Source organism: Euprymna scolopes, chromosome 41 (genome assembly GCF_053919585.1).
Source record: "Euprymna scolopes isolate OS-2025 chromosome 41, ASM5391958v1, whole genome shotgun sequence".
NCBI classification, from domain to species: Eukaryota; Metazoa; Mollusca; class Cephalopoda; order Sepiida; family Sepiolidae; genus Euprymna; species Euprymna scolopes.
Genome location: NC_136522.1, coordinates 42,597,314 through 42,741,492, shown reverse-complemented (window position 1 = coordinate 42,741,492; position 144,179 = coordinate 42,597,314).

The window sequence follows — 144,179 nt, the reverse complement described above, 5'->3', positions numbered from 1 at the left end:
CATCAATCACCTTGATGGGCACGACCTGGAATCGAGATCTGCGGTGTTTTTAGGGAACATTTCAAAGAGCGAATCACGCAACATCCTGCTCTCTCTCTCTCTGTCCATGAGTTTTGCGACTATTTGGTTGACTCTCCCCGCCTCAGGGAAGAAAGAGTAGCTGGTTGCGAGAGCAGGGTGACGGAGCAGGAGATCCATAAGAAAGACGACACGGAAACTGCGTTGATCAATTTAGATCAGTCTAAAGCTTTCGATAGGGTTGACTATCACTTTCTGGTATCTGCTTTAGATACGGCATATTTTAACCAGACTTTCGCAAATCGATATATATATACTGTACTGTGTGCAAACGGCAGTTGTACAGGGAAACGGAAAACACTTGAAATCCTTTACCATCTCCCGGTCGGTGCGCCAGGACTGCCCACTGCCGCCCCTGTTTTACGCCATTGCGTTGGAGCTACTACTACGCAAGCTAAGGCGTTTGAAGGCAAGTTCGGTCCTGCGTGGGATACCTTTGTCAGACGGATCGAGAGACAGGCATTCCGCGTTTGGTGATGAAATCACTGTCTTTGTGTCGTGCTTTCGGGACATCAAAGCGTGACTAAAATGTTCACGCAGTACAAAGGATCATAGAGGCCCAAATCAACCACTAGTTGGTCGGTTTGCGGTTGGGGGCTTAGAGGGGTGTCGCTACTTTTTCAGCTCCTTTCGGCTAGACGGATGGCCTGGTTTGGATCACTGTCGTGTGGTTCAGAATTATTCGAAGGTACGGTCAAAGGTTGAAACCGTAGTCGATTCCTGTGTTCGAAGGAAACTTTCCTTAAAGGATAAAGCACAAACGTGTGCTACCTAGATCTTTTCTTCTCATCTACTAATTGGTCGTTTTTACTCTACCTGCGAATGAGACAAGGGAGTCTTTGGGTTCGTAGACAGGTCTGTGTTCAACGACCGTGTGAAGCAGGCTTGGAATTATCCGACTTGAGATGTCATGGAGACGCTGAGAAGTTGGGTTTCCTAAATCGAATCTTGACAGAAGAGTCTGCGTGGAACTCTGGTGTCGATGGTGCCTTTTCCGGCCGGTCAGAGCTCATCGTAGGCAGGGGTGACACGCAGTTCATCAAGGGGCTTTCAAGGCAAACGACAGTTTACGGCTTTGGGGAACAGACTGTATAAGAAATTAGTGAATGGGGCCGCCGATGTCTCATTCGTCGAGCGTTTGGGGTTGTCGAAGGAGGAGATTGACTCCCAGTCAAGCTAGCCACCAGGTTGGGGTAATTTCATCAACTTTAAGTTTTCATTGATCTGACGATTGGCCTGAAATGCGTAACTCTTATGCAGTACAATTATCTTGCCAGACTAGTGAAGTCGTCTGAGTGGCCTCGCGCTGGGACCCCAGCAGAGGAAACGCCAGAATACATGTTCTTCGAATGCAGCAAACTCCAGCGGTACTGGGCATATGACAACAAGGTGATATCTTGTATTAATCCTGAACATTTTCGCCTACTAGACACATCCTATGTCCCCCACATCACCAAGCAATCGTGAGATAGGGAGAGAGGAATGGTGTTTCCTGCGATCTTAGCCGTAGCAAAACTGGTATGTTGACATCACGACTGAATGAGAAGCGTGGGGCTGATCCCGTTCTTGAAGCACCATCTTAAGGCCAAGATCAGATGTGGCAGAAAATTAATCAAAATAGCGTGGTTGTGTGCATGAAGATGTGCTGTTGAAGCACGTGTTTCCCGCCTGAGCATGGTGCATATGGTTCCAGGTCTTGTTGGGCCTCCTACCCCTTAAGGTAAGCCCTTTATCTAGTTTAGGTTCTTAGCTAATTCCTCCTCCCTCGATAAGAAACCTCTAAGATGCCCAGATCCCAGGTTTTCTTTTTGACTTTGCCACCCCATTAATTGATTTCATTTTGGAGTAATATTACATACCCCCAGCTAACTCCACCCCATTTTTTGTTTGTTGTTTGTTTACCGTCTAGAATAAGGTCCCATTTAGAGATCAATTTGCTTGTTTTCGACCCCATTATGCCGGAAAACATAAGGCGGTCTACCATCTAGAAAGGGTTGAGAAGACTTTACTAACACTTTATGCTTCTTTTTAGACTCACCCACAGCAATGAAATTGTGTGTTATGAAAACTATTTTTATAAATTTCTATTTATATATATATATATATATATATATATATATATATATATATATATACTAGCAAAAGTACCTGTCGTTGACTGGGTTCAAAAACAGCCAACAGAAAATGAACTCTGATTAATCAAAGTATGATAGCTTATTAAAAGGAAGGGTTGTAAATTTGGGTTGAATTTGGAGGTATCAAAACCAAAGAAAAATATGATAAAAGTAAAAATAAAATAGATAAACTCCATAATTTATTATACCATACCTGTTCACACTGAAACACTTATCACAATATTCTGTGGATCTATATTAAAAACCTTGTTAAACTCTGTGACATATTTCCATTCTATGGAGGTTAGGCGCGAACGAACACCCCATAATTTTATTATACCATATTTCTTCAAACTGAAACATAATTATCAAAGTATACTCACGCAGATAGATATGAAAAGTCTTTATTAAAGTGTGTGTCTATTTCCATTCTATGGAGGCCAGGTACGAACGCAGACCCCACAAGTTTATTATACCATCCCTATTCAAGTTAAAACATACTTATCAAAGTATTCTTATGTACATCTATATCAAAAACACTTGTAAACGTTTTTTCTTTAATTTTTAATTTTTTTATTTCCATACTTTGTGGACACAGCGTGAACTCAGACCCCACAATTTTAATGAATCACCGTTCTGCCAGATCAAACATACCCATTCCTGTGTCTCGATACATCTTATATCATTATATGTAATCAGTTTTTTAAAATAGTCAACCATATAGGAGTCTATTCGTGACCAGACACACGCACATTCAGTTTTATGTTATAGATATTAAGAAACGACTTGATTTTGGGAATCTTAAGTAGGGCGACCCCTGGTGTTAATGTGGTATTATGGTGACTGAGATCTCTGGCTAGGAGTAGCTTAGTTCACAAAGGTACAATGACAAGAATGACCAAAGACCTCACTCCCTTTTTTCGATTTGCCTTGTGTCTAATTTTGTTTTGTTGACATTTTGTTTTGATACATTTTGTTCTGAGAATAAATTAAATAAATCAATGTTCTATCTCGAATGTTGAGCTTTTTTGTACTCTGATTGGCATTGTCCTGTAAATTTAAATATTTATATTTAGTTTAAGTTTACAAAATTATTCAAATTGTAAACTTGTCATTTTTTAAAAAATTATATACTTATACAATCACATGCATACACACACACACACACACACACACACACACACACACACACACATATATATATATATATATATATATATATATATATATATATATATATATATGCACACACAGTGGGAAAGAGAAGAGTGTCTGGGAAAGAGGGAGAAAACTTTGATGAATAGCTAGATATGGAAATAAGAAAACCTTTCGAATAAATCGATGTAATAATCTTTTGCTTCTAAACATTGTCGGGAAAACAGGAAGCTTGCACACTTTAATTAGAAAACCGTTTAAAATGGATGTCATAGTCTGTTATTTCACGCAGGCGAATAGCGGAAGTAATTTTTCGATGTTCACCGGAAGTTGGCAATCATGTTAATGTATAACAGTATCGCACGCGCCGAACCAAAGCAAAAAGGGAAGTCACGATTAAGTTTCGAATGCTCTGACTGCATAATCACCTGTACCCTCAGAGACTTGAGATAAATAAAAGAGAAATTCATAGAAAAGAATATCCGGATTCGTCTATAATTAACAGTTTGAAAAATGTGGTCAGCAACGAAACAAAACGAACTTCGGTATTCGTGAAGTTACAAAAACAGATATTGTTAAGATGCATCCATTCAATCTATGCGTTTAACGATTAAAATAATATTATAATCTTAAGTGTGACAAACAGTGAATATTTGAAAGTACGTGAAACTTGCACATAAAATATTATTTTAAAATTGTGTGTGAGTGGTTGAAATATGCTTGCAATGTAAAACCATTTAACTAAGAGAAAAGATGACACAATAAATTTTCTTGCGTTTTTGAAATAATATATTTTTATAATCTTTTTTATGATACAAAAATCAGATCACTTAAGTATCTACAGAATAAATTCTCCAGATGAGAGACTCATTTTGACTAAGTTTTAATGATACAACAGCTCTTAATTAATAAGTAAAGTGGCTGTGTAGCCTACTTCAAATTAAAATATCTGTATTTCTGCAAAACGAGCAGAAACTTAATTATCCGTTTGTCTAAGAGATAGGGGTTTATTAAGCGGGGGCGTGCCTGCGTTTAATTTAACGAGATCTGCGCTGCTTGTTAGATAACCAACTTTTTTAAAATAAAAAGAATTTTACGCATTTCAAGGTTCATTTATAATTTTATTTGGTAGGAAAACTATTTTCTTACTGCAGTGGCCGAGATGTTTTACAGCCAGCGAAGGAATCAAGTCAAGGACGAATGCAACGAGTTGGCAATCACGGCCTATAAAGGCGATGTATAAAAATGTACTTTAACAGGCTCAATAACTTCTTATATACTAAATGCTGGGCGGTTCTTTACTAAAATACACACTTTTTTTATTTACATTGGACAGCGTACATCATTGCGCAATTTTAAATGTTAGATGATAGAGTAAATATTATGATAATTGTAGTGCAAAAAATAAATGAGAAAAAACGGCGAAATTATTATCTTACGACTGAAATGCGCACTGGATGAGTGAGTAAACATAAACAGCGCTTGACAGTCGAAATAAATTGATGGTTTCGTATCGGGTTTTGCATTTTATTGCAATAATAATTGGTAAAAAAACTATCCTCATAAAATAAGAACGATAACTTCATTCGATAAAGCTCGTACATTTGCAAGCCGTTTTCTTTATTTTCATATTTATTTTTGTATTCCCAAACTTGAATGTATAGCCACTCTTTACTTAGGATTAATGTTGGAATTAATTAAAACCATTTTCTCTTGCTGAACAAAAGTTACAATAAAAAATAAATATTAATTTATGCAAGATAAAAATGCAGTTCTAAATCTTTGACCAACAAGAAAAGTTAGAGAAACAGTAAAATAATCACTAAACTTGTTGAGCAGAAACGTTGGTACATCGTTTCGGTTTTTTTTTTATTGACTTTTTTTAATTTTAATTATCTATTGTTGTTTTGGTTTACCGACCTGAACCGTGCGTTCGACATTTTCTTATATATATATATATGTATGTGTGTGTGTGTGTGTTTGAAAAATGAAAATAACCGCTCTTGTCATCCATTTTACATTTATCGCTGTCGTCAAGAGCAAGCGTCACGTTCTTTTTGTTTTGCCTTGCTCTCTCTTTATCCTCCCGCTGAGAATAGCGGCAAATCAACCCATCACGCGAGGATCTCCCACGAATAACAACATCTCAACCGGTTAAGCGAGTAACTCATATGGATAACGATGTGTACAATGATCGCATTACATTTTAACATCGTGGACTCTCAGCGACACTAGGACTTTTATAATACACGTGTTAGAACATTTGTACGACACGAGCGAGGCTACATGTTCTAACTGTAAGAAGTTTTTTTATATATATAATCTAGCATGGCTGGCTCTCTGTTTAATTGAATGGAATCGTCACCAGTTAGCGTGGCATACCAAGACCGCTCTTGTTATCGGATTATATGCAATCAGTTTCGAATTTGCTAAAACTGTGTACCATCTATCGTGTATGTCTACTTTCTGGTATTATAGTTTTTGAAGCAAACCTATTTGTAAATTCATGCATATTTAATCATTTTATATTGTATTCTTATTTGTTACAGATGCGGTTTTACTTGGAGTTTTGTTATTACAGCTGTAAAATATTTTACAGTAATTAGAAATGTTATTTAAATTATTAAATTTATATTTATAAAATATAACGTTGTTGTCTTATGGTCCACAAAAAAGAAAAATCAGGTATGTCTTAATCGTTTAATTGTGTCAATATTGTGGACAATCATCACAGCGTCCAGCAGCAGGAAGGCAAATGACCTCTAAACGGAAAGGTATGAAGCATAATTATTCTTCCATATACTTCCGCTATGTAACATGTAGGCCTTATGAATTTTCTTATTTTTTTCAGTTCTCACCTAAAAAATATCTACTATCGGGGTAAGAAAATTGCGTGCTCTGAGAGCCTCCTTAATTTTATTTCGTGCTTCCAGTACGCTGTGGGAGGCCTTTTGTGTTTAAATAATTTTTCACCGCTACATAGAAAATAATTTCTATCATGAGAGCGCGGCTAATAAATTATTTATGGTATTTCTCTAGGGGGAGGGCTCCTTAAATTTTTTAGTGCTTTCAACAGCGCTCTGAAACCCTCATCATTTTTTTTTTCAGTACAATTATAAAATTTATTTATTTTATTCATTATATTTTGCTAGAATGTGGTAGATAAATTTCATTTTAAAACAAATGAGTCAGGATAATAACAGATAAAGAAAAATGTGCTTAGCATACTTTTTTCATACTTTTTATTATTAACTGGTAGGGCTAGCTGGTGTTGTTCGGGATCTTATTAAACAATGAGAAACGCTGCTCAATTTTAAAGCTGTGCCAGGGGCATGCAATAATATATCCGATCACTTGGGACGTAGTAGCTGCTGAATCCAAACGTACTCTATAACTTAATACTCTAAATACAACTGGTAAGTGTTATCATATAATTGTACTCTTATAAATATTATGTTGAATCGAACAATGCTCAATATCCTATACAGAAAATGTATGAATGCTGAGAAAGAGAGTAGAAAAATGAAAAAAGGGGGAATAAAAGTAAATAAAAGGGAGGGAAAGACAGATTTTAGTTTTACATTTTATGTTTGAATTAGATTTTCATCATTTATATTACTTTACTTATTAAGCCAAGTAAAATATTGAAACAAAAATAATTTTATCTTGTTACAAACCTACAAAGCTTATTCATTTTTTTATTTTAATTGAAAAATGAGATAAAATATCATCTTTAAAAAGGCATATGAGTTTTAGAAAACGCATTACCTGCAAGGCATGAAATCTGTTAAACAAAAAGGTTTTATAATCCTGAAAAATTATACAAGATTTAATTTGAAATTTATCAATTTTAAAGTGAACTTTTATAAACTTTATAAAGTAGATAAACAAAATCAATTTAAATTGAATCTTAAATTGAATCTGTAAAGTGCTTTGAATTTATTGTATGCTATGTAAATCGTGTTGTATTTTGGGAAACATTTTAGTTGAAAATTATACGCCTATACCAGTATTTGCAGAATAATAGCTATTTTATTTTTTTTAAGTGAAAGAAAATGTACATAGCATAAAATAAATCCGAGGTAATTTTTTTTTATTCAATTCCAGTTTACATTAAATTGTTATTTTTTATTTTTTAAATTTTACAAAAAAAGGCACTTTAAAATTGGTAAATTTCAAATTAAATCTTGTACCCTCATTTTGTTTAACCATTTTCATACTTTGCAAGAAATGCTTTTCTAACTTGTATATATAGAGAGAAAAGAGATGAAAATGCGTGCGTAACAAGATGTAAGGTGTGTTATTTGAAATCAAAAGAAGAAACAAGAAACAAAAATAAATATCAACAAAACTCATCAAACAGCATCATTTTCTCTGCTCATTACCCAAGGCCGTAGGAATATGTTTGTTATATGTGTTCATTAACAGAGTGCGTTTTTGTTTTAAGATTCGACGATTCTGATTGGCTCCATCGAAGCAGAAACGGAAATAGATTAAAATCCAATGGCTACTACGTCACAGTCAGTTCGCAATTCTCTCTCCACCCAAAGAAAAACACCCTCGAGGAAATACGGGCTACACCGGCCATGCGTTATTTAATTTTAAGTTTGACTCCGGGGTTATCAGGGTAGCGGGTGGGCAATCGAGGACTGGATAGAAACCGACGGAAACTGTTGTTTTTTTTTTTCGTCATTTTCTTTTATTTTATTTTTTGTTTTGTAAAGTTTATTTTCCTTGCGTTGTTTCTGTCAAATTTTCTTGTTAATTGCGATCATTTTCTTCCGTTTTCTGTCCATTTCGTTCTTACTTTTTGTGTTTCCTCTTCTCTTACTACGTTTTTTTTCCTTCTTTTTTTTTTGTCTTCATCCATTGCTGATTTATTGGAGATTCATCTTCCTTTCATTCATCTTTGTTATCATAGTTTTACTCACTCCTTCGCTCACACCATATCGACAATCTCCTTTCTTCTTCTTCTTCTTCTTCTTCTTCTTCTTCTTCTTCTTCTTCTTCTTCTTCTTCTCTCTCTCTCTCTCTGTCTCTCTCTCTCTCTCTTACACACACACATTCTGATAATGAAATAGAGAAAAGAAAGAAAATAGAACAGGACAAATTTAATATCATTATATCTTGATTTAAATCTTCGAAAGGGGACAGAAGAATACAGCAAAACAGTTTTGTACGGAGAATTAATTTTACCCGTTATGGCACAAGTATATATATATATATATATATATATATATATATATATATATATATATATGAAATCTTTTTATCATTTTTCTTTTACCTCCTATTCCCCTTACCTCGCCCTTTTTTAACCAAGTAAGACCTGTGACTTACTTGTAGTTTCATTAAATACTTTTACATGCAAAATCCGATCCCGCATTTTGCTAATTCCTGCCCTCTGATGAGTAGGAGAGTATTTCTTCGAAACTCCGCGGATTAAGGACTATCCACTTATCTTGTGCTTCCTTTTTTAAATTAAATATGTTTTTAACTCTTTTTCAAAATGTCCTTTAACATGTTTTATTAATCATTTGTTCATATATATATATATATATATATATATATGTGTGTGTGTGTGTGTGTGTATAACTCTTTCTCGATTCTCTCTTTTACTCTCTCTCTCTCTCTCTCTCTCTCTCTCTCTCTATCTATCTATCTATCTATCTTTGTCTATATATGTGTAAAGAAAACTCTCTCTTAGAAATATTGGAGCAAAGATCTCGTCTGGTAACAATGTTTGAGAAGCAAAAACATTTTTTAAAAGTGTTAAAATATGAAATGCTAATGAATGTCGCTATTTAAAAAACCATTGAAAATAATGTTCTTATATCGACTAAAGAAAATTTATAATTGTAGCAATTCGTAATGCAACTTGCATATAAAAACTTATTGTAACAACAATAATTATAATAATAATAAAAATAATAATAATAATAACAATAATAATAACAACAATAATAATATTAATATTAATAATATTAACAATAAAAAATAATAATAATAATAATAATAATAATAATAATAATAATAATAATAATAATAATAATAATAATAATAATAATAATAATAATAATAATTCTGAGTTCGTTTATGAACGTCTCTCTGGAAAGGGATGGGATTCATTTCCAGAGGATTTCCCTTAATCCCGGCTTCAAACCAGGAGCTTCAAAGATCAAGGATTTTCTTAGGATGTTGGTGGTACCTATAATTGCAGAGGTTTGAAGGCCGCCTAAAACATCGGGGATTTGTAGTTTTTTCAATTGTCCTTCCAGACGACTTGATACTACTCCTAGTGTACCAACTACGACCGGGATTATTTCTGTTTTAACCCCATGTATACGCCTTATCTCCAAAGCCAATGCTCCACTTCTCATTCTCATTCTCTCTCACATTCCTGTCCCAGAGTACTGAAAAGTCTACAATCTGCCAGCTTTTTTAGACCTTGTCAATGACGACTAAATCGGGACGATTATGTTCCAATTGTTTGGTCGTTATGACACTTTTGTCCCACCATACATCTACCTTGCCATCTTGACTTGTTCTCACTTAATCAGGCACCTCCTCAAACCATTTTCCAGCACACTTCACCCCAACCCTCTTACACACCACCCAATATATCCGGAGTCCCATGCGATCGTGTCTTTTGCGGTACTCTCTCTCTCTCCCTCTCTCTCTATCTATCTATCTATGTACCTATCTCTATCTCTCTTTCTCTCTATGGGCCAGTCCACTACACCCTGCTGCAATGTGCGCAATTGATTCTGAGGTCTTACCACAAATCCGGCATTCTGCAGCAATTTCCTCTCTTTGAACCACTTTTTTGAACAGTCGTGTTTCTAATGCCTGCTCTTGTACTGCACAAACAAAAGCTTCAGTACTCTTAGCCAGATACCTAGTGCTAAGCCATTGCCATGATCTTTCATCAACCACATCTACTACACCCTGAAAGAACTTTCCGTGCATTTTCTTTCTAGCCATTTCCTTTGCCCTTTCTCTATCCACACGTTTCACAGACTCAGCCTTGGTCTCACATACCTCCAATTCATTGGCCACAACCATGAGCATCCACTCATCACTTCTAACCACATGCTCCTTCAAAGACATCTCCTCAGTTCTAACACAATCTTTTACACTTTTCGATCTTCTCCCACCATCTTTCCTCTTTTGATACAGCCTTGCTACGCTACTTCTAATGTGAAATATACTAAACATTGCTAAAACTTTTCTTGTTTTGATATCTATGACATGCAAATCATTGTCAGACCATTCTAAAATTCCCGCACTGTATCTCAAAACACTGACTGCACATGCATTTACTGCTTTCATTAGATTTCCTCCATACAGTTTCGACTTTGCAATTAGTTTCACTCTTCTAAGATACTCCTTCCTGACTTTTTCTTTCATTTCTCTGTTCATGATGCCTACACTCTCCAGCACTCCTAAATACTTATACCCTGTATCTTCTATTTCTTTCATTTCTCCATTTGGCAGCACTATTCCATTCGAATGAACCTTTACTCCTCTTTTCATCACCAGCACCGCACATTTACTAATCCCAAACTCCATCCCGATGTCTTCTGAGTATGTCCCCACAAGTTCTACAAGTCTCTCCATTTCCTTTTCATTTCTACCGAATATTTTCAAATCATCCATAAACAGTAGAGGGTTGAGGCGTCTGTCACCAGATCCAAAGTTATACCCCAGTTTTTCTCTCTTCAAGAGGATGCTCAGTGGCATCATTATCATTACAAAAAGAAGTGGCGATAACGTATCTCCTTGAAATATCCCACGTTTGATGCCAACTTGCCCCATCTCCTCTCTGTTTGCTGTCAGCACCATTTTCCATTAGGCCATACTTGTTTCCAAAAGCCCTACCACATTCTCAACAACCTTCATCATCAATAGTATGTCACGTATCCATGAATGAGGAACCATGTCATAAGCATAGGAAGCATTATAGTCATCCACATACAGTAATGTTTCGCTGTATTACAGCTCGTCAGTGAAGCTAGACAAGGAACTACCTCAAGCCAGGATCGAAACTTGACCGCCCGAACGACAGTCGACACTTCTACCCATATATATCAAGGCAATAGGAATGAAATGTTTACTAAATAAAAGCAAGTATAGACTTCAACCTGATATAAATATTAATATTTATATATTATATAAACGTCAATAAAATTATTGAAGGCTGAATGTATATATATATATATATATATATATATATATATATATATATATATATATATATATATATATATATACATATATAAAAGTAAATTCTTGGTACAGCAAAATGGAAGGAGAAATTTCAGAGGAAACATAATTTAATTTAAATCGAAAAGATCTTTTTGATTTAAATTAAATATATATATATATATATATATATATATATAAAGTGTCTCTTCAATAAGTTTCCAGACGTTTCTGTACAATCATTTCAAATTGCAGTAGACTCTAGAAAATTCAATATGTTTTGCTATACATCTTATGAGATGACTGATCACTTTTTATGATTTCAGATTCGGAATACACACTACTAAAGCCAGATAGTCACATCTGGTGAAAAAAATGAAATCTGATTATAAGGACAATTTATGAGAACAATATTCAATAAAATCGTGCTTTAAACTTGGAAATTGCTTTTGACTGCATTAATCGAGAATCAGTTCTTGAAGTGCATAAAAGATTCAAGGAGAGCAGGGAGTTTGAAACGGATGATGGAATATGTGGGAGAAGTAAGTAAAGAAATCAGAACACCTAAGTTGATTGGTTGAATAATGAATTTCGTGGATAAGATCGTCGTGTGTCTATAGAGACAATAAGTGAACAATTTGATGTCAGTGTGTAAGCTTCGCACACAACTATCCGCGAGGAACTGAAAATGCGGAAGATTTGCGCAAAGTTTGTTCCAAGCGTACTAAAATAATATCAGAATGAAAAACATTGTCATCAACACAGTTTATCACATTCCCTATAGTCCAAACCTTGCCCCCTATGACTTTTGCTTATTCTCTAAGCTCGAGGAAAACTTTAGATCTTTTGTTATAGGACAATTGAGGTAATGAAGAGGCTTTGACGAGAGTCACTGATATGCTGCTCATAATAGAGCACATCCATGGGGCGTTTTAGAATTTGTTGGAACCGTACCATAAGTGTGTTGTAGCCGAAGGAGATTACTTCAAATAAGACTATAAGAATGTCATGTGTGTACTATCAATAAAAGTACCGATGCGAAACATATATATATATATATATATATATATATATATATATATATATATATATATATATATATATATATATTTGGATTTTACTTGTACAAATGGAAATTCTTTTAACTTTCTTGAAGTTTTACATTTGGATTTTACCGTCACTGGATTCTTTTATCTTCCGCCAGACTATCCATTAATGTGTAATCACCTTTTTCTTTACCATATTCCCTCTGCTTAACTTTTTGTTTTCAAGTAAGATCTTTGACTTATTTGTTGTTTCATCAAATACTTCTGCATGCAAAATCCGATCCTGCATTTTGCTAATTCCTACCCTCTGATGAGAAGGAGAGTATTTCTTCGAAACTCCGCGGATTAAGGACTATCCATTTATCTAGTGTTTCCTTTTCAAATTAAATATGTTTTTAACTCATTTCAAAGTGTTTTTTAACATATTTCATTAACTGTTTGCTCATATATATATATATATATATATATATATATATATATATATATTACATAATATAATATTATATATGGTATAATCACATTGGCACATCGGTTTCCACCAGATCCTTTTGAGAAGGCTATGCGCTGTATATACCGCGCTGGATCGGAGAAATTTCCAGGTTAGTATCTGGTGGCAGGGTTAATTCACTAGAGGAGATGCACCCCGAATGAAATCGTCTGGCGGGTAAATAACAAGACAGTTCTTCGCGTAATCGTGTACCGACAACATTCTGTAAGATGCTTTCCTGAACCTGCATATCAAGCCTATGTTTGCCGCAACGAATGGTGATATCTGAAGTGTGTACGACACGAAGTTGAACTTTGTGAATAACCTAAAACACCTTGTAGCTGGGGCTGGCTCGATTCTAATGAGCGAAATGTATATGAGTTCTGCCAACGATTATATATAGCAAAGTATGTTTATATGTATCTATAGAAGTGTGAGTCACGTTAATCCTAGATTGCTGTAATCATTTTTTTTTCATTCTTTACGGTGTTTTAATTGGCATGTTTTCTTCGTTTCTCGAATGACGCATTCTACAAATATACAATTTCGATATCCTATACAAATCAGATTTCTTAAAGCAGTTTTATACGTTTCTAATTACGCACGACTTGTGCAAGTAAAGAAAAGTTCTATATCTAAAGGCAACTAAATGAACAGAATCGAAAAACGTAATAAAATGAAAAGCAAACAAAATAGGAAAATAAATTGTATCAGAACTGTTTTTCATCGTTTTAACATCGCTGACTAATTTATTCTCACACAAAAGTTAATTCCGCTTCTGGGCGAAGCTGAAAGTGTAGTATATGTTCTGTAATTAGTGATTGAAACGATCGTTTGAAACGTGCAATTCTTTGTTCCATTCCAGGATGTTGCTTTAGATGACTGGATATCCCAACATTGAAAAACAACTTTTTGTCTAACTTTATTTTCGTGCAGAGATAACTAAATATAGCTTTAAAAATTATTGCAATCAATTTAGCTTTTTTTTTATTTCTCTGTTTTTTACGTCATATTAATGTTTCATTGTTTACGTCATATTAATGTTTCATTGCTTACGTCATATTAATGTTTCATTGTTTACGTCATATTAATGTTTCATTGTTTACGTAATATTAATGTTTCATTTTTTACGTCATATTAATGTTTCATTGTTTACGTCATATTAATGTTTCATTGTTTACGTCATATTAATGTTTCATTGTTTACGTCATATTAATGTTTCATTGTTTACGTCATATTAAAGTTTCATTCTTTACGTCATATTAATGTTTCATTTTTTACGTCATATTAATGTTTCATTGTTTACGTCATATTAATGTTTCATTGTTTACGTCATATTAATGTTTCATTGTTTACCTCATATTAATGTTTAATTTTTTACGTCATATTAATATTTCATTGTTTACGTCATGTTAATGTTTCATTTTTTACGTCATATTAATGTTTCATTGTTTACGTCATATTAATGTTTCATTTTTTACGTCATATTAATGTTTCATTGTTTACGTCATATTAATGTTTCATTGTTTACCTCATATTAATGTTTCATTGTTTACGTCATATTAATGTTTCATTTTTTACGTCATATTAATGTTTCATTTTTTAAGTCATATTAATGTTTCATTGTTTACGTCATATTAATGTTTCATTTTTTAAGTCATATTAATGTTTCATTGTTTACGTCATATTAATGTTTCATTTTTACGTCATATTAATGTTTCATTTTATACGTCATATTAATGTTTCATTTTTTACGTCATATTAATATTTCATTTTTTACGTCATATTAATGTTTCATTGTTTACGTCATATTAATGTTTCATTTTTTCCGTCATATTAATTTTTCATTTTTTACGTCATATTAATTTTTCATTTTTTACGTCATATTAATGTTTCATTTTTTCCGTCATATTAATGTTTCATTTTTTACGTCATATTAATTTTTCATTGTTTACGTCATATTAAAGTTTCATTTTTTCCGTCATATTAATGTTTCATTTTTTACGTCATATTAATTTTTCATTTTTTACGTCATATTAATGTTTCATTTTTTACGTCATATTAATGTTTCATTGTTTACGTCATATTAATGTTTCATTTTTTACGTCATATTAATGTTTCATTCTTTACGTCATATTAATGTTTCATTTTTTACGTCATATTAATGTTTCATTGTTTACGTCATATTAATATTTCATTTTTTACGTCATATTAATGTTTCTTTTTACGTCATATTAATGTTTCATTTTTTACGTCATATTAATATTTCATTTTTTACGTCATATTAATGTTTCATTGTTTACGTCATATTAATGTTTCATTTTTTACGTCATATTAATGTTTCATTGTTTACGTCATATTAATGTTTCATTGTTTACGTCATATTAATGTTTCATTTTTTACGTCATATTAATGTTTCATGTTATACGTCATATTAATGTTTCATTGTTTACGTCATATTAATGTTTCATTTTTTACGTCATATTAATGTTTCATTGTTTACGTCATATTAATGTTTCATTGTTTACGTCATATTAATGTTTCATTTTTTACGTCATATTAATGTTTCATTTTTTACGTCATATTAATGTTTCATTTTTTACGTCATATTAATATTTCATTTTTTACGTCATATTAATGTTTCTTTTTTACGTCATATTAATGTTTCATTTTTTACGTCATATTAATGTTTCATTTTATACGTCATATTAATGTTTCATTTTTTACGTCATATTAATGTTTCATTGTTTACGTCATATTAATGTTTCATTTTTTACGTCATATTAATGTTTCTTTTTTACGTCATATTAATGTTTCATTTTTACGTCATATTAATGTTTCATTGTTTCCGGTGATATTCTTAACAATCAAACAGTAACCACTCTCTAGCCCATCTCCCATTCGAAGGCTGGCATCCCCACTACCCCCTCACTTCTGATCCTACTCGTCTCTCATTTCTTTCCACACGAAGCATGCTCGTTAACCCCTCGTCCTAACTCCAATCTACATCGAACATGCATCTCTATCACTATGTCGCATATCCGCTACCCTTTGCCTCTAATCTTTCTCCACATGTCATGCCTGCTACCCCTCGTTCTCACATCACCCCACATCTGGCATATCCAAAGCCTTATTGTGTGAGCGTGACCCTCATCACAGCTTCTTAAATGTCTAATAACAGCCCCTTAAGCTTAGGAAATAATGAAAAATCGCAAGGAACCAGCTCTGGAGGATAAAGAACTGTCTTGCTGTCCATCTTGGCCAAATAATCCGTGACAAAAATGGAGAAAACTTGCGAGAAACTTCGTGCAAATCTTTTGCATCTTCAATTGTTCACGATTGCGTACAGTTCGCATACTGACATCAAACTGTGTACATATCTCTATGGGCACACGGCGGTCCTTATCCATAAAATTATTTATTTAGCCAATCAGCCATGGTGTCCTGACTTCCTTACTCCGCCCACACCTCTCATTATCCCTCACAGTCTCCCTGCATTCCTTGAATTTCTTTTGCAATTCAATAACTGATGCTTGATTCATGCAAGATGGTTCAAAAGCAGCCTGAAGCATTCCATACGTTTCCGTGGTATTTTTTCCAAGTTTAATACAGAATTTTATTGCATATCGTTCTTTTAATGTCCAGATTTCATTTTGGAAATTCACCAGCTCCGTCAATAAGGCTTTGGTAGGGTATTCCTGCTGTAGTTGTTAATTTGAACCTGAAATCATAAAAATTAGTCAGCCATATCAAGTATAGCAATAACATACTGAATTTTTAAGAGTCTACAAAAATTTTTAATTCCTGTATAATCAAGTCTGGAACCTTATTGCAGAACATCTCGTGTGTAAATTGTTTTTAATATTAACATTTTCACTAATTTCTGACCTTTGCGAATTAAGATAAAATATGAACAATTACAGTATGTGAGATTATTTGATTTTATTGCTTGGTATATCTCATTTTTTCACGGGTAAAATATTATTATTATTATTATTATTATTATTATTATTATTATTATTATTATTATTATTATTATTATTATTATTATCATCATCATCATCATCATCATTATTATTATTTTTATTATCACCATCATCATCATCACCATCATCATCATCATCATCACCACCACCACCACCACCACCACCATCATTATCATCATCATCATCATCATCATCGAACAGAGAGATTTTTGTTTGCTTGTACAAGACTTGTCGTTGCATTGCTAGGTGTTTTTTCATTGCTTTATAAATATGTGCTCCGGTTTTGGGATTGACGAAATATTACTGATGATTTACGGAAAACTTAAGAAAATTGAGTTGTTTTAAATTAGCGTCGGAATGATTTAGTTTTCAGCGATTTATCGTTAAATAATTGGCTGAAATATTGCACGGTCACTCATTTTAACGTTAAAATTAGGGTCAGCGGTTATTCTTACGATTTAAGGTTAAGGTCAAAGGTTATCGATAGGACTAGGGTTCCAGCATCGGAAACCAAACAAATTAGGAAAAGGTTTTCCGTTCTCTTGAACTGTGTTGATTATAATACGAGTAGATTGTCTAACAAAGTTCAGATATATTTTCCCTTCCTTGCAACCTTTTTCTCACATGATACGTTACGAGCCTGTCTATGCTCTATTAATATTTTCACATCAAATACTCGTCTGAACTCCAATCTATGGTCCCCTCTTGTAAAACTTTCACAAAAGAACACTTGACTAGCTACAACCGCTATCAAAAATGTCCCCACTCTCTATCTGTGCCTAAATCTAAACGCAGATTCCATGAACAATGTTTCTTTCATAGAACCGCCTATTCCATTAGCCTGCTCTCCGGCCGATTACAATATTGTAGCCTACAAGTCCAATGTAAACAGTTTCTTCTCCAGCTGTCCACTTAAATAATTCAAACTCTTCCCAATCAACACCATTAATGATTACAACATTAATTCTTATCCTCTAGTAACCTTCGGGCTTTGATGAGTGGTGAATCCTTTGTAAAAAATCATATCAAAATAAATCCATGATAATTAACTACCCAAAACTGTACTGTTATTTACAGATATAGATATTTTTCAATGCCTCTATACTTTCATTTTCGTTATAATTTCTAACAATTCTTCCATAATTTAATCTTCCCTTTTTGCCACTTTTATCGCTCGCAACAATTTCTAAAGACAAAATATTTTTCTATATTTAGTATTCTCGCTTTCTATACCTGTATCATTATATTTCAAGTTATATTTCTTCACACATGAAAAGGTTTATCTGTTTTATCGTTTTAATTGTTCTAAATATTCGCAGTGTGCAAATAAATCCTCCAGTGATATTTTACTAACTTTTGTATAACATTTTCATCTTCTCTTAATGCAAAGGTCACGGCTTACATTGAGAGAGGGTGAAAGTTAGAGATGAAAATATGTAAAAAAAAAAAACCGTCAACTAATGTGTTATTTGCACGTTGCAAACAATTAAGAACAAGTAAAACGGAAGGATTTTCACACGCATTCACCAAACAAAGTCATGCTTTCAAAGTAAGACTTTGTACGGCATAATCAGATTGGCACATCGGTTCTCATCATATCACCGCAGTTAAGCAACGTTGAGCCTGGCTAGTACCAGATGGGTGACCATTTGGGAATTCTAGGCGCTGTACGTGCTTTTCGCTTACGTCAGCATTGTTTTCTATCCTCCTGAACCTCCACTTGCAACTGGTATTCAACAATGTCGACTCAGGAAAGGTATGGTCGGAGATTGCGCAACTCTTGCCATAACAATTTCACGCGCAGGTACCATTACAGTGGGTATCCACGGTCTGTCAAGACTGAAAGAAGCCTTTTGTACGCCATGATCACGTTGACACACCGGTTCCCGCTGAATCACAGAAGTTAAGCAACGTTGGACCTGGTCAGTAATAAATGCGTGACCATTTAAGACTTCCAGGTGGTGCATATGCTCTCCGCTTATCTCGACATTGTTTCAAGTCATCCCGGACTTCTCCTTGCCACTGGACTCAAACAGTGCTGATTCAAAAGAGGTGTGGTTGGACTTGCGCAACCCTTGCTTCACAATTACACGCGCAGCTGCCCCTACATCAGGTATCCTTTGTCTTTCAAGACTGAACGGAGGCTTTTTTAAGATTTATGTTTTATGTAGAGTTTTAGAATTAAACTAGAATTACATCATTATTAATCGGAAATGACTTCTCGATAGACATTGGCACAATTTTTGCTAAACACTAAGCGAATGTAAAAAGAAACAATTTCATTCAACATAACAATGAAAGCTTATTATTTGAATATGATAAGTGTAAGTCTGCATCGAGTCTGTTATTCGAAAACCAGCACACTTATATTTATGACTCGTAGCATTTATCCGATTGTAAATACTATATTTAGTTGTTAACTAATTTGTATTTATGGTTTTGTTTTAAATCCCAGAATCGCAATTATCCTCAACTTTCCATCTTCCCAACTTTGATAAGTGGGGGAGATGGAACACTAGTAATGTGTACGTGATTCGAATCGATTTTGCTATTTCTGTTGACCTTTCATCACAGAAAGCATAAAAGAAACAACTCAAAAATAAACTAAACTACAAAGGTTATTTTGAATTTGCGAAACCAAAACAAGAAATGTTTACTTCATATAACGTTTGAGTTGTGCATTAGTCACCGAAGTGGATCGGAAAATCAGAAACAAAGCTCTAGTTTGCCATTTTGAGTAAAATGATGTGGTGAGACCCAAAAGACCGCAATAACGATTGCGATATTTCGATATGAACATTACAAAAACTATGAAGATACTGATAAAACTTCAATGCAATTTAATCAATGTAATACAATTGCGAAATATCTGTCTTAATTCCACCTGCTAAACACGAACAAATCTGATTCTGTTAACATTCTTATTGATAATGTATCAAGACGAATGCGAGACAAGTAAAATTATACTATCTAACCAGGAAGCTCTTCTAAGATATTTCTAGAGATCTAGCAGAGATCAAGATTGTAGCAACTAAACATATTGGAATTTAACGCCGCATTACGATTGTTCACAACCGTAAATAAACAACTTTCAGCATTTAATTTTTGGATATTTTAATTAAATACATTCCCTTAGTCAACTAGTCGGAAAAACAGACCCATAAAAACAGTATGCTTTGGGGTTGATTTTCGATAAATAAAATTACTCTTAATCAGTTGCTTTTTTTCAAAATGGAAACTGTCCTTCCTCAGTATGCATTGCAAAAACAAATATAATTGAGTATTGAGAAACTAATCGAAAAAAACCTGGACTGGATTCTTGACAGAATTCGAACATTCTCAGCTCCGATCCGTTCAGTCCGGTTCGCCATAACTCCACTGCCGACATCTTCACTGTCAGCCTTTATTCCCTAATTCCAGTGCCTAACCTTATTGATATACAAATTAAGACGCGATCGAACCTGATCATTTGTTACCTTTTCGTGTTCTGTCGCTCGGGTTTCGAGTTCTGAGCGTCGCACATGCCACCCTTGGCAGCCTGCCTCCATGACTGCAGTCACACCACAATTTTCCCTACAGAACCTAATAAAGACTTTGCTTTCTCTCGATTCAATGAGTGCCAGAATGGCAAATTGCTGGATATCTCAAAGTAATTAGTCATCATCTAGATCTTCAAACAGGTTAAAAAAAACATACGTTTTTTATTGAATAGTTGCGGAAATTCAGAGCTCTACATGAAGAAAGATTGGCCAACAGAACCAAAGAATAGAGCGGTAGATTAATCTATCTGTATAAGTTGCTCGTGTATCTACAAAATCTCTTTTCATTCCATCTTAGATTACGCTTGTCCAAAAATTATTACGGATAAAAAATTTCATGGATTTCGGAATCTGCATAAGAAAGTGTATAGCGTGATATCTTAAGAAAAGTTAAACGCAGAGGTGTTGAATGGTGGCTAGATTCGCACGTTGCTTCATGATGGAGAGTTTACGAAAACACTAAAACCTTTTGTAGCCAATATATACAAAGCATTTGTAAATGTGCCAGTACTTTCTTTGGAAACCACCATGTAGACACCTGTAGGGAAATTCTGGAAACATAATAACGTAATACAACATTGTCGCGATCTGGTTTCATGAATGTCGTTGAAATGTTATTCTTTACATTCGCGTCTGGATTCCCTCACAATACATCAGTAACAGACATGGAAATAGGTTGTTATAATAGAAAGTAAGAAATTAGATCGTTTATATTCAAACATGTAGAGCACCTACTACTGAGCACTGTAATATGAGTAGAACCAGTAGAATAAGCTTTAAATGTTTTGAAATGTTTTGACATTATACTAAATGATAGAAATATATAGGTGTATATGTTTATATCTAAGTTGTATAAATTACACAACGGATGGTGGAAGAAACTTATAATGACATTCTAGACAAAATAGTGAACATGACTATAAAAGTTGACTTTAATGCTATTAAATTAGTATATGCACAATATGCATTGCACATATCCATATATGAGAACCGCTTTTGTTGTCTCTCATGATAATAGATTGCTTTGTATGGACTAATGTCACTGTTTACCAAGGCCCATAGGCCACTCGAATATAATGGTTAATGAGTTATTCAGGAAGACAGCAAAACAACGTGAGGATGGTTGGTACTGACCAGAAATAAGATCATTTTAAAAAAAACTGCTCTACAAAAATTTGTTACCATTAGACTTGAAAACGACCATGTTGGTTTACTTCTACAGATAATAACATTTTTGGTGTAAATTCTATTTAGTTTTAGGTAGCAAATTTAGAAAAGAATATTATTTACTGAAGGAGAATTTGTTGTAAATGTTTTATTAGAGGATCCATAGATTCAAGCATAGTTTAGCACAAACTATAGAATTAACGATTGGGCAGAGCTAGAATAACAAACACTCTTCTGTAGTAAAACGGTCGTTGAGCAGAGAAGAAAATATCTTCTACTAGATTCCGAAGTCGGTTTTATATTCTATCAAGTTATCTAAACAACACTTCTGGAGTATACATGAACTGTATACATCGGATGATGAATATTATGGAAGTCATTTTATTAATGATATAATTGTACAATTTAAATCATATAAAGATTTTAAAGTTTTATTTAAACTGATTTGATAAATAATACAGTGTATCTAATATACAGTTTCCTTAGCTTTGAGTTTCCGTATTTGAAGAATTATGCGCGAAATTTTAAACACTACTGTTAACAATTTGTCGTTGTTTTTTTTTTTTTTCAGGGTAGATATATCCCTTGGTATTTTCTTATTTAACGTTTTGCTTCAGTTGTAAAATTATAGTAGTAGTATCAACATAATAATGCTTTGTTTTATGCAACCATTGCTAAGTTTGGGTTCTTTGCTATTTCATTTTGTTGCCATCGCACAAGATCTTTTGGGGTCCTAATCATTGCACTTGATTGGATGGAAGTGCTACTTCTAGAGGCAGGAATTATATCTTTCGTCTGGTGTGCAAACGAGTTGAGCATACCATTTTTATCCTGGATGCTGGTCTGCCATTGTTAAGAATTCTTTAATTAAATCTACTTTAGCATTTTCTATTAACAATTATAGCAAATAGAGAGTACAAGATATTTATGACAATCCCTTCGCCCAACTGCAGAATCGGGTATTAGACAACGCATGCGCAAGATACTGCTCTCTTTCTTAAACACAAGAAAATATATTTTTCTCCACTAAATACGCTTAACATAGACCTATATGTGTATACGTGTGCGAATACTAATCTTATATTGATTTCAGTCTACACATACTATTTCTAATTATTGCTAATATACTATTATTATTATTATTATTATTATTATTATTATTATTATTATTATTATTATTATTAGATTTATATATTTCAATATCGATATCAATAAGGGTTTTATCACTCAGTGAGGAACCCCTCCCTGGATTTTAGCTACCTAAATCTGTCCCGAGTTATTCGCTTCTATGTGGGCCCATATATTGTATCAGGTCGTCCCTCCATCTCGTTCTTGGTCTTCCCTTTGGCCTCTTATGTTCACGAGGTGTCCATTCTGTTGTCCTGATGGACCATCTGTTGTCATGTTGTCTGGCTACATGCCTTGTTTATCCGTGCTTGAATGTCTTGATGGCAGTATTGATTTCAATAACTCTTGTTTGTTGACGGATCTAGATGTTTGTCTAACATTATCCTCTCTATTTTCTCTTTGTGCTAATGTCAAGATTTCACTTTGGCGAGTTGTCAGGGCCCATGTTTCACTACCGTAGATCATGACAGGTAGTACATATTCACTGGCGATCTTCCCTTTTGATTGACATATTTGCTTTTCGTGATATTCTCCACTTTCCCAAAAGCTGCCCATCCCAATCCTTTTCTTTATCTCAGGGAAATCTCAATCTTTCGTCATTTCCTTCCCAAGTGGATGTAGCTTTCAACTTCCTCAATAGTCTTTCCATCAACAATTATTGGCGACTTGGCGGCGTCTTACGAAGGTGCATGTTGAGGCCAATCGGTTTTCCCTTAGAGTGAATCTCGTTTAGAATGTCATTTGGTTCTTGAGGAGAGTGTGCCATCAGTGAAGATGAGATGTGACAGGTGTTCGCCATCGATGTAACTCTCCTACCCTCCTACTTAATCCGACTGATTTTCGCATCTTGGAGACAGACTGAAAAGTGTTGGCGAGATGTTGTCTCCTTATCTTGCTCCTCTCTCTAGCTTGATTTTGTATTTTCTGTCACGATGGGCCTTTAAAGTAGAAGTAGCCCCACTGTACAGGTCTTTCAGGTTATGTACGTTGAGTCAACTCTTTGGTTTTCAAGGGCAGTGAACAGTAGATTAAACTCTATAGAGTCGAAAGCCTTTTTGTAATCCATAAAGGCAAAGCACATTATTTTGTATTCATTGGCTTTCTCTTTCAGCTTGGATATGGTCGATACTGTTTGTCGTCAGGTCATTAATGAGAATGCTACTAGTAACATGTAAACCAGTGCCACCTGTCCATAGTCGGATTATTAGAGACTAAACCATCACCTCTCATAAAGCTTGCTTCATAAGGAGGGTGGCTAGACACTCAACAGGATTAAAAACAAAACCTATTTAAGGGTTGATGAGCACCAAGTGGCAATCTATGAGTCTAGCAAATTCCTCCAGGCATGGTTAAATACCCTCGCCAATCCGCAGGCCAAGTGTGGCGAGTATGATAAACCCCAAGGACTATAAGAAACGGCCCTCAGTCCTCAGCAGTTCTCGAGCCACCGACTCCGGCAGCAAGTGGTACAGCAACAAAACAAAGGTATTATAAGTCTATGAGTTCGAACTGGTTGCTATTGGAAATTGAATATTGGAATGTACAACACGAGGTCACCGGTTACTGACGTTAGAGTCACCGAATTAGAGGATGAACTACAAAAGATCAAATTTGATGTTATAGGAGTGTGTGAAACAAGACGCAAGGGTGAAGGATGTCTCATTCTTAACAACAGTGGAAACCGCTTATACTATAACGGTGGGAATACTTCTTTCAATGGGGTCGGCTTTCTGTGCAACAAGAATATTGCAGGAACGAGGGGCGTGCAATAAGTAATGCCCTTGACCCACTTCCAGTTGTCTGATATAGCTGAAATTTTACATCTGCAATGATTTATATCTCTACGTGTTATGTGACAAATTACAGCTCTGAACGAATTGTGGTTTCTGTTTTACAGGTGTTTGAACTGAGTCAGGTGTGAAATGGAACCTGTTGAATGTCTAGCAGTGATCCGGTTTTTATATTTTTAAAGGACACACACCACAGGAGACTTTTGATGAAATGAAAGAAACTTATGGCGATAATGCTCCATCATATGACCTTGTAAAACTCTGGCATCGTGAATTACAACATGACCGGAGGTCTGTAGAAACAGCTCCCAGACCAGGTCGCCCCCTTCTGCCATTGATGAAGTATCTGTCCGTCAAGTTGAGGCTGCCATTTTGGAAGATCAGCGCATTACTATTCGCCAAATAGCTCAAGATGTTAAGATTAGTACAGGGTCTGCGGAAACTATCATTCATGACCATTTGCATATGCATAAGGTGTCTGCCTCCCAGGTTGCTCATACCATTCCAGAAGTGAGAACGCGTCGAGTGCTCGAGGATGAATTAGGAGATGCCAAGAAGATGAGTCAAAGTTTTTCAAAAGACTGATTACACAGGATGAAACCTAGGTCCATTACTATGATCCAGAGACCAAAACCCAGTCAATGCAGTGGAAGCACTTAGACTCACCACCTCCAAAGAAGGCAAGGCTGCAGCCCTCCGCTAGCAAGCTCATGCTCACAGTCTTCTGGGACCAGGACGGAGTAGTGATTTCCTGGCAAAGGGTACCACAATTACAGGAGCCTATTATGCTTCACTTTGGAGAAAATTAAGGGAAGCTATCAAAATCAAGAGGCGGGGCAAGATCAGCAAAGGTACCCTCCTCCTGCAGGACAACACTCCGGTCCACAACTCGCATGTCGCCAGATCAGAAGCACGGGCGTGCGGTTATGAAACCCTACCTCATCCTCCCTACTCTCCTGACCTTGCACCCTCTGACTTTCACCTCTTCCCAGACAGGAAGATGTTTTAGAAAGGAAAGCGTTTCCCAGATGATGCAGCCTTGATTTCTGAAGTCACGTCATGGTTGGAGGACCAACCTGGGGTGTTCTACAAAAACTGTCTCCAGAGCTGCATCAAACGATGGGAGAAATGCATAACTCTGGGTGGTTCCTATGTAGAGAAAGACTAATAACTGTGCTACGTTTCGTTGCTCTACTGCTATGGGAAGTGGATCAGAGGCATTACTTATTGCACGCCCCTCGAAGTATCACAAACTTCAATAGTGTTTCAAACCGAGTGGCACAGCTTACTATCTGGATCATCAAGGGATACCTCATTAACATCATCCAGGTTTACCTTCAAACAACAGGTCATATTGATGAAGAGGTAGAGATGGCCTATGAAGATGTCGATAAACTTCTTTTTACCAGTAAAGCCAGTCACACCATCCTTACTGGGGATTTCAATGGCAAGGTTGGAATAGGAAATATATTTGAATCAAGCACTGGTACATACGGTTATGGAACAAGGAAGAGCAGAGGTGAAACCCTTGTTAACTTTGCAGAACACCACCAGTTAAAAATCATGAACATGTTCTTCAAGAAAAAATCAAACAGACTCTGGACTTAGATACCCTCTAATGGCAGCACAAAGAATGAAATTGATTTATTCCTTACCGCCACACACTGTGACTGATGTTTCTGACATAAGTTAAACACAGAGAGTGACCATCGAATTATCAGAATGTCTATGCCATAGAGTTAAATATTATGTTGATCAATTATTATTTATTATTTATTTATTTTTTCATACATTTTATTAATTCATCAGTATTATAAGATTATCACTAAGTTATATTTATTTATAATTATTATTATTATTATTATTATTATTATTATTATTATTATTATTATTATTATTATTATTATTTAGTTTATGGAATCTTTGGAGTAATGACGTTCTCCCTGATGAACAGAAAGGAGGGGTACCAAGAATCAACTAATGATTGATAATGCAGTAATGCAGGATGTAAAGTGGAAGAAGAGGAATTTGAGTGTAGCATGGATCGATTACAGAAAGGCTTACAACATGGTTCCTCATTCAAGGATCCGTGAAATACTATCGATGATGACGGTTGCTGGAAATGTGGTAGGGCTTTTGGAAACGAGTATGGCTCAATGGAAAACGATGCTGAGATCAAACAGTGAGGTACTGGGGCAGGTTGGCAGCAAACGTGCAATATTCCAAAGAGATTAGATAAGTATTTGAAAGTGCTGGAAGATGTAGGCATCATGAACAGAGAGATGATAGAGACAGTCAGGAAGGAGTGGACCTAATTGCAAAATCGTAATTGCATGGAGGAAACCTAATGAAAGCGGTGAATGCAAGGGTAATCAGTGTTTTGAGATACAGTGCGGGAATTTTAGAATGGTCTGATAAGGAGTTGCCTGTCATGGATATCAAAACAAGAAGGGTTTTAGCAATGTTTTGTATATTCCACATTAGAAGTAGCGTAGCGAGGCTGTATCAAAAGAGGAAAGATGGTGGGAGAGGATCGAAAAGTGTAAAAGATTGTGTTAGAACTGGGGAGATGTCTTTGAAGGAGCATGTGGTTAGAAGTGATGAGTGGATGCTCATGGTTGTGGCCAATGAATTGGAGGTATGTGAGACCAAGGCTGAGTCTGTGAAACATGTGGATAGAGAAAGGGCAAAGGAAATGGCTAGGAAGAAAATGCACGGAAAGTTCTTTCAGGGTGTAGTAGATGTGGTTGATGAAAGATCATGGCAATGGCTTAGCACTAGATATCTGGCTAAGAGTACTGAAGCTTTTGTTTGTGCAGTACAAGAGCAGGCATTAGGAACACGACTGTTCAAAAAAGTGGTTCAAAGAGAGGAAATTGCTGCAGAATGCCGGATTTGTGGTAAGGCCTCAGAGGAAATTGCGCACCTTGCAGCAGGGTGCATCGGATTGACCGAAAGAGAGAGAGAGAAAGAGAGAGAGAGAGAGTACCGCAAAAGACATTTGTAAGAGATTTGTAAAAAGTTTGACGTGAAGTGTGATGGAAAGTGATTTGAGAAGGCGCCTGAGGAAGTGAGAATAATGAGGATGGCAATTTATAGGTATGATGGAACAAAAGTGTCATAACGACCAAGCAATTGGAACATAATCGTCAGTACTTGGTCGAAATTGATAAGGTCTCAAAAAATTGGCAAATTGTAGATTTCTCAGTACCCTGGGACAGGAACGTAAGAGATAAGGAGAATGAGAAGTGGAGCAATTATGTTCCATTGGCCTTGAAGATAAGGCGTATACACAGGGTTAAAACACAAATAATTTGGGTTGTAAGTAGTACGCTAGGAGTAGTATCAAGTCGTATGGAAGGACAATTAAAAAAAATACGAATCCCCTATGTTTTAGGCGGCCTTCAGACCTTTGCTATTGTAGGTACCACCAACATCCTTAGGAAAAAAACCCTTGATCTTTGAAGCTCCTGATTTGGAGCCGGGATTGAGGGAAATCCTCTAGAAATGAATCCCATCTCTTTTCATCGAGACATTGATAAACGAAATCAGAATTATTATTATTATTATTATTAGTAGTAGTAGTAGTAGTAGTAGTAGTAGTAGTAGTAGTAGTAGTAGTAGAATCCTTTGAAATGAGTAATTTGTGTATTTATTATTTGCAGACTGTTATCCTCAGGCGTTGTCCTCAGACTTATCACTATGAAGGACGATCAAGGTAGGATATTTTGGTCTTATAAATCCAAGTTTTCGTTCTTATATGGTCTTCTATTATCGGGTCCGTACTGAATGGTATTATCTATTTTTTACTGGGATCTTTTGAGATCCTATAGAAGACAGTCATTACTGAGTACACAGTTAAGAGACTCAGCATTCCTAACCTGACGAAGGCCATAGGATGAGGTGACCGAAACGCGGTGAAAGAATAAAATCTATAAAGATAGGGATAACTATCCGCAAATAAATAAATACATTATTCATTATACTATTAATTTTTATTCTTCTGTAACATGTTCTTTTCAATTTCTAATGCATTCACCAATAGTTGGTGATAATTTTTATGTTGATGCCAGTTGGATCGAATACACCCTAGTTTAAAATATAAAGACTTAAAAAAGACTAAGTATTTCTTTGTCAAGCAATTACAAGATTTCGCATGAACTATCGTGAACGTTATGACAAGGAATGAACTCTGACTCAAAGAAAAAACTTCTACTATTGAATACGTTTTCCATTTTCATCTATTTTGTAATGTGACCAAGAACGGATGGCCGCTCGAAATGTAAAACTAAAATATAACAAATAAAAAACAATATCGCTTTATGTTTTTACGTTACCGATAATCCTGATATATATATGTGTGTGTGTGTGTGTGTGTGTGTGTGTGTGTGTGTGTGTGTGTGTGTGTGTGTGTGTGTGTGTGTACATTTGTTACTTAGTGCAGCTTAGTCGATTATATGATTCATATATTTTTATGAACAGAGAAATAATCACGTTACATAAGATCGCAGTCAAATACTTGATGTGCTTTATATTTTTGATGCGGCTGCTGTTTTATTCTTCCTCATTCACAACAAACGGTGAAAGTAATGTACATCGGTCTCAAATTGCATGTAGGCAGTCGAAAAATAATTCCATTTTTTCGCGTCTGGAATTTGTCGAAACATTCCCCATATAACTTTATGTCACTTTTGATTTCGAAGTTGGCGCCCTACATTAATATATGTCAAAGGTGCAAAAATAATCTCTGCTGAAGTGAGGTATGCCTAACTGCACAGACACGCGCATGCGTACGCACCCACGTGCACACACACACACACATATATATATATATGCGTGTGTGATTGTATTGTATTTATTAATATACATATATATATATATATATATATATATCATCTTAATAAAACTCATCAGTGTGGCTATAGATGACGCTTTACCACCAGTCAGGTATTCTAAAACCTAAATATGATTTCCATCAAACTGAAATAACCATTACTAAATACAAAAGGTATACGCCTTCTTAACATTTTATGTAGTGTTTACACTTTCTGGCAAGATGACCAAAGGGCGAAATATTACTTTAATTATATAGACACATTAATAACAGTGTTCATCGAAAAGCATTGAAGAAAAGACTAGCATAAATGACTTAGCTAAATTAAGGAAGAAACCATCCTCTCATTACCTCTCAACGCCATTTCAAGCGTAACCGTTTAATACTAAACTAAAAAATAGAAACACAATTTGCCATAATCGGATAAATGTGAGTACACTTTGCATAATTATTAATTAAACACCCAAAAACGATTAACTTAAATAATAAATGGGTCTAGCACGATATGGACCCTCAGCGATCCCTAAATGGGGATCCCTTGTCACATATGCGTCGTGCTCGTTCTTCACATTCTTCGCAGGATCTCTTGGCGCAGCAGGATTCGTTGATCGATTTGGTCGGAGTCAATTTCATCTTCGGGTTGATATGCCGCTGTCACGCTGGAAGTGAATAAATTTTCATGCACGCAAAAGAAAGACAGACTTTGATATGTCTATTCTTCTTGATTAATTCAAGTTAAATATACAAAATATGATATAAATTTATATACAATTGTTCAGTTGTTGATTTTTGACAAAACACTATTGAGTTCCAATTAGATTTAATTACTCTCAATTTTGCGGGAAAAGAGGGGTGACGACGACTCTTCGATAAGGATTAGATTTGCTCAAAACTCAGATCCAAGTCAACTGATTTTTGCCCGGGGATTCGCTTATGTACGGAAGTATCGGGGTAGGTTCACTTGTCCTCTAGACCAATTACCGGTAAGTACATCATCCCAGGAGGACTTCCCGTGTTCCTGCATGTACCTATGAGTCTGTGAATGCTCTCAGTTGTGTTTCTCACGATCAAAAAAGGTCGACCCCGTGACCCTTCGTCTGGCACTGTGCTCACAGGCCAGACGCCCCTGAATTGGGGCTTGCTGGAATCGGAAACGAAATTATATTTCGTTATTTTCTCGAAATAACATCAAATTGTAACTTTCACCAAACAATCAGATTTATATGTCGGTTTTATAAAAAGAAAATTGTAATTTAACCTTTCCCTTCAGCAGGGTCGATCGCCTCCGCCCGGGCATACAATAATACTTAACAAATAACACAAGCATATTTGCTCGGCATTCTTCAGAGTTTTGGAAGTATAAACCTCCCCTAAATGAGGAGCCCTACCGCTCCTTGAGGCGGTCACGTCAGACGCTATTAATTGGAAGGTCGATATGTACCTACAAGAATCATTATAAGTATATACTTTGAGGTATAAGTGAAAACCAGGATAAAACGTGCTCAATACGTTATGGACAACACATAACGGGAGTTAATATACAAAGAAGCATCTTCCCAGGAGATTAACTATCACCATTACTATTCATCATAGTCATAATACCCCTGAACAATATACTTTGAAAGTACAAAGCCAGATACAGGTTCTCTAATACAGGGGGAAAAAATAATCCACTTTATGTACATGGACAATCTGAAACTTTTCGCAAGGACCGAAAAGGAACTAGAGACACTAATAAACACTACTAGGATCTTCAGCCAGGATATCTAAATGGAGTTTGGTACGGAAAAGTGCGCACTAATAGTTATAAGAAAGGGAAAAATGGAGACGATAGAAGGCATAGAACTACCTATCCAAACGGAGATGAGGGAACTAAAGAAACAAGATACCTATAAATATCTGGGTGTTCTGGAAGCAGACACCATCAAAACAACAGAAATGAACGAGAGAATCGGAAAGGAATAACTGAGGAGAACAAGAAAACTTATAGAAACAAAATTATATAGCAGAAACCTAATAAAAGGTATAACCATCTAGACAGTATAACTCAGGACCGTTCATAGAGTAGACCAAAGAACTGAGACAGCTCGATGAGAAGACCAGGAAACTCATGACCATGCACAATACACTACGAAAGGACGATGTTGACCGACTCTACGTGAAAAGGAAATAAGGAGGAAAGGGACTAGTTTGTATAGAAGACTGGGTGCATGACACAAAAAAAATAAGAAAAATACATAACACCAAACACGGAAAGGATAATAATGGAAGCGAGAAACACTGAAAAAATCGACAAAGCAGAAAACAGAGAGATAAAGGATACGTCGAGAAAAGAAAAATGGGGGAAAAACAACTAGATGGAAGATCAATTAGAATGACAAAAGATGAAAATAACGAAAACACTTCGACATGGATGCGAAAAGGATACATAAGCCGAGAAACTGAATTCATAATAACCGCAACACATGATAACTCGATAAGAACCACATCAAAGCAAAGAACGACAAAACACAAGAAAACAGCGAATGCAGACTCTGTGGATAAAGAGAAGCTCCTTGTGAGCCAATAATAATAATATTGACATGTCTTCATGATTATATGTTTGCAAGTCTATATTCCAAATTTCATAATTTATATATATATATATATATAAGATCTGATTTCTGCTACTCTTTATGAAGTTTGGCATCTTATTTTTTTACTAAACATTTGTGCATTCTCGCTCTTTTTCTTAGATGGGATCACAAATTTTCAATGGGGTTAATGTCTAGAGATTAAGGAGGGGAACTTTATCACTGTAATCATTTTATTTTCAAACTAACCCATTGAAACTGTTGACGTATGGTACGTCTTGTTAAAAGACTGCATCACTTAGATGTTATCATTTAATATTTTAGTCAAAAACGTTTTGAAAATTTTGTCCAGTATAAATTGCAAAATTTATTCTGCCCTTACATGTGTACAAAAATCCAGTGCCTGAAGAAACCATGCTGCTCCAAACCATTACGCTTCCTTCCCAGATTTGGCAGTTGGAACCACACAATCAAAATGAAATGTCTCTTCTGTCCTACGGCGAACATAAACCGCTCCAGAGGTACCAAAAATCTCATGAAAACAATGAGAATTTTCTATAATTTTTAATAGAGGTTATGGATGTGTATTTACATAAAAATTCCAATTGCTTAAGAAATAGAAGCTGTTATTTTCGTCAAACCAAACAATTTTGGCCCACTCGTCAGGTGTGGAACTAGAACAGGAAATGTTTTTGTTTACAAATTCCAGTCGCTATTTGTGGTAATTTTTACTTACCAGAACTCAATGTGGAGTGGTGAAGCAACGGAATTCCGTGTTGCAGTTGTTCAAGCAAAAGATTTGAAAGTGCTTAGTCGACTCATTTTATAATAGTGTTTGTTTAGTGTACACTCACGTGGATTGGATGTGACAACATTTGCATAGTGGGTTATAAAAACACTGCTATCGGCGATATGTGTCGTTGGTCTTTTAGTTCAGTCCAGTTATACGTTTCGTAGTTACTATTACAAGGACGATCTGTCGTTGTAAGCAACGAGGCCATTCATTGCAACTCTAGATAACCGAAAAAAGCCGTGAAGGATTCACCACGCAAGGTAAGAATTTCATTTGGTTTTTTCCTTCTACATCGAGTTCAAGTTTTACCCGTTGAGTTGCAGAGACGCCTCCCCCCTCTCACTTTAGTCGGTTAAAATCCGACACTTTGCAACGAATCGCAAACAAACAAAAAAATGAACGACCCTGTTACTCGGAGAGAACTAGAGAGAAGGCTAGCTCTTCTTCAAAGAAAAATAAGGACGACTGTGGTGGGTATGGAAGAGGAACATCTGTCCTTGAATATGTTTTTATCCTTTGAAAAGGATATAGAAGGATGGCTAGAAGAGCTAGAGGGTGTGTCTTGTAGTATGGAGGAACAACTTGCTACCGAAGAAGAAGCTGAATCGCTTGCTGAACTATTTCAAGCTTCTTTTAAATTTAAGAGAGAGGTGCGACACCGACTGGGAGTTGTACAGGCAGTCGGTGAATGAAATGCTTCAGAGGTCCCTATAGAAGATAGGAGGTCCCCCAACGTTGAACCAACCTTCAACCCTCACAGTCACGTAGCCACTAGTATCCCAGAACCAACCAAGTCCTTCAACCCAACCGCACATTCTTCCTTTTCGGTAGAACCTTTTAAAATTAAACTGAAAGGGTCGCATTTCAGTGGAATATTTTAAAAGAAATAGAAGTTTTAATGCTTCCTCACCAAGTCTGAGAATTGTGCTGTCAATACCATCGGCAATGGGAAAGCTGTATTTTTAGGTGTTCTCTTGAGTGTAGAGCCCTTCAACTTATTGACCACCTTTCGGAGACAGCTATCCAGTGGCTCTAAAATTATTGAACGAACAATACTTGGATGAGGAAGAAATACGCGGCGAAATAATCCAAGGTATATTAGATTTTCGCTATGAGAATCCAAAAGATTTGGTGGGGTTGAAGGACTTCATGATAAAAACGCAGGCGGGTGTATGGGAACTTAGAGCATCATACAGCTGTTATTTATATGATGACATGTCGGCAGGTGCAATAATAATTTCTCAGGTATTGTTTGCAAAATTAACATCCAACATATAGAATGAACTGATCAGGATTTCTGGAAAGACACACCCAACGTTGTCAGTAATCCTGTTGAAAACACCAGAAATTCTTAAGCGGTTTTTGATTGTTAGAAAACCTGAACAGTATCCTGCGGCTAAGCTGAGGCCGTCAGTAAGACTTGGGAAATAAGATGAAGATGAATCACATTCCTCCCTAAAGGCTTTCAATGCAAAAGTGGAATCAAAACCATCAAAGTGTGAGTTTTGTAAGAAGCATGAACATTCTTCGGAAAGTTGTCCCTACTACATCTCCCATGAAGCCCGGATTACAAGATGCAAGGAACTTTGGCTGTGTTTTAGATGCCTAAAAAGACACATAGGGGAGCAATGTGCCCTTTGGGAACGGCTAGAAATAATAGCTGTACCAGCTGCACTATTAAGGGTCATGTGACAGCAATGTGCCCAGACAAGAGATGCAAGGTGCGTGTGGGCACCTGTTTACATACGAATGATTACGGCTACGGTTTCATGTCGCCAGTAATAAGCATAGTGGTAGGAAAGGGAAATAGTCAGTTGGAAATAAATTGTCTCCTGGACACGGGAAGCCAAAGGACCTACTTGGATACCTCTGTGCTGGACAGACTGAATTGCCTTTCTAAAGCAAAAAAATATAGGTTGGAAGTGAAAACCTTTTGGGGCTCAGAAACAAGACCGTTTAAAAAGTCCTCTGTGGATTTAAGACTAATCCCTGAGAAAGTTCACACTCTTCAAATTCTTTCCAGTGAATTAAATCTTTCATATGAGTTACTGGGGCTTCCGCAGATAGTTAAAAACCTGAAATGACATCGATTGGCAACTAAGTACAATTCCAGGTACGGTTATATTAAAATTGAGGGGCTATTGGGAATTGACGCCATTCAATTCATAGAACCGTTTCAAAATGACTCCTGCATGTATGGAGCCGCTTTTTTCTCTCCGAGAGAACTTGTATCATTTGTTAACAGCCGTTGCTTCATGTACGAGAATCAACTAAAAACAAGACATAAAGTAAAGAGAGGGGCAAAAAGCAATTATACCTCTTTGTTGGAAAAAACACCATCACTTTCAGAGTACAAAATTAATTTTGTGCTGAATCCAGAAGAGAAATTTGTTGGTTTGTTGATTTAAGGAAGAAAATGTCCAGAGAAGACTAGAAAGAATGTTTAGTATGGAGTCACTAGGATTACCCATCACAGAGGAATTCTCCACCATCGATGAAGACAAAGTACAGAGGCTATATCCTACAGAGATGGTCAATACTATGTAAAATTGCCATGGTATGAAGACAAAGCGAAGTTTGCGCCTTCTAACCACAATTCCGCTCTTAGAATACTAGAAAGAATAATTAAAGACCTGGATAAGAAAGGTCTCTATGATTAATACTTGGACGTCTTTAAACAACAGGAAGACGAAAGAATTATAGAGGAAATAACAATGACTTCAGAAGACTTTCAAAATTACATATGGATTCCATACAGACCGGTACTCAAACTGGCTGATCAGACGACCACGAAGGTGAGACCTGTATTCAATTGTTCCTACAAGGGGGCAAATTCTATATCTCTGAATGAGGCAGCCTATTCAGGAGTCAACTTAATGGGATACATGTTTGAACTGTTGATTCGCTTTAGGGCCAACAAATATGTGTTATTGGCCGACATAAGGAAAGCATTCTTATGATTCGTCTAGACCTGGAAAAAGACCGCAATCGTTTCTGATCTTTTTAAAGAAAGGTGACAACTTGCATTGTTGCAGATACTCTACCATCTTATTCGGTTTCAATGCAAGTCCCTTTATATTAAATTATGTTTTGAAATATATTGCAGAAAAATTTCCATTAAATGAATGTTCCCAGGTACTCAGGTCGAACTTTTATGTGGACAATTTGGTGAAAACAGGAAATGACGTAAATACTCTATCTACGTTATACATAACGATGAAGGAGCGACTGCAAGAGGGTAACTTTGAGATACAATCCCGCAACTCCAACAGTGTAGTTTTACGACAAAAGATGGTGGCAGATAAAACTCTGTCAGGGTTCGAGTCTGGTCTGGAGAAAGTTTTAGGGTATTTGTACAGCCCCAACATGAAACTATGAAGGTCTGCCCCCACCAATGCGATGTAACCGCATCAACAAAAAGGAAAATGCTTTCTGAAGCTTTCAAAATGTTTGATCCCTTATCCCTTTGTCTTCCAGTAACAATGGGGAACAGGATGCTGATAGAACTTTGGAGGCAAAAGTTGGATTGGGATGATGAAGTTCTAGAGGAGTAAAAAGGAACATGGAAAGCTCTGGCAAAGGACTTAACAGAATTAGGATCTGTATCATTTCCAAGGAGAGACTTAAATGAAAATAAGCCGATAAAATTGTTCCTGTTTTGTGATGCCTCTAAAATTGCATACGGCTTTTCAGCATACGCCGTACAAGATGGAGAGTCTGCACTGGTGTTTGCTAAAGCAAAAGTAGCACCCTTACAAAGTAAATCCGTCCTCACTTTGGAGTTTTGTCAGTATTTATGGCATTGAAATGTTTTCCCTTTATAAAGGAAGCATTAAAAAACTCCCTGATAGAAAAGGTGTATGTTCTTACGGACGCTCAAGTGGTATTGGCTTGGATACTGGCCAAATCGATAACCACAAAAAAACATCTTTGCGCGCAACAGGCTGCAACATATAACACAAATGTGCAACAATCAGTTAGGAGATGAGGTTGGAGTTGACTTTCCAATATGTGCCAACTAAGGAGAACCCACCGACTACACCACAAGAGGACTAACCTTTAAAATAATTAAAGGAAAACCTGACCTGTTGGTATGAAGGCCCTGCGTGGATAAAGCAGGAAGAGATTCGGTGGAACAGGGTTGAGTTATGTTATTTCGTCCTGCAATAAATTATTTCATGAGAAATAAAAATGAAAGCCCCCTATAGTCTCTGTAGGAAGATTCTCCAACTTCAAAAATTAATTAATATAACGACTTTTGTTTTTAATTTATCTACAAAAAGTTGAAAAGGAGTGAGGACAATCACCTTCTGGCAAAAGTTTATTTGATAAAATTAATGCAAAGGGAATCTTTTGCCTCGAAATTAGACTTTTTGTTGGATCCTGAAGGTAAGAGTCAACCAAAACTAGTGAAAAACCCAAACCTATTTCCGGATCCCTCCAATATCATTCGTTCAAGGGGAAGGATAGGTGGGTCAGAATGGTATTCATATCAGGTGCAGAATCCAATTCTTTTCGGTGAAAGACACCATTTAACAGATTTGATTATAAAGGACATGAGAAACCAACATTTGAGTTTGGCAACAACCTTGAATGAAATAAGCTTACAGTGTTATTGGATACCACAGGCCAGACTTGTGCCAAGTGCAAAAGATACAATGCCAGTGCCTTCTTGACACCGAATGCAACAGAACTTCCTAGCTCTAGAGTGAATTTAGTAAGATCATATCTCCATAACGGTGTGGATTATACCAGTCACATCTTAAGTGTTTAGGGAGAAGTGAAGGAGTATAAAATGTATATCCTCATCTTTACCTGCATGTCTATCCGAGCTATTCACATAGAACTAGTCCCAGATATGAGTGTATCTTCATTCTTACAGGCAAATGCGAATGAAATCCCCTCTTACCTCTACTCGGACAACGCAAGGATTTTCGTTTCTGCAGTCAAAATAATGGATAAAGGGTTGATCACTGATGAGTTCAGGGAGAAGTTTGGTTCTTACTACCTTAAACATTGTACCATTCCACTTTATTCAGCTTGGTATGGATGTACTTAGAAAAGGAGAATCAAGACAGCTAAATCCTGTCTATACAACACTATAGTAAGGGAAAAGGTTGACTATTTTGGTCTATTAACCACGTTATCTGATATCCAGCGTGTCATTAATAGTCGTTCTTTGACTTATAAAAGTTCTAATGAGATGGATTGCCTAACTCCCAACTCTCTCATGAATCCAAATGTGGGTCAAGGTTTAATAATAAAATTGGACAATGAAGAACTGGGACTAATGGAGCCACTTAGCAGGATCGATTTAAAGAGGACCTCCATCTTCGCGAAGAAAATTTAGAAAAATTTAGAAAGATGTGGAACGAAGATTCCCTGTTTAGCCTTAAAGAAAGAACTCTGGAGTTATCTGGCCCTTACCTTAATAATGCCATTAAAAGGGGCGATATAGTGTTAATTAAGAACCCCCTTAAAACTAGACCATTTTGTCTATATGCGAAGTCTTGGAGTTGATTGAAGGAAAGAATGAGTTGGTTCGTTCAGCAAGAGTAAGAAAAGGAAATGGGGTTATATTAACCCATTCAATCAATCATTTATTTCCTCTGGAGATTAATTCTCTTTCGGAAAATGTGGATGAGGAAATTCTTCATAAACCAGAGAATGTGCCAGACCAAAACCTATCTTCCAACCTGATGAGGGTGTTAGAATCTGGATTTGCCTTGCATGTAAGAAACCGGAAGATTTCAGACCAATGGTGGCTTGTGATCAGTGTAATGACTGGTTCCACTTTGGTTTTGTGGGCCAACTAGATGCACCCCCAGAAGAACAATGGTATTGTCCAACTTGCAAGCCAAGGCTTCGGGGTAGACCCAGCTTGTTAGGGGTTTAAAAGGAACCAGAAATTTAGGGTGCAGGTCTCAAGCAAAACCTTAAAAACTGCGACTAAAAAATTATGAATTCCCTTCTTTTTTCCGCTATCTCACATCCTCTAAAAGACTTTTTTCTTTTATTCTTTGTTTTTATATGAGAATGTGTGGTAATTTTTACTTACCAGAACTCGGTGTGGATGTGTGAAGCAATGCAATTCTGTGTTGCAGTCGTTCAAGCAAAAGGTTTGAAAGTGCTTGGTCGACTCATTTTATAATAGTGTTTGTTTGTTGTCTACTCACGTGGGTTGGATGTGACAACATTTGCATAGTGGGTTATAAAAACACTCCTATCGGCGATATGTGTCGTTGGTCTTTTTAGTTCAGTCCAGTTATACGTTTCGTAGTTACTATTACAAGGACGATCTGTCGTTGTAAACAACGAGGTCATTCATTGCAACTTTAGATAACCGAAAAAAGCCGTGAAGGATTCACCACGCAAGGTAAGAATTTCATTTGGTTTTTTCCTTCTGCGTAGAGTTCAGGTTTAACCCGTTAAGTTGCAGAAACGCCTCACCCTTCTCCCACTTTTAGTCGGTTAAAATCCGACATATTTCGTGTTGGCCTGAGACAAGTATGGCTTCTTTCTGTCTTTGCATCCTTTTAATCCCGCTTCTAATAACCTTCTTCTTACTGTTCGAGATAATATGTTTTTGTTTACATCATCTCTAAGTTCAGCAGCAAGCTTTGAAGACATTTTCTTCCTATCTACAAGGGATGCTCTGTTCCAAGGTCTGTCTTCCCTTGCGGTTGTAGACTTTTTACGACCTTGTCTTTTTGTTAAATTTTCTTCCTTGTATTTTTTTAATCGTTATTTGAACTCCCTTCTTTGAACATTCCATCTTCCTGGCAGTTTCTACCTGAGAATATCCTTCACCAGATAAAGCAACAATTTGTATCCTTTTAATCTCTGAAAGCTGCGTTTTTGGAGATATTTTCAACTAAATATACTGTTATAGCATTAGCAGAAATCAAATATTACTTGAAAAATAATAAATAACTTTTAGCATGACAATGAATCATTTTGAATATTAGAATAAATTTAGTATGAAACTCAGCTAAAACTTTTGAAAGAGGCTTTAAAGCCAATAGATATTAAAATCTACTGTTAAATATTTTACATTTGCTGTCAACCGTCCGGTGTACAATTCTTAACCTTTTTAATGCGTAGGTTTAAACGAAACCATCGAAATGTGAGTTTAAGTTTTAAAAATGTTAAATTGTACTCCGAAATTATTTCAGGAAGCAGTGTGTCTTTGTTGCGATATAATCATAGAATCCTTGTTGTCTATTTAAATTTTAATAATGAAAATACTTTAAAAAAGAATGCAACAACTGCTAAGCGGGGCTACTGGTGGATTATTTGATTTTATTGAAAAAAGAGGAACTGTGACCCCCCTCTCTACTGCCTACACCCTAACTGACCGACAGCGACCTGATATTTAATTTACTACAAGAACTCTAAAAGGGGAAACTTAACAAGTGTCTCCCGGACAAAGGCCTAAAAAGAAACCATCGAAATGTGAGCTTAAGTTTTAAAAACGTTAAATTTTACTCCGTATTTATTTTAGGGAGCAGTGTGTCTTTGTTGCGATATAAGCACAGAATTCTGCACTGTCTTAGAACGGAGGATGTAAGAACTACCACTGCGGCAGCGGAAATTGTCTACCTCCTTTTTTCCCCGACAGTTCTAACAACTAAGCAGTAAGGTGTAAGGTAGACTTATTTAAAACGTCTTCTTAAAGAGCATTACTTTCGACTTTTACTAGATAAAATACTTAGTTGTTTTTTTGTTTTTTTTTTGTCTGTTCATGTCTTTTATGTGTGTGAAATTGCACTATACCTCCCGCATACAGTACTCGTAAATGAGAACTACAAAATCCTATGGGGCATGGAAATACAGACGGACAAACCCAGATGTCGTAATATGCCGAAAAATCCTGTCAAATCGTAGATTTTGATGTCCCAGCTAACCACAGGGTAAGTATGAAAGAAAAGGAGAAACGAAGCAAATACACAGAGCTAGCCAGAGAGTTTAAAGGGATTTGGATGATAAAGAAAATCAAAATAATACCTATAATAGTAGGAGCACTAGAAACAATTCCGAAAAACTTTGAACAAAGAATGGGAGAAATTGGAATCAGCGAAATGGCTGCAAAAATACGACTAATGATAATGAAAATGGCTGAAATATTAAGGAAAACCCTGTAATGCGGAGAATAATACAAGTATACAATAATGAAGAAGCGTTACAGGGAATGAAGAACACTGAAGCTGCATATCTACACGTTCTACACCCTCATCACGTATCCTCTCCCATTATCTAATCACTGTTTCCCCCAAAAAAGTGATACCAAAGAGCCGAGAAGGGTCAAGGAGGATGGAAAGACCGAGGAGAGAGCGCTGGCCAGACCTCCGCTGGACAAGCGCGAAGAGAACTGGGATCTTGGGAGGCTTAGTGCCACTCAAATTCCAGTATATACCAATGGCCGCTGCCAGCGAGAATCAATGGTAAGTGGCTGTTGCGATAACACAAATTTATTTGCAAATGCTATCGAAGGAGGTGGAGATAGCTGGACGTCTGGGGAGACTTGTTGTCACTCAGCTTCCAGAGAACACCACAGGTTTCCAATCAGATCTTTGATGACTTGTGCGAAAGCTCCCTGTGAACCAATAATAATAAATTACTCTGTTTAATCAACTTTATCAAGATTTCCTTTTGGATGTTGTTTAATTTAATATATTTTATCTGAGTTGCTATTTTGTAAGTAGGAAAACGGATGAGTATTACTGTTATTGCACTTATTACAACATATCTTATGATTTATGACATGGATACATTGTGTACAATGAGTCATATAAAAACCGCCATCTTGTATAATCGCTGGCCATTTATTTCTAGTCATCCGTACTTTTTTCTTTTTTGTCGGTTCATTACTTCTAGCTTTTCTTTCAACTTCTTTCCGTTTGTTTTCTATACTTTATTTTTTTATATTCCATTTTTTTCATATATTTTAAACATTTCATATATTTTAAACATCTTTTTTTAATTGTCTTTGTGCATTACTTAGTTTTGTATTTGAATTTTTATATTTGTTTTTCTGTAATGTTTTGTGCGGTGTATTTTATGGTGTGAACCTATTTATTCAAAACCGATTGCTAACCTTTTTAATCGATCAAGTGACCAATTTTTCTGTTGCATTTTACTCGCATTCGTGAAGTGGGACTTGCACATGACTTAATTAATGTTTGGTGCAAATCGTGACGATCCTTGACAACCAAGTATTTGAAACACGCTTAATAAGCATCGCCATTGGTGACAAAATCATTTATACTGTCAGCATGGAAAGGATTAGTCCATATAATAACATTCGCATTCGTACAAAGATGACGTATTACGTAAAATTACGTTGATACAGCAGTCTCTGATATATCACCAAAAGTTAAACAACGTGGAATCTGATTCCTACTAAATAGATGATTAAGAATATTTGTTGATCGCTGTTACATGATTTCATTTTTTTTAGTTCTATTTTGTTGCAAATTAGCTGATTACAATATGGTTGTCTTCAAGTCCAACCTAAACAAGTTCTCGATGAGTCATCCCCTTAATTAATCAAATTTACACAATTTCCACCACTAAATATCACTATGCTATTGTTCGAATGACTATCGTCCTCTCATTAACCTTTGTCCTCAAGTTGCCTTCTGGTCTTGATAAGAGCTGACTTTTTTGTAAAAAAAATAATAAACGTGGATTTTTGACACGTTATTAATATTCAACTAAGCCAATTCCACCAGCCAATACTCGTCAGAAAATAAAAGGTTGATTTGGACAGATTTTTTTTTTACATAGGCATCACCACTTATCAAGGCCCAGAGACCACTCGAGGATAAGGGTTAAGAGTGTATAGTAGTCAATTGAACAATATAGTAATCGTTAGTAATGGAAATTCGCTAAATTTGTTAACAAATGGAACGGCTCATCAATAACTTGTTTACGTTGAACTTGAACACAACCATATTGTAGTCAGCTGGAAAGCAGAAAAACGGAAGACAATTCCACAGGCGTGCAGTTCTAAGAAAGAAGCTTTGTTCATGGAATCTACGTTTAGGTTTAGGCACAGATAAAGAGTGGGGGGGGGAATTATTGATAGTGTTTTCAGCTAGACGAGTGTTTCTTGTGAAAGTTTAGCGAGGGGGTACCATAGATTAAAGCTCAGTCGAACACTTTCCATGAAAATAACGATAAAGCAGACACAAACTCGCAACATCTCTTCTGAGATTAAATATGTATATGCGCATGCAGTGAAATCTTTCTATCGCACCTATAATAACACGTCTTACCACGCTGATAATTTTTTTTAAATTTCAAATAATACTTGGCGAATATAAACAAATGCAAAAGAGATACAAACAATTGCAGTAAATTATCTAGAAAAAAAACATAATGCTCGTATGCACATGTTTCAGTTTCTTTCCGATTTTAACTTCACTTTTAAAGGGAATTTAGCGTTACGTTTAATATCTGCGGTATTTCTCTTTTTAATAAATAAGAAATTTGCATTAATCAAAATATAATATTTATTCCTATTTTATGATTATATATATATATATATATATATATATATATATATATATATATATATATATATATGCTATCAAGGAGAATCGTCATTGCCCGGGATTGAAGGATAATCAACGAATGTTTCACATTCACATATTTTTATTCTCATTCAAATTAGGGGCATTGGTCATTTTTTAATCAAATCGATTGATTGCCTGGACCCATCAGACCAGGAGAAAACTTCACATGCCTACCGGCAAAAATCTTTTTTTTTTAATTCGACTAAACTTATATCTAAGAAACAGAAAATTCTGGTTTATTGTTATTAGGGCAAAGCTATAGAGAAGTAAATGGGTTATCTGAACACTACTATTATGGATCAATGATTTTATAATGCGGAAGTTATTATTAATAGACTGGGTTACTGTTCGGAAGAGAAGGGTAAAAATTATATTAACTGTAGCTAAGTTTACATTTTTATTTTTCATTCCCATTTATGCAGCTCTCTTTCTTCTCCCTCTCACACACGCACGTCGTTGACATCCACTGTCGACGTTTATCTTTCACTTGCTTTTACGCCCTCTTTTTCTTCCGCACACCTCTCTTCTTTTAATATCTCATCATTACTATCTCCTTTTTCTCATTATCTTCTCTTTAAATAAATCATTTTCAAAAATACACGATTAAACCCGGTTCTCCAACTTCCAACGTAGACCCCTACTACCATGTCTCCTTCTCCAACATCAGGGGTCTACGTTCTAACCTTCCAGAGGTTGAAACCCAATTACAGGAGACTAAACCAGACCTTTTATTTTTAAGTGAAACTGGCATTGGACAGGCTATTTCCCTTGATGAGTTTGCAATTACAGGATACTCTAACTTAACTTCTAAATCTGACCCCCAAGATCGCCATGGGCATGGAATATGTGCCTATATTAAAGATAGCTTTCCATGTGGGAGGGACATCTCCAGGGAAGATCCTAACTTACCTTATATGTGCTTCCGGGTTGCTTTAGCTCACACTACTGCATTTATATTTACTCTCTATCGCCCCCACAACAGCGGAGTTACTATCTTTCAAAGCATATCTGAGAAAATTGACCAAGTCCTTTCTACTTATCCTTCAGCTAACATTCACGTATGTGGAGACTTCAATGTTCACAACGTCGAATGGTTGACCCACTCAAACAAGACCGATGATGAGGGGAGGTTCTGTCATGATTTCTCCATTGCCTATGACCTCACTCAGATTGTTCAGGAACCTACCCGTGTGCCCGATAATGACGGCCAGTATGCGAGCCTACTAGACCTTTTTCTCACAACTTGCCCTGAACTATGTTCAGTTTCTGTTCTGTCGCCTCTTGGATCTTCCGACCACTCTGTTGTATCAATTAAGATAAAAATGAAATGTAATAAGTCCCCAGACGTACCTCTTCATCGTACAGTATATCGATACACTAAGGCTGACTGGGATAGCTTCCGTACATTTATATCTGATCTACCTCTGCATTCCATGTTTAAAAAGGATGTGTCCTCTATAGTATTAGACCTAACTGAATGGTTAATTGTAGGTATTGACCATTTCATACCCTCTAAAAAATTTCAGCAAAAACCTAACAGCCAGCCATGGTTCTCTCCAGAATGTGCTGCTGCCATTGCGCACAGAAATCACTTTTTCCACTGCTTCAAACGTAATAGATGTATGGAAACTAAAGCCGTTTTCAGGACTGCCAGCAACCATTGTAAGAAAGTAATAAGGAACGCAAGAGAGTTGTATGCTCAATCTGTTAAGTCCAAAGTAGCTGAGCAGCGGCTTGGTTCCCACCAGTTTTGGCAAATAGCAAACAGAATCCTGAACAGAAGAGTGTGCTCCATCCCAACTATTATCAATGGATCTGAGGTAATCTCGTCAGCATCAGACAAAGCCAAACTCTTTGTCAAGAACTTTGCAGCTAATTCTACCCTCTGCGACCAAGACCGCCAACCCCCAATATTTCCTCTTGTATCAGAAAACACGCTATGTGATATACGTATATCTGTACGTGATGTTGCCAAGCTAATCAAAAACCTTGATTCCAGTAAAGCAACTGGCCCTGATGGTATTCCAATTATAGTACTCAAAAAACTTCAACCTGAACTAGCGCCCATACTTACAAAACTGTTTAAACGTTGTCTTAAGGAGAATAGTTTCCCATCTCCCTGGAAAATCTCATCAGTATGCCCTGTATTTAAGAATTCAGGTGATCGCTCATCCCCCTCTCAGTACAGGCCAATAAGTCTCCTGTGCGTCATGAGTAAGTTGCTAGAATCTGTATTAAATACAGAAGTAATCAAACATCTCAACAAAAATAACCTTCTTAGTGACACTCAATATGGTTTCCGTTCTGCTAGATCTACAGCAGATGTCCTTACAGTTATATCGCATAGGATTAGCAAATCTCTCGACGGTGGCAATCTTTCTAGGGCAATTGCTCTTGACATATCTAAAGCCTTTGATAGGGTATGGCATAAAGGTTTACTTCATAAGATCGCTAGCTATGGTATAGCTGGAAAAGTCTTCTCAATTATTAAATCATTTCTTTCTGATAGATTCATAAGAGTAGTAGTTGAGGGGCAAAAATCAGAAGCTCACAATATTAATGCCGGTGTCCCTCAGGGATCCATCCTGGGCCCAACTCTTTTCCTGATCTACATTAATGATCTTCCAAATCATATCCTTACATCATTTGTAGACATTTATGCTGACGACACTACCATTTATGGTACCACATCTAAGACAGTAAACGAGCAAGTTCTCTCCAATTCTCTCTCCTCTGATCTTGAGCACGTAGTACAATGGGGAAAGGAGTGGCTGGTTACTTTTAATGCATCTAAAACCAAGCTTCTCTCTTTACATCATCAACATTCTAATCCACATTTGTCATCAATTGAAATGAATGGCTCTCGTCTTCAGGAGGCCTCAAGTTTTGACAAGCTTCTGGGCTTGACCATTACTCCTGATCTTAAATGGAACACGTATATCAAATCTGTTGCCAAGGCCGCTGGAAAAATGGTGGGATCTTTCTATCGATCCAGTAGATATCTCACTGCTGATGCTATTCTCTATCTATATAAGAGCCAGGTACGTCCAAGGATGGAATACTGTTGCCACATCTGGGCAGGAGCTGCTAGAAAGAACTTGTCCTGCCTTGATAGAGTTCAAAATAGACTTCGTAGCCTCGTAGGAGATGTCCTTTTCTCCTCCTTGCAACCTCTATCTCACAGAAGAGATGTTGCGAGTTTGTCTCTGATGTATCGTTATTTTCATGGAAAGTGTTCAACTGAGCTTCAATCTATGGTCCCCCCTCGCCAAACTTTCACAAGAAACACTCGTCTAGCTGTAAACACTATCAATAATTTCCCCCACTCTTTATCTGTGCCTAAACCTAAACGTAGATTCCATGAACAAAGCTTCTTTCTTAGAACTGCACGCCTGTGGAATTGTCTTCCGTTTTCCTGCTTTCCGGCTGACTACAATATGGTTTTGTTCAAGTCTAAAGTAAATAAGTTCTTGATGAGCCGTTCCATATAAGTTATTAAATTTACCAAATTTTCATTACTAATGATTACTATATTGACCAACTTCTACTGTACACTCTTTAACCCTTATCCTTGAGTGGCCTCTGGGCCTTGATAATGTGGTGATGCCTTTGTAAAAAAAAAAAAAAAAAAAAAAAAAAAAAAAAAAATCACTTGCACCTCTTCCCTGTACTCTTTCACTCACACCACTTCAAATCTTTTATACCGCCCTATATCACTCCCTCTATTTTTCTCTTGTCTGTTAATTTCGAAATCATCTTCGTTCTACTCTCTCTCTGTCTCTCTCTGTCTCTCTCTCTTTCTTGCTCTCTCTTTGCAACCCATACCTCCTTCTCCACGTTCTTTTACACCTAATCTCTCTCTTTCTTTCTCTCTCCCTTTCTTTATCTCATCTGTACTTTTTTTCAATAATTCATTCCCTCTCATCTTCTCTTAATTCGGTCACTTATAAACCTCTCTATAATAAATTACAATTTGACACCTTTAAGGACGGTGACGTAACTTACACAGCCGGAAGCGAATGATCCGGAAGTTGAATGCCAAGGAAATTCTGCAGATTGACAATCACTTCCGCTCCGCGTAGAAGACTGAACGTAATCAAAACTATAATTTGAGGAGACGTTACCAAGGTAACGAATTAGTTCCCTCGCTCTTCCCAATCCACCTCCCACAAAAGACTGATCTGTTTATTTATTTTTTTATTATACGGTGAAGGGGTCAATACTCTTTAATTGGTCCTAAGAGAATATAAATATTGAGGTAACGTTCTAACGATTCGTTTACTGGGAGATACATTATAGAATTACGCCGGGAGGCAAACGAAATGAAAATATAAAAAATAAAAAAATAATAAGTTGCTTTCAAATAAGTAAATAAATATTGGTCATTTTTCGGACAGAGAAATTATTGATCCTTGAAACACTTTTTTTTTAGTTCGTAGCAACGAGAATTGGGTCGATGAAATTAATAGTTTATTTCGTTGCCATTCACTTTATTTCACTATATTTATTTCTCTTTCTACAACAACGTCCCTCTCTTTCTAAATTTCTTTTTTTCTGCTTTTGGAAATATTTTTTGTTTTTGTTTTTTTTTCTCATAACAGACTATCAGTTTTTTGTACATAGTGGGACCTATCCCAGCGTTGCCCGGTAAATGATGAACTTAAGAAACTTCCACATTATTGTACTGTTTTTTTTGTGTGTGTTTTTTTTTAATTATGTAACTAATTTTTGTAAAGTTCAAAATAATTTTTTGTACTAGATGGCCACTTATAAATCAATCTATATTATATTAATTTTTAAATTAGTTATTTTTATTCCCCTTCCTCTCTATATTTTACCTTACATTGAAGGTTCCCAAATACTGCGTTCAGGTGGCCTGCACGAACGTCAGATTCTAGTGAGTGTACACACTCATAATCCCATGTATGTTGATATTTAAGCACACAGTAGTGCCTCCCTGGCGTTGCTCAGTCGTAAAAAGACGCTTTTAATTTATACATATTTCGTATTTATTATTATCCAGTCTATTGATTACTATATTAAAAAGTAAAAACACGCACACACGCACGGACGCATGGACGCACGCACACGCGCGCGCGCGCAAACACACAAACACATGCACAGGAACGTGCGCACACAAACACACGCGCGTAGAAAACATACACGCACACACAAAAAACGCACACAGGCATAAACAAAATAAACTCAAACACGCATACATATAGAAATATACGCACGCATACACACGCACACACTTCGAAAAAAAGGAATAGACGGTAAAAATCACACATAAGGATATTTTGAAGTAAATAAAATGTCAATTTATGATTAAATGGTAAAGTCAATCATTGCAGTTTATTTTGTAAAGAAAAGAAACATTGCTAACCGTGGATTTTATCAGGAATTGTATTTTAAGGGTGGGTACTGAAAGAATTCAAAGTAAAAAAATTTTTTAAAAAAACACACACACACAGAAAATTGGACGACAAAACAAAATTTTTTTTTTTTAATAGCATACTTCACTGTTTGGTATGGAGAATCGAAAAAAATAAACAATGCTAACCGTAAATGGTAATTATGCTTTGTCAGGGGTGTTTTTTCGTTAAGTGGGTTAGTTTCGTTATGACAGTGTCTATGTAGGTAACGGTAAGGGTATTAGTAGGTAAATTTACGATTATGAGCAGTTAAGATTTTTTTTTTAGTTTGTTTAATAAAACGATTGCTTCGTGTGGAAAGAGACGCCATGTTTGCAAAGGTCTAATGCGTTCGTCTTTTTTAATAAGTTGTTCCTTCCCGAATAATGAATCTGTACGTTCTTAGCCAATGAGAAAAGCTGGAATTTCGCAGGGCGAAATTATTCTTTTTTAATCGGTAACTGAAATGATAATGTTATGTATATGTGTGCATGAACCAGTTACAAAGGGTGCCAGGGAAATTAGTTAAAAGGTGTGTATATACTCCCGGTGATTAGTGGCGTCGGTAAGAGGACTGTAGATTAAGAGGAAAAAATAGGAACTACATCGGCAAAGATGTTGCGATTGTGCTGATGTTGCTCCTAAAATGTAACGAAGAATTTTATTATAACAAAATGTGTCTAAAATGGCGTCTTAAAGTTACATTAGATAGTGGCTAATAATCTCGACAAAATAAATTTGTATGTGGCATATGATTGATTGCAGAAATTCCGTAGAACCAAAATACTGTAGGTTTGCAACATCATATGCCACATACAAATTAATTTTGTCGAGATTATTAGCCACTATCTAATGTAACTTTAAGAGGCCATATATATATATATATATATATATATATATATATATATACAGAGAGAGAGAGAGAGAGGGGAGAGAGAAAGAGAGGCAGATATTAGTTTTATTTATGCAAACATCTTGCAAGACCTTATACAAATTTCAGCTGTAAACATATTAAATCCGGCAAATTGGAGAAAATAAATGTTTTTTTATTATTATTTAGAAGAAACCCAGAAGACTCTTCATTCAAAAAAAAACCTACGTGATTAATTTTTTTTTAATTGTCTACACTGGCGGTAATCTATATTGATATTTCAAAAATTGTTCACATCTGGGTATAGTGGAATAAGATAGTGATCTATTGTTTTTATCTAACACTTTATGTGTAGGGGGAGAATATTGTTTTTGTCTGAATTAAAATTGACACATTAATTCCTTATCGTATTTACACACGTGTTGCATACAAGAGTTTATACACTATCAAAGTAAGGAATTAAACGTCTTTATAAGGGCGAAAGGGAAGATGAAAATATAATTTTATTTAATCGATAGACTTTACAGGTGAAAGTGCGGAAGAGGAATTAATGAAATGAATGTAAAAAAATATAGTTTGGTTTATTTAATAGAAGTCAACTTACAATCATATGCATATTTACATAATATTCACGCATATACACGTGTGTAAATATGATAAGGAATTAATGTGTCAATTTTAATTCAGATAAAACATAATTTCTACGCATATATATATATATACATAATTTCTACGCATATATATATATATATAATTTCTACGCAAATGAACGTTTTTTTTTAAATTTTGATATGTAGATGATATATCTATGAAAATTATTGTAGAGAAAATATAGGTAGCCACCTGATGCAAGGAGCTAAATTAATACTACGTCAAAACTCAACTAGCAGCAAGTGTGAGATAGATATGCTCCAAGCCAGAAACAGGGATCTTCTCACTTTGTTAGAAACATCGCTCATCGATATTAAGTACCAATCTATCCAAATAAAACTAGCGTATAAAAATACTATTAATAATTTTCAAGACGAAAAATATAAAAATAAATAACTTTATTGTATTACCTGTTGTCTCTGCGACCAAACTATAATTTAGAATTCCCGGTCCACATAATTCAAGGGGATTTAGAAACACTGCCATTCGACAAAGAGGACGTTCTTCGAAATATGCTATAGAACACTAGGATACACAGTAGATCACCGTGTGGAATTTTGACTTTTCACACACACACACACACACACACACACACACACACATATATATATATATATATATATATATATATATATATACATATATATATATATATATTAGAGCAAACAGTTAATAAAACATGTTAAAAAACACTTTGAAAAAGAGTTAAAAACATATTTAATCTAAAAAGGAAACACTTGATAAGTGGATAGTCCTTAATCCGCGGAGTTTCGAAGAAATACTTTCCTTCTTATCAGAGGATAGGAGTTAGCAAAATGCGGGATCAAATTTTGCATACAAAAGTATTTGATGAAACAACAAGTAAGTCAAAGATCTTACTTGATAACAAAAAGTGAAGCAGAGGGAATATGGTGAAGAAAAAAGTGATTACACGTGAATGGATAGTCTGTTGAAAGGTAAATAATCCAATGACGGTAAAATCCAAAAATATAACTCCAAGAAAGTTAATTGAGTTTCCATTTGCAAAAGTAAAATCCAAGGAAATCACGTAATTGGAAAATGGTTCAAAATAATCCAAAAGGCCGAAATCCATGGAATAATTTACAAATATGTACAAAGAAAAGAAAAGGGGAAAATTCCAATAATATTAATAAAAGAAAAATAAGATATGCTTTTCACACGACAGTGCTGAGACATAATAAGAAAGATCAGGGAAGAAGAAGAGGAAAAAAAAATTAAATGGTGATAGAAAAGCAAATGTCAAAATGACCCAGACAAAAAGGATGTTAAAAGGCGCGAAACAAATATAGGGAAAAAATAGGTCAATTGAAATGTAAAGGTTATTACTTTAGAAAATGTCAGTAAGAATTGTTAAAAAACACTAAATGGAAAAAATAAATAAATAAATTAATTAATTAATAAATAATAAATAAATAAATAGATAATATATATATAGCATATATATATACATATATATATATATATACATATATATAATTATAAAAAATGACCTTGTACGGGTGATGTATACCCACATCAGGTTTATGTCTTCCGGTTGCGCATGGGTACATAAACATAACCCCATAACAACGTAAACAAATAAACACAAATCGCTACTTTTGCAGAATTTGACCTATGCACTGAAATATAAAAGTAATATAGAAATTATTTTCTTCTACACGCCAAACATAGATAAATAACTCCGAAAATATTTTCTATTTTAAATGCGTTACTAATAAATAATCAACGCGACAATAAAACGTATTGTTTTACTGTTTAGTTTTCAGCGTCCATATTGTTTTGTTTTTTTTCGCGTTCAAATTAAAAGGTATATCAAAATTTGAATTTAACTTTAAGTATTATGGTATCTGTCTTTTTTTGTTTTATTTATTTTTTTTACATTGTGGTCACCACTTATCAAGGCCCGGAAGCCACTCGGGGGTTATTGCGTGTACAGTAACCAATGGGATAATATCGTAGTAAACGTTAGCAATGAAGATTTGATAAAGGATCTTACTTAAGGGGGCGGTTTATCAGGAATTTGTTTATGTTGGACTTGAAGACATCCAAGTTGTAGTCAGGTGGGAAATAGGCAAACGGAAGAGAGTTCCATAGATGTGCACTTCTAAGAAAGAAGTTTTGTTCATGGAATCTACGTTTGGATTTAGGCACAGATAAAGAATGGGGAAAATTATTGACAGTGGTTTCAGCTAGATGGGTGTTTTTCGTGAAAGATTGGCGAGGGGGAACCAGAGATTGGAGCTCAGACGAGCACTTTCCATGGAAATCCCGATAAAACAAAGACATGCTCGCAGAGTCTCTTCTGTGGGAGCGACGTTACAGGGAAGAGAAAAGGGCATCCCCCACTAAACCACGAAGTCTATTTTGTACTCTGTCAAGGCAGGATAGGTTGTTTTTAGCAGCTCAAACGTAGTAGCAGTACCCCATCCTTGGACGTACTTGGCTTTTATATAAGTAGAGAATTACACCAGCAGTGAGATATCTTCTGGAGCGGTAGAAGGATCCTATCATTTTTCCAGCGACCTTGCCAACAGACTTGATGTACGTGTTCAGTTTCAGGTCAGGAGTAAAGGTCACTCCCAGAAGCTTATCAAATCATGGACCCTCCCTAGACCGGAGGCATCCATTTCAATTGATGGCAGATGGGGATCAGACCGTTGATGATGTAAAGATAGGAGTTGTGTTTTGGATGCATTAAAAGTAAACAGCCACCTCTTCCCCCACTGTACCACGCGCTCAAGATCAGAGGAGAGAGAATCAGAGAGAACTTTGTCATTTACGGCCTTTGATGTGTTGCCGTAGATGGTCGTATCATCAGCATAGATGTCAACGAATGATTTATGTATGTGTTTTGGGAGATCATTGATGTAGATCAGGAAGAGAGTTGGGCCCAGGAATAACCCCTTAGTGACTCCAGCATTAATACTGTGGGCCTCTGATTTCTGCCCATCAACCACTACTCTTATAAACCTATCAGAGAGAAATGATTTAATAATTGAGAAAACATTTCCAGTTATACTGTAGCTGGAAATCTTGTGAAATAGGCCTTTATGCCACACTTTATCGAAGGGCTTTTATATGTCAAGAGCAATTACCCTAGAAAGGAAGCCTTTGTCGAGAGATTCCCTAATCCTATGCGATATAACTGTAAGGACATCTGCTGTAGATCTAGCAGAACGGAAACCATATTGCATGTCACTAAGAAGGTTATTTCTGCTGAGATGGTTTACTTCTTTATTTGATATGGATTCCAGCAACTTACTCATGACGCACAGGAGACTTATTGGTCTGTACTGAGAGAGAGAGAGATGACTTATCACCTGAATTCTTATACACGACATACTGATGAGGTTTTCCAGCGTGTTGGGAAGCACTCAGTGCACATTTACCTATAAGTATGGCAAACCACTTATAATTCAATTGCTGTAAGGGTGTTTTTCAAAAATAAACAATTATAATCAAAGCGACTCATAGAAATCTATCTATATTCTTTTTACATTTTAATATACATTCATAGAAATGTTTCTGTTATGCCACAAAAAACTATTTTCTTTACGTCACAAGTGCCATGCTCATACATAATACATACTTATTTTATTTGAAATCTAAAATCGTTTAATTTTCAAACCAGAAAACAATAGGGGAAATAACTGTGATAATATAATTAAAAAATTGTTTTAAACGGAGCACGTTATTAAATATTTTCTATAATAGATTTGTTTTTATTTCGAAATATTCTTCTAAGCTGAATTATTATTTTTATTTTTAATTCGTTTATTCTTAATTTTTAAGCATCTTTTTTTTATTTGTTAGAGAAAAATAATTACAGCTAATGTCCTCATTTACTTGCATCCCCACGAGGGCAGAGTTAGTCAGACACAGGGCCAATTTTTCATGTGAGCAAAATTCATCACCCCGTATATTATATGCTCCTTTTTTGTCTATAAAATGTAATCGGTGTTGCCCAGGATTTATTATAATAATTATACCATAACAAGTGTGTTTAATTCCTGCGAAACAGATTTTCTTTATAATGTATCTAATATCTTAAATTAAAAATGGTCAATTTTTACGACGTGGCCCGGCGTCGTTTAACCCCTAAAAAAATTAATACCTACTTTTGGGGGACCTAATATGTTTAAACAGTCCTCATAAATAATATGAAAGAAGAAATTTTGAAAAAAAAAAAAGAAAATTAACATTTTAGCGTGAGGGATTACTTTTCTATATAAATTTAACATAAAATGAGCGCCCACTTTTTGGCCACATAGCGTGCAACGAGGGAGGCATGTCATCTCTAGCATTTTCTCAATTTTGGTGGTCGAGGTGAAGGCAAAACATGACACATACATTTTTTTGTTGTTTTTTGATGGTGGCGGCGGAAATTACATTTGAAACATAAAATAAGGATAAATTAAATTAATTTTTATGAGACCATTGTGTACTTTCTCCTAACAATTTTATAAACAGAACGAGCCCCAAAATATGACAAATTCAATTTTGGGGGAGGGAGAGATTACATTAGAAATATAAAATGATGAAAAATTTAATTTAATTGTCTTTGGAATTAATTTTTGGTAGATATTTTTTTTTGCGCTCGCACGGACATTCGCTGCTATTTTTATTGAAACAAAAGTTGTAATGATTTATTTTTAATTACTTTATTGATGGGGGAGGGAAGTTTCTTTCTAGTGTTCAATATCTGGAGAATAGTTTCTTCTCTTTGTAGCCCTTCTGTTGAAATATCTGGTGGAGAGGGTATCACATACTTGCTCTTTTGAGGGGCGATTACATTTACATGTTTTCATCCGTTCTTTTATTTTTGTTGTGGGGGTATTCACCTTGCCCATGATGATAATGATTAGTATACAGGTGTGTTTCAAACGGAACTTCATGTCAACCCAGGCAACGCTGGGTACCCATGCTAGTATATATATATATATATATATATATATATATATATATGTATATATATATATGTATATATATATATAGCTTTATGTTATTTCACTTGATTGAGCTTCCTTCTTCAAAACCGTTAACTTTCCATTCCTTGCATTTTAACTTCTAACACTTTAAAAAATACATAACTCACACAATGTTTCAAGCAAATTACATATATATATATGTGTGTGTGTGTGCGTGTGTGCGCGTGTGTGTGTTGTGTGTATGTATGTGTGTGTGTATATGTGAACCATGTTTTGTTTACAAGTCACAGAGAGTAATGCTGATCAGTTCTGCTTTTTTCCATGATAAAAGAATTTTTACCCCATGCCACAAAACACTTCCATCGACAAAAAGAAAATAAAATATGAAAAAAAATGTTTATTTCGTTTTCTAACAAGTTTATAAAAGTTCATTTCACTTCGATTTATGTCTTCTTTGATATTTGTTGCTGAATTCTTCTGTTCTTTTCGCTTCCTTTTTGCCATTTCAGCCCTCTTTCGCTTCTTCATCCTCTTCATCTATTTTATTTTTCTGCTGTTACAGGTGTTGCTCCTCTTCCTACTTCTTTTTACTTTTCATCTGTTATGTCTTCCTCTTCCGCCATTTTCTCACTCGTTTTACCATTTCTCTTTTTTCATTTCGCATTTGAAACTTTTTCCTTCTTCTCCTCTTCTTCCTCATTCTTCTTCTTCTTCTTCTTCTTCTTCTTATTATTATTATTATTATTATTATTATTATTATTATTATTAAATATTTGGATTATTTTTTTAATAATTTTATACTTTGTCCTCCTTTTCTTTTTTTTGTAAACCTTGTCATGTTGAGAACAAAGTTTTCTCCAGCGCTTTTCTTTGCTTTGTACAATATGCCTGGAGAACTTCTTTTAGAAGGCACACACGAAAGAGATATTACCATTCAAAATATATCAGACAAAGAATAAATCGGTAAATAAAATCATAACAGCTGGTCATAGTACTTTTTTCGATTTTGATGGATTTGTCAGGAGTTTGCCATAAGAAATGAAAAGAAACGTATGATATACTGTAAAGTTTTCCCTGTCATATACAATTATGTATTTTCATGCAAATTAATGCTAAAGCACACACTAACCAACTCATATATATATATATATATATATATATATATATATATATATATATATATATATATATCGATGTCTCCGTTCAGTCTTGAAAGACAAAGAAAGAATACCCCATGTAGGGGCAGCTGCGGATGTAATTGTGAAGCAAGGATTGAGTAATCCTCTACAACATCTCTCATGAATCGGCACTGTTAGAGTCTGTGGTCTACTGGAAGGCGAAATCTACGATCTTGCAGGACATTTCCTTCTTGCTAAGTATTATAGCATCCGGTCTTCTTACCTAAATGGGTGTATTTGGTTGTACGTCCATGTCCCATACGATTTTCAAGTTCTGCTGTCGGTTTGTGTTTGGACCATATGCCGGAGTGTTCAAAATGCAATTATTTACATAATCTTCAGTGTATTATCTACTTCACTTGATCGTGTGTATTCTTTTATTATTTTGTGCGCTAGTTTGTTTCATTCATTTATTATGTACTTTATTGTTCCGTTTCTTTGGCTATAGAGTCTGCATTTTCAGTTTTCTAGTGTTTTATCGATCTTTGCCTTGCTGCGATTGGTTCTAATTGCGTTATCTTTTGCAGTTACTAGGGATTCAGTTTCTCTGTTTATGTGTTTTTTTCGTAGGCATGGTCAAGTTTTTTCACTGGTCTCATCTTTTGTCATCCTTGTAATACAAATTCCCCCGTCGCAGGTCAGCAGATGTGGCCTCTGACTCCGTCGAAACTGCAATGGTCGTGATCGTCCTCTCCTGGGAGCTCTTTACAAAATTCTTCCGCGTCGCAGGCCTCGTTGTCGGTTTCCAATGCCGGCGTCCGCTGAAAATTAATTAACTTCTCATGCAGATCAAAAGAAAACAAACGCAGAGGTTTCTAGTCTACCAAAAGTTTATTCACGAAATTTTACATATATACAATTGTTCAGTTCGATTACACCAGAAAACAGTCAGAAATCTTATTCTTCGTTCTCCACGATGGCGACCGTGACCGAAGGGGAGTGGGTGGCGTTCTATTGAGTGAGTGCTCTTGCCTCGAGATTCGGCTTAAATCTGCTCCTTTCTGTCCCGGGCATTTGCTAATATTGGAAGGTGATTGGTTGGAGTAGGCGGTTCCCCAGACAAATCATCGCTGGATACGTCAATCCGGGAAATTCCAGGTTCCTTGCGTGTGCGCAAACCTGCGAATCTGAGACCACAACTCAAATTCATTCACACACCCTTAAAAGTTGACACTTTAACCTTTCGTACTCAAAAAGCCAGACATCCTTGCGCTGGGGTTCATCAGGCTGAGAACGAAATCATATTTTCAAATGACATCTCTTGTCATTTTTTCTCAAACAATAAAATTATATGTCTGCATTACAAAAACGCAATAAATTAATCCTTTCGGCTAGGTTACCCGCCGCTGTCCAGGCACCCAATAATGATTAACAGACACTATCAGCATAATTACCCGTCCTTACTCAGTGTTTAGGGGGTATCAATCTCTGTATCGCACTCTGAGGCGGTCACGCCACAGTAAGTCCATCGTGTAGAATCTTTTTTTTCTCGTTTTATCCCCTATCTCACTGTTTTCTGTCTTGTTCATATTTGAGTATCTCTTTCTGTGTTCTGTATTATGTATTTTTCTCATTCTTTTTCGTATCATTCACACAATCTTCTACATAAACCAATTCTCTTCGTCCATTTTTACTTTTCATAAAGTCGGTCAGCATCAACTTTTGGATGTAGTGCATTGCGTATGGTCATAAATATTCTGATCTTCTGGTCAAGATGTCTAACTTCTTCTTTGTTACAACTTATAAACGGCCAAGCGGATCTTGCTAGTTTATACTTTTTATCAGGTTTCTACTATATGGTTTACTTTCTAGATTTCTTGTTCTTCTTAGGTATTCCTTTCCAGTTTTTTTTTTCTATTGCTTTGATGGTGCCAGCTTCTGAAACCATAAAATGGGAATATCTCTTTCGTGTGTGCCTTCTAAAAGTAGTTCTCCAGACATATTTGACAAAGGAAAAGAAAAACGTTGGAAAAAAAACTGTTCTCAGATTGACATGGTTCAAGAAAAAAAAGAAGAGGAAGAAAAAATTATCCGCCATATCCTGTCTGCTTATGCTTCCATTGAGATCCTCCGACCATTCGTTGTCTCAATCAAGATAAAAATAAAGAGTAACAACATTTCAGATGCCTCTCTCTATGGTGTCTCGCTATTCGATGGCCGATAGTTTACAAGCATTTAGATAAGAATAACTCTATGCTCTGACTTTAAAGTGGATGTGTCATCGATTGCATCCCACTTACCAGATTAGATGGTTGTCAGTATAGACATTTATATACTCTCAAAAATTTCTATTGAAATCAAATAACCAACGAAATTTCAAACGAAATAGATGTTTCTTTTAAGACTGTCAGCAACTACCGTAAAAGGGTTATAGAAAACGTGAAAAAGTCTTTTAGTCTAACTGTCAAATGAAAAGTAGCTGAGCAGAAAATTCCCAGGAGATTTGGTACATAACAAATATGGTTCTGAACAGATGCGTATCTTCCATCTCAACCATCATACTGGGCTGCAGTGATTATATCAGCATCTGACATTGCGAAACACCTGACTTCCATTTTCTGTTGTTCTTCTTTATTGTTGTTGTTGGTTTTATTTGTTTTTCTTTTGCTGCAAATTCATCTGATATTGCCACATCTGTGTATGAGTTGATTTTGGGTCTCTTATTGTTTCTTATTCTCTTTAAAGAAGAAGGAACAAAGATGGTATGTGGCTTTGAACGTGTGAAAAAATAATTTACTGTTTTCCAGGTTTGTTTAATGCTTAACATCATGTAAGCCTTAAGGTAGAAACATAAATTAAAATTCTCTTTCAATTAAAGTTCACCTATTTTTCCTTGGCAGAAAAATAAATTAAGATCATGTTCTATTTGTCACAACATTTCATTTTGTCTTTGACTGAAAACGCAAGGGAAACAAACGGTGGAAGATATAAATGAAAAATCAACAGATTTTTATTTTATAACTTTTTTCCCGTTGAACAATCGTATTATCTTCTTTTCGTTAATTAGTGTACCAAACTGATAGTTATTGTTTCCTAAAAACGATCCGTTAGAATTTTGCATAGTTTAGTAAAACTTTCAGAGTTGCTTACTAAAAACATTATTAAAACGTGTAGTGATCAGGTTCTACCTACCGACATTCTGAATGATTCGTAACTAGTGTTTTGGGGACACTATCTTGCTAGTTCGTATACTTTGTCGTAAAGTCGATGTTGTTGAAGTGAGTCCGTTGAACTACGTTGTTTGTTTGAATACAGTTTCTGTTGAACACTGACATATTTTAAATTTATCTTTTTAACGTTCTCTATCGAATACTTTACGCCAGTTGTAGGAACACTGGGGTATTTCAAAAGGTGATTTTCCTTATGATTTCTCGAAACCCCGTCGCAGGTTGTTGTGGCTCTAGGAAAGAGACACTAAGAAAGACTCGACCACAAGTTTAGGTAAAAATAATATATTTTAGTGCAGACTCGACTTCGAACGTAGTAAATCAACAATCCGAAAATATCGAAATGTAGTAAAATCAACAATCCGAAATATCGACACTCTATTTGAGAAATAGAAAAGGTGTCGATATTTCGGATTGTTCAATAAGAAATCTATAGACTCGCAATTATTAAAAGTAGAAATCCCCGTCAAGCTAATTAATAAATGATTCCTTTCCACAGAAAAAAACAGTCCTCAAAAGAAACCATATATACAGCTGTGTGTGTCGTGGTATACGGGTGTGTATACATATAAACGTTTATAGCTTTATTTTTTCAAGCTCACAATTACGGCACACCAACCATTCGTGGGGTTTATAAAAATGTTCTTACATGAGAAACAGCTTATACAGCATCGGAATTGAATGTTTTTGTCGTTACAATAAAACCGAAAGTACCTTTACTTATCTTTTTGGCGTTTCTTTGCCGTACTTGAGTTGCTTATGTCTCGCTGTTTCTCGACTCTAGAAACAAAACTTAGTAATTGACACAATTCTACATGTTCTTGTGGACAAGTTAATTTTATTCCCTTGTTGATTTTATTACGTTCGAAGTCGCGTCCTCATGTTCCCGCAACCTTAGAGGGATAGTGGGTCTATCTTGCTATGGTTTTAGCTACCATATGCTTTGTCTCGTCGCCTTCACGAGATCTCTGATCGAAACACCTTCTCTGGGAATCAGAGATAGATTTTTTCGATCTGATCTCTAGTCTTAGACTTTCTTTGATCTCAGAATCCTCATCAAATAGAATTCCGTGAACTATTTTGTGGCGTTGCAATCCGAGGACATATCTGCCTGTTAAACCCGATTCTCTAATATTGTTATGACACTTTTGCTAAACAATACAACTTAGAATTGTGCTCTCAAAATAACTTCTAATCTAAAAAATAGTCCCCAGTTCTCAATTTTATATATTACACTGGCCACAACTACCAGTTTGTCTGTCTACGTCGGGCTATTACACGATTTCTCTCTCTCACTCACTCATTCTCTCTCTCTCTCTCTCTCTCTCTCTCTCTCTCTCTCTCTCTCTCTCTCTCTCTCTGTATATATATATATGTATATATATATAATTATTTACTATAATAATTATTAAATACCTACAGTCGCTAGTGTTTCCTCCTTTCAGGAATCATCAGTGCAGGGTGTCACGATTAACACCAGTCGATAGATTCTAACCTGGCAACAGAAGCCATCTCTGGCTTCATTAGCAAGGACCTAATCCATTCGGCCTCCGTAAACCGCGAGACATATTACTGAAATGTAAACATTTATTTTTAAATGCTTTTTAACGCCTGCCAGAGTGATCTAATCATTATATGATGATCTGCACATACTCCCGTCGATTTCGACGTATGAGGTCCGCTACAACAATCAATTGGTTCAGAAAGCAGCACAGATGATTCGTTTATAGTAGTGAAGTGAGCAGAATGACCACTCTTTTTGGTACAACTCAGTCGGTGCAATGGTTGTCACAAGTCAGAGCAAACAGCGGTACATACAGCGCCTAGCATGCTCAAATGGTTATCCATGTGGTACTGGTCAGGCTCATCGTTGCTTAACTTCAGTTGTCTGGCGAAAATCGGTGCATCAACTTGATTATGCTGTTTGGCTTGAAGTAGTTGCTTGTGTAACCGCACTGATAAGCTGTGAAATAGCGAAACAGTACTGTATGTGGATGACTATATATATATATATGTATATATATATACATATACATATATACATATATATATATTATTTTATATATACATTTAAAGTATATATATATATATACCATACTGTTTAAAATGTATATATATATTATACAGCATGAAAAAGTTGAAACATACTATTTAAAAATGTATATATATATGTGTGTGTGTGTATATATATATATATATATTTATATATATATATATATATATATATATACTGCAATTAGGAAGGGAAGACTTTTATAATTCATGATTAAAAGTAAATTTGTGTATATATATATATATATATATATATATATATATATATATATATATATATATATATTCCTTTAATCTTCTCTCCAAAAAAAGGGGGGAAAGGGGGAACAGGAGAGAAAAGAAAGAGAAATGGGGAGCTAGCTGACTGGTGTTGACCCTCGCTTCTCAAAGCTGTATCGAGGGAATTTTTAAAACAAAGAATGAAAACGCGAATTAAAATTGCGTTTTATTCAATTTATAACCAGTTTAACAAGGTTTTTTTAATATAGATCCACAGAATATTGTGATAAGTGTTTCAGTGTGAACAGGTATGGTGTAATAAATTATGGGGTTTATCTATTTTATTTTTACTTTCATCCTATTTTGTTTTGGTTTGGATACCCCCAAATTCGAAGCTATCTCTTTACACCCCTTCCTTTTCATAACCTATCATACTTTCATAAATCAGAGTCCATTTTCTGTACGGTGTTTTTGAACCCAGTCAACGACGGGTACTTTTGCTAGTATATATATATATATATATATATATATATATATATATATATATATATATATATATATATATATATATATATATATATATAGTCCTGGTCTTTTTAATCAAACAAATGGTTGAAACCATTGCCAAAAGGGAAAATATAATAGGAAAAAGTGAAAATGATTTTGACCAGGACTATATATATATATATATATATGTGTGTGTGTGTGTGTGTGTGTGTGTGTGTGTGTGTGTGTGTGTGTGTGTGTGTGTGTGTGTGTGTGTGTTTTAGAAGCGGCGAACCAGTCTATTTACTATAATAGCAGATCATGAAAATATTTGTTATTTAGAGTTCAGCTTGGTTTTGCAATTCATCATTATGAGACTGACATCCGAGTAGAGTTTGCAAATTATGCAAATTTATTTTGAATAGCACGATCGACTTCGAGTAACATATCGTGCATTACGTGTATTTTATGGTTTTAAGCATCGACCATCGTTTTTCTACTCTAAACAAAATTATTCATCTCCACTCGTTGTTCCGTGCGCACACAACAAGCGATTGCTGTCGAACAATGTACCATTTCTAGAGCCGCAAATGTGTCACTCCGTCAACGTACTCAACAATTAAACTCCTGTCTTTTGACTTTACGGAAATGTTTTGCTTAATATTCTTGGTGCATTAACTAGATTCAACTTGTGACGAATTGGAAGCAAAATAATAATCGTCCACGTTAAAATTTTTCTTTGGCGATGGAACACGTTTGGTTAAATGGTTATATCAAGAAACAGCATTGCCAAATTTGGAGCGAAGAGAATTCCCAGGCTATGGTCGACACACTATTACGTACAAAATAATTAAATGTTTGGTGAGCTTTATGAGCTGGTGGAATAATTGGTCCATATGTCTTAAAAGGTGATCATGGTCAGAACGTAACAGTGAAGAATGCGCGATAAAGAAAATGATTACCAACTTCATCGTACAACAACTGGAAGGCATTAATGGTTTCAACAAGATACAGCCACATGTCGCACAGCGATGATAAGATGAATTTACTGAGAAAAAAACATTAAAGGATCATTTCACTAAATATGTTAAGCGGTCACCTCATTCGTTTGATTATTTGTTTTAAGGAAATGTAAAATCTAATGTCTACAGTAATAAACCTGCCAGAATAGACCACTTGGAAAACAACATTGGATACATTATTTCCGAAATACAACCAAATTAAATGCATAGATTTTGTGAAAATTTGACTTCTCGATGAATATTTTGAATAAATCTTCTATTTGTATAATAAATATGTTTTTCTGTGATGTATTTTAATTTAAAGTTCGTTGTATGTAAAAAGGAATAGTTCATATATATATATATATATATATATATATATATATATATATATATATATATATATATATATATATATATATATAAAACCAATCCTCTTTTAAAAAATTCAGAAATACGGGAGAAACTTAAAATACTTCAAGAAAAGTTTGTAATAGTTCCGATTGATAAAGCGGCAAACAATATAGCTTTTATATGTAAAAAATATTATATACAACGTTTATTGATAGAAGTAGGACTTATAGGAAACGTTTCGGATACTTATAAAGTAAGTAATAGTAATTTAGATAGCATCATTTTGAATAATAGTATTATTAGTGAAAAAGTAGGATTAAAGTTAGAAGACAAACACAAAAATCTTCCATGTATGCATTGGATACCTAAAATGCATAAAAGTCCAGTTGGTCCTAGATTTATTGTAGGTTCAAAGACGTGCATCACTAAACCTTTAAATAAAGCTATATCTAAAATATTTAAATTAATTATAAATCAAATAAATAATTTTCACCTGACAAGTAAATTCTATAGTAATATAAATCTATTTTGGGTAGTAAATAATTCCCAACCAGTGAAAGAAAAATTAGATAAAATAAATTCCAGAATAAAAGCAAAATTTATAGCTACTTATGATTTTAGTAAGCTATATACAAAAATTCTGTACGAAAAACTTATAAAAGAATTAAATGATACTGTAGATTTGGCTTTTGAAGGTGGAAAAGGTAAATATATAGACTTTTCAAACTCTAAAGCTTTCTGGTGTAAAATAAAAATATCAAAATGAGTGTTTCTAAAGGTATTTTAAAAATACTTGTAAGTCATCTTATTAAAGAATGCTATTTTCAAATAGGAAATAAAATATTACTTCAAACGATAGGTATCCCAATGGGATTGGATCCTGTACCATTTTGGGCAAATTTGTATTTACATAGACTCGAGTATATATATATATATATATATATATATATATATATATATATATATATATATATATATGTCATCACTATAAAAAACAGATATATCTAAAACATATAACTTTCATGGATGTAGGAGACTTATAGATGCGCTTATATGTATAAACGATAATGATGAATTCGAAAAAAATAAACATCTTATATATACAAACGAATTAAAATTGAATTGTGAACATAGCGGACAACAGGCTACATTTCTGGATTAAGATATAAAAATTGAGGATGGGATTTTTCTTTATAAAATATTTGATAAAAGAAACGCTTTCCCCTTTAAAATAGTACGTATGCCCCATAAAGATAGCACCTGCCCTGTTTTTATGTTTTATGGAACCATTATGTCAGAGTTTTGGAGAATAGCTCGCGTTACTTTAAAACTAACAGACTTTATGCCACCAGTTTCTAGTTTAGTAATAAGGATGATAAAACAAGGTGGGGATAAAAATAAAATATTAAAACAGTTAAATAAAGCATTTGTTCGTTATCCTGATGATTTTGAATTGTTTAAGATTAACCAGACTATATTAATAAAGGAAATCCAAAACTATATTAGCAATGTATAAAATGTATTTATAATTACATATAATAATTTATATTAAAAAAAATGTATATATGTAAAAATATTTTTAACCTTTATATATCTAATTTTAAATAAGAATGTAAATATACTAAATACTAATCATAGTGGGGTGATAAGTAGTTTAATGGATTAATCCTAATCTTATAAATACAAGACTGATAAATTAAAAAATTAAAAAATGTATCCATTTTAAATGTGGAAATTGAGGAATCGCACAGGTAAGAAATTCATTTTTATAGTATGAATAAGGTTAGTAATTGCAATTAAGAATAGGAAATTGGATGTTTGTAACATGTCTTCTTCCTAAGATTAAGGGTGGTGGTGTTTGATCAACACTGCTGGGGAGCCATGATGTAATATACTGTTTTGTTTTTAAATCCCCGACGCAGTGTTTCATGGTAAACAACTGATGATCCCTTGAAAAATAAATTATTGGTATCATAGTAAATTCGAGAGCGAGTTGATGCAGTGATTGCAGGTGATTAAATGACTTACTGACTAGATGGTTTTCTAACGAATGATAAGAAATATTTTTTGTATAGTTTTAAAGGTTAAAAACTTCAAAGACTATATATATATGTGTGTGTGTGTGCGTGTGTCTATGTGATAAGGCTACATATATCTAGGTTTCATATATATATGCATATACACACACACACATATATATATGTATATATATATATATATATATATATATATATATATATATATATATAAGATGGTGGGATCCTTTTACCGCTCCAGAAGATATCTCACTACGGATGCAATTCTCTATCTATATAAAAGCCAAGTGCGTCCAAGGATGGAGTACTGTTGCCATATCTGGGCAGGAGCTGCTAAAAACAGCCTATCCTGCCTTGACAGAGTACAAAATAGACTTCGTGGCTTAGTGGGGGGTGCCCTTTTCTCTACCCTGCAACCTCTCTCCCACAGAAGAGACGTTGCGAGCCTGTCCTTGTTTTATCGTTATTTCCATGGCAGATGCTCGTCTGAACTCCAATCTCTGGTCCCCCCCTCGCCAATCTTTCACGAAAAACACCCGTCTAGCTGAATCCACTGTGAAAAATTTCCCCCACTCTATATCTGTGCCTAAATCAAAACGCAGATTCCATGAACAAAGCTTCTTTCTTAGAACTGCACGCCTGTGGAACTCTGTTCCGTCTGCCTGCTTCCTTCCGGACTACAACTTGGATGTCTTCAAGTCCAATGTTAACAAATTCCTAATGAACCGCCCCCTTAAGTAAACATTTCAGCAAATCTCCTCACTAACGTAATGTACTTGCAATAACCCTTATCCCTGAGTGGCTTCCGGGCCTTGATAAGTGGTGATCACTGTGTAAAAATATATATATATATATATATATATATATATATATATATATATATATATATATATATATAACGCATGAGCATTTTTGGAACCTACCGAGAATCGACAATAAATCTCTATTTTTAGTCAAATGAGAAGTTATAGCTCCTCGTGACTGTCTCTGCCGTTTCCCGCCTTAACCGGAAAACAATTACTAATGGCGATTCATACATCTCCTGTGCGTGTCCGAAAGAAGTAATGGATGCTGTCCGCATCATTCAGAAGGAAACTTAATTCCGCTTTAAAACATCGACTTTTTCATTGAGCACCTCCTCACGTGTTTCATGTTTATATCCTGTGTTTGGTAAGAACCTTTTAATCGTATCCATTTTCTTGTTTTTTTTTTTTTGTTTTTTTTTGGTTTTGTTTTGTTTTTTGGGTTCTGTGTATTTTAATTGTATTTTAACTTGCATTTTATTTTAGTTTTCTTTCATTTAAATTTTTATCGTGTATCTGATGTATTTGACTTATTGATCGAACACGAACGACGTAAGACATTCACTCACAACAATTACTCACGCGCACACATTATATATATATATATATATATATATATATATATATATATATATATATATATATATATATACTAGCATTTCAGCCTGTCGTTTCCCGGGTGTTTGGAGGTGTGTGTTGAGCAAAAAAAGAAAAGTGGTAGTAGGAAGGCAGGCTCAAACCCGTACCGCGAAAGAGGAAAACAACGGGAAAAACTGCTACGACCACCGCCAAACCGGAAGTGACGTAGTTAAGGCTAGACAATCGAAAAGAGGGCATGACTTTCGAAAATATTGGTGTAGAAAAGTGGCAAGTTAAGGGTGAAGAAATTAAGTTTTTAGCCAATTTTTCGGTATTTGTCGTCTGGAGGGTTGAGCTTCAAAATGATACTGATCTTGTGAAAATCCGTCGCGCCTGTTGAAGGTTTGAGGCAAACATGCAAACATAAATGCATATATATTTTCGACCCAAACCGATTAAAAGCTTTCCCTGAATTCTCTTTATGTAAAATTTCAAATGTTTAGACAATAAATTTTCTGAGTAATTTGGTAGAGACCGCAGAGGTAATTTTTTTTAAACTTTGACCCCTGTTTTTACCCCTTAAACTTTATTGTTTTGAGCTCAAATCAAGTTATTAAGTTAGATTCATGTCCAAGAAACCTATATCTAAAATTTCAATTGTTTATACCCAAAATTGGCGAAGAAGTATGGTAGAGTTCTAAAAGGTCAAATCTGGCTGAAAACGGATTACAAAGATTTCCCCAAATCTCATTGCCCAGTATATCAAATTTCGAGTGTGTAGACTGAAAATTGACAGAGTTATTGCGTAGGGAAATGTGCACAGACAGACACACAGACACACACAGAGACAGACAGACCCTTTCACTTTTATATATATATACTATCGTTGGTGCCCAGTGTTGCCCAGGTGTTTGGAGGTGTATGTTGAGCAAAACAAATAGTCAATTTTTTAAACTTTTACCCCTATTATGACCCCTTAACATTAATTTTTTGGGCTCAAATTAAGTTATTAAATTAGATTCATGTCCAAGAAACCTATATCTTAAATTTCAAGTGTTTATACTCAAAATTGTCGGAGGAGTTTGGTAGAGTTCACAAAGATAAAATCGTTAAACTTTGACCCCTTAACTGCTGGCCGAAAACCGATCACATAGATTTTCCCAAATCTCAGTACCCTGTATATAAAATTTCGAATCTGTAGACTAAAATTTGGCAGAGTTATTGTGTAGGGAAATGTACACAGACAAACACACAGACACACAGACAGACACACAGACACACATACACGTTCACTTTTATATATATATATATATATATATATATATATATATATATAGATAGATAGATAGATAGATAGATAGATTAAACAAAAATATATACGTATGCATAAATATATATGGAAACAATTTTATGTTTACTGTCAGCTTTTTACGCAAATATTATGCAAGTATAAATCATGCAAAATATCTGCATTAATATAATTACATGTAATAGTTAACTAAAGATGATTATCCCATAAGAAAACCGGAAAAACTAATAGGGAATACATTAAAATGAATGTTGAAAGAATATGCAAATTAGCTAGATCTTTTGCTAGTGAATGGAATCCCACAAACCATATATTTCTGTCTTTTCTGTTTAGCCCTTTGGTTATCCCCGACATCCAAAGACCAGCTACCAGACCCCTTGGGTCTGGTTAAAGCTCTGTTTTATTGCTTGTTTTCGCCTCCTGTTGAGGCCACTAACTGTTTTTTCCTTTTCGATTTCTTTCAGGTTGTCTCTCTTTGTCTTCATGGGGGATTTCCAAATACCTGCGACGTACATTTGTCGTCGTAGCTACGCCATGTGTGACCTACTGCTGCCGGCCGTCGATGACGCGGTCAAACTGTCCAAATGCAACCTGAAGTGGAAGTATCTGCGCTTCAAGCCGTATATCTGAACAGGAGTCAAACGAATGTTTATATTTTAGGCGTTCCCTGGTTCCTTGACTCTGTGCAAATAGGTGCAATAATGAGCCAATATGGGGACGTCAAAGCTGTCCTCCCAGCCCGTGCCCCCCGTAGCCTTATGGTAGGGAACTACTCAGTCAGAATGCGTTGTGACCGGGAGGGCTTCGAGAAAATCCCGGCCCTGCTCAGAAGTGACGTTTGGACTATGAGCGTCATCGTCGAGGGGCGAAAAATTCACTGTTGGCATTGCCAACTGATAGGCCATATGGCGAGGGATTGCCCTAAACGGATCCCTCAAGCAAAAGCTGCAGAAAGCAGCAGCCCCTGAGAAGCCAGCCGGAGGGGGCATAGAAAAAACACCAACTGCAACACCTTTAACAACATCGGACGGCTGGACCAAGGTGGTTAAGAAGAATGGCAGAACCATAAAGACCCCCTCCACAAGAGAGCAGCCCCCTGAGGTACAAGGTCGGCCAGTTCCCGCAGGGTCGTCTACGAGTTCTTCCACGAACGTGATCACTAAGGAAGTTGCCAGCAGCCAGAGAAGAAACCATCCGGTCTCCTCATCTGACTCAGAAGGGGAGCAAGGATATGCTACTGTGGTAGAGTGCCAAGTGTCGAAAAAAGCAAATAAAAAGAAGGCATGGAAGAACAAGAAGGCTGGGTCCCGTTCCCCGTCCCCTATGAACGTAGAGAATACTGTCTCTACAGTTCAGCCACCCAAACCCCCAACCCAAACCCCTTCGGCTGAACCAAAATCCCCACCCCTTTTTGATACCCCCCAGCCGGTGCCCGATCATTGTTCCGGGAAAGGCCGGTGACACAAACTAACAGAGGTAGAAGAGCCGTCTACGCATCTCCTGTAAGGAGAGAAAAGACCAAAAAGCTCCCCTACCTTCCTGGAGACCGGATCTGCGATGTAGACCCCCTTCACACTGACAATTACATAACACAGCGTCATAGGGGTCTAATTAAGTCGGTGAGAGAGATGCAGAATATTGAGTGGAAGAAGGTTACAAATCCCAAAAACTTCTCGGACGCCGCCTTAGTCATGACCTTTGTGCGTCAAACAAGATCAGGACGCACGAAGGCCATGTGGAATATGATCAAGGAAGCGAAAGGGGCGATTCTGAACTTAAAGTTGGTGGAAGAAGAGCACGACTCCCTCAATCAGCTGCCACCTAGGTGCAAAAGAAGGGTCCCTATTTACGTCCAACGCTTGTTTTTATAGGGCCCTAAAGTTAACTTTCCCGTTGGATGTCGGAGGTATTGCGCGAGACAGACGAGTAACGTCCGAGTTTCTTTCGAGCAAACTCGCCCAATCCTGTGGCACCCTAGTTCCCCAAGACTTTAGGCCGGTGGTTGCCGATATCTAGGCACCATGGCCACGTTCTTGAGCCTGTGTAGTTTGAATGCTAGGGGCATGAGGTGCTGAAGCAAAGCCGCTAGGGTACTGAGGGACCTCATGTCCATGAACATAGATGTGGCTACGTTACAGGAGACTCACTACGATTTCATTGACGATCATCGGGTGCTGTAGGGGCATTACAATGTCTTTTCAGCATACGGTGATAGCCAAAGTAGAGGGGATTTCTTTGTTACTTAGTCGCACACTTTCTGCAACGGTTAGCGTTGTTCACGCAGATGCTGATGGTAGACTGATCGTGACCGATGTTGCCGTGGCAAATAGAGCGTTTCGAGTCGTCGCGGTGTATGCACCCAATTGCGTACGGGAGCGGGTTTCCTTTTTCTGGCGGTTGGAGGTGTTTCTCGGGGGTTCGGAACGGTTAATCTTAGTGGGTGATTGGAATGCCATCCTTGATCCCAGGGTAGATAAGGTGGGCTGAACTAGACGGGCGGATGGGTGTAAAACCAGTCTGTTTGACCTGATGGCAAGATGCGATCTGGTAGACAGGTATCGGGTGGATCATCCGGGGCGAGAGATGTGGACGTGGCTCTCTAGCAGGCCTTCCGTTTCAAGTACTTACTTGGATCGGTTGTTAGTTAGAAGAGGCAATATAAAATACATATCTTGTCTCACGTTCCACTGGTTAGGCCACTCTGACGACAAACTACTTTTGGCCAGGTTAGATTTAGATAGGGACCCCAAGAAAGGCGCGTACTGGAAGTTAAATACCTCCTTACTGGAGATAGATGACTTCCGGGAAAAGCTAACTGAACACATCAAGAAGGGATTAGTGGGGGCGGTTACCGGGAGTAGGTGGTGGGTAAACGCCAAATTTAGTATTAGATACTTCTCTGTCAAATATGAGGATAGATTATCGTGGGAGATGGCAGGGGGGTCCTTAGAGATAAGCCTAGCTAAGGCGGACCTGAGTCGTTTGGCTAGCGAGCGATATCAAGACCAGGTAGTTAGGGCTAGGATTAAAAAGATGCCCAACGAACCTGTGAATGTTGACAAATCCGAACGAGCCTTTTCGCTCGGGCACAAATCGGATAGGTATATTCGTAAGATTCAGAGCCCGGAAGGAGAATCCTTAGTGTTGGCTCGGGAGATTTGCGAGCGGTTTCGAGTGCACTTATAAGATCGTTTCACGCAGCTGTTCATACTCCGCGTCCAGGGGTTTGGCAACTATGTCGCTGGCTCGCCCCGCCTGGAGGCGGCCCGAGCGACTAGTTGTGATGGTCGGGTTGCAGAGTGTAAGGTCGTTGCTGCTATGAAGCAGGTCGCCTATAATAGTTCACCGGGACTCGATGGACTGCCCTACAAGCTGTTCTTGAGGTTGTCGCACATGTTTGTTCCGATTCTGACGGGTAGTCAGGTTATCAAAGGCGTGGTCACACTTCTGAAGAAGAAGGACACACATGTTGGGGGTTGGATGACTTTTAGTCCCATCACGTTGTTGAACACGGATTTGAAAATCCTGGCCCGAGTTCTGGCGAATCGTTTGTAGGTTGTTATCACTGACTTGATCGAACCGGATCAGAACTACGCTGTGAAGGAGAGATCTATTCAAAACAATTTGCATTTGATTCATACAGTCCTAGAAAACCTAGAAGACGACACCCTAGCCGCGCTGATCAATTTAGATCAGTCCAAGGCGTTCGATAGGGTTGATCATCGTTTCCTGATGGCTGTTTTAAAAACCGCCGGCTTTGGGTCCGGCTCCTGCAGGTGGATCTCCATTTTGTATGCTCGGCCGATGGCAGTTGTGCAGGTCAAGGGGAAGCGTTCGGCGCCGTTCGCGGTTCGTGGCGAGGGGTACCACACCCGTTGGTACCCCAATGTTCGATTCCGAGGGTACCACACCCGGTGGTGCCCTAGTGATCGGTTCGGGGGCACCTCACCCCGTGGTGCTCCAATGCTCGTGGCGGGGAGTACCACATCCGGTGGTACCCCAGTGTCCGGTTCGGGGTCACCACACCATGTGTTCGTGACGGGGGGTGCCACACCCAATGGTGCCCCAGCTGAATCAACCGCAGTTTTTCTTTTTGAAATGGGGAGTAATACACCCAGTAGTACCCCAACACAGCGGGCAGGGCCCTCCCGAAGATCTTCAGGGGGTGAGATTGGGGGTATCAGATCCGGTATTGCCACAGTAAAGCGCGGAGTAGCAGGATCCTCCCTAAGAGTTTCAGGGGACACCCCTGCATCAGAGATAGAAGAAAGCAACCTGGACGAAAGCCTGCTATTTGGAATGTCAAGTGACATCCTGATGTCCGGAAAAGTAGCACGCGCCCAGGAGAGGCTCAAAGACTGGCTAGAAATCTGGGAAATGCCACGACAAGGAATCCCCCGTTCAGCTGACGGTTGGGAGAAGTTGACAAACAATACGAGAGCCTCCAGGTCCGTCCAAGTCAGCCCGAGGAAGACGCCGATGGAACAAAGGAAGTGTCAGTCGGCAGAACTCATACTTTTAGACGATCAGGCCAGCAGAGGAGGACACAAATCGGGCAGCCAAAAAAAGATAAGAACAGCTAGATTGAGAAGGGGCCGACTTGGGGACCCCAGCAGCAGAAAACACCAGACGAATATAGGCGGCTCTTCAAGGAGAAATATGAACACCTTACCAAATATCATATTGGCCTCCGGGACCTTGGGGAGGTTGCAAGAAAGAACAATCTTCCTAGTCACATGCGAGGAGATGCAGAAGGGACTAGTTGGAGTCCCAAAAGAAAAAATGTTGGCCATGCTGGTGGACCTCAATATACCAGCTACATACATTATGAGGATGAGCTACGCAATGTGGGACCTCCTCCTCCCATCAGCTGAGGAGGCGATGAAGCTGGCAAAGGCGGACACTTTTAAAGTTCAAGCCGGAATACAGGGACAAAAGGAAGACGAAGGTGTCGGTGTTCGGCGTCCCAAGTTGTGTCAGTGTCGAAAATATAGGTGCAATACTCTAGCAGTATTCCTGTACGTGGTCCCCGAAATATACTCACCGGAGATTACCACCTGAGAATGAGAGTGGATAAACCAGGATTCAGGGCTGACATACGAAACCTGGACCATGTCTATAATAGTTCTTCAGGGTCAGAAGAAGACTTTCCCTCGGAAGCCAAGGAAAAGTCAAAGAGGGACGAAAAAATCGAAAGTTAAAGACAACGCTATTGCTCACCCTACACCCCAATCCCTGTCACAGAGAGGCGAGCAAACACCACCCCTATTTAACACCCCACCAGAAGAGATGGAAGGGCTAGAAGAGCTAGAAGGAGAGGACGCAGAAGAAAAACAGGATAAAGAACGCGAAGAAGAAGTAGCAAAGGTAAAAGGAAGAAGAAGTGGAGAAAGTAGTTGAGATCGAACCCACGCCTGCTCCAAAGAAAAGTCGAACAGAAAAGACCAGGAAGACGCAATTTTTGCCCGGAAAACGAATCTGCGAAACTGATAGCTGCCATGCACAAGCGGAGCTGAATACCAGGCAGAAACGCTACCTAAAGCAATTGGCGAACCTCACTCACGTGGACAAGAAAGAGGACCAAGACCCAACCAATTTTCTCGCGGCATCCATGATCGACTCGAGAGATTTGCAGTGGGTTTCAGCAACATTTGGAGAAACGCGTTATGGAGCGTAGTCATTACTGCGTTGAAACAGGTTGGCCATAACAAATCTCCAGGACTCGGTGGTCTGCCCTACGAACTGTATTTGAGGCTGTCGCCCATGTTTGTTCCTCTTCTGACGGGTGGGTTTAACCTCTGGTTTGCTCAGGGAGCCATCCCTGGGCAGGTAACCAAAGGAGTGGTCACACAACTGAAGAAAAGAGAGCGGCATGGTGGGGAGGACTTACATGATTATAAGCCCATCACTCTGCTAAACAGAGAGTTGAAGATTTTGTCCCACATTCTTGCAAAGCGACTGTAGGTTGTTATCGGCGACTTGATCGAACCGGATCAGACTTGCTCTGTGAAGGGGAGATCGATTCAAAGCAACTTGCACTTGATGCGCACGATCATAGAGAGGTTAGAAGACGACACAGGGACCGCGCTGATAAATTTAGATCAGTCCAAAGCGTTCGATAGGGTCGACCATGGTTTCTTGGAATCTGTTATGGATACCTCCGCCTTTGGTCCAGACTTCCGCAAGTGGATCTCTGTTTTGTATCGTAATCCTGCAGTAGCGGTACAAGTAAATGGTAGGTTGTCGGAGTCCTTTGGGGTCTCTCGGTCGGTGCGCCATGGTTGTCCGCTGGCGCTTCTGTTGTATGTCCTGGCGTTGGAGCCCTTCCTTCGCAAGTTAAGGGGCGAAGCGGAGGGTGTCCGCGTACGCTGATGATGTCACCGTCTTTGTAGGGCGAAGGATCGATGTTAAATCGGTGATGAAGGCAGTCACTGAGTATGAAGCAGTCACAGGGGGCGTAATCAATCGCAGCGTCCGTTAGCCTACGTTTGGGAACCTGGACCGGGATAAACTCGCTTCTAGGTGATTTCAGCTGGACGGATGGCCCGGTGTGTGGTTCGGGCCTGGACTCTAGCTGGACAAAAATTGGTCGGAAGTGCAGACGAAGGTCGACTCGTCAGTAAGGACTTGGACTTGTAGGGGCTTATCCCTGAAGGGGCATGCGGAGGCGTGCGCAACTACGTCTTTCCACTGATCCTTTACCGTTTGTCAGTACTTCCCCTGCTTGCGGACCGCTGTAAGGCTTTAGAGCGACTCCTTTTCAAAATTCTTTGGAAAGGGGGAAAGCCGTATGTCTGTAGATAGGTCTGTACACAGAAACGCAATGAGAGAGGCTCTGGAATGCCTTACTTATTAAGTCATGAGTACGTCGGACATCGCACTGGGTATAGTTGTGGAGCAAGCTTTTCCACCTATCCGCCCCTATCCGCCCCCGCCGCTGAAGGTCGACGAAGAAGACTGGCGGGGAAATCGCAGTTGCTCTCCGAATGCCGAGCCGCCCCTAAGGCATTGCCGGGGTCCAGTGACCTTGCACCGCCTAGGAGGAGGCTATATCGGGATTTAGTGGTGGGTACCGCAAAAGATCCGCTGGTTGAGCGGCTGTACATGTCGAGGGAGAAGGTCATCTCTCAGTGGAATTGAGCGCCAGCCAGAAGCTTTTAGAATAATTCAGAATTTTCAATAACATGGAGGCTTGTCCGTAATACTCTGCCACTTTTTGGCGTGCTTACCAGGTACTGCAAGATGGATGAATACGTTCCCTTTTGCCCCCGCTGTGAGAAGGACGAGGATGAAACCAGGGATCACGCCTTTTTTCTTTGCAGCGGAGTTTGGAGGCTCTGGGAGTACGTCGAAGAGGTAACGGCTCGCATCGCCCTCGAGCGGTTGGTGCCTCTTGATTTAGCGTACGTACACGACAACATGGACCCGCCGTTTGCTGGGGAGAAACGGTTGGTGTTTCTCACGATCCTAGCTTTAGCTAGGTTAGTGACATAGGTTACACGTCTTAAAATTGTCTATGGGGTTGAATCTGTTTCGGATCTGTAGAGTTGAATGAGGTAATATGTGTCCGACCAAATGAGGCCTGCATATGAAGAGGAAATTCGTTATTGGATCAAGGATGACTGGTTTATTCCCTATCCCTATGAGAAACTTGGACCTCCCTAAGGCCTGATTCCGCTGATTGCGGTCGCTCAGCACAACAAAGCAAAGGTGAGGCCAATGATGGAATATCGCGAACTGAACGCGCATGTTGATGCATTCACGGCAGATGCTGACGTTTGTGCCAGCAAGTTATGAGAGAGGCGCCAGCAGGGTTCCAATGTGTCCCTGCTGGATCTAAGAAAAGCATACCTGCAGGTCCGAATCAGTGAAACAATGTGGCCATTTAAGACGGTAGTGTTTGCTGGCAGGAGGTACTGCCTTACTAGACTAGGCTTTGGGCTGAACGTGGCACCCCAAATAATGAAGACCATTATTAACGCTGTGTTGTCACAGGAAGAGACAATAAAAGATGGGACATCGGCGTACCTTGATGACATATATGTGAACGAAGACATTGTGTCATCGTCACATGTGAGGGCCAAACTAGCTGAGTTTGGCTTTACGTGCAAGGATCCAGAACGTTTGGTGAATGGCGTTTGTGTCTGGGCCTGAACGTTCGACAGGAGCGAGGAACTTTGAAATGGGGGCGTGAAACTGCAGTTCCTGAAGTGCCTTATGTCTTCACGAGGCGAGAAGTATTCTCCCTGTGTGAAAAACTTATGGGGCACCTACCAGTGTGTGGATGACCTCGCATGGCAACAGGCATCATAAAAAAGAGGGCAAGTGCAGTCAGCAAAGGTTAGGATGATGAAACAGCCGATGATCTGTTGGTTTGCATGGTGAAGGAGACCATCGCAAGGGTAAAGCAGGATGACCCCGTTAAAGGAGACTGGTGCGTGTAGGGAGACAAACTGAATGTGAGGGTGGATGCGAGCTCTCTGGTGTGCTGTTGGAGAACAATGGTGCTGCGATTGAGGACGCTTGCTGGTTGCGACCGGCGAGTGACGCTGCTCATATCAACCTGGCAGAACTCGATACGGTGATAAAAGGTATCAACCTTGCACTCCAGTGGAAAGTCAGGAAATTACGCATGCACACAGATTCACTATGCGTGTACCACTGGATATCAGACACACTGACAAACAAGACCATGCTGATCAGACGGAGGTTGAAGACCGTAAAAAAAGCTGGTAACTCGGGTGCCAAAGAGAGTGTATGAAGAAGAAAGCCGGGCCAGTACCATTATGTGCCGCCTCTATTTAGGTGGCAGATGAAATCAGGAAGATACACCACCTCAGTGAACACCCCGGAGTGAGACGGACATGTTATTTTCTGCAGTTGTCCAATCTGTCGGTGTCCAAAAGTGCAGTGAAAGCGGTTGTCAGGGAATGCCAAATATGCCAGTCAATCGACCCCGCCCCGACCAGATGGCGTATAGGTCAGTTGGAAGTAAGCGCGACTTGGAGCCAACTGGGTATGGACATAACCCACTATGGCAGCCAGCACTTCCTCACCCTGGTCGATTGTGGACCGACAAGGTTTGAAATCTGTAATAAGACAGGATTCCTGTGAATTGGAGTCCATATTTTATAAAAGGGGGAAGAGGTCCTCACAGACAATGACACGGCCTACTGCAGTGGGGAGTTTAGACGTTTCGTAGATGATTGGGGGATCCCAGATGTGCATATGTACCAAGTGGCATCGAAGCGTGAAGAGGATCGCAGTAAGAAAATAATGCAGGATTACAGAGGCGGTCTATAAATATAATGCAACTCCAAAGGATGGCATGACTGCTGCAAGCGCACCCACCAATGCGATCCATTGCTATCGAGTGCGCATCAAGGACACTGACGCCCGTCTGCCTAATCGGCAGTAAACCCGAGGGCCGTATGAGTTAGGGGGCACTGTTTGGGTGAAGCCTACCCATAATCGATGCACCAGCAGCTTTCAAAGAGGGTGAATCACTGGCATCATCAGTGAGAAAGCCGTGCTAGTCAATGGTACTCCACGCCATGTGAAGGATATCCGGCCTGCCCTGAATACGAACCAGTTGGCGAGTAGCAGTGATGGTGAATCATCCATCATGACCTGTGGATCCGTCCTATTGCCCGCGATTGTAGAATTGTGAATCCCAACGCTGATGCCGATAGTTCCAGCACTCCTTCTGAGAGATCCTACAAAAATGAAGAAGTCCAGCCTGATGGTATGACTGTACGCCCCAATGCTGATGCTAATGGTTCCAACACATCTTCTGAGAGCTCCAATGAAGATGAAGTAGCCCAGTCAATCCCCCTTCGTAGGAGTGCCCGCAACAAACGACCTCGTCCACCATGCCAAATGCGTGGTCTGGAGACCAGGGGGGTGTAGAGTTGAATGTAATAATCAAAGAGGAAAACGCCCCCGTGTGTGTGTGTGTCGTGCGGTCATACAACTTACCTTCGGATGGGATCTGAGAGAAAGAGAAATTAAAGATGGCAGCCATGGATTTATAAGGTGTAGTCTCGTGGAATCTCACGAGATCTCATCTTCCACTGTACATGTATGCAAATGGAATGAGGTCAGTTGACCTGATACCGATGTCAGTGCCTCCGCCCTGCATAGGCCCTGTAGTCATTCATAGGTTTTGTGAACGGGAATGGGAGGGAGAAACAGGTGTACTATGAAGATATGTATGCAACGCTTAGTAAGGTATGTTGCTGCTAATGGTTGTATGGTGCATGAATGGAAGAAGGAGCAAGGCGATGAGCATCTCGAGGCTGATTGCACGGATGGCGGAAAAGATCCTGTTTCGAGACCGCCTGTGGTTCTGGAAGTTGCAGCTGTTAGTGCTGACGAAAACGAGACGCAACCTGAAGACCTCCCTGATGCTGAAATCCAGGGGAACCGAATACGACTTTAAGATCTTCTTTTCTTTCTTTTCTTTTCTCTCTGTTTTACCCATAATTCTTGCAGGGCGCTGAGCTGAGAACCGTCGAAAGAAAGTCCCAACGATACCTTGAATGACCGTCTATTGAGGTGAGAAGTCCTCAGTGAAAGAAAATCTTACAAGATGCTTATGAAATAAGACTTGAACTGTGAAATATAACTATAGTTGCTTAAGGTGAGAAGATTCCCATAGCTCAATAAAAAACAGGTCCTTTGAGAACCCTGATAAGGGCTGCATACCCTGTATTACGAGACTGTGATGTTGATAGCAGCGAAGTGAAAAGAAAAAACCTTGAAAAAAACTCTTGTAAATTGTGACTGTGACTCTGTGGAAAAAAAATTGAACTATGATAAAATTGATGGAAAGAAATTGGAAAAGGGGGATAACTCTTATAAAGTCTTGAAAAAAAAAGTCGAGTAATGTTATTTGAAAAAAAAGGGACAAAACTTTTAAACAAGGGAAGTAATTCTTACGAGTAATTGATGAACTTAATGCATTTTATGGAGTGACAATTTTTAAATGATGATTATCTTATCATTGAATTATTAATGTGAATTGGAATAAAAGAATATATAACTAAAGAAAAAATTGCATGTGGAAAAAAAAGAAATTATATTAGCCCTGACGAACCTTGAACTTTTTACATTTTTAATGATTTTACTTTTAATTTTTACGTTTTTGATGATTTTACAAACTTTTTTTTAATTAATTTCTTATGAACTTTTGAATGGAAAAGGGTGAGAACCCTGCATAAAAGGGTGGATATGGGATTGTGTGTATGTTATCTTGTTGACGGATAATTTGAGAATGGAGAGAGGGGTCTGTGAAAAACAAATCTGACGGCGAACTGTAAAAAGGGATGGAGTGGTGTGTTAAGGAATTAGACTCCATTGGTTCTACAAAGCAATATAGTCTAATGGGGCGAATGTAACGTAATCCCCCATTGAGGAGCGTTAGAACTACGCTGAGGTAGCTTATCATTCCGGGGTGATGCCAGATAACACGAGGATTTAAGATAGAGAAGATAAATATAGATATATTTTAATTCACTGTCAAAATGGATATATTTGGGTTTTTTTGGTTGGAAGACCTGAGATATTTTGTTATTTGGGAAAAATTAAACAACAGAAAATGCGAGGATGTTAGACGAACATATTGTACTGGCTGAGTGATGGCTGCTGACCTCGAGGTTATGGGATTTTTAGTCTTGAATGGGGTCTCAGATCGTTGGGGCTTAGCGTGATTAGATTGGCTGGGGAGACTTCCACCCCACCCAAATCGGGTCGATACGCTCTAAAATTAAGCAGATTTCTTGTTGAATTCGGGAAGAACAGATCGTAGAGAACCGCCGTTCCCTGGAAAGGGGATCCCTCCACTTTCCTCATCCAACCGTCTGTCGCTGTCTGTGAAAAGATTTGAGACGTTGGAAAAAACTTACAAAAAACTGAATGAGATTTGTAAAAACATTTGTACATAATTTTGCGAAATTACACTGTAGATTAGTCTACATGAGTTGTCTTTCTTCCTGCCTGCTGCTTCAATATTCGCTTTCAGCATACCAGATTTGATGTAACAACCTCAGAGAAGACTAGACTACACGAGTCGAGATTTCTAGATAAAAAGGGGTCGTCAACCACCTTCTCACGTGAGGGGTTACACTAATTTGCTCGGTGGGGAAGCAAATAAATACCTTGGCCTTAGGGCCTGGCTCAAAGTGTAGTATCTGCCGGAACAGATACTGCAATCAAAGACCATATGTGGGGCAGCCCCACATATAAGACCTTGATTAATGTAGAGGAAACCCTTCATACCAATTGTCACTATACGGCTCCCCTACTCCCCGAGGAGTTGGTCCCCATTTCCCCTTCACTCCTAACATTAAAAATCGGCGTTGTGCCTAATTTGCTCGGTGGGGGAGCAAATAAAAAAACCTGTTGTTCTTGGTCTTTTTGACAAGATCAAAGTGTAGTATCTGTTCTCGGTATAATATCTTTTTTTTGTACAAAGACCAGCGTCCAACCACTTGATCAATCTTTGGTCAAGTTCAAGGGTTTTTTATTGTTTGGCCTCGAAGGACCGACTTCATTCTTTGGGTGAGTGGTCCTTAAGGCATTGTTTTCTTTGCTTGTTACCACTAACTGTTTCTTCTATTTTGTTACAGATAGTCCAGTGTCTGCAGCCGGCCGGGCTAGGGGAGACTGAAGTGCCTTTTTAGGCGAAAGTCCCCCTAGTTTCCAAATTGGCGGGTCGGAGAAGGGCACTGGGCCAACAACTAGAGGGGGTAGGTCTCTGCTCCTGGACACCATTGGGGACGCCCCTGGTGTAAGGTCCGTGTCGGGAGGCACCACACCCGGTGGTGCTCCAATGTTCGTGGCAAGGGGTACGACACCAGGTGGTACCCCAGTGATTGGTTCGGGAGCACCACACCCAGTAGTGCTTCAATGTTCGTGACCGGGGGTACCACATCTGGTGGTATCCCAGTTCCCGTGTCGTCCGTGTCGGGGGGATACCGCAAGCGGTGGTACCCCAGCGTTCGTATCGTCCGTGTTGGGGGTTCCACAGCCTGTGGTACCCCATCGTCCGTGCCAGTGGATACCTTGATGCCGTTCCGCGAGACCCTGAGCGAACTTTTTCGATGACCATGGCTCATGTCCGAAGACGTCGTCGTAGTAGACCAGCAGGAACATAGGAGGGCTTTTGAGAAATGGATAGCTGACACACCCGACGACACTACCAAGGCGTGGGAGATAGCTAATGCGTTGGCGACACCAACAAGAAGAGCAAGGAGAAGGAAAACACAATCCGTGACCAAAAGTCCAACCAAGTATGCGAACGTTATGAGAAAAGTTAGATCCATGGACCAACTAGTGATAGTAGATGGGTGCTCCCCAAGGGGGTTAGTGGAACAGTGGCCGGTGTTAATAACCAACTCTCCGATTTCCGAAGCACAACGACCAAAGAAGAGCAGTCCGCGTAAGGAAGAAACGGTGGAGTCAATAACACCAAAGTCACCAGGAACCTGGGGCCCCCACGAGGAAAAGACACCCCAGTTTTATCAAGATTTGCTCAAGAACAAGTACGCAGATTACGTTGAAGGGGGAAGGATCAAGCTTTTACCAGGAACGATTGAAAGGATTAACGAGAGATCCGTGTCCCTGGTAACCCTAGACGCAAAGAACAAAATGATGGAACTTCTAGGAGACTTCAACATTCCTGCCAAGCACTCGGTGCGAAGGAGTTACACCATGTGGGATCTCGTTTAGGCAACAAAAGAAGACGCGGAGAAGGTGGCAAAAGGAGAAATCACTTGGAAGGCACTCAGGCTCAAACCTGAGTATCAATCGAAAAGAAGGGCCATGGTTACGATTCTAGGGGTCCCATGTTTTCTGTGTGAAGACAAAATGGGCGCCATAATGGCGCAATACGGAGAGGTAGAGAAGGTCAACCCCGGGGTATAAGATCCGAGTAAGACTGGACAGAAAAGGGTTCAACGAAATTCCGGCCCAGTTAAAGTGCGAAGTCAGTGACCGTGGAAGGCAGGAGGCCACATTGCTAGCATTGTCAAAAACCCGACCATATGGCAAAGGCTTGTCTCGAAAAGCAATCTGTGATAAAGCCGGCAGAAGTGCCACAAAAAGAGGCACCAACCCAAAAAGAGGAAGGGGAGAAGACCAATACATGGAGTAAGGCAGCGGCAAAAAAGGCCAGAAAATTTGAAACAATCCTGCAAACTACACCAAAGATGGGAGCAGGTTCAAATAAAAGAAAGCAACCAGAAGAAGAATGCGAGCCGACAAAGGCAAAGCCGCAGGAAAGAAGCTAAAGAAAAGCAAGAAAAATCCGATGAGCAGTGCAACCAACAGCCGCAAGACCAAGCTGCCGAATTTCCCCCAAAAACTCCGCCAACCTCCCTCCCAAAACCAGAGGAAGTTCAGCCCACCCCTCCCCTATTCAACACCCCTACAGAGGGACCCGGAGAGGCCCCCGTCACTGAAGACTAATCTCCAGTTGCAGACCAGAGGGAGGTGAAAACCAGGAAATTCCCCTTTTGGCCTAGAGAAAGAATATGTGAAGTAGATATGGACCAAGTCATCGGGGACCTAAATGGTCGTCAAAAACGATATCTGAAAAGCCTTGAGCTACTGAAGGAATGGATGGGAAAGAGGTTACAAACCCTAGGAATTTCCTCGATGCTCCAGGGCTAATCGCGTTTGTCAGGCCAAATAGGGGAGGATGAGCGAAAGCATTGTGGCGGATGGTCGACGCCGGAAGAAAAGCGTTCCCAGATATAAAAATGATTGACGGGGAACACCCATCTTTAGGCAATGTGGCAGCGAAATGTGAAGGGAGGGTCCCTCTTTATGTACACCCCTTCTTCTTTAGAGCCTTAAAAACAAAATTTCCCCTGGACGTCGGGGGCCTATCACGAGACGGACGGTTTACGTCCGATCTGCTCACGGGCAGTTTCGGCTATGTCTTTGACGCCCTTATCCCCGAGGATTTTAGACCCGTGGTTGAAGAATACTGCTAATTAGGAGAACAATGAACTTGAACCTAGCTAGTTTGAATGCTAGGGGCATGAGATCCCGAAGCACATTACAGGAGACCCATTTTATTAGGCCCGGGGATACCGATGTGCTGGAGAACGACTTTGACGTTTACTCAGCATATAGCAATACTACTAAACGGTGGGGTTTTGTGCTAGTGAGTCGCACCCTGATTGCGGCGGTTACTGTAGTTCACGCGGACGCTCATGGAAGGCTGGTCATAGTCGATTTCCATTAAAAGCGATAAGTTCCGGATTTGGTCTGTTTACGCCCTCATTATCGCTGTGGAGAGGGTTTCCTTTTTTCGGCAGGTGGGGGTGTTCCTATCGGCGGATCCGGAGCGGGTAGTTTTAATTGGGGACTGGAATGCCATCCGGGACCCCAAGATAGATAAGGTCGGGGGGGATAGAGAGTCGGAGAGGTGTGAAAGCAGCCTGCCTGACCTGATGGCCTCGTGCGAGGGAGATGTGGACGTGGCAAAATAGCGTGGGCTCCGGTCCAAGTAACTACTTGTATAGGATATTAATTAGAAGAGGCGACATAGATTTTTTATCTTCTCCCACGTTTCACTCGTTAGGTCATTCGGACCATAAATTAGTAATGGCCCGTTTGAGAGTAGGTAATAGGCCTAGGTTGGCTGGCTACTAGACGTTGAACGCCTCCTTATTGGAGAAGACAGACTTCCGGGTACAGCTGACAAAACTAATTCAGTGGGAGTTAGTGAGGGCGGTTACCGGGAGTAGCTGGTGGGTTAATCTTAAGGCCACTATTAGGCATTTTTTCGTTTAATATAGCCAAAGCCTCGCTTTAACTAGGGCACGGACGAAAACGCAATTAGATGATAGGCTGATCCGGACGGTAGTTGGTGGGGATAGCTTTAGTTAAGGGGAACCTCCAGCGCTTGACTAGCGAGTGTTACAAAGGTCAAGTAGTTAGAGTTAGGCTAAGAAGAGTCTCTAACGAAGCTGTGAACGTTGACGCTGTTAAGCGTAGAGCCGCCTTAAGACGCAGCTCGGATGGGTACATTCAGAAGGTGAAAAACCTGGAAGGCATTCCCTTGTATCGACTCAAGAAATTTGCAATGGGGTTCAGCAACATGTGGAGGAGCGCTTTGCACAACTACCGTGATTCCGCGGCCAGGAGGTTGGTAACTATTTAGCTGGCTCGCCCCGCCTTACTGCGGCCCGAGCAGCTAGCTGTGATGGGATGGTTACGGAGCGTGAGGTCATTACTGCGTTGAAACAGGTTGTCCATAACAAATCTCCAGGGCTTGATGGTCTGCCCTATGAACTGTATTTGAGGCTGTCGCCCATGTTTGTTCCTCTTCTGACGGGTGTGTTTAACCATTGGTTTGCTCATGGATCCATCCCTAGGCAGGTAACCAAAGGAGTGGTCACACAACAGAAGAAAAGAGAGCGGCATGGTGGGGAGAACTTAGAAGGTTATAGGCCCATCACTCTACTAAACACAGTTGAAGATTTTGTCCCGCATTCTTGCAAACCGACTGCAGGTTGTTATCGGCGACTTGGTCGTACCGGATCAGACTTGCTCTGTGAAGGGGAGATCGATTCAAAACAACTTGCACTTGGTGCGCACGGCCATAGAGGGGTTAGAAGACGACACAGGGGCTGCGCTGATCAATTTAGATCAGTCCAAAGCGTTCGATAGGGTCGACCATGGTTTCTTGGAATCTGGATTTCCGTCCTGTATCGTAATCCTGCAGTAGCGGTACAAGTAAATGGTAGGTTATCGGGGTCCTTTGGGGTCTCTCAGTCGGTGCGTCAGGGTTGTCCGCTGTCGCCTCTGTTGTATGTCCTGGCGTTGGAGCCCTTCCTTTGCAAATTAAGGGACGAGGCGGCTAGACCACTCCTGCGCAGCATAGCTCTACCTGGCGGCAAATTCGCCAGGGTGTCCGCGTACGCTGATAATGTCACCGTTTTCGTTGGGCAAAGGTTCGATATTAAAGTCGCTGAGTATGAAAGTGTCACAGGAGACGTAGTCAATCGCATCAAGTCTGTTGGCCTGCGGTTGGGCGCCTGAACCGGGGTAAACTCGCTTCTAAATGAGTTGGGCTGGAGGAATGGTCCGGCAAGGATTCTCGGTGTGTGGTTCGGGCCTGGACTCCAGCTGGACAAAAATTCGTCGGAAGTACAGACGAAGGTCGAGTCGTCATAAAGGACTTGGACTCGCAGGGGCTTATTCCTGAAGGGTCGTGCGGAGGCGTGTCAAACTTACGTCTTTCCGTTGATCCTTTCCCACTTCTCAGTACTTCCTCTGCCTGCGGACTGCTGTAAGGCTTTGGGGCAACTCCTTTTCAAACTTCTTTGGAAAGGGGGAAAGCCTTATGTCCGTAGACAGGTTTGTACACAGAAACGCAATGGGGGAGGCCTGGGAATGCCTGACTTGTTAAGTCATATGTATGCCGAAAGATTGGCGTTCCTGAGTCGGCACTAGATACCAGTTGTGGAGCAAGCTTTTCCACAGCTCGTATCCTCCTCTGCCGCTGAAGGTCGCAGAAGACCGTGGGGGAACGGCAGTTCCTCTCCGAATGCCGAGCCGCCCTTAGGGCATTGCCGGGGTCCAGTGACCTTGCACGGCCTAGAAAGATGCTATATCGGGATTTAGTGGTGTGTACCGCAAAAGATCTACTGGTTCAGCGGCTGCACATGTCGAGGGAGGATGTCCTCTCTCAGTGGAATTGGGCGCCAGCTAGAAGCTTTTTAAATAATTCAGAATTCTCTTTGACATGGAGGCTCGTCCGGAATGCGCTGCGACTTTTCGGCCTGCTTGCATAGTCTATGGGTTGAATCTGTTTCGAATCGGGATCTGGTCGCTTACTTTAATCATCAGCTTAAAGTAAAGATCAGATGCGATTGGAAAAGATTACATCGTATAGACTTTGATAGGAGATGGGTGCACAACACTAGTTTGTGCATCCGACGAGGCGATAGGTTTCAGTTTGCTTTCCCACCCTAGTAGTAGTGGTCAGGCGGTGCTAAGGTTCTACGGAACCCAGCCCCGAGCAAAGTTTTTAGAGTAGGTTTAATTAGGTTGTAACCACTTCGAGTGGAAAATACTTTATTAGGTGCTATACTAGAGCAAGTATGATAGTTGATCTAGTCCACGATTTTATTTTTCATTGAGACTAGGTGAGCTTCCAAAGGTGTCTAGTCCACCCTTTGTTTTGTACCCGGTCTATTGCCCCTATACGTACATTTATCTTGAAAGACGCCGTCCATTTTCTGTGTTACCCGTCTCTATCTAATTTGTTTTCGAAATACCGTCCCTGGGTCCCCCACTCCCCAACTAGAGAACGACCTGCTTGCTTTTGACCTTCGGGACCGGAAGACAGTGGGCGCTCCATGTGCAGAAGTAGGTTAGGAGGATCCCTTACTAACCCGCCCCCATAGGCATTTTGTTTAGTTGTTTTATTTTTCTTTCTTTTTGGGGTGTATCTTAGTTTTCCCCCTCCCCATCATTAGCAGTGTCAGAAATTTCGTGAAAATAGTGAATAATTCCACCCCATCTTTCCAAGCTTATAACTCCTCGAAAAATGTAATTCAAGCCCTAATTTCTTTTTTCAATTAAAGGAGTAAGGACCAAGGTTTTATTTAAAAAAAAAAACAAAACAAAACAATGTGTTTTTTTTTTTTTAAAAAGGTTTTAAACTTCGGACTTTACAGGTAAATTTCTAAAAAACTGATTTTTTTTTTGTTTTAAATTTGAATATATTATTTATTGACCTTTTCTCTTCAATTTGTGATATATAAACCTATTAAACATAAATTAATTATTTACTTTTTAATAGACATTTCAAAATGAGAGGCGTAAATTATTCGACCCCCTATCTTTCTAAGCTTATAACTCCTCGAAAAATGTAATTCAAGCCCTAATTTTTTTTTCAATTAAAGGAGCAAGGACCAAGGTTTCATTAAAAAAAAAAAAAAAAGACAAAAAGGAAAAATGTGTTCTTATAAAATAAGGTTTTAAACTTCGGACTTTACAGGTAAATTTCTAAAAAACTGATTTTTTTTTTTGTTTTAAATTTGAATATATTATTTATTGACCTTTTCTCTTCAATTTGTGATATATAAACCTATTAAACATAAATTAATTATTTACTTTTTAATAGACATTTCAAAATGGGGGGGGGCGTGAAAATGGGGGGGCGTGAAAATGGGGGGGCGTGAATTTAAAAAAAACGTTTGTCTAAAATATTATATTCGGTTTATTGGAAAGAACATAAAATTTCACATTGACCCTGAAAATATCGTAAAAATAGAATCAATAGAAAAATTTTGATAGATTTTTAAAATTTAAAAATATTGAGTTTAAAAATTGAAAAATATTGAGTTCGGAAAATTCATTACTGTTTTAAAAAAAAATAAAAATATTTTTATTACTTTTAAAACAACTGTAATAGTTTATTTTGGAAGTATAATCCATAAAGAAAATAAATAACCCACTTTTAACAGAGAAATTACGAGATTTTTATATTGTATTCGCAGTTTCGTGTTAGGGGTGTCAAAAATTCCTACAAAAATTCTGATACTGCTACCCCATCATCTCATCCAACATTTAGTTTATTTTTTTTAAAGATCCTTTTGTTTGTACATACGATTTTGTTTTGTTAACATGTAAATATTCATTTTTCAGAGTGTATATAAAGTCGACTCATACGCTGGATAGATTTTAAGTAGATAAACTCCATGGTACGAATGAGGTATTATGGTGATAGTGTCTGATTGTATGGAACTTAATAACGTCTTCTCAAAGACCTAGCTCTTAGTTTAGAATGATCCTCGACCCTCACTTACCCCTACCGCCTCCATGCATAAGTGTCTTGGACCCAAAATGAAGGCCTGGCAGTAGATAATGCCAGGCGCGGGGCCAAGCACTAAGTAAACTTTTGTTCTTGGCCTTCGGACCGGGATCAAAGGTTGAGTTGGCCATGTGCCTAAGTTTTTTGTTCACCGTTAATTTTACTGTATTTTTTAACATGAATAAAAGATTTAATATCTCAAAGTGTAGTATCTGTTCCGACAGATACTGCACTTAAGATAATTTGTACCAGTCAATGGAGGGGAAACCCTCTATACTGGGACAATTATTATTTTTGGTAACCAGAGTGACCCCTTTTAGGGGAGCTGGTTTTTACCTCACATTAAAAACGGCCTTGTGCCTAATTTGCTCAGTGGGAGAGCAAATAAATACCATCTGTTCCGACAGATACTGCAAGCTATGACTAGCTATGACTAGCAAAGACCAGATGTGGGGGCAACCCCACATGCCTGACCTTTAACCAGCTCCCATTTCCCACCTCTCGGGAGCTGGTCCCCTTTTTCCCTTCCCCCTCCCTTCACTCCTCACATTAAAAATTGGCCTTGTGCCTAATTTGCTCGGTGGGGGAGCAAATAAATACCATCTGTTCTCTGATACATACACAGCGATAGGCAGTGTTGTTCTGGCGACACATTCTCGTGCCCGGAACACCTGACGAGCTTGTTGGGTAGCGTTCTGTCCGCACCCCCACTTGGTCTGTCTTTCTCTGCTCTCCCCCCTCACGGGGGGATCCGAGCTGATAATTTACGACCTTCCCGCGAGGGAGGGTCGGAAACACTTTCTCTCTTCCCTCCACTAACTTCCCACTCCCTCTCTTAGTTCTATCTCCCCTCTTGCCGCCTTTGGCGCCACTTCTTTTTGGCGCCAAAGTCGGCTCCCACTTTGGACGGCGACTCCACGTCACTCATTTCGGTGAATTTATACAGGGAAGAGAGAGCTTTTTTCAAAAATGGACACCCCCAGCCCGGGGACCACCAATACAGATACCCCCAGCCAGGAGGCTACCACAAGAAAAACTGCTCCCCAAGAGGACGGCTCCCCAACAGGGGAAGCAAAAAGCAACGGGGCATACCGCCCGGACACTAGACCAAAGGACGCCTCCCAGAAGGGAGAAAACTCACCAGCAGCTCCCCAAGAGGGCGACTCCCCACAAAGGGGAGAAGAAACAATGTTGGACGGGGCATCCCGTTCCGACAACAAAAATCAAGAGGCAGTAGCCCCAAAGGACGATAAGAGAGACAGTGCTCCCCAGGAGGGCTACTGCCCCAAAAGAAAACGAGGGGGCATACAGCCTAGACCTCCCCAAAACAAAAGGGGCAAAAGCTCCCAAGGACAATAAAGAGGACAATGCTCCCCAGGAGGCCGACTCCCCAAAAAGGGAGGTATTTCCTGGAAGAAGTATAGAGCAGGGAGAGTCGGTCCCAAAGGAAAGCGGAAAGGGAAATGCCCCTCAAAATAGCAACCCTTCCGCCAAGGAACAGCAAAAACAGTCCAACTTGTTGAAAGACTGCCGTACTTTAGGCCAGAGATGATTTTTTGCAATCAATATATATATATATATATATATATATATATATATATATATATATATATATATATATATATATATATAGTAAAATTGGTAATTAGTAAAAACCTGAAGAGAGTGCTCAATACTATTGAAATATGTGTTTTATTTTTTCATTACCGTTTTATCTGTTCAGTTACATATGTTTCGGGTGCTTGCCCATGTTTACGATCCAGCAGCCTCGTCAGACTTTATAGAAATGGCTGTTATTATTTCGAAGAAGGGTCTTAGAGGAAATACGAGAAAAAAGGGGGTAAGAGATAATAAGGGGGAGGGAGACGGGTATCGACAATAGTTAAGTTTTGAAGGTTAAAATACATTAGATTGTAGTGTGTGGGGGTAGCAGATTCGGGTAGGCGTGGGTAGAGATATATGGATATAGGGAGGGGAGAGAGGGAGGTAAAAAGGGAGGCCAGGGGGGGGGGGGGAATTTCAATTTTAGGTTATAAGATTTGGCTGCTTTTGGTTGTTTAGGCTGGCACTGGAGTATATGAAATAGATGAGAGAGAGAGAGAAAGACAAAGATAGAGAGGGAGGGAGAGAGAGGGGGAGAGAATGGACTTGTGTGCGTGTCATATGCGTTTGACAAGTAAGAGGTTCCATATCGAATCTTCGTAGTAGCCACGATAAGTTGATTCGTTCATTTGAGTTGACAATGAGTTGTTTTTAGGTAGTTAAGAGTTAATACATATGCCAACACACGCGCATATACGCATACATGCACACACATACATATGTACATATCCACACATCCACACACGGATACATACACACATACAGATATATACACAATGTACATGCAAACATACATGCATCTAAATGCAGACATACATACACACATACTCATATACATAAATACATACACATATACATATATATGCACACACATACATATATACATATACGTGAAAACATAGATCCCCGGTAAGATACTCTTCTACATATACATACTTACATACATACATCCACACACATGTACCCACATATACGCATGCACAATTATATAAATATACATATTCATAAAAATATAAATATACACACATATACAGACATATATATACATAGACATGTGTATATCTATACTAAGTAAATAAAGTAAAGTTATGATAAATAAATAAACGGGTATAGTTAATAATGCGAGGTTAGGTAGACGAATCGTATGATAAGTTCAAATACATGTTGTTGGTTTAATATTTAGGGGTCTGTATGGATTTGCTTTGCTCATTAGGTAGGGATTAAGTTATAGTGGCTAAAAAAGGAGGGGGGATTTATAGGGATCTAAATAAAAGTAAGGAAAAATATAAAATAGAAATAGAATAAATTAATAGATTAAGAAAAAAATTATATATGAATATAAAAGAATATATATATATATATATATATATATATATATATATATATACTCGTGAACAAAAAAACATGGGCCAAACAAATTTTATACATTTTATTACACTAAACGCTATATTGAAGAAAGAACGATTAAATAAAAAAAAACTTAAACTAGACTAATAACACATAACAAGACTTTAATAAATGCTTAGGATGGAATCGCATTCCATTGTGATTTCTTTAAAAGATCAATCCTTTTAGACATGCTCTCAACCAAAGTGGAACACTGTGAAGAGGAGATGCTATTCCATTCGCTTTGCACAGCTTCCCATAGTTTGTCATTGTTCTCAAATGTTCTTCCGGCCAATGCACGAAATATTATAGACCAAATATTCTCGATTGGGTTTAATCGGGGCTTTGACCTGGACAAAATATCACATCAATTGAATTATCAGAAAACCATTTTTTGTTACTTTAGTGTATATATATATATATATATATATATATATATATATATATATATATATATAGTACATTAATATTAAACATATATAGTACATTTAGTATTAAACATATATAGCAAATTTAGTACGAGTAGTATTATATATGTTTAATACTAAATCTACTATATATGTTTAAACATATATAGTACATTTCGTATTAAACATATATAATACATGTAGTATTGAAATTTCTAAAGTCTACAGAAAATTTCTGGCGCAATGGTTTAGGTGCGTCACGACTAATCACATTTGCATATGGTTGTTTCGAATTTTCGTGTGGATATATTTTCTATCTATAAAAATATATATGAGTCATAAACGACGAAACCTCTTTATGAGTCTAGCTACATAGATTTTTTAAAGTTTTTTTCACTCCAACCAATTCATATTGGCAATGAGATTAAAGAGCTACTATCTACAAGGGCATCCTTTGTGGAGAGTTATGGTGTAAAATGTTTGTTCACATTGCATTTAAGTTTCAGCAGAATCAGTGAAAAAGGGAACTGGAATGCAATTCCAAAGGCTAGCAGGTAAAGAGGAAAATCTAATAAAGTGGAAAGCGTTTCGTCATCTAAAGACATTTACAGTAGAATTTAATTTGGATTTAACTGATTGTTGGTTGTATTTATGCAGTGTGGATCACAACAGCAGCAATTTGTCAGATATTTCCCTGAAATGAAGTATTGAAAGGGATGCCTCATTGCGTCAATGAGACAGGGGGTGGAGCTTAGTAGATATTGTGGAATCTATTAATATATATATATATATATATATATATATATATATATATATATATATATATATATATATATATAGTGAATGGATGACAAAAAACTACATTCATAAATTCACGATGTTTACCATCTTATGATTTATTTCTTTAATTTGGTTGACATTTACAATTCTTGACAGTATGTTTAAAATTCAAAATGGCGCAATGGAAACATATTATGCAGCTTCTCTTCGACTTTTCGGATTTTAATCATGTCAAATACTACTTTGTTTCTTTTTGACGGATTGATTGTTGCTATTGCTTCTGATTAGTTAAGGGCATAATAGATTCACTGATTGATATAATAATTAAATGATTGATTTTGCGCTCCAAAACAGATACTGTCAATTGTTAAATGTCAACTGAGTTAACGGAATAAATTATAAGATAATCAACATAATGAATTTTGGAATATAGTTTTTTGCTATTCATTCACCATATTGCTCTGTAATTACATTGAGCTTCTTAAATAAGAATTGGTATATATTATAAGAAAATGTATTTCTACAGAAATATATATATATATATAGAGAGAGAGAGAGAGAGGGGGAGAAGGGGGATTGGCAGAGGCAGAGATGCAAAGGATAGATAGATAGGTAGATATATATATATACATATATATATATATAGATAGATATTTTAATATTGAAATTTATTCTCGTCATTTGAGGTTGTTGCACAGAAGAGGAACTAACGCGTTAAGTCTACCCTCTTTTTGACGTAAGTTTACATCCTATACGACTCTCATTAGCACTTTCTAATATGTTTTGATTAATCCCAGTCTCGTGAGCTAAATAAATATTTTATTACATGATATCACATGTCCAATCATTTATAACAACAAAAGCGTAACATAATACATAAAATCTCAACGCAATGAAAACACACATTCATATAATATATAGCTATATATATGTGCGTGTGTGTGTGTGTGTGTGTGTGTGTGTGTGTGTACATGTGCCTATGACAAATCTTATTTTTAACACATGTATATACACACATGCACACACACATAGAAACATATACATATATACATACACACACACACATATATATATATAAGGAATGTACTAATTATATATATATATATATATATATATATATATATATATATATATAAACCCTGTGTATCGCTTTATTGAAGGTCAATATAGTTTTAATTTTGAAATTGCCATGAAAGGCAGAGAAGTGAAATTTTAATACATTAGAAGAGCATAACATGGTGCCTTATTTGCCTTATTTTCTTCTGAAATGTGAACATATATCTAGGAAGTTATTATAATTTTTCTATTTTCAGGTTATTTTAAATGTGTATCACTTTATTGCAAGTGTCTTAAAATGTATATTTTCGGTAATAAATCAATATTCTTACTTCATATTTCTATTTGTATTAAATAAAGAACATATCCAGTAACCATATTGACAAGAACGAATTTCACATTGTTTTGTTTAAGGAAATATTTATCAGCATAAATTACTCCGATACTTCAAAATCACTTTGAATAGCCTCTTGTCAACTGATGACGTTAATCATTGGATTTGAGATGATGTGAGGCTATAGGAAACTTCCAAAATTTTCTCCAAATTTCATCCTTCAATGAAAATTTAACATCTCCTTCATAAACTTTCATCTTTATTATTGACTAGAGCTGCTCAATTGGGTTTATTTCTGGAGAACAAGGTGGCCATGTCATCAAATTTTCTCCACTAATGCCTAATGACTTAAGGTAGGAAGTCGTAGCCTTGGCTAAGTTGGATGGTGCATTGTCGTGCATAAAAATCAATTTGCGGTGATGCGCCAATGGAAGGTCATAAAGCCATGGTGATAAATGCTCATTTAAAAATAAAATATAAGACTGGCTTGTCTTCTGGCACTCGAAATGGTCCAATTAGTTCATCGCAGATTATTTCACCCCGAAACATGGCACCTCTACCTCTCTGTTGACGACGGAATCGATGAGAGGTAGAGAATCCAAGATGACTCCAAACTTTTGCCCACGCATCTGGTCCATCAAGGGTTGCTCTGGCCTCATCGGTGAAAGAACATTTTCAAAGTTGGTTTTCATGTATTTCTGAGCCCAAGCCAAACGTTTTTCCTTATGGTTTTGGTTTAAAGCAAGTCTTGCTATGGGCTTAATGCTTCCTGCAATTCCTACCCTCTTTTCTGACGTAAGTTTACATCCTATACGACTATCATTAGCATTTTCTAATATGTTTTGATTAATCCCAGTCCAGAGAGCTAAATAAATTGCAGCGTGACTTTCTTAACAACGAAGGTATTCCAGCGTTGTCAAATATAGCAGCACTGTTACTGCCCGGCTGCTTGATAAGTTGACGACGAATTTTTCTAACATTATGAACAGAAACTGACTTTGGTTTTTTGTCCTTCCTTGGTGTGGTGTTTGGAATTTAACGAATGAAGACTATGTTGTTCGATCTCTTTCAAGCTCCTTGGCTAGATCTACAAGAGATAAACCTTCTGCAATCCCTGCAACAACACGTTCCTTTTCACTAGCTGTCAATCAGCCCTTTTTAAGAATTTTAAGAGGCCTACAATAAAGTGATACACACGTAAAATTACCAGAGAATAGAATAATTAGTATAATTTTCAAAATATTTGTCTAAATTCCACAAAAATCAGGGAAATAATGCACCTTGTTATGCTCTTCCATAGTACTAAACTTCACTTCTCTGTGTTATAGCAATTTCATAATTTAAAAAAATTGACCTGCAATACAGCGATCCACAAGATCTTTATATATAAATTGTTTTGTAAAGAAAAATATTTTACGTTCAAATCCAACTCTTATAAACAGTCATATGAAAAAAAAAAGGAGAAAATAAAAAAGTACTGTTTCTGGATTCTGATATTTTATTTTGTTCTTATCATTTAGCAATTGCATTGTTTACCTTTAAATGATGGGTTGTTCCCTTTTTGTATTTTGTGCTGAAGTAGATAAATATCTTACACATAAGTACATGTGTACTTATGTGTAAGATATTTTAGTAAGAATATCTGAAAATACAAAACAAAATTGTTTTCGAGCATGATTAAATAATAGACATTATGCTATAAAATTTGTATTCTATTTAATATTTGAGATACTTTCGACTGTTTATAGAGGAAAGAATTTTACTTAAATATTCGGTGCGAATATTTTTTCGCTTCACCACTAAAATGCTTTTGTATGAAGATCGACATGCACTTTTTTAAATATAATTATTCACAAAGATATCTTTCGTCGTTTTACAACTCATCAGCTTGGTTAAACTTTTAATGAGTCAAAACAAATTCGTGCATTATTGTATTTTAAATATATAGTAAGATCCCTTTAAAAGGATGCCAATCTGTAAGAAAATAATTATATCGCCATATCAGTTCATCTTCTGGTGTATTAAACAACTTATATGAAATTAACTACACCGTTTGTATTAAAATCGTATTTACAAGTCTCAGTTGCGCAGCTGGCCTGCTAGTCGAGAAGTTATCAACGTTGTGTTACAACCCGATGTTGTAAGTTCGAACCTGTCCATAGATGAATTGTTTCAAAACCGGCTTCGAAACCTAGTAGGCGATACCCTTTTTCTCCCCTGCAACCGTTTTCCCATAGGAGAGTCGTTGCTAACTTGTTTCTGCTCTGTTTTATCTTCATTTCAGATGCTCGTATAGGCTTAAAACTCACTCGTCTAACTACGACCACTATCTACAATCTATCCCACTCTCTATCTGTGCATAAATGTAAACACAGATATCATAAACAAAGTTTCTATCCTATAACTGGCTGCGTGTAGAATTCCGTTCCACTGACCTATCTTCCGGCTGATTACAATATGGTCGTCTTCAAGTCCAATGTAAATAAGTTCTTATCGAGCTAGTCTTTTAAATAATAAAATTATAGACAATTTCCACTACTAATGATTACTACGCTGTTATCCCAATAGCCATCGCACATTAACCAACCCTTATCGTCGAGTGGCCTTGTGACCTTGATAAGTGGTGACCAATTTGTATAAAAAATCTTTTAAATCTATTTATGAACATAGATTTTATTTTTACACTAAAAATAAAAACAAAATGTAATATATTATTTTTACCCTAAAAATAAAAACAAAATGTAATATATTATTTTTACCCTAAAAATAAAAACAAAATGTAATATATTATTGTTACCCTAAAAATAAAAACCAAATGTAATATATTATTTTTACCCTAAAAATAAAAACAAAATGTAATATATTATTTTTACCCTAAAAATAAAAACAAATGTAATATATTATTTTTACCTTAAAAATAAAAACAAAATGTAATATATTATTTTTACCCTAAAAATAAAAACAAAATGTAATATATTATTTTTACCTTAAAAATAAAAACAAAATGTAATATATTATTTTTACCCTAAAAATAAAAACAAAATGTAATATATTATTTTTACCCTAAAAATAAAAACAAAATGTAATATATTATTTTTACCTTAAAAATAAAAACAAAATGTAATATATTATTGTTACCTTAAAAATAAAAACAAAATGTAATATATTATTTTTACCCTAAAAATAAAAACAAAATGTAATATATTATTTTTACCCTAAATGTAATATATTATTGTTACCCTAAAAATAAAAACAAAATGTAATATATTATTTTTACCCTAAAAATAAAAACAAAATGTAATATATTATTTTTACCCTAAAAATAAAAACCAAATGTAATATATTATTGTTACCCTAAAAATAAAAACAAAATGTAATATATTATTGTTACCCTAAAAATAAAAACAAAATGTAATATATTATTTTTACCCTAAATGTAATATATTATTGTTACCCTAAAAATAAAAACAAAATGTAATATATTATTTTTACCCTAAATGTAATATATTATTGTTACCCTAAAAATAAACACAAAATGTAATATATTATTTTTACCCTAAAAATAAAAACAAAATGTAATATATTATTTTTACCCTAAAAATAAAAACCAAATGTAATATATTATTGTTACCCTAAAAATAAAAACAAAATGTAATATATTATTGTTACCCTAAAAATAAAAACAAAATGTAATATATTATTGTTACCCTAAAAATAAAAACAAAATGTAATATATTATTTTTACCCTAAAAATAAAAACAAAATGTAATATATTATTGTTACCCTAAAAATAAAAACCAAATGTAATATATTATTGTTACCCTAAAAATAAAAACAAAATGTAATATATTATTGTTACCCTAAAAATAAAAACAAAATGTAATATATTATTGTTACCCTAAAAATAAAAACAAAATGTAATATATTATTTTTACCCTAAAAATAAAAACCAAATGTAATATATTATTTTTACCCTAAAAATAAAAACCAAATGTAATATATTATTTTTACCCTAAATGTAATATATTATTTTTACCCTAAAAATAAAAACAAAATGTAATATATTATTTTTACCCTAAAAATAAAAACAAAATGTAATATATTATTTTTACCCTAAAAATAAAAACCAAATGTAATATATTATTTTTACCCTAAAAATAAAAACCAAATGTAATATATTATTTTTACCCTAAATGTAATATATTATTTTTACCCTAAAAATAAAAACAAAATGTAATATATTATTTTTACCCTAAAAATAAAAACAAAATGTAATATATTATTTTTACCCTAAAAATAAAAACCAAATGTAATATATTATTTTTACACTAAAAATAAAAACAAAATGTAATATATTATTTTTACCCTAAAAATAAAAACAAAATGTAATATATTATTTTTACCCTAAAAATAAAAACCAAATGTAATATATTATTTTTACCCTAAAAATAAAAACAAAATGTAATATATTATTTTTACCCTAAAAATAAAAACAAAATGTAATATATTATTTTTACCCTAAATGTAATATATTATTTTTACCCTAAAAATAAAAACCAAATGTAATATATTATTGTTACCCTAAAAATAAAAACAAAATGTAATATATTATTTTTACCCTAAATGTAATATATTATTTTTACCCTAAAAATAAAAACAAAATGTAATATATTATTTTTACCCTAAAAATAAAAACAAAATGTAATATATTATTTTTACCCTAAAAATAAAAACAAAATGTAATATATTATTGTTACCTTAAAAATAAAAACAAAATGTAATATATTATTGTTACCCTAAAAATAAAAACAAAATGTAATATATTATTGTTACCTTAAAAATAAAAACAAAATGTAATATATTATTTTTACCCTAAATGTAATATATTATTTTTACCCTAAAAATAAAAACAAAATGTAATATATTATTTTTACCCTAAATGTAATATATTATTTTTACCCTAAAAATAAAAACAAAATGTAATATATTATTTTTACCCTAAAAATAAAAACCAAATGTAATATATTATTTTTACCCTAAATGTAATATATTATTTTTACCCTAAAAATAAAAACAAAATGTAATATATTATTTTTACCCTAAAAATAAAAACAAAATGTAATATATTATTTTTACCCTAAAAATAAAAACAAAATGTAATATATTATTTTTACCCTAAAAATAAAAACAAAATGTAATATATTATTGTTACCTTAAAAATAAAAACAAAATGTAATATATTATTGTTACCCTAAAAATAAAAACAAAATGTAATATATTATTTTTACCCTAAATGTAATATATTATTTTTACCCTAAAAATAAAAACAAAATGTAATATATTATTTTTACCCTAAATGTAATATATTATTTTTACCCTAAAAATAAAAACAAAATGTAATATATTATTTTTACCCTAAAAATAAAAACCAAATGTAATATATTATTTTTACCCTAAATGTAATATATTATTTTTACCCTAAAAATAAAAACAAAATGTAATATATTATTTTTACCCTAAAAATAAAAACAAAATGTAATATATTATTTTTACCCTAAAAATAAAAACAAAATGTAATATATTATTGTTACCTTAAAAATAAAAACAAAATGTAATATATTATTTTTACCCTAAAAATAAAAACAAAATGTAATATATTATTGTTACCCTAAAAATAAAAACAAAATGTAATATATTATTTTTACCCTAAATGTAATATATTATTTTTACCCTAAAAATAAAAACAAAATGTAATATATTATTTTTACCCTAAATGTAATATATTATTTTTACCCTAAAAATAAAAACAAAATGTAATATATTATTTTTACCCTAAAAATAAAAACAAAATGTAATATATTATTTTTACCCTAAATGTAATATATTATTTTTACCCTAAAAATAAAAACAAAATGTAATATATTATTTTTACCCTACATGTAATATATTATTTTTACCCTAAAAATAAAAACAAAATGTAATATATTATTGTTACCCTAAAAATAAAAACAAAATGTAATATATTATTTTTACCCTAAATGTAATATATTATTTTTACCCTAAAAATAAAAACAAAATGTAATATATTATTTTTACCCTAAATGTAATATATTATTTTTACCCTAAAAATAAAAACAAAATGTAATATATTATTTTTACCCTAAAAATAAAAACAAAATGTAATATATTATTTTTACCCTAAAAATAAAAACAAAATGTAATATATTATTTTTACCCTAAAAATAAAAACAAAATGTAATATATTATTTTTACCCTAAATGTAATATATTATTTTTACCCTAAAAATAAAAACAAAATGTAATATATTATTTTTACCCTAAATGTAATATATTATTTTTACCCTAAAAATAAAAACAAAATGTAATATATTATTGTTACCCTAAAAATAAAAACAAAATGTAATATATTATTTTTACCCTAAATGTAATATATTATTTTTACCCTAAAAATAAAAACAAAATGTAATATATTATTTTTACCCTAAATGTAATATATTATTTTTACCCTAAAAATAAAAACAAAATGTAATATATTATTTTTACCCTAAAAATAAAAACCAAATGTAATATATTATTTTTACCCTAAATGTAATATATTATTTTTACCCTAAAAATAAAAACAAAATGTAATATATTATTTTTACCCTAAAAATAAAAACAAAATGTAATATATTATTTTTACCCTAAAAATAAAAACAAAATGTAATATATTATTGTTACCTTAAAAATAAAAACAAAATGTAATATATTATTTTTACCCTAAAAATAAAAACAAAATGTAATATATTATTTTTACCCTAAAAATAAAAACAAAATGTAATATATTATTTTTACCCTAAAAATAAAAACAAAATGTAATATATTATTTTTACCTTAAAAATAAAAACAAAATGTAATATATTATTGTTACCTTAAAAATAAAAACAAAATGTAATATATTATTTTTACCCTAAAAATAAAAACAAAATGTAATATATTATTGTTACCTTAAAAATAAAAACAAAATGTAATATATTATTTTTACCCTAAATGTAATATATTATTTTTACCCTAAAAATAAAAACAAAATGTAATATATTATTTTTACCTTAAAAATAAAAACAAAATGTAATATATTATTTTTACCCTAAAAATAAAAACAAAATGTAATATATTATTGTTACCTTAAAAATAAAAACAAAATGTAATATATTATTTTTACCCTAAAAATAAAAACCAAATGTAATATATTATTTTTACCCTAAAAATAAAAACAAAATGTAATATATTATTGTTACCTTAAAAATAAAAACAAAATGTAATATATTATTTTTACCTTAAAAATAAAAACCAAATGTAATATATTATTTTTACCCTAAAAATAAAAACAAAATGTAATATATTATTTTTACCCTAAAAATAAAAACAAAATGTAATATATTATTTTTACCCTAAAAATAAAAACAAAATGTAATATATTATTTTTACCCTAAAAATAAAAACAAAATGTAATATATTATTCTTACCCTAAAAATAAAAACAAAATGTAATATATTATTGTTACCTTAAAAATAAAAACAAAATGTAATATATTATTTTTACCCTAAAAATAAAAACAAAATGTAATATATTATTTTTACCCTAAAAATAAAAACAAAATGTAATATATTATTGTTACCTTAAAAATAAAAACAAAATGTAATATATTATTTTTACCCTAAAAATAAAAACAAAATGTAATATATTATTTTTACCCTAAAAATAAAAACAAAATGTAATATATTATTTTTACCCTAAAAATAAAAACAAAATGTAATATATTATTTTTACCCTAAAAATAAAAACAAAATGTAATATATTATTTTTACCCTAAAAATAAAAACAAAATGTAATATATTATTTTTACCCTAAAAATAAAAACAAAATGTAATATATTATTTTTACCCTAAAAATAAAAACAAAATGTAATATATTATTTTTACCCTAAAAATAAAAACAAAATGTAATATATTATTTTTACCCTAAAAATAAAAACAAAATGTAATATATTATTTTTACCCTAAAAATAAAAACAAAATGTAATATATTATTGTTACCTTAAAAATAAAAACAAAATGTAATATATTATTTTTACCCTAAAAATAAAAACAAAATGTAATATATTATTTTTACCCTAAAAATAAAAACAAAATGTAATATATTATTGTTACCTTAAAAATAAAAACAAAATGTAATATATTATTTTTACCCTAAAAATAAAAACAAAATGTAATATATTATTTTTACCCTAAAAATAAAAACAAAATGTAATATATTATTTTTACCCTAAAAATAAAAACAAAATGTAGTATATTATTTTTACCCTAAAAATAAAAACAAAATGTAATATATTATTTTTACCCTAAAAATAAAAACAAAATGTAATATATTATTTTTACCCTAAAAATAAAAACAAAATGTAATATATTATTTTTACCCTAAAAATAAAAACAAAATGTAATATATTATTTTTACCCTAAAAATAAAAACAAAATGTAATATATTATTTTTACCCTAAAAATAAAAACAAAATGTAATATATTATTGTTACCTTAAAAATAAAAACAAAATGTAATATATTATTTTTACCCTAAAAATAAAAACCAAATGTAATATATTATTGTTACCTTAAAAATAAAAACAAAATGTAATATATTATTTTTACCCTAAATGTAATATATTATTTTTACCCTAAAAATAAAAACAAAATGTAATATATTATTTTTACCCTAAAAATAAAAACAAAATGTAATATATTATTGTTACCTTAAAAATAAAAACCAAATGTAATATATTATTTTTACCCTAAATGTAATATATTATTTTTACCCTAAAAATAAAAACCAAATGTAATATATTATTTTTACCCTAAAAATAAAAACAAAATGTAATATATTATTTTTACCCTAAATGTAATATATTATTGTTACCCTAAAAATAAAAACAAAATGTAATATATTATTTTTACCCTAAAAATAAAAACAAAATGTAATATATTATTGTTACCTTAAAAATAAAAACAAAATGTAATATATTATTTTTACCCTAAATGTAATATATTATTTTTACCCTAAAAATAAAAACAAAATGTAATATATTATTGTTACCCTAAAAATAAAAACAAAATGTAATATATTATTTTTACCCTAAAAATAAAAACAAAATGTAATATATTATTTTTACCCTAAAAATAAAAACAAAATGTAATATATTATTGTTACCTTAAAAATAAAAACAAAATGTAATATATTATTGTTACCCTAAAAATAAAAACAAAATGTAATATATTATTTTTACCCTAAAAATAAAAACAAAATGTAATATATTATTTTTACCCTAAATGTAATATATTATTTTTACCCTAAAAATAAAAACAAAATGTAATATATTATTTTTACCCTAAAAATAAAAACAAAATGTAATATATTATTGTTACCTTAAAAATAAAAACAAAATGTAATATATTATTTTTACCCTAAATGTAATATATTATTTTTACCCTAAAAATAAAAACAAAATGTAATATATTATTTTTACCCTAAAAATAAAAACAAAATGTAATATATTATTTTTACCCTAAATGTAATATATTATTTTTACCCTAAAAATAAAAACAAAATGTAATATATTATTTTTACCCTAAAAATAAAAACAAAATGTAATATATTATTGTTACCTTAAAAATAAAAACCAAATGTAATATATTATTTTTACCCTAAATGTAATATATTATTTTTACCCTAAAAATAAAAACCAAATGTAATATATTATTTTTACCCTAAAAACAAAAACCAAATGTAATATATTATTTTTACCCTAAATGTAATATATTATTGTTACCCTAAAAATAAAAACAAAATGTAATATATTATTTTTACCCTAAAAATAAAAACAAAATGTAATATATTATTGTTACCTTAAAAATAAAAACAAAATGTAATATATTATTTTTACCCTAAAAATAAAAACAAAATGTAATATATTATTGTTACCCTAAAAATAAAAACAAAATGTAATATATTATTTTTACCCTAAAAATAAAAACAAAATGTAATATATTATTTTTACCCTAAAAATAAAAACAAAATGTAATATATTATTTTTACCCTAAAAATAAAAACCAAATGTAATATATTATTTTTACCCTAAAAATAAAAACAAAATGTAATATATTATTTTTACCCTAAAAATAAAAACAAAATGTAATATATTATTTTTACCCTAAAAATAAAAACAAAATGTAATATATTATTTTTACCCTAAAAATAAAAACAAAATGTAATATATTATTTTTACCCTAAAAATAAAAACAAAATGTAATATATTATTTTTACCCTAAAAATAAAAACCAAATGTAATATATTATTGTTACCCTAAAAATAAAAACAAAATGTAATATATTATTTTTACCCTAAATGTAATATATTATTTTTACCCTAAAAATAAAAACAAAATGTAATATATTATTTTTACCTTAAAAATAAAAACAAAATGTAATATATTATTGTTACCTTAAAAATAAAAACAAAATGTAATATATTATTGTTACCCTAAAAATAAAAACAAAATGTAATATATTATTTTTACCCTAAAAATAAAAACAAAATGTAATATATTATTTTTACCCTAAATGTAATATATTATTTTTACCCTAAAAATAAAAACAAAATGTAATATATTATTTTTACCCTAAAAATAAAAACCAAATGTAATATATTATTGTTACCCTAAAAATAAAAACAAAATGTAATATATTATTTTTACCCTAAATGTAATATATTATTTTTACCCTAAAAATAAAAACAAAATGTAATATATTATTTTTACCCTAAATGTAATATATTATTTTTACCCTAAAAATAAAAACAAAATGTAATATATTATTTTTACCCTAAAAATAAAAACCAAATGTAATATATTATTGTTACCCTAAAAATAAAAACAAAATGTAATATATTATTTTTACCCTAAATGTAATATATTATTTTTACCCTAAAAATAAAAACAAAATGTAATATATTATTTTTACCTTAAAAATAAAAACAAAATGTAATATATTATTGTTACCTTAAAAATAAAAACAAAATGTAATATATTATTGTTACCCTAAAAATAAAAACAAAATGTAATATATTATTTTTACCCTAAAAATAAAAACAAAATGTAATATATTATTTTTACCCTAAATGTAATATATTATTTTTACCCTAAAAATAAAAACAAAATGTAATATATTATTTTTACCCTAAAAATAAAAACAAAATGTAATATATTATTTTTACCCTAAAAATAAAAACAAAATGTAATATATTATTTTTACCCTAAAAATAAAAACCAAATGTAATATATTATTTTTACCCTAAAAATAAAAACAAAATGTAATATATTATTGTTACCTTAAAAATAAAAACCAAATGTAATATATTATTTTTACCCTAAATGTAATATATTTTTTTTACCCTAAAAATAAAAACCAAATGTAATATATTATTTTTACCCTAAAAATAAAAACCAAATGTAATATATTATTTTTACCCTAAATGTAATATATTATTGTTACCCTAAAAATAAAAACAAAATGTAATATATTATTTTTACCCTAAAAATAAAAACAAAATGTAATATATTATTGTTACCTTAAAAATAAAAACAAAATGTAATATATTATTTTTACCCTAAAAATAAAAACAAAATGTAATATATTATTGTTACCCTAAAAATAAAAACAAAATGTAATATATTATTTTTACCCTAAAAATAAAAACAAAATGTAATATATTATTTTTACCCTAAAAATAAAAACAAAATGTAATATATTATTTTTACCCTAAAAATAAAAACAAAATGTAATATATTATTTTTACCCTAAAAATAAAAACAAAATGTAATATATTATTTTTACCCTAAAAATAAAAACAAAATGTAATATATTATTTTTACCCTAAAAATAAAAACAAAATGTAATATATTATTTTTACCCTAAAAATAAAAACAAAATGTAATATATTATTTTTACCCTAAAAATAAAAACCAAATGTAATATATTATTTTTACCTTAAAAATAAAAACAAAATGTAATATATTATTGTTACCCTAAAAATAAAAACAAAATGTAATATATTATTGTTACCCTAAAAATAAAAACAAAATGTAATATATTATTTTTACCCTAAATGTAATATATTATTTTTACCCTAAAAATAAAAACAAAATGTAATATATTATTTTTACCTTAAAAATAAAAACAAAATGTAATATATTATTGTTACCTTAAAAATAAAAACAAAATGTAATATATTATTGTTACCCTAAAAATAAAAACAAAATGTAATATATTATTTTTACCCTAAAAATAAAAACAAAATGTAATATATTATTTTTACCCTAAATGTAATATATTATTTTTACCCTAAAAATAAAAACAAAATGTAATATATTATTTTTACCCTAAAAATAAAAACACAATGTAATATATTATTTTTACCCTAAAAATAAAAACAAAATGTAATATATTATTTTTACCCTAAAAATAAAAACAAAATGTAATATATTATTTTTACCCTAAAAATAAAAACAAAATGTAATATATTATTTTTACCCTAAAAATAAAAACAAAATGTAATATATTATTTTTACCCTAAAAATAAAAACAAAATGTAATATATTATTTTTACCCTAAAAATAAAAACAAAATGTAATATATTATTTTTACCCTAAAAATAAAAACCAAATGTAATATATTATTTTTACCCTAAAAATAAAAACAAAATGTAATATATTATTTTTACCCTAAATGTAATATATTATTTTTACCCTAAAAATAAAAACAAAATGTAATATATTATTTTTACCCTAAAAATAAAAACCAAATGTAATATATTATTTTTATCCTAAAAATAAAAACCAAATGTAATATATTATTTTTACCCTAAAAATAAAAACCAAATGTAATATATTATTTTTACCCTAAATGTAATATATTATTTTTACCCTAAAAATAAAAACAAAATGTAATATATTATTTTTACCCTAAAAATAAAAACCAAATGTAATATATTATTTTTACCCTAAATGTAATATATTATTTTTACCCTAAAAATAAAAACAAAATGTAATATATTATTTTTACCCTAAAAATAAAAACAAAATGTAATATATTATTGTTACCTTAAAAATAAAAACCAAATGTAATATATTATTTTTACCCTAAATGTAATATATTATTTTTACCCTAAAAATAAAAACCAAAGGTAATATATTATTTTTACCCTAAAAATAAAAACCAAATGTAATATATTATTTTTACCCTAAATGTAATATATTATTGTTACCCTAAAAATAAAAACAAAATGTAATATATTATTTTTACCCTAAAAATAAAAACAAAATGTAATATATTATTGTTACCTTAAAAATAAAAACAAAATGTAATATATTATTTTTACCCTAAATGTAATATATTATTGTTACCCTTAAAATAAAAACAAAATGTAATATATTATTTTTACCCTAAAAATAAAAACAAAATGTAATATATTATTTTTACCCTAAAAATAAAAACAAAATGTAATATATTATTTTTACCCTAAAAATAAAAACAAAATGTAATATATTATTTTTACCCTAAAAATAAAAACAAAATGTAATATATTATTTTTACCCTTAAAATAAAAACAAAATGTAATATATTATTTTTACCCTAAAAATAAAAACAAAATGTAATATATTATTTTTACCCTAAAAATAAAAACAAAATGTAATATATTATTTTTACCTTAAAAATAAAAACAAAATGTAATATATTATTGTTACCCTAAAAATAAAAACAAAATGTAATATATTATTGTTACCCTAAAAATAAAAACAAAATGTAATATATTATTGTTACCCTAAAAATAAAAACAAAATGTAATATATTATTTTTACCTTAAAAATAAAAACAAAATGTAATATATTATTGTTACCCTAAAAATAAAAACAAAATGTAATATATTATTGTTACCCTAAAAATAAAAACAAAATGTAATATATTATTTTTACCCTAAAAATAAAAACAAAATGTAATATATAATTTTTACCTTAAAAATAAAAACAAAATGTAATATATTATTGTTACCCTAAAAATAAAAACAAAATGTAATATATTATTTTTACCCTAAAAATAAAAACAAAATGTAATATATTATTTTTACCCTAAAAATAAAAACAAAATGTAATATATTATTGTTACCCTAAAAATAAAAACAAAATGTAATATATTATTTTTACCCTAAAAATAAAAACAAAATGTAATATATTATTGTTACCCTAAAAATAAAAACAAAATGTAATATATTATTTTTACCTTAAAAATAAAAACAAAATGTAATATATTATTGTTACCCTAAAAATAAAAACAAAATGTAATATATTATTTTTACCCTAAAAATAAAAACAAAATGTAATATATTATTTTTACCCTAAAAATAAAAACAAAATGTAATATATTATTGTTACCCTAAAAATAAAAACAAAATGTAATATATTATTTTTACCCTAAAAATAAAAACAAAATGTAATATATTATTGTTACCCTAAAAATAAAAACAAAATGTAATATATTATTGTTACCCTAAAAATAAAAACAAAATGTAATATATTATTGTTACCTTAAAAATAAAAACAAAATGTAATATATTATTGTTACCTTAAAAATAAAAACAAAATGTAATATATTATTTTTACCTTAAAAATAAAAACAAAATGTAATATATTATTGTTACCCTAAAAATAAAAACAAAATGTAATATATTATTGTTACCCTAAAAATAAAAACAAAATGTAATATATTATTGTTACCTTAAAAATAAAAACAAAATGTAATATATTATTGTTACCCTAAAAATAAAAACAAAATGTAATATATTATTTTTACCCTAAAAATAAAAACAAAATGTAATATATTATTTTTACCCTAAATGTAATATATTATTTTTACCCTAAAAATAAAAACAAAATGTAATATATTATTTTTACCCTAAAAATAAAAACAAAATGTAATATATTATTTTTACCCTAAAAATAAAAACAAAATGTAATATATTATTTTTACCCTAAAAATAAAAACAAAATGTAATATATTATTGTTACCCTAAAAATAAAAACAAAATGTAATATATTATTTTTACCTTAAAAATAAAAACAAAATGTAATATATTATTGTTACCCTAAAAATAAAAACAAAATGTAATATATTATTGTTACCCTAAAAATAAAAACAAAATGTAATATATTATTTTTACCCTAAAAATAAAAACAAAATGTAATATATTATTTTTACCTTAAAAATAAAAACAAAATGTAATATATTATTGTTACCCTAAAAATAAAAACAAAATGTAATATATTATTTTTACCCTAAAAATAAAAACAAAATGTAATATATTATTTTTACCCTAAAAATAAAAACAAAATGTAATATATTATTGTTACCCTAAAAATAAAAACAAAATGTAATATATTATTTTTACCCTAAAAATAAAAACAAAATGTAATATATTATTGTTACCCTAAAAATAAAAACAAAATGTAATATATTATTTTTACCTTAAAAATAAAAACAAAATGTAATATATTATTGTTACCCTAAAAATAAAAACAAAATGTAATATATTATTTTTACCCTAAAAATAAAAACAAAATGTAATATATTATTTTTACCCTAAAAATAAAAACAAAATGTAATATATTATTGTTACCCTAAAAATAAAAACAAAATGTAATATATTATTTTTACCCTAAAAATAAAAACAAAATGTAATATATTATTGTTACCCTAAAAATAAAAACAAAATGTAATATATTATTGTTACCCTAAAAATAAAAACAAAATGTAATATATTATTGTTACCTTAAAAATAAAAACAAAATGTAATATATTATTGTTACCTTAAAAATAAAAACAAAATGTAATATATTATTTTTACCTTAAAAATAAAAACAAAATGTAATATATTATTGTTACCCTAAAAATAAAAACAAAATGTAATATATTATTGTTACCCTAAAAATAAAAACAAAATGTAATATATTATTGTTACCTTAAAAATAAAAACAAAATGTAATATATTATTGTTACCCTAAAAATAAAAACAAAATGTAATATATTATTTTTACCCTAAAAATAAAAACAAAATGTAATATATTATTTTTACCCTAAATGTAATATATTATTTTTACCCTAAAAATAAAAACAAAATGTAATATATTATTTTTACCCTAAAAATAAAAACAAAATGTAATATATTATTTTTACCCTAAAAATAAAAACAAAATGTAATATATTATTTTTACCCTAAAAATAAAAACAAAATGTAATATATTATTTTTACCCTAAAAATAAAAACAAAATGTAATATATTATTTTTACCCTAAAAATAAAAACAAAATGTAATATATTATTTTTACCCTAAAAATAAAAACAAAATGTAATATATTATTTTTACCCTAAAAATAAAAACAAAATGTAATATATTATTTTTACCCTAAAAATAAAAACCAAATGTAATATATTATTTTTACCCTAAAAATAAAAACCAAATGTAATATATTATTTTTACCCTAAATGTAATATATTATTTTTACCCTAAAAATAAAAACAAAATGTAATATATTATTTTTACCCTAAAAATAAAAACAAAATGTAATATATTATTTTTACCCTAAAAATAAAAACCAAATGTAATATATTATTTTTACCCTAAAAATAAAAACCAAATGTAATATATTATTTTTACCCTAAATGTAATATATTATTTTTACCCTAAAAATAAAAACAAAATGTAATATATTATTTTTACCCTAAAAATAAAAACAAAATGTAATATATTATTTTTACCCTAAAAATAAAAACCAAATGTAATATATTATTTTTACCCTAAAAATAAAAACAAAATGTAATATATTATTTTTACCCTAAAAATAAAAACAAAATGTAATATATTATTTTTACCCTAAAAATAAAAACCAAATGTAATATATTATTTTTACCCTAAAAATAAAAACAAAATGTAATATATTATTTTTACCCTAAAAATAAAAACAAAATGTAATATATTATTTTTACCCTAAAAATAAAAACAAAATGTAATATATTATTTTTACCCTAAAAATAAAAACAAAATGTAATATATTATTTTTACCCTAAAAATAAAAACAAAATGTAATATATTATTTTTACCCTAAAAATAAAAACAAAATGTTATATATTATTTTTACCCTAAAAATAAAAACAAAATGTAATATATTATTTTTACCCTAAAAATAAAAACAAAATGTAATATATTATTTTTACCCTAAAAATAAAAACAAAATGTAATATATTATTTTTACCCTAAAAATAAAAACAAAATGTAATATATTATTTTTACCCTAAAAATAAAAACAAAATGTAATATATTATTTTTACCCTAAAAATAAAAACAAAATGTAATATATTATTTTTACCCTAAAAATAAAAACAAAATGTAATATATTATTTTTACCCTAAAAATAAAAACAAAATGTAATATATTATTTTTACCCTAAAAATAAAAACCAAATGTAATATATTATTTTTACCCTAAAAATAAAAACCAAATGTAATATATTATTTTTACCCTAAATGTAATATATTATTTTTACCCTAAAAATAAAAACAAAATGTAATATATTATTTTTACCCTAAAAATAAAAACAAAATGTAATATATTATTTTTACCCTAAAAATAAAAACCAAATGTAATATATTATTTTTACCCTAAAAATAAAAACCAAATGTAATATATTATTTTTACCCTAAATGTAATATATTATTTTTACCCTAAAAATAAAAACAAAATGTAATATATTATTTTTACCCTAAAAATAAAAACAAAATGTAATATATTATTTTTACCCTAAAAATAAAAACCAAATGTAATATATTATTTTTACCCTAAAAATAAAAACCAAATGTAATATATTATTTTTACCCTAAATGTAATATATTATTTTTACCCTAAAAATAAAAACAAAATGTAATATATTATTTTTACCCTAAAAATAAAAACAAAATGTAATATATTATTTTTACCCTAAAAATAAAAACCAAATGTAATATATTATTGTTACCCTAAAAATAAAAACCAAATGTAATATATTATTTTTACCCTAAAAATAAAAACAAAATGTAATATATTATTTTTACCCTAAATGTAATATATTATTGTTACCCTAAAAATAAAAACAAAATGTAATATATTATTTTTACCCTAAAAATAAAAACAAAATGTAATATATTATTTTTACCCTAAAAATAAAAACCAAATGTAATATATTATTTTTACCCTAAAAATAAAAACAAAATGTAATATATTATTTTTACCCTAAAAATAAAAACAAAATGTAATATATTATTTTTACCCTAAAAATAAAAACAAAATGTAATATATTATTTTTACCCTAAAAATAAAAACAAAATGTAATATATTATTTTTACCCTAAAAATAAAAACCAAATGTAATATATTATTTTTACCCTAAAAATAAAAACAAAATGTAATATATTATTTTTACCCTAAAAATAAAAACAAAATGTAATATATTATTTTTACCCTAAAAATAAAAACAAAATGTAATATATTATTTTTACCCTAAAAATAAAAACCAAATGTAATATATTATTTTTACCCTAAAAATAAAAACAAAATGTAATATATTATTTTTACCCTAAAAATAAAAACAAAATGTAATATATTATTTTTACCCTAAATGTAATATATTATTGTTACCCTAAAAATAAAAACAAAATGTAATATATTATTTTTACCCTAAAAATAAAAACAAAATGTAATATATTATTTTTACCCTAAAAATAAAAACCAAATGTAATATATTATTTTTACCCTAAAAATAAAAACAAAATGTAATATATTATTTTTACCCTAAAAATAAAAACAAAATGTAATATATTATTTTTACCCTAAAAATAAAAACAAAATGTAATATATTATTTTTACCCTAAAAATAAAAACAAAATGTAATATATTATTTTTACCCTAAAAATAAAAACAAAATGTAATATATTATTGTTACCCTAAAAATAAAAACCAAATGTAATATATTATTTTTACCCTAAAAATAAAAACAAAATGTAATATATTATTTTTACCCTAAATGTAATATATTATTGTTACCCTAAAAATAAAAACAAAATGTAATATATTATTTTTACCCTAAAAATAAAAACAAAATGTAATATATTATTTTTACCCTAAAAATAAAAACAAAATGTAATATATTATTTTTACCCTAAAAATAAAAACCAAATGTAATATATTATTTTTACCCTAAATGTAATATATTATTGTTACCCTAAAAATAAAAACAAAATGTAATATATTATTTTTACCCTAAAAATAAAAACAAAATGTAATATATTATTGTTACCCTAAAAATAAAAACAAAATGTAATATATTATTTTTACCCTAAAAATAAAAACAAAATGTAATATATTATTTTTACCCTAAAAATAAAAACAAAATGTAATATATTATTTTTACCCTAAAAATAAAAACAAAATGTAATATATTATTTTTACCCTAAAAATAAAAACCAAATGTAATATATTATTTTTACCCTAAATGTAATATATTATTTTTACCCTAAATGTAATATATTATTTTTACCCTAAATGTAATATATTATTTTTACCCTAAATGTAATATATTATTTTTACCCTAAATGTAATATATTATTTTTACCACGACGATCGGAAAAAACCATGATTACTGATATGACCACGGAAGGAAAACACGGAACACGGATTTGGTTTAACTTAGAAAACACAGAATGTGGACTTGGTGTAACAATAAGTTACAAGGATAGGATAAAGGGTGAGTGGAATTTACTATACAGTGGTGTCCAATATGGGTAGTCCTGAACGCTGCACACTACTAATACTTCTGCTATTTCTAGAGTATTACGATACTGCTCACGAGAGTGTTATCTCACATTGTATTATAGTACTGAAAGTATCCATGATGCAGATAAGTTTCGATATCACAAAATCCCTCTAGCAATAGTTTTCTTTTTTAAGAAAAGGAAAGAAAAGAGAAAAATAATGCGGTTAATACTTCCTCCTTTTGAGATTTACGTCGAGTGGTTATGTGAATTTTCTTTTTGCGCGCGCGCGATCGTCGCACTTCCGGAGAGAATTGGGACGTGTCAAGATCGAAGTGATCGAATATTACGTCGATTGGCTCTTCGCAGGTATTTGAAAGTGATTCATCCGATTTATTAAACGGCATTTTCTGAGCTCGTTCATATGCTGTTCGTGGGAGATTTTCGGTTCCTGGAAGATATAGACCAGTTCACCAATTCTTTGTTTGATGGTGGATATTTCTCCAAAATATAATGTTGTTTTTGACGGTTTTGAAAAGGGCTTTATCGCCAGAACAGAAATATTTTTATGCGGCCAGACGACTTTCTTGTATTTCGTTTGCCGTGGTATGAGTTTATCGAAGACGGACTTGACTTTTCTTGCGGTAATAGTTTCTGTAGGCGAGCATCCCATCGGCGTGTTCGCATTAGGTGTTATCTTATTCACCCGCAGAAACTGTTGCGGTACTCTTTCCATCATTATAGCTAGTGCCTTTTTAAAGCCCTCTTTAAAGGATTCATAGATCCTTCGGCCTAACCATTCGACAGGGGTGATATTAAGCGTTTGTAATGTGGCCCACTTTATACGATTTGCAAATTTCTCTGAATTCACTTGATGTTGATTGAGTGGCGCTATCTGTCACTACAAAATCCACCACGCCAAAACGCGTGACTAAAAATTCGATCGTACTAAAATGGCTATCTAACCAATAAGATAGTACAAGTTGTCTAAGGACCCTGAAAAATCCACATGAATTCTCTGCTATGGGTGGTCTGTGTTTGGCCATGGTTTGTACGTCGTAGTTAGATATTTTGCTACAAGTATGAATCCCTGTCAAGATTCTGTCATGTCTGTTATGTCTTTGTCTGTTAGGGTAATATAAATGGTAGGGCATGAGGCTTTTTGTACGGTTAATTCGGATGTCCTGTGTGAAAATCCCTTAGAATTTTATTTTGTAAGTTGTTTGGAATCATTACACGCTCTTTATAGAATAGGACAGCATCACAGAGAGAAAAATCAGGTACAGTCGGGTCATTATTATGAATTTTGTTTTTGATGAATTCCTCCTCTCGATTCCCTTTTTAATGTCGGCTAAAGTTACTGGAAAATCTTTGGTTGTATTCGCGATGATGTTTTTCATTTCGCAATTTGTCCTTAATGTGGCAATGATAGAGTCTTCGAAAATTTCCGAGTCACGATAAGCTGTCCGCATGGCAAATATATTCAGATGCTTGGAACTAGTCTTGAAGTTGTAGTTTAAGAGAATCGTCCCCCAACGAAGCAATCTATTTGCAGTATAGACTAACAGAACTTTCTCGATTATTATCAGGGCTTTATGGTCTGTTGTATGAACCGTGTTCCAAGTGGATATTTGTGGAACCTTGTGATAAGGAATATTATTACTAGAATCTTTTTCTCTATTTGGAATATTTCTTCTCATCTAATAGTAGAGACAGAAATGTGCGCTGTAGCTTATCTCGAACCATCTGGCAGTTTATGGAGAGTGCAAGCACCAATACAGTATTAGCTTGCATCACTTGCGAAAATGATATCGAGACTATGGTCGTAGTGGGTGAGGAAGATATCCGAAGTAAAAGGTTTCTTGAACTTTCCGAATGCATCTTGGCATTAACAGCGCCATAAATATGGTTTGCTTGTTTTTTTAAGAGTTCATTGAGAGGGCTTCCTAAATTTAATGAACCCTGAGTAAAAGTTAAGAAATTTTGCTGGTTGTCCTTGACTCTGTTCAAACGTTTTCAACTTCGTAAAATAAAGTTGTGTTCGGCCCGAATAGTTCCAATAAGAGTTTAATAGTCTCTGAAAGATCTATGTCTGTGGTTTTATTGGGATATATAGTAAGTCCTCAGATTTACTATAATCAGTAGTTCTTTTTTCATTTGGCCATTGTTCACAATCTACGTTGAAAATATCTTTATAACGCATGATAAAGACCTCGAATGATTTGTCGCTCTCTGGTACGTATTCAAATGTTTCAATCGAGTTTAAATTGTATTCTGGGAACAAAACCTGTCTTTTTCAGTCTTTTTATCCATTTAATCAGTTTACAAATTGTTTTTGCTGTAGTTCAGTTTTCTGATGTGTATGTTGTTGGAATTCTATTTTTTGTTTATGTAACTCCATAAATATTTGTTGCTGCCTTTCATCTGATTTTTGTTTGTAAAATTGCTGTTTTTCTTCCAATTATTGTTGGTATTCGTCTGATTTTTGTTGGGTGAGCAGCTGACTTTCTTCGAATTTTTTTTGCTGGTCTATGTGGACTTTTAGCATTTGGACGCTTATTTTTTAAATCATTCATATTTAGATATTTATAAAAATATGACAGGGGTTTCATAATATTTAAAATAAGGTCATGAACAAGGCACAGAAAACGATAAAATTACTGTTGTCTTGAAGACATCTGTACCAAAGGGAAGGTACACACGAAAATTTAGACAGTTTTTTCTATTTTGCAAACAAAAAAAAAAGAAATAGACAGATAATCAAGTTTAACTGAACTACTTACTGGTTTTACTATTTCCGTTGTTCCATCAAATCTAATGTAGTCATTTAAATTTGCTTTACACTTATTTTCTTTTCATTTTTTTTTTTTTTTAGTTAGCCAAAATAAAATTTCAGCGAGGAATAAAAAAAAAGTTAAGTTATTTTTTTGTGAGCGCCCAATAGTTTTTTCCTAAGTTTTTGCAAGTAAGCAGGGGGGGTTCTATCTTTCGTTTTGGCTTGTAATTTTAGACAACATTTTTCTTAGAGAGGAGAAAAAAGAAAACAAATCCTTCAGACAGAAAAAGTTCTTAGCTTTATTTAATGTTTGGGATTTTGTGTGTGTGTGTGTGTGTGTGTGTGTGTGTGTGTGTGTGTGTGTGTGTGTGTGTGTGTGTGTAAGAACTTGTCTTTTTTTTAAAAAAAAAGGACTTGCCTTGATAAATTTGAAGGGAGAATAAGTTTATGTCCGAAACTAATTCAGTTTGTCTGTTAGTTTTGTGAGCAAACAGTTTTTTGTATGATTAAGCAATCGTTCTTGATATATTTGGTTGACCGTCATATTGTTTGGACAGACGTTAATAATCTTGAATATTCCGCCGAATCGCTTGTTCGTCAGTGAAATAGGTAACCTGCATATCATTTTGTATTGTAACCTGCATATCATTTTGTATTGTAACCTGCATATCATTTTGTATGTAGTCATGCCAGCTTACTTTCTCGATGAACACTGCTATTTGATTAAATCGGTCCTCTCTCGTTATTGATGTGCCGAGGACAAAATTCTCAATGAAATTCTCAAATCTTTCTGTCGCTATTGATGTGGGAATAGTCAAGCATTGAAGTTTTGGCGTTAATGCATTTCTCGGATCCTTCTGTCATCACTGATGTGGACCCATGGTTGAGACCACGGAGAAAAACACGGAACACGGTTTGGGTCTAAGAAAGATATAACACAAGGTTACAAGGAAATGATAAAGGGTAAGCGGAGCTTACTATCCGGTGATATCCAATATGGGTAGCCGTACGCACTGCGTATAACTAGTCCTCCTGCTGATTCTATGGTATTACGATACTTCCTTCTAAGCGTGTTATTTTACATTGTAGTATAGGACTGGAAGAGTGCATGATGCAGGTTATTTTCGGTCTCACATCAATTACGTAACTTTTTTATTTTTATTAATTAATTTGTAAGCTGTAATTACAATATATATATATATATATATATATATAGTTTGCTCTTGAACTTACCAACACATTTAAAGCAAAATTTAGTATATTGTATGACCTGTTCAAATAATAGTAAATGAATTTACATGCATACCCCACACTCCAAAATAATCAGATTCAACGATTTTAAGTGATTATGTTTGAACATCCTGAAAACGTTCGCAGAAAAAACAAATTATAATTTACAAAAGAACATCAGTTTTGCATATGAAATGTAAGATGATACCATATTTCCAGGCATCCCCAACATCCTTATGTGAAGGACAACTGTCGGAGTAGACAACCCACCTTTTTGGTTGGAGGGGGAATAATTCCCTCAAATTTAACCGTGATAATCGTTTTCAGCACGCCCACCGGCAAATGTTAAAGATTCTAAATAGAACTGTGAAAAAAAAAAGTTTTTTCCCAGTTCAGGACTTGTGGTAGAACTGCATTTCCCTACATCTAAAACGAACCTTGTGTCTAACTCTTCCCCTGCTAGTAAATAATTATTCTTTTTATTACTATTATTGGTGTTTGGCAAAATTTAACTATTAAAATTATACGAAATGGACTTTCATTTTGGCAAAAAAATAAAATAAAATATCGAATTGTATAAACCTGAAAGAAAATAAACACACACAAACACTATCGTATTTTTTTTAAAAATTCACCTAATTTTAAAGAAAGATTCTCCTATTTTAAAAAAAAATCACTTATTTTTTTTTTTAATTCACCTATTTCAAAAAAATCCTCCGAATTTTAAAAAAAATCACCTAATTTTTAAAAAATTCACCTAATTTTTAAAAAGAATAAAAATAAAAATTTGTTTATTTTGGATGAAGATATTTAACGGATTCTACTTTTTGCAACGATTTTCTTATTAAGATACAAAATTCCAATTTTTAAAAAGGCCATTTATAAAATTTAATTAGAAAACAAAATCTCTCAGCTGAAAATTGTGACTGTGATTTATTTAAAAAATAAAAAAAGTGGCACACTGGCTTAAAAATAAAAGTCTCAGAGTTTGCCAAAAATAATGGCGACTGTGATTAAAGTGTTATTGTTTATTTTAATAACAATATTATTTGCACTTACGGACTTAGTAGATCGCTTTGTAAGAGAGAATATTTAATAAAAACCAAAAGTTTTCTTTAGTAAATATCTGTTTAGGTATAAACTTTAAACAATGATCGTAGATAATTTTTAGTCGTACATATTTAAAACCCAGAAAACATGTTTGTTTTGTTTTTTGTGGGTTTTTTTTTCATGGCAGGTTTTAACATTATTGAAGGTGGGGGTAGTGCCGTGTCAGTACTTTATACATGTTCACTTTTCCACACCATTGCTCTGTTTACATTTTTGTGAGTTTTCCGGACGTTCGTTTATCTAGGAATTATTTTCATTCTGGATTATATGAATGTCCGGTCTCAGCCAATTAGAAAGGACGGAACATTGTAGGGGGCCGTTTTTATTTAGTATTCGGAAATCGGAAAGAATATGTTATATCTATGTTTATTTTAGCCAGTTACGGAGGATAATCATACTATAGTGATAAATAGAGAATAAAACCCGGTGACAACTGGTAGTAGTGGTAAGACTAAATATCTAGAGAAAAATGTAGGGATTCCTTCCTCTGAAGATGTTAAGAGTGTTATGGTGATGCTCGTCGGATGGAATATTAATATCAATTTTAATATCACGGCTGAATGTGTCTGTAATGGTGGTCGAAAGCTATATATAATAGTGGCTAATAGGCAAGATGTATTAATTTTTATGTGGCATCTGGTGTTGCAACCCTATGATACTCTGGTATAGACGGAAATTTCTACCGTCAAATTATTATATGGGAGATAAAAATGGAAAGGTTTAGTGTGAATATAGTAAATGAAATAAATAGATTTTAAATTAATTTTTATTTAAAACTTTTTAAAAAACTATTTTAAAATAAGGAAGAGTGCTAAATGCTTAAACATAGTTTTTTTAAAGGTTTTAAATGGCGATATAAATGCAGCACTTCACACCAACATGCGTAGTATTTCATTGTTTGTAATGAGTTCATTACATATTAGTTTTGAGATATTATCGATACAGACTGAATTTAAAATAATAATCGATAATTTTTATGAACTCATTACAAACAATGAAATACTACGCATGTTTGTGTGAAGTGCATCATTTATATCGCCATTTTTCCTTTCTTTTTATCAAAAACATTATTATGTAAATCCTTTCCGATTGCTAATTCAATCTCTAGCACACATCGAATACTATCAAATTTGCACTTCCTGCAAATGCTTTGTTCTCGATACTTTTCATTAATCTTTCAATTGTGTTGACCAGAAAATGGCGTCTATGCACTTCCGGTTTGTACGTGCGTCATTTAATATTATGACGGTGTGAAAACACTTTGATAAACGATATGGTAAATTACATAATTAATTTCTATGTCTCATCCAACAAAAGTTGTCCTGACAGGCGAGTTCATTTATCTTTTCTAGTAGTTACAAGTTCTAATCGGTAAAACACTCTGGTTTCCCTCTTCTCCTATATCAAACGATTAAAGCCAAACTTACTTTTTATACGAGAATTTTTAAATTACTTATAAAATACCCTTACCAGGTAAAAGTGATTTCTCGAAAAGGAAAGTTTGCACCGCTTTTATGTTCCTAATAAAGAATAAAATCAATATACAATACCAATAAAACTAGAATATTTATTCCAATATTTTTCAAAATTCATTACATGATATTGATTTTAGAAATGGTCTCAAATTTAAGAAAAATATGTAATAAAAAGAAATAACAATCAATGGAATGTTTTTGTTGTGGTCGATCAACAGGCAAAAATCGCTGCTCACAAATTCTCGCAAATGATTTTGCCGTTTCTCAAACGTCAAATGATTTCTCGGTCCTCTCCCACCGACATGTGACCTGTTTTTATAAGGCACGCGCACGTGATCTCGCGAGACTTCGTTCACTACAAAACGTCACGGTCGCCATGATGGACTCTTTCTTTCTCGACGCGCACGACTCACAGGACCGAATGACACTAACGCCACAAGAGTCTAGCGTGCCCCTGCCGACTGTCAGTACTGGAATCCTCTTCTTATCCCATGGTTCACAGCATGCCTCGCGCACGAGAGTCTGCGTGCACCCTGTGTTTACGAACGCAAAGCGTTCACACCCGGTCACGCACACTCTCACTGTAGGTAGCGCCCTATTTGTCAATAATCTGGGGAGAATACTGGCGCTATAATTTACTCCCCTTGTCCGTTTCCCGGACAACTCCTTGCTACCTGACCTAGCTTGCTGCACCGGTAGTAACTCTTGCGTCTTGGCGTTTCTGAGCGGACGTGTCATTTATACTGCTTCGACTTCAGCAGTCTCTAGAAAAGTGTTTTGGTCCGCCACATTTATAACATCTTACGCCATCTTCTAAGGGAGTAGATGCTTCTGCAGCTGCTAGTACCGGCTTCGCATCTTTTTCTTTTAAAATATTCCGGGCTCTAGCCAATAATTCCTGAAGCCCAATCTCGCTGAGCCTTGACGATGCTCGTAGCAGCCGGCTGGTGTCGTCCAGGAGTCGTGTGAGAAAGGCACAACTTAATATGCGTTCAATCACTCGACCAAACGGCGCGGCTAATCTCTTTAAATCCGCCAGATAGACGTCCACCGTCTCATCCAACTCAAGCCGCCGTTCAGTGAACTGCCTCCAAGCAATAAAAGAGTCCATAGCAAAGGCCGCGTATAGTGCCTACTTAACCTCCTCCAGAGTTGGTTCATCCCCGAGTATGCCCTCTTGGTCAGCCTCCATGGGATGACAAGCGTGGGATCCTTTATTTTGCAAAGCCGGCAGACAAGCTCAGCTTTTTCCCACCATTCAACTACTGAGGGTCTGGCGGAGGAGCCCTCGAACTCTGGTATCAATCTCAGATCAAACTTGTCCATTGCAAAAAACTGGGCCTAAATAACTTGATCAACAGGCAATCACAAATTCTCGCAACTGATTTTGCTGCTTCTCAAACATCAAATGATTTCTCGATCCTCTTCCACCGACAAATGACCTGTTTTTATAAGACACGCGCACGTGATCTCGCAAGGCTTTGTTCACTACAAAACGTCACGGCCGCCATGATGGACTCTTTCTTTCTGTCTTGACGCGCGCGACTCACAGGACAGACAGACACGAGGACGTTTGTACGGTAAGCCATTTTCCCCACATTTTTTAACTTAGATGGCGGTTCATAATAGGTATTTTAGAATTATTCGAACTATTGTTCTATCTAGTGTTATTTTCAAAATGTTTCGGTCAATAAAACTTCGAGTTTCCTCAGGTGTATCTTGTCGAAATCGGAAATATTTCTGTCCATCTCGGAGATCCGTACGAAATGTAAAACGGAACCTTTTATTTAATTCACGGGGGCAGCATGCTCTTGTTACATCAATCATGACAATGTATAAATCTGAAATAATTCGCAATCGTATTATTCACATCACTTGCACTAATAATTAAAACTCCAGAAGAGCATCAATGATTTTACTCAATGTTTTATTTGTTATGTTAGCTAGCGGACAATTCTAGTATGAATTTCGCGAATATTTCCAGAGATTTTGGAAGAAAAAAATCAAGACCGCTCAACATCGTGTCGATTTTTTTGTTGAAAGATTGCTGGTGCGACTTTGATACTGAAAGCTAACCTATTGAGCTTAAATAGTCCCTGGTGAGTTGTAATGCACAAAAAAGTTTTGAGATGTCTTCCTCAGTGGGAATCTGTTGATACTCTTCTCTCAGATCTATTTTTGAGAATATTCCCCCTCCATTTACTTTAGTAAAAACTTCCTCGGGGCTGGGTAATGATGGTCCTTAAGAACTGCATTCAATCTGATCAAGAAGTCTGTGCAAACTCTGATATTCTTCGATTTTTTTCTTTACAGACACGGAGATGACAGCCCACACGCTATAGTCGACTCGGGTCAAAATTCATGCTTTGACGAGTCTGTCTTGTTTTACGTCAATATTTTGTATAGGCAAACAGTACGTTGCGTTTCTTTTTGAAGACTGGGGTAGTATTATCTTGTAACTTGAACATCGCCTCCATTTTGCATAGCGGCCTAGTTTGTCCGAAAAACATTGAGGAACAACTCATTCAGGTCTTTCTTTAGTTTTTTAGCTTCGGCTGTAAGGTTTCCACTTTTGACAAAAATCGCTAATGGGTGAGTCCCAGAGTTCTTTTTGTTTAATCCAGTTTGTCCCCAAAAGATTATTAGTGCTTTTTTCAAATACAAACATCTTGAGATTACGTGTTTTTTGCTTTCAACACTCCGTTAGTGGTAACCTTACCTTCAAATCTTTTTTTTTTCTCCAGTTATTGAACGAGCAACTTTTTTGGTTCTCATTATTTTCGGTTTTCCGATTTTGCTTCAATGATTGACAAATCCGAACAAATCTGTCAATGTGAAGTCTAACATTCCTGTCCTTTATTTTACTGTCACGTACTTCCGTACATTTCCGTCCTCCGTTTGAATACTCCTTCTTTTTACGTAGCTCCTGCGGAGTCCTTTTGCTCTGCAATAGGAAATTTTGTGTCCGTTGTGTCTGCACCGATGGCATTTTCGCCACCGTTATGAACAATCCTTCTGGCAGTCGAGTTGAATAATTTTGTGGGGCCAATCTTTACTTTTTCAAAGAAGGTAGAAAAATACGCATTTGTTGAACAGAAATTGGTCTTTTATCCAAAGGAGATCCTTGCGTTATCCAAAGGAGATCCTTGTGGGCCCTTTTTCGAATCCATGCGTCGCAAATGTTGTAGTCCTGTTTAGGGAATCATGATATTAAGAGGAAATAGTCCTGGTTATCACTGCGAGTGGTTAAATTACGTGTGTGCTCTTTGTTCGATGGTAGAAATGTTTGGCTTGCATAATGCCAGACAAATCCATACTATCATAGATATAGGTGTGTTAACTACCCCAGGCCAGGAAGATATGTAACAGAGCGCATAGAAGCGTGTAGGAAAATATCAGCAGGGGCTGTAAGATAGCTGCCTACGATGACATTAGTAGCAGCAGCAGCCAAAGAAAAAATGCATGTATGCAAATTAGGAAGTGTGTGCGAGCTCTTGTGACAAGAAACAGACAAAAAGGAAGCAGAAAAAATGTTATTGAAAAAGATGGACGAATAAAGTCAACGACGAGAAATTGTTGTGGAGCAGACAAAAAACCTGGGAAATCTAAAAGTGGCTCCGCAGTAGAAGCGAGAGACTTTTAAGCTGGGAAGAAAGTAAAGACAGTAATAAACGATTCATGTTAAAAAGGAAAAAACCCGAGACGGATTTATTTCTTTTTGTTTTTTGTTTCTTTTCGGTGGTGCTGGACAGCATAGGAGTTCGAGAGAGGTCTAAATTGTAAGGAAAACGCTTCAAGTACACTTCTTTTAAATTTACTACACTTATTTTAATTTTGCTTTTTTCCCATTTATTATTTTATATTCTTATTTCATTTTATTATTTTAATTATTTAATATTACTATTATTATTATCATTACTTTTGTTATTATTAATGCCATTCTATTATTTATTTTACTATTATTATTGTCATTTTTTATTATTAATACCATTGTTATTATTCAATTTACTACTATTATTATTGCTATTTTTGTTATTATTTCATTTACTATTATTATTATTGTTGTTATCTTTGTTATTATTAATGCCAGTGTTATTATTCAATTTACCATTAGTATTGTTTTTATTTTTTATTATTAATGCAGTTTTTATTTTTTAATTTGAAATTAAAATTATTATTGTTTTTTATTATTAATACTATTGTATATATATAATTTACTATTATTATCATTTGTGTTATTTTTATTATTAATGTTATTGTTATTATTTAATTTACTATTCATATTATTATTGTAATTTTTGTTATTATTAATGCTATTGTTAGTATTTAACTTACTATTATCTTTATTGTTATTTTTTAAATTAATAATGTCATTGTTATTATTTATTTACCTATCTTTTATTGTTATTTTTATTTCAATTGCTATTGTTACTATTTAATTACCTAATTTTTATTAATGCCATTTTTATTACTTATTTTACTATTATTTTTATTGTTATTTTTGTTTTTGTATGTAAATTCTATTGTCATTATTTTATTTACTTTTTTTACATGGGGGTCACCACTTATCAAGGCCCGAAGGCCACTCAGGGATAAGGGTTATTGCGTGTACAGTAATCAATGAGATAATATTGTAGTAATCATTAGTATTGGGGGTTTTGATGGAGTGTCTTACTTAAGAGGGCGGTTTGTCAGGAGTTTGTTTATGTTGGACTTGAAGACGTCCAAGTTGTAGTCAGGTGAGAAACAGGTAAGCAGCAGAGAGTTCCACTGTCGTGCAGTTCTAAGAAAGAAGCTTTGCTCATGGAATCTACGTTTGGATTTAAAATCAGATAAAGAGTGGGGAAAATTATTGATAGTAATTTCAGCCAGACGGGTGTCTTTCGTGAAGGATTGGCGAGGGGGGACGAAGGATTAGAGCTCAGACGAGCACCTGCCATGGAAATAACGATAAAACAAAGACAGGCTCTCAACGTGGGAGAGAGGTTGCAGGGAAGAGAAAAGGGCATCCCCCACTAAATCACGAAGTCTATTTTGTACTCTGTCAAGGCAGGATAGGCTGTTTATAGCAGCTCCTGCCCAGATGTGGCAGCAGTACTCCATCCTTGGACGTACTTAGCTTTTATACAGATAGAGAATTGCATCAGTAGTGAGATATCTTCTGGAGCGGTAGAAGAATCCCACCATTTTCCCAGCGTCCATGGCAACAGATTTGATGTACGTGTTTCATTTCAGATCGGGAGTAAAGGTCAAACCCAGAAGCTTGTCAAAACATGGAGCCTCCCAAAGAATTTAATTTTAATATAATTGTTATTCTTGTTATTAATACTGCCATGGTTATTATTTAATTAATTATCATAAATATTTTTTTATATTTTTTCATTCCATTCTTATAATTTAATTCACTATTATTATAATTGTTATATTTTAATATTAATTCCGTTTTAAATATTTTATTTATTATTATTATTATTTTCACATATTTAAAATTTATTCCATTTTTATTATTTAACTTACTATTATTATTATTATTATTATTATTATTATTTATGTTATTTTTATTTATGTTATTTTTGTTTTTATTATTCCGTGTTTATTATTCTATTTATTATTATTAATATTATTTCTGTTATTTTTGTTTTATTATTTCCATTGTTATTATTAAATTTACTATTATTTCGTTTTTTTTATATTATTAATGCCATTGTTATTATTTTAGTTACAATAATAAAAAAGCTATATTTATTGTTACATCTGTTTCTATTAATGACATTGTTATTGTTTGTTTTACTAATATTATTGTCATTTTTGTTTTTATGGTGTCATTTTTATTGTTTAATTATATTATTATTATTATTGATATGTTTTATTATTAATCCATTGCTAGTATATAATTTACTATTATTATTGTTGTCGTTTTTATTATTAATTCCATTGTTATTATTTAAATTTCTATTATTATTGCTTTTATTATTAATATTATGCTATTGTTATTATTTAATTTACTATTATCATTATTGTTGTAATTTTTTATTATTAATTCTATTATTAATATTAATATAATATATTATAATTATTTTTTGTAAATTTACTATTATTAATAATGTAGTTAGTTTTATTATTTAATTTACTATTATTATTATTATTGTTATCTTTTTATTTATGATATTTTATTATATAATTGCCTAGTTATAATATTGTTCCATTGTTGTTATTTAATTTTCTTTTATTATTATTCTTGTTATTTTTTTCTTATGAATGCCGTTGTTATTATTTAATTTATTATTATTTTGTTATTGTGATTTTTGTTTTTATTAATGCCATTGTTAATAATTAATTTACTGTTACTATTGTTATTTTTATTATTATGCTATTGTTAATATTTAATTTACTATTATAATTATTATTGTTTTGTTAATATTGATGTCATTGTTATTATTTTCTATTTTTAGGTTTTTTTTATTATTAATGCAGTCGTTATTATTTAACCATCTGTTATTATTGGCATTTTTCTTTAATTAATTCGTTCCATTGTTATCATTTAATTTTCTATAATTATTATTCTTATTTTTTATTATCATGCGATTTTTTTTATTTAATTTACTATTATTATTGATGTTATTTTCGTTATTATAAATGCTAATATTTACTGTAAAATAATTGTATTTTTTTATTAATTACATTTTTATTATTTAATTAACTGTTATTATAAATCTAGTTTTTATTATTAATTTCATGGTTATTATTTATTTTGCTAAATTTATTATTGTAAATTTTACAAATTATAGCAGTTTTATTATTTTATTTACTTTTATTATTTTTAATTTTTATTATTAATGTCAGTGTCATTCTTTCATGTACTATTATTATTAATACTATTATTGTTGCTGTTGTTGTTTTATTTTTATTATTATTATTTAATTGACTTATAAATATTGTTATTTTGTTAATACTGATGCCACTGATATCATCTGATTTTCTATTATTATTATTATTATTATTATTATTATTATTATTATTATTATTATTATTGTTGTTGTTGTTGTTGTTGTTGTTTTTGTTATTTCTTTTTATTGGTTCCATAGTTTCTATTTAATTTACTATTTTTATAATTATTCTTGATCGATTATTTAAGTTATAATTATTGTTACTTTTATTATTAAAGCCAATGTTATTATTTCATTCACTTATATTATTATTATAAATTTGTTATTTTTTAATTTCATTGTTACTATTTAAATTACTATTATTATTGCTATTATTTTTATTATTAATGCCATAGTTATTATTTAATTTATTATTTTTATTATGATTATTGTTTTTATTATTATTATTATTATTATTATTATTATTATTATTATTATTATTATTATTATTATTATTATTATTATTGTAACTAATGTTATTATTTATTGCATTTTTATTAATAAATTCTCTATTATTAGTATTATTGTTATTTTTATTATTATTAATGCCATTTTTATAATATAATTACTATTATTATCATTAGTGTTATTTTACTATTATAATTATTGTTACTAATGTTATTATTAATCGCACTGTTATTATTTAATTTACTATTATTGTTATTTCTGGTATTCTGTGTTATTATTAATGCCCTTGATATTATTTAAATTACTATCATTATTATTTTTTATTTTTATTATTAATGCCATTATTATTACTTAATTTATGATTATTATTATTATTATTATTATTATTATTATTATTTCTATTGTTATTTTTTATTATTAATGGCATTGGTATTATCTAATATATATATATATATATATATATATATATATATATATATATATATATATATATATATATATATATATACGTATGGTCACCTGTTATCAATCATATATATATATATATATATATATATATATATATATATATATATATATACTTATGGTCACATTTTATAAAGCATATTACCACTTGGACGTAAGGGGCTAGGGTTAGGGTTAGGGTTAGGGTTATTTGGGGTCATGTCCAGGAAAGATTAACAAGATATTTATTTATGTTACATTTAAACATCTGCTTATTAGTACAGCAAAGGAAGCAGACAGCAGGTGGGAATTCCAAAGTCTAGCTGTTCCAGAGAAGAAACTATTAGAATAGAAAGCTTTCTGGATTTTAGGGACATTAACAGTAAAGGGGTGAGATCTTATTGCTAAGCGGGTTTGTCGGGGATATGGACGTCGAGGAGGTACGTCGAGTGCAGCGAATGTATCAGAACACATTCCATTAAAATATTTGTAAAATAGGCAATATTGTGGCGATGGGACAGGGGCTGAAGCTTAGTTGATAAAGTTGGACCGATCAGATTGACAACTCTTTTTTTTTTTACTCAATACATGAAGGAGAGACTAGTGGTAGATGCACCAGCCCAGATGTGGCAACATTACTCCATGCATGGGCAAACGGTGGGTATTGTAGAGGTACAGAATACTCTCAGGTGTGTAACCCGATAGAGGGAACACACCTTCTTTGCAGCAGCCTTTGCAATGTCCATTATGTATTTGTTCCAGTTCATATTGCCCACAAATATTATTCTTGTTCTTGTACTTTTGTTATTATTAATGCCATTGTTAGTATTTAATTTATTATTATTATTATTATTATTATTGTTATTATTTCTATTATTATTATTATTATTATTATTATTATTATTATTATTATTAACAATAAAAATCATAATAATATAGTTACTTTTGTTATTATTATGCTTTTTTTATTATCTAATTTACTATTTTTTCTTATTTTTTATATTTATTAATGTCATACTTTTTATTTAAGTTACAATTATTATTATTATTATTATTATTATTATTATCATTATTATTATAGTTATTTTTGATATTTTGTATGTCATTGTTATTATCTAATTAAATATTATTATTGCTATTGTTTTTGTAATATTAATGCCATCGTTATTATCTAATTTACTATTATTATTGCTTTTATTTGTTTAATATTATTAATCCTATTGTTATTATGAAGGTTCATTTCTTTATAATTATTATTAAACCTGCCTCGACTTTGCCTATGCATTTGCATAATTCTTCTTTAAAAAAAATAGAACTTGCTTTTATTACACCTGTACCCTAAACACCGATTTATGTCCATTTATATATTAACTTTCATTGATTTGTAAACCAAGCTCTAGTCCATCACCTTAGAGATGCTAAACTTCTGACCGACCAACAATATGGATTTAGGCAAGCCCGTTCACAGCAGACATTCTAACTGTAATCTCCGAGCGTATATACCATTCACTTGACAAAACAGGGGAGGGTAGAGCGGTAGCTCTAGATATATCTAAGGCTTTTGACAGGGTATGGCATGAGGGCCTTCTCAGAAAAATCAGACCATACGGTATCACTGGAAGAATACTTAACATAATTAAATCCTTCTTAGATTAAAGAAAAATCCACGTTGTCCTCGATGGCCGTACATCTAAACAATATGATATAAATGCGGGAGTGCCTCAGGGGTCTATCTTTGGACCTATATTATTCCTAATATTCATAAATGACCTTCCTGACAAAATTTTCTGTGAGATGAGTATATATGCTGATGACACCACACTCTATAACAGACACGACAGGAAAACAAATGAACACATATCTAAAGAAATGGCAGAAACACTGTAGTGGAATGGGGACAAAAATGGATGGTCGCATTCAATGCTGCCAAGACTAAACTTGTTTCCTGTAGTTACTATGCCCCTGCTCTCCCTCATCTTATCGCATTCGTTACATTACTGAGTTTTGATGCTATGTTCTAGCTTCAAGTGTAATATTTCAGATACGACCATACACAAAACTTTTGCTTATGTTAAATTATTGTAAATGTATGCAAATTATTATGTTCATTAATTTGTTGTAAATTTGCTCATCTTTGTAAAGGAATATGAATATGATGGAAAACTTTTTCTGTTCGAAGAATGGGCGGACATTTATAAACACAACAGATCCTCTTTATAGCCTTTTTATATTTATTTCAATTTTTAATAAATATTTATCTTAATTTTTTTTTTAATTTAATAAATGGGAAAATTTCTAAGAGAAAAAATGTTGCCATAAATTAAAGAATTATTCTTAAATATCTTTTCCTCTCTCTCTCTCTCTCTCTCTCTCTCTCTCTCTCTCTCTCTCTCTCTCTCTCTCTCTCTCTAGCGTATAAGTAAGATTGGCGTATAAGAAAGTAATTAAAAAAGAAAAATATCTAAATTTCATTAAGTTATTTTTATGGCGTTTTCGTTATCGTTCTTCTTTCTTTCTCTATCTCTTTCTTTCTCTCTCTCTCTCTCTCTCTCTCTCTCTTTGTTATTTTTCTCTTTTTGTTGTTTATGCAATTTTCCACCGCTTTCCTATCTCCCTCATCTCCGCACGCACTCTTTTATCGTTTTACTCTCCTATTCTATCGCTATCAATCTCTCATTGTCTTTTTCTCTTTTTCTGCTATCGTTTTTGTTATTTTTCATGTTCTCTTACTTCACTCTTACCTCCTTCTTCTCCTTTATTCGTTCTTTTCTTCACTCTTTCTTCATCCCTTCTTGACCTTTCACGTTCAGACATTCTTTTATTTCATACAATCACGTATACGACATTCGCTTCACTTCTTCAACAATTTTCCATTCATTGTGATAAAATAGAAATCATTTAAAGATCATTATCTTCAGTTTATAATGATCGATTAACTGGCAATATACGCATCTTATTCATTCTAATTCTCGAGTCGTTTTAACCCTTATTAAGTGGTGACGCATGAGCAAAAACCTGGGGTACGAATGCCGTGCAGCATATTAATACACTTCTGGATACGCAATCGTTAATGCTCATGAAATTCACTTATGTAAAAACGGAATTCTAGATACATGAATGCATGTGAATGAAAAAGTGAACGAAAGGAAATTAGATATAATTAGATACGTGAATGAAATACGTGAATGAAAAAAGAAGAAGAACAAAGAAAATGAAGATAAAAACAAAGAAAAATACAAAAACGATATAAAAAATGAACAGTGAACTAAAAAAGAAAGAAAAATAATCCATCGAAATAAGGAAAAAGAAAATTGTGAAAAAAACTAAAAACAAAATACAGAACAACTAAAAACAATGTGAAAATCGAGAGAAAATTGAAATTAAAATATGACAAGAAACTTGAAAGTGAAATATAAAAATTAAAAGTGAAATATAAAAATTAAAAGTGAAATATAAAAATTAAAAGTGAAATATAAAAATTAAAAGAGAAATATAAAAATTAAAAGTGAAATATAAAAATTAAAAGTGAAATATGAAAATTGAATGAGAAATATAAAAATTGAAAGTGAAATATAAAAATTGAAAGTGAAATATAAAAATTTAAAGTGAAATATAAAAATTGAAAGTGAAATATAAAAATTGAAAGAGAAATATAAAAATTAAAAGTGAAATATAAAGATTTAAAGTGAAATATAAAAATTAAAAGTAAATATAAAACTTGTAAGTGAAATATATAAATTAAAAGTAAAATATAAAAATTAAAAGTGAAATATAAAAATTAAAAGTGAAATATAAAAATTAAAAGTAAAATATAAAAATTAAAAGTGAAATATAAAAATTGAAAGTGAAATATAAAAATTAAAAGTAAAATATAAAAATTAAAAGTGAAATATATAAATTAAAAGTAAAATATAAAAATTAAAAGTGAAATATAAAAATTAAAAGTGAAATATAAAAATTAAAAGTGAAATATAAAAATTAAAAGTGAAATATAAAAATTGAAAGTGAAATATAAAAATTAAAAGTGAAATATAAAAATTGAACATGAAATATAAAAATTAAAAGTGAAATATAAAAATTAAAAGTGAAATATAAAAATTAAAAGTGAAATATAAAAATTAAAAGTGAAATATAAAAATTGAAAGAGAAATATAAAAATTAAAAGTGAAATATAAAAATTAAAAGTGAAATATAAAAATTGAAAGAGAAATATAAAAATTGAAAGAGAAATATAAAAACTAAAAGTGAAATATAAAAATTAAAAGTGAAAAATAAAAATTGAAAGAGAAATATAAAAATTAAAAGTGAAGTATAAAAATTAAAAGTGAAATATAAAAATTAAAAGTGAAATATAAAAATTGAAAGAGAAATATAAAAATTGAAAGAGAAATATAAAAATTAAAAGTGAAATATAAAAATTAAAAGGGAAATATAAAAATTGAAAGAGAAATATAAAAATTAAAAGTGAAATATAAAAATTGAAAGAGAAATATAAAAATTGAAAGAGAAATAAAAAATTAAAAGTGAAATATAAAAATTGAAAGTGAAATATAAAAATTGAAAGAGAAATATAAAAATTAAAAGTTAAATATAAAAATTAAAAGTGAAATATAAAAATTAAAAGTGAAATATAAAAATTGAAAGAGAAATATAAAAATTAAAAGTGAAATATAAAAATTAAAAGTGAAATATAAAAATTGAAAGAGAAATAGGAAGATTGAAAATAAAATATTAAAAAACATTGAAAGTGAAATATGAAAATTTAAAGAGAAATAGAAAAATAGAAAATAAAATATAAAAAGAAAATTGAAAGTTTAATATAAAAGAAAATTGAAATTGAAATATGAAAAAAAATTGAACATGAAATATACAAATTAAAAGTGAAATATAAAACTTGTAAGTGAAATATGAAAATTAAAAGTGAAATATAAAAATTAAAAGTGAAATATAAAAATTAAAAGTGAAATATATAAATTTAAAGTGAAATATATAAATTGAAAGAGAACTATGAAATAGAAAGATAAATATAAAGATTGAAAATAAAATATAAAAAGAAAATTGAAAAAGAAATATAAAATAAAAATTGAAATTGAAACATAAAAAGGAAATTAAAATTGAAATATTGGAATTGAAAATGAAATATAGGAATTGAAAGTGAAATATAGGAATTGAAAGTGAAATATAGGAATTGAAAGTGAAATATAGAAATTTAAAGTAAAATATTGGAATTGAAAGTGAAATATAGAAATTGAAAGTGAAATATAGGAATTGAAAGTGAAATATAGAAATTAAAAGTGAAATATTTGAATTGAAAGTGAAATATAGGATTGAAAGTGAAATATAGGAATTGAAAGTGAAATATAGGAATTGAAAGTGAAATAAAGAATTGAAATAAAAATAAAAATTGAAAGTGAAATATAAAAATTGAAAATGAAACATAAAAACTCAAATTTAAATATAAAAATTCAAAGTGAGATATAAAATTTGAAAGTGAAATATAAAAATTGAAAGTGAAATATAAAAAGAAAATTTAAAATTAAATATAACAATTGAAGGTGAAATATAAAAATCGAAACTGAAATATAAAAATTGAGATTCAAATATAAAAATTGAGATTCAAATATAAAAATTGAAATTGAAATATAACAATTGAAAATGAAATATAAAAATTGAAAATTGAAATATGAAAAGAAAATTTAAAATGAAATATAAAAATTAAAAGTAAAATATAAAAATAGAAAGTGAAATATAAAAATTAGAAATAGAATATAAAAATTGAAAGTAGAATATGTAAAGAAAATTAAAAATTAAATATATAAATTAAAAATTAAATATTAAAATTGAAAATTAATATAAAACAAAATAGAAAGTGAAATATAAAAATTGGAATGGAAATATGAGAATTTGAAATGAAATATAAAAGGAAAATTAAAAGTGAAATATAGATATTGAAAGTGAAATAAAGAATTGAAATAAAAATAAAAATTGAAAATGAAATATAAAAATTGAAAATGAAACATAAATATTCAAATTTAAATATAAAAATTCAAAGTGAGTTAATATAAAATTTGAAAGTGAAATATAAAAATTAAATTTAAAATGAAATATAACAATTGAAAGTCAAATATAAAAAATGAAAATTGAAAGTGAAATATAAAAATTTAAAGTAAAATATAAAAATAGAAAGTGAAATATAAAAATAGAAAGTGAAATATAAAAATTTAAAGTAAAATATAAAAATTTAAAGTAAAATATAAAAATAGAAAGTAAAATATAAAAATTTAAAGTAAAATATAAAAATTGAAAGTGAAATATAAAAATTTAAAGTAAAATATAAAAATTTAAAGTAAAATATAAAAATTGAAAGTGAAATATAAAAATTTAAAGTAAAATATAAAAATAGAAAGTGAAATATAAAATTCAAAATGGAATATAAAGATTGAAAGTGAAATTTGAAAAGAAAATGTAAAATGAAATATAAAAATTAAAAATTAAATATTAAAATTGAAAGTGAAATATAAGAAGAAAATTAAAAGTGAAATATAAAAATTGAGTGTGATATTTAAAAATGTAAAGTGAAATATAAAAATCTAAAGTGAAATATAAATAGAAAATTTAAAATTAAATACAAAAATTAAAAGTGAAATATTTACAATGTAAAATGAAATATTAAAATTGAAAGAGAAATATGAAAAGAAAATTAAATATTAAATTTAAAAATTAAAAATTTAATATAAATATTGAAGAGAAAAATAGAATATAAAAATTAAAAGTGAAATATGAAAATTTCAAGTGAAATATAAAATTTAGACGTGAAATATAAAAATTTAAAGTGAAATATAAAAGGAAAATTTTTAATGGAATATATAAATTAAAAGTGAAATATTAAAATTGAAAGTGAAATATAAAAACAAAACTGAAAGTGAAATATAAAAATTGAAAATTAAATATAAAGATTGAAAGTGAAATATAAAAATGAAAACTGAATTTTAAAAATGTAAATTGAAATATAAAAATTGAAATTGATATATAAAAAGAAAATTGAAAGTGAAATATAAAAAAAATAGAAAGTGAAATATAAAAAAATTGGAAGCGAAATATAAAAAGAAAAAGGTAGATTAAAAAACTAAAAAATTAAAATGAAAAGCAAGTTTAATAGAAATAAGAGGAATAGAAAATGTATCAACGACATTAGAAAGCGAGGAAAAGTAAACTTGGAATAAAATGCTATAAAAATGTTACAGAATAGTTTGATAGCTTTCTTCTACAGCGTTTCTTTCTGCTGACAACTGCCTCGAGTGACAATTGACAGTCGCCACGTTTTCTGTTGCTAATGTAACGCAAGCCTTTAAAACGACGCGACTGGAGAGAGTGCGATATTGCAATGGAATGGACACGAGTCCATAGTCACCTCGAGACACTACCATGACACGCCCCGCTGGCTCGTGCAAATAATCGACATTGACCGAGACGGGGGAGCGTGAATAAATGATAAGAAAATGTGGGAAGTTAGACGACGTGGTTACCTCAGCGATGGATCTAGGGAAACGAGTTTGGCCAAGATTTATTTAGCTATCGTGCTCTTAAGAGAGCGCCAGGCGATGTCGGTTCATCTGGGATGTATATTTAATTTGAGAATATATCGATAAGTGGTTGAAGAAGCTCGAAGGTGCGAAAAATATTGTATAAATAGGCACGCACACGCGTATCCTGATATATATATATATATATATATATATATATATATATATATACCGATATATGCACACACATACACACATATATAATGATTGCTTCCTAAAAAGAGTTACTTATGTTAGAAGTTTTCATGAGACAGGAAACGTACCTACCGGGTGAACACAATTAATGGCATCCATTACAACATGCATTTATTACTTGTAATAATTTATCATCACGTACACATTGCATACAAACACACATACCCTTATATATATATATATATATATATATATATATATATATATATATATATATATATATATATATATATATTCAATACATAAAAGTTTGGTGAAAAACTCGATAGAGTGCTCGATTGTAAGATTCGCTAACATACAATTACTTTCTGTAAAACCAGGGTTTTATTAATATTAAAGATCGAGTGACTACGATTCACGGCTCAATATTCTATTTACTAAATTTTCTCTGCTTTTATTTAAACTGTGTCTCTCATGTATATTTACTAGTGATATGTCACGAAAAGTAACATATTTGTTTGAAGTAACTGGGTGGTCTAGGTTAACGTAATTGTGTCATACAATCTAGTCACCTTAATAGCCGAGTGTTTGTGATCGTAGTTGATTATATCGTTCAGCTTTAAGTTTTTGTTATATTGTTTGCCGCCTCTCTAAGTCTGTTAACACCAGTGTGAGCAGGAACCCGGATGTAGTCACATTCATTGCATCAACTATAAAGAAACATGGTGTTGTCCAGAATTTACTGAGGATTCCTATGTTTTGCACGAATTGCTTTATCTTTCATGTTCTTTTTTACATTTTATGATATTCAATTTAGAATATATTCAACTTTAATCGGATTGGAAAGAAGAATTTTAGTTACATGATATTGTAGAATAGTTCAGTAATTTTTTTAAAACTTCGAAACCATGAGAACTAACGTACACATCAGGTCCAAGCTCTGAAATTGATATTCCTATGTCTATTAATATATGTTTATTTTTATGATTTTCACGTTATAAATAAAAAATAAAAAGTACGGGAGTTCGAGCCGAATTTAATACCTTCGTCAATGGCACAATTCTAATCATTTCTGAAATGACTTTTTGCTAAATGGAACTCATGAAAAGCTGCGAGAGTCTTAACTACTGAATCTGAACTTAGGACCCGTATTGCAGAGCTTGATCCAGTTCAGGATTCTCAATGTCAGGTATTTTCTTGGGTCGTTAGTATATGCTGTATGGCATAAAGAACTGGGGTATTCACATTAAATACACATACATTTGGAGAAAATATGTATAGACGTTGACATTAGCTTTTATATATTCGAGTTAAAAAGCACATCGAGTAAGATATTTTTAAACGACCGTTAGAAATTTAAAAAGATATAATACAATTTCTGTTCTTTTATTAGAATGAATATAGTCGTTAGAATTCTAAATGCAGGATGTGTATGGAAAATGGAATAAGTGTTGTTTTTTGTTTTGTTTTTGTTTTTGCTTTGTTTTTTTTCGTATTTATTTATTGATGGGATTTTTATTATTTGCATTATTTTGTGGGGGTTTTGTGTTTTTTATGTTTTTATTTTATTTTATTAGTATTATTTTGTGTGGAGAAAGTAAGCAGACCTCTATCTAAATTTAATTTCTGTTCTTTTAATGTTTACTGATTAAACGAAATAACTTGTAGAAACCGCCACGGTTTTTAATTGTTTTAGCGTTTGAAATGTGCGTTGATTTAAGACGTCTTCGCCGAGATTTATTTAAAATGAATAATGTTTAGATTGTTTAAAGTTAGAACAATAAGCATGCTGTAATAAATGGGAGGAAATCGCTATTTTTATGCATCTTTCATGTTCACTAAACATTTCCTCTAGTCCTCATTAATTTTCACTCACACCATGCGATAAACGCTATGCACATTGTGAATCCAAATGACTTTTTTGTTCCGAAATAAAAGAAAGACATCTATTTCACATTACAAACACAAGAAATATATTTTCAGATATTGTACTTATAAAAGGGAAAAGTAATTTGAATTAAGTACTGATATTTTATTTCTTAACTAGCGGGGCTACCCGACATTGCACTGGACCATATAAACAACAAACAATAAAAAAAATTGAAATTGATTTTGAATATAATTGTTATTCTTTGGAGATAGGAATTTTTAATATGCATGTATCATTTGCTATTTCGAGCAAAAAAATATTTTACCTACCCTAGGACGGCTATTAAACATATGAAATAATTGTACCTTCCCTAGGAGAGGTAATTCACAGAATGTATATGAAATAATTTTACCTTTTGAGACGGGTAATTTACAACGCGTATTTAAAATGTTTACCTACCTTCGGACGGGTAATTTATATACATATATGAAAAATTTGACATACTCTCGACAGGTATTGTACAACATATATGAAATAATTTCTCTTCCCACCAAAGTTACCATAATTTTAAGAAAATTGAAATTATTTTTAGAAGATGGATCATTAGGATTTCCAAATTAATACATAAATACATTGTGTTGGTTAATGAGTTCGCAACCCTTTCTTCACCATAAATTTCAACATTACTGCGTTTCTTTCCTTCCTCAAAATCGGCACCATTATTGTAAGAAAAAATATGTCATTTTTGGAAGATGTCTCAGCAGGATTTTAAAATTTATGCATAAATACATTGACATAGTTAAGTGATTAGACAACCCTTGCTTCATTATCAAATTCCACATTACTCTGTTTCATTTTTCCCCATACCGACAACAAATTTTTTTGGAAAAAAGACGTCATTTTCAGAAGATTACTCATGTCTTTACAAATAAATAAACAAACATGTTGAGAAGCTTTGTGATTAGGCAACCCTTGCTTCACTACAGCATTCCACATTACTGTGTTCTTTCCCTCCCTTCTACTGACACCATCATTTTAAGTGAAATGATATCATTTCTCGACCATAACTCAGTAGGTTTTCCAAATAATTACATAAATGCATTGACGCAAATGATCATTAGGCAACTTTTACTTTACCACAATTTTCAATATTAATATAGTTCTCCCCGCTTACTAGCACAATCACCAACAACACATTGGTAAGAGAAATGATGTCATTTCCGGAATATGATTCCACAGTTATTCCATATTTTTGAAATATGACATTGTGGGAGATTGCATAGTGACCCCAAAATGGACATTACTCTCTCCAGTCCCACCCCAAAAGTGAAGGTCTGTTAATTCATAGAGAACTCCAGAGCACGTTAAAAAGCAACATAATCATTTGTCTTTCTACTCACAACTACAACTGTGACGTCATTTCCTAAAGTATTGAAAATTCAGAAAAATAAAAAACTGATTAATTGTCTGGGTTTATTATTCCATTACAAACACACCAATCAATTAACTCACATTTTATTATTTTTCAAAATTCTTGGATATGTTACTAATTTCGACAATTATTTTTCATAATTTTAACCCACATTATCGCCCCCCTCTTAAGAAAAATAATAACATTGATTTATTGTCTGGGTTGATTATTTCATTATATAGTCTGGGCCGATTATTTCATTACAAACGCACCAATGAATCAACTCACATTTAATCATTTTTCATAATTCTGTGATATGTTACTAATTTCGACAATCATTTTTTTATAATTATAACCCACATTATACCCCCTTACGAAATTAAAACTTTGATATATTATCTGGGTTGTCTATTTCATTACAAACACACCAATCGATTCATTTAGATTTCAACATTTTTCATAATTCTTGGATATGTTACTAATTTGACAATCATTTTTTTATAAATTTTACCCACATTATCACCCCCTCTTACAAAAATAATAACTTTGATATATTGTCTGAGTTTATTTCTTCATTACAAATACACCAATCGATTAATTCACATTTCATCTTTTTCATAATTCTTAGATATGTTAATAATTTCGACAATCATTATTAATAAGTTTAACCCACATTATCGACCTCCTTATAAAAATAAAAAATTTATATATTGTCTGGGCTGATTATTTCATTGCAAACACACCAATCCATTAATTCATATTTCACCATTTTTCATAATTCTTGGATATGTCACTAATTTCGAGAATCATTTTTTATAATTGTAACCCACATTATCGTCCCACCCCTTAGGAAAAAAAATAACTTTGATATATTGTCTGGGCCGATTATTTAATTACATTTTTCATAATTCTTTGATATGTTACTAATTTCGACAATCATTTTTTATAATTTTAACCTACATTATGCTCTCTCTTGCTAAAATAATAACTCTGATATATTGTCTGGGTTTATTATTTCATTACAAACACATCAATTGATTGATTAACACTTCATCATTTTTCATGATTCTTGGATATATTACTAAGTTTGACAATCATTTTTTCATAATTTTAACCCACATTCTGGCTATCCCTTTCAAAAATAATAACTTTGATATATTGTCTAGGCCGATTATTTCATTACAAACACACAAATCAATTAACTCACATTTCATCATATTTCATAATTCGTAATATGTTACTAATTCAGACAATCATTTTTCATAATTCTTAATGTTACTAATTCAGACAATCATTTTTCATAATTTGAACACACATTATCGCTCCCTCCTTACAACAATAATAACTATGTGATAATGTCTGTTAAATTATACATGAAGTAAAGTAATGTTAAAATCGTAAACTGTCTCGGCCACTTTTGACACTGACTTCTTATCCCCTACCCCACTGTTAAAAAAATACATTGATAAATTAATGTCTAAAACGTAAAATGTTGCAGCCATTTCCGGGACTGATTCTATATCCCCACGATTTTGGCCATTTTCTGGACTGATTTTATATGCCCCACCCCACTGTTTTAAAAACATAATGAAATAATGTAGGAGCGTGCAATAAGTAATGCCCCTGACCCAGTTGTCTGATCTAGCTGACATTTCGCATATGCAATGATTTATATCTTTGCGGGTTACGTGGCCAATTATAGCTCTGAACTAATTGTGGTTTCTGTTTTACAGGTGTTTGAACTAAGTCAGGTGTGAAATGGAGCCTGTTGAATGTCGAGCAGTGATCCGATTTTTGTATTTGAAAGGACGCACACCACAGGAGACTTTTGATGAAATGAAAGAAACTTATGGTGATAATACCCCATCATATGACCTTGGAAAACGCTGGCATCGCGAATTCAAACATGGCCGGAAGTCTGTGGAAACAGCTCCCAGACTTGATCGCCCCCTTCTGCCATTGATGAGGCATCTGTCCGTCAAGTTAAGGCTGCCATTTTGGAAGATCGGCGCATTACTATTCGCCAAATAGCCCAAGATGTTAAGATTAGTACAGGGTCTGTGTAAACTATCATTTATAACCATTTGAATATGCATAAGGTGTCTGCCAGATGGGTTCACACCATTCCAGAAGCGAGAATGCGTCGAGTGGTCGAGGATGAATTTGGAGATGTGCCAAGAATATGAGTCAAAGTTTTTCAAAAGACTGATTACACAGGATGAAACCTGGGTTCATCACTATGATCCAGATACCAAATCCCAGTCAATGCAGTGGAAGCACTTGGACTCACCACCTCCAAAGATGGCAAGTGTGCATCTCTGCGCTGACAAGGTCATGCTCAGTCTTCTGGGACCAGGACGGAGTAGTGATGAAAGATTTCCTGGCAAAGGGTATCACAATTATAGGAGTCTATTATGCTTTACTTTTGAGGAAATTAAGGGAAGCTATCAAAATCAAGAGGCGGGGCAAGATCAACAAAGGTACCCTCCTTCTGCAGGACAACGCTCCGGTCCACAACTCGCATGTCGCCAGATCAGAAGCACAGACGTGTGGTTATGAAATCCTTCCCCATCCTCCCTACTTTCCTGACCTTGCACCCTCTGACTTTCACCTTTTCCCAGCCATGAAGTTGTTTTTGAAAGGGAAGCGTTTCCCAGATGATGCAGCCTTGATTTCTGAAGTAATGTCGTGGTTGGAGGACCAACCTGGGGTGTTCTACAAAAACTGTCTCCAGAGCTGCATCAAACGATGGGAGAAATGCATAACTCTGGGTAATTCCTATGTAGAGAAAGACTAATAAATGTGCCAAGTTTCGTTGCTCTACTTCTATTGGAAGTGGGTCAGGGGCATTACTTACTGCACGCCCCTCGTAAGTCGTAGACTGTTTCAGCTTTTATATATTAGATAAAGTAATTTTGAGATCTTAAACTTCTTCAGCTGTATCCGGGCCTGAGTCCGTATACCCACTTCGTTTAAAAATATATATAAAATAAAGTATTTTTGAGATCATAAACTGCTTCAGTCATTACCGAGACTTACTCCATATTCCCTTCCCCATCTCTTAAAATATATTCTGTATCGGTTATTTTGTATTTTTTTTTTAGAACGAGATAATGCCTAGTAGAAACTATATTACTTGGCCTTTCGACTAAGATCAAAGTGTAGTATCTGTTCTGATGCAGCATTTCAGCGAAATACACCTACTGGCCCCCTCTCTATAAACACAAAAAGTGATGGTAATGCTTGGGAGAATGAAAAGGCATTAATTCACCACACCCAACCTCACCAAAAAAAGGTTTGGTAATACCTGGCGGCCTTCAGAGTACTTTTTAAAGCAACATAATTGTGCTTGTCTCCCTCCCCCATCATCAACACATGACGTCACATCCGCAAAATGACTCAGCAGTTTTTCGAAATACATGATTTCATTATAAATTGTTTGTATTTTTTTAATGTGCGTACAACACTGTAGAAGCACCTTATTTAAAATTCATGATACTCAAAAAATAAAATTTTCAAAGTGCAGTGATTAGGCAACACTTGCTTTGCAATAAACTAATCAAGAAATTGGATTGGGAAACAGATACTTAATATTAAACAAAAACAGAGATAATACATGTCAGTTTCTTATTTAATAAATTGTTAAGTGAGAGTACAGAATAGTTTACATATTATTCTTCACATATTAAGAATGGCTTTCTAAATAATAACGTTATTATTTCAGCACTGTCCGTATTGCGTGTGTCATCCCCACTACTCTCTCTTAAAATAATGTATAAAATTAAGTAAATATGAGATCGTAAAAAAGATATATAGGTTTGTTTTCATATTTACAAATTTCAAACCGTGAGTAAAATGTACGTATGATTTCGTTTTTTTTTTAATACAAAAACATACAAAAATGAGTTGGTGTCGTCAGTTAGAATTGAAATTAAAAAGAACCGAGCGTTCCAGCCTAAGAAAAAAAAACAAATGTACGTGCATGGTCACCAAAACAAACATGTCAGCTAATGCTTAATGAACATTTTACATGTAAATTTGACGATGTCTGTATGCGATATGCATGCATGTAAGCAAAGACAGTATTCGCTATAAACCACCTTTTGTGCATGAATATTATTTCCTGAGAATTTAAGTGCTATGTGATCAGTAGTTTAAGAGTTTATCTGTTAGATATTTACACATACACATACGTCTACTGTTTAATTTATATAGATAAGAAATCTTGAAATAAAGACGAAATGTTGATAAACTTATAATTTTGGTTTGTTTCTTTTACATCTCTCTATCACGTTGGAATATTATTGCCATAATTTTCATTATATAAATATATATATATACATACATATATATATATATATATATATATATATATATTAGCACACTTACACGAATTCATACATATATAATTATAATTATAGAGAGAGAGAGAGAAAAAGAAGAAATAGAAACAGATTTAATTTAAATTGAATCTCTAATAAAAATTATTTGAGTTTATCTATGTTATGTATATTTTCTTGTATTTAAAAAAAAACAAATGTATCTATTATTTAACGATTAATGATATAGGTATACAAGTTTCATATAAACTCCAGAGCACTAGTAAAAGCAAAATTTGAACCTCCCAGCCTAGAAGAGATAGCTTTAGGTGACCAGTGAAAAGCTATGATACTCATGAGGCACCATGATCGCTATGAAATAACAAGATTAAGGGTGCATCCAATGTACTATAATTTTAATATTTCTTATTTAAAAATAAAATACACGATTATTTACTCCGTCACGATTAACATTTGGTTTGTTTTTTCATATAGTTAAAATTATGTACAAGTATCTTATTTCTTATTGAAGAATAACTTATCTTGCTTTTGGTAACACTACTTTTATTTGTATGAAAAACATTTTTATTTGTAAAAATAAAAAAACAA